Source organism: Setaria viridis, chromosome 4 (genome assembly GCF_005286985.2).
Source record: "Setaria viridis chromosome 4, Setaria_viridis_v4.0, whole genome shotgun sequence".
NCBI lineage: Eukaryota > Viridiplantae > Streptophyta > Magnoliopsida > Poales > Poaceae > Setaria > Setaria viridis.
This window is the reverse complement of record NC_048266.2, coordinates 1829559-1951454: the sequence shown is the minus strand read 5'-3', so window position 1 is coordinate 1951454 and position 121896 is coordinate 1829559. Positions and strand designations below refer to the sequence as shown.

The following is a 121896-nucleotide window of genomic DNA, read 5'->3' as shown; positions in this document are numbered from 1 at the left end:
GTGATCACAAAATTCAGAATTAAGTTTGATGTGCTATGTAATGCGAAAGCGGAAGGCATTTTCAGTGGAATGGCGCAATGGTGGTGGCCGGGTGCAGTGCAGCCATGGCGGCTGTGCGAGTGCCAGGAAGAGCAGTTCGCCGCTGCTTCAGCAGAACAGGGTGGGCAGGGCGGCGGCCGTCGCGGATCGAACGGGACCGCTCGGCGGCGAGGGCGTACCCAGACACCACGGCGAGGAACATCGTGGCCGCGTCGGCGAGGGGTTCCTCCAGAAGCCGTGAGTCCGTCCGCGACGGCGCGGCGGCGTCGGCGGTGGCGGCCAGGCGGTGGCCAAAGAGCTGCCCGTTAATGGAGGACTTATCTGCGAAAATCACGATCGAGATAGGGGGTAATTTGCATAAATTTGGATCGCGATTATTAATCGCGATCCAGTATTTTGCATAAAGGATCCTAATTTGGATCGTGATTATTAATCGCGCTCCAAAATAGGGTCCTTTTTGCAAAATATTGGATCGCGATTAATAGTCACGATCCAGTCTAGGGGCTAATCTGAAAAATTACTACGGTTTACTTTTGTATATGGGCCCCTCCTCTAGTCCTCTTCGCTCTCGTCCCCTCCCCTCGACACGGCGGCGGAGCTCCGGTGAGCCCTTCCCCCATCCGAGGCGGCCACGGGATTAGACTAGGAAATGCGCTCCGCCTAGGATCCCCTTCGTCTCCATGTTCCGGCAGGAGGGCACCAGCTTCAACAAGGGGACCCTAAGGCCGCAGTACTCCTGGATCAAAGTGATCGGCAGCGGAGCAATCCCATTTTTTTTTCGCGGAGGACGACGCGCGGAGACGCTGATGGGGACGTCGAGCGGCGAACCTGGACGTGGATGCGCCGCGCCGTTGCCTTCCATTGTTTCAGGTCTTCCCGCTAACTTCAGGTAAGCTCCCACAGATAAAATGTTCCAATTTCTGTTGCAGTGCTGTGCGTTATCCTACCGATTTGATGGGATTATAGAGCAAATGTTAACCTGTTTATAGATTTCAGACGGTTCGATAAGAACACCAATTTATGCAGGTGGGTTTCTGTTCATTCCATCCATCCATCCTACTGCATGGTATTTTACTAAATTCGTTGTGAATGATACACTCCAATAAGGAATGGTACACGGTCAGATCAGACTAACCTGGACAACGTTTCAGTATTTAATCAAGGAATCATCAACACACTGCTGATATCAGTTAATTGTTGCTGACTTCAAACCATGTAGCCTTGCTGTGTTTTTCCAATAATCGTAAAGTAAACGTCACACGGCTGGCTGTTGTGTATATGTTTGTAGATCGATAAACACATTCTATCAACTGGAAGTATCAAGTCTCTTCAGTTACATTTCATCTGTACCAAACTACTCCCTCCGTTCCAAATTGCAGGTCATTTTGTCTTTACTAGGTTCCAATAGGAATGACCTGCAATTTGGAACGGAGGGAGTACCTACTTTAAAAGTCTTATATGGAGGGAAACTTGGGCTCTGGTGAGATGGAATTGGGTTTCTCATGTAGTGCTTATGCTGTTCAGGTCTTGTGGTAGGATGTTTTGACATTTTTGCCATATTACGGTTTTGGGCTTGACAACACAGGAACTGTTGGCCCTTTGCCTGATTGGATTTGGACTGCATTGACGTCTCCTGCTAGGAGGCAACGACCTGCAATTCGTTTTCTTGTCAAACAATCGTCTGGAACTGGAAGCATGCCTATGTACTTCTGCGACATGGAATGGTTGTGCCGTTGTGGACGATAGACCTGTTAAACAACAGCTTATCAGGTGAACTTCCTAATCAGTGGAAGCAGAGCAAAAGACTATTTGAGCTGGACTTCTCGAGTAACAACCTTGAGGGAGAAATACCATCGAGCATGGGCTCTCTTACTTCACTTTTTTCTTTGCATTTAAGCAGGAACACGCTATCCGGAGTCTTGCCTGCCTCTCTAAGCTCATGCAATCGTTTGAATTTACTTGATCTTGGAGAGAACGACTTTGATGGAGTGATGGTTCCATACTTTCAGGATTGGAGATACTCTGCAATTCCTCATGCTTCTTAGGCTGCGGTCAAATTAGTTCTCCGGAAGTAGTCCTGCTGGATTGTCACAACTGGTAGGCCTTCAAGTGTTGGATCTTGCTACCAACAAGCTTTCAGGGCCTGTACCACAAGTATTGGAAACTTCACCTTTATGGCTTCACAAGAATCAAGACCTATGTCGCCGATGATGGCTTTTAATTGTGGTTACCAGCGGCACTTTGTAAACTGATATTATCATTTAAACTGAAACTCTGGAAGCCATCAGTATTCAGTGCTCGCATTGCGAGCCTTTTCTGATTAACCATGTAAAGTGCTTGCTATGCTGTTACATATTCATTTTTTTTCATTAAGCTTTTATTTTGCCTGAAGTATTGGAGCGAGGTGCAGGGACTGTAGGCATGGCTCCCCTTGGAAGCTTGTGAGCTGTGATCGACTGATCGATCACACTGGCTGGCTCTTTGCACGATCTTTCTATTATGTAGTCTGCAAATTCAGATTTGGTGCTGGCATGATCCTTATTCGCACTGACAAAAGTTTAGCTTCAGATTTTACTGAACGCTCCTGTTGCTTGTGTGGAAGAAGCTCCTGCGTTGGCTGGTCGGTAGCGTTGGCACGGCGGCGCCACGAAGATCGCGGAGAAGACGACGAAGATGCCCCCTGCGAAGCTCCAATGCTTCTCTGCTCCTCTACTGGCTCCGGCGGCAGGGCTCCGAAAGGGCAGCTGCGCGGGCGACCGCCGGTCACACGACGCTCTGACGGGGGCTCGGTCGGCGTCGGCGAGCAACATTCTCCCCACGCCCGATGGACCAACGGAAGGATCCGCCTTCAGCCGTTGAGAGTCCGTCCGCCACGACGAGGATGAGGCAGCCGGCGGCGGTGGCGCCTGGGCGGGGCCCACGTCGACGAGCCGCCCGTGTCGGCCGGGACTCGAGACCCAATTAGGACTGAAATGAAAATATTTGGATCGTGATTAATAGTTGCGATCCAAACCAAGGTCTTATTTGTAAAATATAAGGGTTACTTTTGTAAAATTTCGGATCGCGATCAAATCCGGGGCTAATTTGAAAACAATGGTTTGTATCAGTCCCTGCTCTTCAGTCTTCACCTTCCTCCCGTGTCGTCACGGCGGCGGCCGGCGGAGCTCCGGTGAGCCCCGCCCGTGGCGGCCATGAGAATGGAGATGGAAATGCGCGTCAGCGCAGTATCCATTTCATCACCCGGTTCCGGAAGGCGGCCGCCAGAGCTAGCTTCAACAAGGAAACTCTTCGGCGGCGGCGGATCAACCAAATTCTCCACTCCGCGAACGGCGGTCGTCGGGGCCCTGGCCGCGCAGGCAGGCGCGGAAGTTGGCGGAAGAGCCCGTGCGGACCCGCGGATAGAGACGCCGCGCCGGGGCCTCCATTGTTTCAGGTCCACAAATCAAAATCCTTGCATATTCTCGTTTCTGTGGCAGTGTGGTGCGTCGGCGTCATTTTCTTGATGATTTTTCCGGGATTGGGGTGGCGGCAGATAAACTCATAGATCAAAAGCTTATCTCCTTGTGTGTAGAATCATATATTGCATACGGTTCTATCAGAACAAGGAGTGTAGAAAAGATGGCTTGTGTTCATTCCATTATTATCTGACAAAATCTTGATGTCGCCAACATCGTCTAGTGACCATTCTATGCATTAACCTTTTTGCATGATAATTAACTCAGTTGATTAGAATGAAACACACCCATAAAGAATGATGCATGGTGAGATTAGACTAAGCAGAGGATTGCGGACTTGGATAGTATTTCAGTATTCAATCGCAAGGAATCATTCCAGTGCTTGTATCAGTTTATCATTGTTGACTTTGTACCCTGTGATAGTGTGATCTGGCAGCGTTGCATTTTCCCTCTCCAAGAAAAAGATTATAGATTATGCTCGGCCATAATGTTCAAAGGTAAGGAACTGTGAGGTACTTCAACCATGAAATACTTTATAGGACAGACTTTTCTCAGGTCTCTTATCTCCTCCAAAAATGAATCTTATCTTGCTTACACTAGGCCTGAATTTAAAATACATCCACAAACTATGGTTAACTACTAATTTGAAATATGACAGAGCTGGCTATTGCTGACCATCTTTTCTTGCTAATGTTGGGGTCTTCTCCAAACCTTGTGTCTCATATAAACCACCACCAAGTTGCAAAACTACGAACATGAAGAGCATCATGCGCCTTTCACTGCGCCCTTTGTTGCTCCTTTTGTTAGTGTCCACCAAAACTACAGCAGCAAGCAGGTGTATAAGAAAAGAAAGGAATGTGCTATTCGACTTGAAGGCCACCCTTAAAGACCCTCAGGGCTTACTGTCATCATGGAGGGGTCTAAATTGTTGCAGCTGGTACGGTGTGACATGTAACAATAAGACTGGGCACATTATCAAGCTCGACCTCCACAATCCTAATTTCAGTCGGGAATATTCTCTGACAGGTGATATCAGTCCGTCACTGGTTCATTTAACTCATCTGATGTACCTTGATCTTAGTCGGAATGATTTTGGTGGTGGAAGTATTCCTGAGTTCATAGGATCTTTAAAGAACCTGAGGCATCTTGACTTGCATGGTGCTAACTTCGGCAGAAAAATCCCCCCTCAACTGGGAAACTTGTCAAAGCTAAATTACCTTGATATTAGCTCTTCCTAATGGCAGCTTTACTTCCAGGAGCTCTGTTGATAACCTTTTTTGGCTCTCTCGCCTTTCTTCACTGGCTTACCTTGGCATGTATTGGTGGAACCTTTCCGCTGCTACAGACTGGCTGGAATCATTAAACATGCTTGCGTCCCTTCAGGAGCTTCATTTGGCTGATACCAGTCTTCCGCCCACAAACCTTAATTCTCTATCCCAGTCCAACTTCACGGTTCTAGATAAAATTGATTTGTCAAGCAACAACTTCAGTTCTACCTTTCCATATTGGTTAACTAGCATACAAACTGTATCAGAGATCAAGTTGGCCTATTGTGGGCTTCATGGTCCGATTCCTAAAGCTGTGGGAAATTTAACTGCCCTCACGGACCTCCTTTTGTACAAGAACAGTTTGGAAGGGGCAATTCCAGAATCAATAGGTCGATTGTGCAACTTGCAGATCATATCTTTGTCCGATAACAATCTTGTTGGTGATATCGACAACTTGGGGAAGGCCATGGCGGGCTGCATGAAGAAACTAATTACGATCGACTTTGGGCGTAATGATCTATCTGGAAGTCTGTCTGGATGGCTGGGGTCCTTCAGCAGACTCTTGTCAATTGACCTCAGCTATAATTCATTAACAGGTCCTGTACCTTCCAATATTAGTCAGCTTGTACGCTTAAATGAGGTTGACATTTCTTACAATTTGCTCCAAGGCATCTTATCTGAAGAACACCTAGCCAATCTATCCAAGCTATCTAGCCTTGTTTTGTCCTCTAATTCCTTGAGAATTTCTGTGGGTGCAAACTGGGTGCCACCCTTTCAGCTGTATGAACTCAAACTACATTCTTGCCCACTAGAATCTCAGTTCCCACAGTGGCTGTGGATGCAGACCAGAATGGAGACTATAGATTTGCACAACACGAGAACTATAGGCCCATTGCCTGATTGGCTTGGGACTTCATTGGTGTCTCTCTCTAGCTTGGATCTCTCCAACAACCTGCTCACAGGCAAGCTACCAGCCTCTGTGGTGCATATGAAGTCACTTCGTTTCTTGAGGCTGGATTCAAACCAACTAGAAGGTCAGATTCCTGATATGCCAAGAAGTACTGACGTGCTGGATCTCTCCAACAATTCTTTCTCAGGACCATTGCCCCATATTTTAGGGAACGACTTGCGCTTCGCATTCTTGTCAAATAATCATCTAAATGGAAGCATACCTTCGTATTTGTGCGACATGGCATGGTTGTCAGTAATATACCTGTCACACAACAGTTTATCAGGTAAACTCCCTAATTGCTGGAAGCAAAGCTCAAGATTAGTTAGGCTGGACTTCTCGAACAACAACCTTGAGGGAGAAATACCACCGAGCTTCGGCTCTCTTACTTCACTTCTTTCCTTGCATTTAAACAAGAATAGGTTATCTGGCCTGTTGCCTACCTCTCTAAGATCTTGCAACCAGTTGCGTTTACTTGATCTTGGAGAGAATCTTTTCAAGGGTTCTATACCTGAATGGATAGGAACTAGTCTAAAACTCCTTGAAATGCTTAGGCTGCGATCGAATCAGTTCTCGGGAAATATTCCTGTTGGATTGTCACAACTCCAAGAACTTCAAGTGTTGGATCTTGCCAATAACAAGCTCTCAGGGCCCCTCCTGCGAAGTATTGGAAACTTCATCGGAATGGCTTCAAAGAAACCAGAACCCATTATACCATTGATGGTTTTTACTTTTGGTTCTTACGGTGTTGTCTATTATAATGAGAGTCTATACATTGCAACTAAAGGAGAAGAAAGAATATATTCTAGGATCCTTTATCTGATGAAGAGCATTGACCTTTCTGACAATGAACTAATGGGAGAAATTCCTCTTGAAATTGGAGCTCTTTTGCAACTCAAGAACCTGAATCTATCAAGAAATCGCCTCAGTGGACATATCCCAGAGACAGTTAGTCGTATGGGTTCATTGGAGTCCCTTGATCTCTCATGGAACCAGCTTTCTGGTGTGATTCCTCAGAGCATGGCATCATTGCACTTGCTAAGCCACCTCAATGTGTCTTACAACAATCTTTCTGGGAAGGTACCTCCAAGCTCTCAGCTTCAAACACTTGGTGATCAAGATCCATACATATATGCAGGCAACAACTATCTCTGCAGCCCTCTTGTTCCCGATAGCTGTTCTGAACAGAAGGGAAATCCAGTTGATCATGAAGAACACACAGATGGCCACGATGTCGTGTTGTATGCATTTTCAGGAGTCGGCTTTGGAATTGGATTGGCAGCTGTATGGTGGCTACTTATATTCAGCAAGGCAGTGAGCATGCGCTACTTCCAGTTCGTTGACTCCGTAGGTGAGAAAATCTGTGACTGGATGATACTACAGAAGATAAAGGCAAACGTGAAATTGATGGGAAGAAACCAGAATCTAGAACCCAGGTAATCGAACTTGCTTGAACTACTGGCCAGAAGTGGGCTGATGCAGTGATGCTTGCTTCTCATTCTGCATAGCCAGTGCATCTGCGATGGTTAAGCAAGAATTTGCATTGCATGATCAAGATGGATGTTGAGAGTGCCTATGTACGATGTGTAATTTTCTTTAATCTCGAATTATTTTTGCACGTTGTGTTGAATCTTTATATTGCCTATGTGTCCAAAGAACAAAGTAGCGCAAAGTCTGAACTAGAATGTCTGATCAAGATGGAGTGTTGATGCATGGATAACAATAGTGGTACTTTATTCTGCAGATTCCTGTTAATATGTTATCCACAGCTGCGTTCTGGTTAGCAGAAGCATTTGTTGTAAAGATTTCAACTAGAAATTCTGGAAGCCTTGAGCACTTCAATTCCTGGAAGGAACGGGAACTACTACGGTCTGTACATAATATGTGTGAGACCGTGAGTACATGGTTGGATTAAGCAGTGTGATGCTTTCGACATTCTGGTTAACAGTGTTTGCAATAATTAAACAGTGGTTCTCACTTGATTTAACCTTTGATGGCATTCGCCTGTGGTTTTTTTCTTTGCTTGCTGGAGCCTGAACGCTAGGCAAGTAGGCATTCATTGCTGAAGCGATGAAGCATACTACCTGTGTACCTCTGCGAAATTGCATTGATGTCAGCAACAGACCTGACTCAGTAGTACAATTACCAAGACTGAGAACTTGGTAAGAGCAGTCACAACCCTTAGGATGGTGTCCGTAGAATTAAATGAGCTGCCACCTAGGATAAAAGATGATGTGGTAAGGAAGTAAATGAAGAAAGAGAAGGAAATTAGGTCTTGCATGAAAACCTAGTTTCTACACACCATCCAAGATATAATGAGAGATGATTAGTATTAATTCAAGTATGGAATAGTAATGTTTGCATTGGAAGAGTAGTGTCTAGTCCCAGTTTCTTGATGATGTGGAGCTTATGGAAACTATGACTAGTGCCTTGGGTTGGGACTGCCCTAACTGTGCCTGTTGGATTTCATGGTGATAAATCTACTCACATATAATGAAACTCCCTCTCCTTTCTCCTCATAATGACCTTACCATGTCAGTATTTTGCTGATGTGGTATGTTATTTAATAGTCATGAAACTCTTGAAGAAACCTCCATTGGGATTGGCCTCAGGTGCACTCCCAAATTGCAGGAAACCGATTGCAAGAGCATCTGTGCTGGACTTCTCAAAGAACAACCTTAAATACCACCGAGCATTGGATCCCAACAGTTCCTTTCACTGAAACAAGAACAGGTTATCTGGGTGTTGCCCATCTATAAGCTTATGCAACCTTTTGCTTCTACTTGCTTCAACTTGATATAAGTTGCCTCTTATTACTGTTCCAGCTACAAGGTCCATTCTGTTTTGGTCTGTCGATCATTTTGTTTCCTGATGCCGCCGCGGCCACGCGATTTTCAAGCACCCAATTGGGCCAATTCCGATTCTCATGAACCTAAATCCCACTTCCTGGGCCGGCCCAACTAGCCAACCCCGCGCCGCGAGCAGGTTGCGGCCCAACTCGTAAGACACCGACGAGCCCAACATGTTCTCTCTTCCTCTCCTGTGTCCTCTTTTCTTTCTTGCGAGGGAGGCCAGGCAGGACGATACAACTCTCGCCGTCGCTGCTGAATCGAAGCACACCACCTCCTCTCGCTCCGCTCCGCTCCGCCTCCTCACCTGACCCGACTAGGGTGCTCGCCGCTGATCTCGCCGCGCCCGCCATGGCCGCCGCGCACCCGGGCTCCTCCTCCGCCGCCGGAGAGGCCCCGACCACCGGGGAGCACCGGATGGGGACCACTATCATCGGGGTCTGCTACGAGGGCGGCGTCATCCTCGGCGCCGACTCCAGGACCAGCACCGGTACGGCATCCGACGCCTCTCCATCTGTGTGTGCCGCGGGAGATCCTACCACGGGCGAGGGTTGATTTGGCGCGGGGGATGGGGTTGGTCTAGGTTTTCGCTTGGATCGTTGGGAATTGAGAGGTAGCTGGTGATGTTGGCCGCTGTGATGGCCTTTTGGTTTTGTTTTTGATTGCTTGCGAGATTAGAGGACTTTATTTGGGTACTAGCAGTAGGATAGATAGAATGATGTTGCGGGGAAGTTGGCCCTTCTCTGCTTCCTGTTTGGATTGTCAGATCATTGATGGAATATAGAATAGTCCAACTCTTGTTTAGCATACAATCAATTGTCTTTGCCATGAGCCCATGATAGTGGTTGTGATGACAATGAACGATGAGATTATGTGCTCACTTTGCTTTCAAGGATGTCTTTGGTGTTTTTTGAACCATGTATCCTTTTGATTAACTTATGTCTTCTTACTGGAAAACATGCCTCCTTAAAGTTCATGTAGTGTCGGTCAAAGTAGTCCAGAAAATGCTTTTTCTCCTGCTTCCGCCAAATAAATTTGATATTAGGCTGTTGTATTCTTGTTTTTATGCTAAATTTTAATATTTCTTTGCTGCTCTAATTTGTAGGAATGTATGTGGCCAACCGTGCTTCAGACAAAATTACTCAGCTGACAGACAATGTGTATGTCTGCCGCTCTGGATCTGTAAGTACCCATCTATTTTGAAGATGAAAGCCTTTTCCTTGTGGTTTTCTAATGTTATTGACTTATTGTCGTATTAAGATGTTTAAGTAGAAACATCCTGCTAAGTTTGTCCCTTGACAAGTTAATAATGCACATCTTTGACGGCACCTAGTTTAGAGAGTGGCTTAGATTTCACTGTTGATCTGAATCTGAACCAGTTAAACAATATACATGCTAGTAAATACTCATGTTGCTGTTTTTATGCTGCCCTGTCTTTACTTTCTTAGTAGCAAGAAATTCCTCCTTTGCAGTCTAAGTGCCAGAGATGGACATTCCTTTTTGCACGTTATTCACTTCACATGTAAACTTCTTGCTGTTTTTATTTTCTCACAGGCTGCTGATACACAAGTCATTTCGGACTATGTACGTTATTTCCTCCACCAACACACGTAAGTTGGTTCTTCATACATGACCTAAGAATGTTTAATCTTCTCATTGGAGAAATCAATAAACTAAATGAGACTCAGATATCTTTGATAAATACTGGTATATGGTTACCTAAATATTTGACATGCAAGGTAGCTGATGCTAAAGTTAGACTTCTTGTGCAGAATCCAGGCTGGGCAGCCAGCTACTGTTAAAGTTGCGGCCAACTTGATTAGGTTGCTAGCCTACCAGAACAAGGTATGTTAAAATGCTCTTTACTTGCCTCATTAATTACCTGTCATCTGGAATTGTTTGTCAGATTTGATATTAAACTCTTGTTAAATTACAAAATTGAATATTTCTTTTTTAATTCCAGAACATGTTGCAAGCTGGCATGATTATTGGAGGATGGGACAAATATGAGGGAGGCCAGATTTTTTCGGTCCCTCTTGGTGGAACGATTCTGAGGCAACCGTTTGCAATTGGAGGTATATTTTCTCACATAGGGTCACATTGGTCCCTTTTTTCCAAGTTGGCGTCTCAACGCAACTTCCAGTATTCTCTTTCCTGTGACATACCTTGTGTGAGCTAATGACTTAGTACTCAACTCACTTAGTGTTTGAGCATTACATGATGACATTTTCATACTCCAAATTTGGTTATGAAAAAACTTGCCTGCTGAAGCATATGGTCCATACTATTTTCCTAATTCTCTTCGGTGTACATCAGGTACTATTTCTGACACTTGTAATCTTTATTTCTGACTTTCAGGTTCAGGTTCCAGTTACCTTTATGCGCTTATGGATCATGAGTGGAGAGAGGGAATGAGCGAGGAAGAGGCACAGGTATATCACCAAAGTTCCTTCTTAATTCTTAGTCTGAGCACCATTGAGATACTCTCCAGTATAAGATGTAATAATAGGAAAATGTTATTAAATGTTAAAAGTGGACTATAATACAAAACTAAATCAATTTTCCTAATCTGTTTCTTTTATGTCCATATTTACAGAAATTTGTAGTCAAGGTAGTTTCCCTTGCTATGGCCCGTGATGGTGCTAGTGGAGGAGTTGTTCGTACAGTTACCGTAAGTTCTATTTTTTTCTTTGCATATTGTAGTTCCCTTTATTGAGGAATACTGAAACATTGGAAACACCTAAACTTGATGTCATGTATTTTCCTCTGTCATGTTATTTTTGGCACTTGTATCTTGCACAATGGGCCTTGTGATATCTTTCAGAAGTGAAACTTAATGAACTGTGATTGAAAATTGTAACTGTTTGACCATTCAACGTCTTGCATGGTGCAATATTCTCTATCTTTCATCATGCAAAATTGAGTATGCATGTAGCTTTTCCTGAAATGAATTGAGATGGTGTTACAAGAACAATTGGAATGCCTCATCTAAGTGATGTGTCAACTTTTGTTACTTGATTCACTTAAAATGAATTCTATCTGTAAGCTCTGTTTTCATATTGTTTTGAGGTTTTGCCTTGGAAAAAAAAACTCGATTTGTAAGAACGAAGGGACTTCAAAGTAGTGAATGCTTGTTTTTTTTTTCCTTTGCTCTCTCAGCTTTCCTTTTTTTGGTCCACTTTATTTGCTAGTGTTCTGCGTCTGGTGGGCACATATATTTTAGACTGATTTTTTTTCCTGAGCTCAAAACTAACTGATTTGGTCATGTCACAGATAAACGCGGATGGTGTCAAGAGAAACTTTTACCCTGGTGACAAGCTTCCACTGTGGCATGACGAGCTGGAGCCCCATAACTCATTGCTCGATATTCTTGCTGCTGGGAACCCTGATCCCATGGTGCAGTGAACTTGCCCTCCAGCCGCTCACCTTCCTTTGTGAAATTTCCTACTGTATGACTTGTTCAAGATTTCAACTAAAGAATTTGAAACAATTCCTGCTGCCGCACGAAAGTGTTTACTTTTTTCTTATTGTTGTGATGTTGTTGCACCTTACTAAATTTCTGTTCGGCAGATTGATCGCCATTCTGAGGTGTGGTTAGTGTCATCAGAGCACTGTGATTTTAGTTAAATGGTTGGATGTTACTGTGATGAGGATATGATCTTTTGATACGCCTAGTGGTCGTGTAAGGCGATGCAGATACAAGCTGTCTATGAGCCCATCGCCTATCGGTATCATTAATGCCTTCCCCATTAGAAGCCATTTGGCGAGGGCACCGTCCGAACAAATATGACCCTCAAACCCTCAAAATCTGAAAATTGCTTTCTGGTGCTGGGCAGTTTTGCTTAGAGACTATTCGTGCAGCATGTCAGCTAGACCTGATTCAAGTGTTTATATGATGTATGGGCATTGATGCTATGGTGCTAGTTACCATTGCTGTCTTACCATTTAAAGTTATAGGGCACAACCCTACTCGTCGAAACACTATAGTGAAAATGCGACAGCTGTGCGAATTTATAAAAAGGGATGATGGAAAAAGGGATGACCTGAACATTACGAAACATAACCAAATTGCAAGCACCGAAAATTCATTCAGTGCAGCATGTATGCTGATTGCTGAAGATATTCCCTCCGTTCCAAATTGTAGGTCGTTTTAACTTTTTTAGGTTCATAGCTATTATTATGCATTCAGATACAGTGTATGTCTAGGTGCATAATAATATTTATAAATCTAGAAAAGTCAAAACGACTTGCAATTTGGAACGGATGGAGTATCAAGGAACTGACAACAACATTGCTGAAGCTAAGGAGAGTTGCATCGGGAACATTAAACTCCATTTCTAGCAGCTGCGTAATTTCGCAGAAACTGTAGTTTTCTGTATAAGGCATATCCCTGAACCCTCAATTACTCATAGATTAACTCTTCGCATTTCAACCATTACATTCAGATTTACAGGTAATGTACACTACATGGCGTTAGTGAAGCTTTTGTACAGTTTAAATTCCATTGCCAGATTATTCTCAGTTTCCATCAGTCAGCATTATGTTCAATTGGGCCTGGGTGCACAATGCATCAAATAAACACTGCATCACCCGCCCTATTTTCTGTTTCTGTCATGGGATATAGTACATTGGATTGGGGAGCTTGAAGGAGCGAGCGCTCATGGACCAGCCCAGCAAATCGCTCCATTGATCGCCAGAGTTGCCTAGGATCCTATACCCCTCTTCTTCCATTGCCTTCCTCTTTTCTGATTTGTAGACTGTTGCAGTTTTCTTGCAGTCACATGCTTCCCTGGAGATCGGAAAAGACACATTTCAGATTTCATAGTTAACAATGAACGATGAAGAACAGTGGGTCATACAAAGTGCGCAGGCGACAAATTTGACTGAGCTTAGAAGATTTCAATTTCAGCATTCAACCAAAAGGTAGCAGTCGACTGAAAGTAATCTGTGATTTATACCTGAGTATGAGCTTGTCCCAATCATGGAACCCCTGCTTCTTGAGGTTCTCCGCGGTGATGTCTAGGTGCCCCTCGCTTCTGCCCGTTAGCAGGAAGGTCTTGAACCCCAGCTCGCGAACCTCATTGTACAGCTTCAAGCTGGAGGGGATGGCCAGCGCCTCACCCCTCTCCACCCACCTGTCGAACTTCTGGTGGTCGAACAATTCAAGCCTGCGGTTCGAAATCAAGAGCACCATGTGAGAACGAGACAATATTGAACGGAGTAGCAAGTTCATGCCTTAATCTTTCCCTGTCCTGCACTCCTGCCTAGAATTTTATCATTTTGGGTGAGATGTGGTGCCAAACAAGGCTTGGATACCGCAATGGATTTCGTTGCCTAAACAATTCGGGATTCCGTGCCGCCTAAATTTCTTCTCTTTTTCCTCGATGGCAATGGCAGATGCGTGGGGCGAGAGGTCTGACTCACCCGTACCCGTGCTCGGCGTAGTAGGGGAGGTTGGAGAGCAGCGTCTCGTCGATGTCGAACACCCATGCGTCGCGGCCGTCGCCCCGGAGCGGCGCGGCGCGCGCGTAGGTGGTGGACTCCCGCGCGACGAGGTCGAGGTCGGAGCGGTAGGCGGCGCCCGCGATGTAGTCCCGGACGTGCGCCGCGCACCCCGCCGGCACCGCCTTCCACGGCGCGAGGTTGTTGGCCTCCGCCGCGAGCCGCCAGCTCGCGCAGCGCACGTCCGCCGGCACGTCGTCCACCGCCGGCTCGAAGACGAGCGGGCGTGGCAGGTGCTGGTACTGCTCCGCCGCCGCGTTCTCGAACGCGTCCTGCGCCGGCGCAGCCGGCACCAGGTCGACCTGGACCTCCAGCTCCAGCGTCGCCGCGACGGCGTCTGCCGGCGCCTCGTCCTGCCCCTCGCCCGCGGCAGCCTCCCGCGCCGCCGCCGCAGCCTCGGACGGGAGCTCGATGATGAGGGGGCGCGGCAGGAGGTGCTGCGGCGGCGGCTGATTGTGCTGCTCCGCCTCCGTCTCCGAAGCCAGTGCCGGCGCCTCCTCGGACGCGCTCTGCGCCGGCGCGGCTGGCGCATGCTCCACTCCGATCTCCGCGGGCGCCACCGTGGCTTCCTCGGCGACAGCGGCGAGGAGCATGGCCAGCGTCACGAGCAGGCGGACGAGGCCGCCGCTACCGCGGCGCGCCATGACGCGCGTGCCGTTACCGCTCGGCCGCGCGCGGGAGCCCGGGTCGATCGCCGATGCGCCGCCGCGTGGGGGCCGGGCGCAGACGGGGCGGGGCGGGGCTGGCGCGGGGCGAAGCGAAGGCGTGCGGTCGGGGGCAGTAAATAGGTAGCCGAGGCGGTGGACGGTGGTTGGTGGCGTGGGGCGCGTCTCGGCTGGCAGGCGAAGCTGGGAAGGAGGACGAGGGAGGAGGGGAGCGGGGAATGCGTGGCTCCGGCGGCTTCGGCGGGAGGTGAGGGGGGAAGGTTAAGTAGGGAGGCCTGCGGCGTGCATCTCGTTTCGCAGGCCTGGGGCCTGGGGGCGGAGGGGAAAGGGGAAGACCGAGCGGAAGAGGGTGGGATTCGAATGTGAGGGAGGAGGATTCTTAGCGGTGGGGCAAGCCCATGGGGTCGGTGGTTACGTGGCGGCTACGGGTTGGCTTGGTTGTGTGCGCGGGTCGGGCCTCGGGCGGGGGGCAAGGTCTTGGCGCGTTCCGTGCGAGGCGTGCGCTGCCTTGGCCGGCCGCGGCGCGCCGGCGCGGTGGACCCAGCCACGCCGCTGACGTGGCATGTGGTCTTCTTCTTCTTCTTGTTTTTCTTAAGGAATAGGCATGTGCTCTTCCACGCCGCGTCTATTGGATGACCTCCGGGCCCGCGTGTTGGAGCTTTTGACCCACCGCAAGGCTGCACGCGAAATTCTTTTTTTTGGATGTAAATGCACGCGAAATTCCGACGCGACCGGGCGCTAAGCTGCCGCTGCCGCCGCGTGTGCGTATAGCGTACCGGCGATGTGAGAACTCAGATTTGAGAGAGAGAGAGAAAGAAGTCACGTGGATTTGAATAGAAATATTGTACACCTTAAATATATATCATCACCAATAGTATAAGAATAAAGATAAACATAGCACATACCGTAAAGTCGCTTGCCACACAAGTCGTAGTCGAGTTATACAAACATACGCATTGTTCTCCATCCCACACCATTTTATTTAGACAATAATATAAGTTGCACCATATTTTACATAATATAAGACAACTATTTTATGGTAATAACTTGCACGCGTATGGAACACATATATTTATAAGAGTATGGCCATACAATAATTAATGTTGAGCTTGATATTTGCAGTGAAGTTAAGATCTCATGTGGATCAAATGCAGAAAGCAGTAGATGCAGAGCGTTTGATCTGCTCCTGCATAGGTCTGTGGGCTTCTACAGCCGACAATTGCACCAAGCCATTGAGTCACAAATACCTTGAATGCCATCGGTGATGTTGCCTTTCCGCTGACAAGCAGTGATAGCAAGCGTTCATGAGTCGGTGCTCCGCCGCACAAACGAGCTAGTAAAAAGGATCAGGAGAGCATATGCCCCCACACCCGCCCTAGCAACGCTTATATCCTCACTAAGTGAGGCAAGCCAAGCAAAGGCTCAACTCCATTATGTATGCACAAGGGTCATTATCGATTTTATTACCTGCCTATATACATGGCCAAACGGGCAGCCCGACCCAGCCTGGCACGGGCCCATCCTGGCCCAGCCTGTATCGGCCTGGCTATAGTGTCATGTTGGGCTGGGCCTCTCGTCGTGCCGTCTTACATGCCCAGGCCCGACCTCTTTATACCTTATGTGGGCTGGGCTGACACGATAGCCCGACAGGTCAAGTAGGCCGGGCCGCCCATCGGTCCGCCAAACAAAAAACCCTCCAACAGATGCCCAAGATAACAAGGAATGCTAAGATCACAGGAAAATAGGGAATGCACAGTACATATACATGCATATTATTAAAATCATAACTTATAGAGACATAGAGATCAAAGATCAAATTTTATTTGAGCTGTTTAGTATGGCTGCCTCATTAAAAACCTTTCTAGGTAAAACTCACACCTCGTGAGAAACCCTAGAAAAGAAAAAAAGAGTACAACCCAGCACCATAGAGTTTGTAATGTCTTAAGATTACATGTCCAAATGTTCATTACACAAATAGTGCGACGCAAATAGTGCGATCAGTATCCATCTCCAACGACCTCCCTCATCCTTGCCTCCTCAGAGGCTCAGGCTCCTCAACGGCGCGCGCCGCACCCACGCGAGCACGATGGCACCGTGCTCGGCCAACGACCTACAAGAACAAGATGTGAGATCTCGAGAACATGATAGTAGAAGAGCATAAGAGGTCAGAGGAGGAGATCTTACCTGCGCTGCCGGAGCACCCGAGTACGCCGAGATCTAGATCGAGAAGGGGAAGGAGGCAGACAGACGGAGGCGGCGACGCGGTGCCGGTAACCGGTGGCGAACTAGCGAGATCTAGATCGAGAAGGGGAAGGAGGCGGATAGGGACAGGTAGAGGCGGGACGGCGCCGATGACCGGTGGCGGACTGGCGGTGACTGGTGGTGAGGGAGGGAGCCAGGGAGAGGAAGGAGGCAGACAGACGGAGGCGAGTGGCGATTGCGGCGGAGAGGGAGGGAGCCAGGGAGGGGATTAGGGTTGGTGCACGGGGGCCGGAGGGTGGGGAGGGGGGGTTATACGCTGCGGAGTTAACGGGTCTCAGTTGTGCCGACCGTTACACGGGCCGTGCCACGAGCCGCCCGACGTGCCGCCTCTTCGGCCTAGGTCCGACCTGCTACCTCAGGCCGTGCCAGCACGGGCCCGTGTAACAACAGGCCAGGCCGTGCTGGTGCCGGGCCAATACAGGCTGGGCCTCGTGCAGCCCGTTTAGCCCGACCCATTTGGCTATGTATACCTGCCCATCAGTAGTAGCACCAGACTTGACTGCATTATTAAGATCATCATTATGTCCTTTTCAACGACAATGTGGGATGGTAATTGTACCTGCTGTTCTAAATATAAGTCTATCTGGACTCACGTCCATGAACTAAGGTGGGTGGCACAATAAATGAGTCCATTGCATTGTCTATTACTAATTGGTCATGGTTAATATAATTGGCATGATTTTTCCATAGAGTACCATATTTTAGATAGAGGCAAATAAGGTATGCCTCAAAGTTGCTATGGACTTATATTTGCACAAGTACTACATGAATGCTACTTCCTCCGTTTCAAAATAGAGGTCATTTTACCTTTTCTATGTGCATAACAAAATCTATATATTAAAAAATCAAAACGATCTACATTTTGGAATGGAGGAAGTACTAAGTAGAATTATACGTAGATGGGCATGCGCACAAGTACCAGCATCATCCATCTTAGGCTAGCTAGTGCTAGTGCTTGGAGAATAATGCAGATCAGACAATACAGCGTGTTCGGCTGGCTGCTGCTCAGCAGCAGCAGGCAGAGCCTCCTACGATATCTGAAGTAGCTGCGAAGCAGCCAGCCGAACACGCTGACACGTCAGCCCATATCCCAGGACTCTCTCGTGAGACATCGGCGCCACTCCTTCCAAGGTCCCCTTCCCCGATCCCCGTGTCAACAGCCACCACCGATCCTTTGAAACCTCTCCGCGTCGACTTGGACATCAGCTACTGAACATTGTCACGATCACACAGAGCAGGGACACACATCGATGGCACGTCCTCTTCCTCCGGCTCTACCTCTACTCCACTGTTCGTCTCCAGACACAGCAATGGCAGCAGACCTGCGCTGTCGCTCTTCGTTCGTCACGTCGTCGGAATTCACCACGCCGTCGGTGCTCCAGTCCATGGAGCCGACCGTCCAGCTGCGCATGACGGCTCTCCGATCCATCCGGCGGGGACGAAGCCAGCAGCGCCATGGGGTCTGGGGATACTCCATCTCGATCCACGGGCTTGATCGAGTCGCCTCTCCCGACGAGGTCCCCGAAGAAGCACGGGTCGAAGATAGTGTCGAGGCGCTTCCTGTTCCCGTCGTTCAGCGGCTCGGGCAGCGGGATGTACTGGGCGACGGGGTCGTCGGCGAGCAGCACGGCCCGCCGGAGGTCGGCCCAGGCGACGACGGTGGTGGAGCTGCCGAGCGCGACCGCCTTGGTGGAGGTGAAAGGCGAGGACCTCGTCCCCCGGCGGCAGGAGCTTCCGCGACACGATCTTCCGGCGCCACCGCCCGGTCTTCTCGCAGTGCACGAGGAGGATGTAGCGCTTGCAGCTCGGGTTGGGGTTGAAATTGTTGCTTCCGAGTGTCTCGTTCAACAGCAACACAAGTACTACAGAACTACTCATAAATCAGAATGATGCGATCAAACACTCTCATATACCTTTTTTCGAACAAGCTCTCATATACCTCCGATTTAAGAGGGGAAGGGGGATGGCAAAATTGATCCATATTTGCATGAAACTAAACTGCCCTCTGATCACTAATATGTTATTAGATGCAACCGTGAACCGTTGCACGGACAGAGCACCATCAGAGACAATGGAGTATGTGCATGCTAGCAGTAACAGGTTTCCAACATGAACAACACAGATGGTACGACACTGATTCTCAGCATCCTGTTCCTGTCTGCATCCTAGTTGGCTTCCAATCCATTCCCTGGACCAATGGTCATCTAGCTTGTTAACATGATCAACATAGGTGGCAGTTCCCTCTGTCAGCAATGTAACAACGTCGGGCTGGGCCAGTTGATGTTCATTACACCTCAAAAGTCAAAATCTCAGACTCGAAACACTCTCTCCAACCCTCCAGCGGCCAGCCGACAGAAAGGAATTACAATGTGCCTAATTCCATGCGGCATCATTGACAAGGCTCTAATGTCATCCGCGTCAAGGTATCCATCCATCCACACGTCATCCAGCCGGGCCAGACTCCCCAAACTGAAAACAAGCAAAACAAACAACAGAAAAGAAAAACGTGGAGCACAGCACAGCACACAGCTCCCAGACGTCATCTGCCAACTCCAAAACGTCCAGCCGGGCCAACAGCTGATGACCCCCTCTCTTCTTTAGTGCCGATCAGACCTTCACTGCATTGACTCTCTGTGCAGTCCAGCCATACATGATACATCTTCAAGTCTGAGAAAAAATTACATGCATAAGTTAAATTAGCTTTACAATCATACAATTCATGACAGGGATCAACTGTTATGCCATTTCATTCATGCTAATGGGTGTTTATTTCCTTATTAGCAGCTACTCAAGGTCATTCTAAGACATAAAATTAGCTTCTTGAGGTAGTGATAACAACTACATCTGCCAACTCCAAATCATGAAAATGCCAAATCAAGTTGCTTCTATTAGTTCTGACTCACCTTCCTAAATTATCAACAACAAAATCTGCCTACCCCAGGTGATGTGATGGCATTAGATCGTACTGTTTCAAGTGTTGAAAGTCCAAACGGATCTTGGGATTCCCCGTTGCTTCCATCCCCAAGAGTTGGGGCATTGTATCACGGGCATCTTCTTGAAACCTAATAAATAAAAAGCAAATGTGTCAGTAATACAATAAAAAAAAACAGGTACAAGGACACACATTACTCACAGGACACTTTTATGTATATAGCTATTTTAGACACATACATACATATAATTTTCAGGTAGGTAAATGTACGTTTAAATCGTGCGGTGCCATAACAAATGCATGTAGCACACATTTCCAATCAAGATGAACCCACACTAAGGAATAGCAGACAACCAAAGTCAAGAAATGTGAAAAGGTTGATTCACTAGGCTGTTTTAGGACTGTAACCCTGCTACACAGGTGAAATTCACACGCCAATGGCTGGTTTGGGGTCCAGTCTGCAAGCGCATCTCAACGCACTCCCTTTGCACGCCGAATTGGATCAGATAGCGCCGGTACTGTATGGGAAAACCATATATATGCTGCAATTCGAGGATTTGATAGCAGGACTACAATTCATCTTAGCAGGAGTAACCATAGCAGTTGCTATATCAATTTGCAATACAGTTGACACATTGCTGTGGAAGAATCCCAATACTTCTTTGCATACGGAAAAGACATTGCCAAACCTAGTCTGTGCTAAAATAAGGCACAATGCAACATCACCTGATTCTAGAATATGCTCCAAGCCAAAGAGCCGAATTTATTGTAAATTTAGAACTTCAATATTAAATGTTTGTGTAAGCATTCTTTTATGCAGTTCCAGTGCTTGAATGTTTAAAGCAAATGTTTGTGGAAAGAAACCACCTTCAGACTAACAGAGAGGATAACAGGTGATTCAGCATGATGGCTAAGCGAGTTATGTGATAACAAGAGGCATTCCTTGCTCACAAAATGTAAGCATTGTTGCTTCACAATGCAGCATGCAACCTATCTAGATAGTTTGATAAAGGACTAGTAAAGTTTTATTGCTACAAAATGAAGACTAATGAATCAGGACGTGCTGGTATTACCAGTGCGTCAATGATCACACAAGGCCCACACAGGAAACCAAACATTGACCACATGAGGAACAAAAACAGACTGGAAAGAATTACATGAAAATTGAAATAGACATAATTATTAGAATACTATTACAAGGAATAAACAGAATTTAATGACATTCCAACTGTCTTCAAATAACATCAAATGTTTCCCCTGAATCTAGGACAACATAACATACCTTATCAACTGCATTTAACAAATTCTCCCCTCCAATATACAGATCGAGAAATGCATTGCTGGTTTGATCTTCCATCTTGGGCCACCCATCTATAACATGACTCAGCAAACGGTATTAAGACTAATATATCTCAAATGCGACAAATACCAACATGATCTAATTGAGAATGAGAATGATAAGACATAGAAGTTGCCAATACTAACAAATAAATAAGTTTCAGCATGGATACCTCCAACATCATTGAAGCACTTGGAGAATGTACAGTGGACAAAGGTCAGTGCATATCTTATGCCTCTCTCGTCAGACATAGGGATCACAGCTTTCAGTGTTTTCTTTGATGCATCAACCACCACCACTGATCCTTTGGGGACTCTGCGGTTTGGCTTGGATATCAAGTACAGAATGTTGTCATGGTCACACAGAGTAGGGTAGCACAGAGGTGCAATGTTCTCCAACTCTACCCCCCTGCTCCTGTTCATACGTAGCGACGACAACATCCCTCCACTGCATTTTAACACATCTTCAATATCATCCATGCTGTCCGTGCACCAATTCTTTGAACCAATTGCCCAGCTGTATGTGACGGCTTTCCATCCAGCAAGAGCGGAGTCAGCACCAAAGCGATATTCCATCTCTACAAACTTTATCGAATTCTGTCTCCCTATAGCATCGCGGTAAAAGCACGGATCACTGGGTGATTCCAGGTACGCCTTGTTTCTATCATTCAATGGCTTAGGTAATGGGATGTAATAGGCAACAGGGTCCTTGTCGAGCACGTCGCAGAGCAGGACAGCGCTCCGGAGGTCGACCCAGGCAATGTTGGAGCCTTGGAGCGCGATTACCTTGGTGGACGTGAAATCAAGAGCCTCGTCCTCCTCCAGCCCCTTGCCACCAGCTGATTCTGTCGGAAACATCTTCCGCGACACGATCTTCCTGCGCCACCGCCTAGTCTTCTCATGGTCAGGGTTGAGAGTCACCGCTGCAGGAGCCGGAGGCGACGAGGCCAACATTGGCGCGAGTGATGGGATGACCTGGTTCCGGGAGCAGGTCGAGCGACGAGCCGCCGGTGCCGTCGGCGCTGTAGACGAAGTAGTCGTAGCAGATCTCTTCTCCGAAGGGGTCGGAGGAGGAGGAGCGGATGGCGGTATGAGATGCAACTGTTGCACGGACAAAGTCACAGAGCACCATCAACGACAAAACATATATGCACATGCTAACAGTAACAGGTGTCCAACATGAACAGCACAGATGGTGCGACAAAGATTCTCAGATACGAAAACAGCAACCTGTCGTGAGCTGATCTTCTTCAAAATACTTCTCTGCATCATAGTTTGCTTCCCTGGATCAATGGTCATCCAGCGTCTCGTCATTATCGATCTGAGAGTAGCCCATGTGCTCAGTGTCTTCACCGGACATTACAGTTTTGCATCGCTCAAGTTGATGTTCATTGCACCTACAAAGGCTCAGATTTGAAACACTCTCCAACTCTCCAGCCAACAGAAACGAATTACAAGGGTCTGATGCCATGCGCATCACAGATGGGAGGATTTAATGTCATGCACATCAACATATTTGGAAAACAAAACATGCAGCAGCAAGCAGGTTCGCCAAACTCCAGACATCGTTGAGCCGGGTCAAAGCCCTCTTGGTACTGATCATCGGATGTTCACTGCATTGACTCGCCCGTACGACAGCCATACATCTTCAAGCCTGAGGAAAAAAGTATGCAATGCGTAAATTAAATACATCCATCCGATACATTCAGCATACCTGTAGGATGAAGGGTAGGGAAACGTAGGGTGCAGGGTAAAGGAAACCTACAAGCCTGACATGTTTTCCATGAGCATCAGATTTTTCGTGACATGAGCTAGAAATCCGTTGAAATGGAAGCCAAGGAAGTAATCTGGCTCTTTCAGAGTTGTAACCTTCACACTTCCATTGGGATACTATTTAACAAAAAAAATTAGATTATTTAAGTGATAATATCCCTCTAGGCCGCACCACTATATCATTGAGTTAAAGGAGAAGCAGCAAGAGTCATTACCATTCAATTTATAGCTTACCATTCAAATTCCACATTGCAAATGGTTAAGATAATTTCTTTTCCACTCAGGTTAGAGCAATCCAATTGTGTATCATTCGTAAACATAATGAAACCTTCAATAATCAAATGTCTTGACCTGATATGAACAGAAAAATTCATAAGTAAATGATCAGCAAGCTGAAAGCCATTACAATCATATAATTCACGACATAGATACACTGATAGTAAAGTTTTTCGTGTCATAGAGTATTAATCTCAACGTAGTTATAATTTAGGGGCTTTAGCTAATCGTTGTGGCAATAGTAACTGTAGATTTCTGCCAGTTTGCTGATGCAAGAGTTTAGCCTACTCTAATACATGAGTGTGATGGCAGACAAGCATCAGAAAGCTCGTACTTTAGACATGCTGGATTTACCAGGGTTTCAATGATTACACAAGGTAGACACAGCAAACCAAACATCGATCACACTATGAACAAAAACAAACTGGAAAGGGGTTACATGAAATACAGACTTGTTAGAAGCATCAATGTCTCCCTTGATCTAGGACAAAATAACATCCTTATCAACTGCTTTTGACAAATTCTCCCTTCCAATATAGATTGAGAAATGCATTGCTGGTTTGGTCTTCCATCTTGGGCCACGCATCTATAACATGATTCATCAAACGGTCTTAAGACTGCTATATCTCAAATGCGACATATGCCAATACCAACATAATCTAAATTGAGAATGAGACCACATACAAGTTGCCAGCACTAACAAGCAAATAAAGTTTGACATAAATACCTGCAATGCCATTGAAACAGCTGGAGAATGTACAGTGGACATAGGTCAGTGTATATCCTATGACTCTCTCGTCAGACATCGGGGTCACTGCTTTCAGTGTTTTCTTTGATGTGTCAACAACTACCACAGATCCTTTGGGTCCTCTGTGGTTTGGCTTGGACATCAGGTACAAAACATTGTCACTGTCGCACAGAACAGGGACACACAGTGGTGGGATGTTCTTCGACTCTTCCCCCCTCCTCCTGTCCGGACTTAGCAATGACAGCATACCTCCACTGTTTTCTAATACATCTTCAAAATCAACCACGCTATCCGTGCACCAATTCTTTGAACCAAATGTCCAGCTGTATGTGACAGCTCTCCATCCACCAGAAGAAGTGAAGCGCTCATGGCGATATTCAATCTCTACAAACTTTATCAAATTTTGTCCTCCTATAATATCCCGGAAAAAACAGGGATCGGCAGGTGATTCCAGGTACCCCTTGTTTCTATCATTCAATGGCTCAGGCAATGGGAGATCATTCAACAGGCGACAGGGTCATTGTCAAGCACGTCGCAGACCACAACAGCCCTCCGGAGATCGATCCAGGCAATGTTTGCCATGTAATATCTTCCGTGACCGTGACACGATCTTCCTGCGCCACAGCCCAGTCTTCTCGTGGTGCAACCGGAGGATGTACCGCTTGCCGCTCGGATCAGGGTTGAGAGTGACCACGGCATAGCGACCGCCGCGGGAGCCAGAGGCGACGAGGCCAACATTAGCGCGAGTGATGGGATGACCTGGCTCCGGAAGCCAATCTACCCTCTAATTATATTTCTTTTTTTTTTCTTCACATGCACATTCAGTTTTAATTTCAGATTTTGCTAGTTGACTCATGATGCTCTACGTTATAAAAATACATTAGCAATTTTATTACTTTTTATACAGTTTTGTATATCTAAGATCAATTTCATATTAAATATTCCTAACCTATAAAAATAATCATGAAAAATTCTTAATATAATTTTTTAACATAAAGCATTATATTTTGTATCCGCTCACAAAATTTGAACTCAAGATTCAACTCATACACGGAGAAAAAAAAATCTAATTAGAGGTAGATTAGACCCAAATTAGAGGGTAGATTAGACCAAATGAAATAGTTTAAGGGAGTAAAGTGAGCCTAAATTTTATTCAGGGGGTTAAGCGGACAAAGTGGATAGGTAAGGGGAGTAAAATGGACTTTTTCCAACAAACAACTAACATAAGCTATCTCTATAAGAAGTGAAAATGACAAAATTGCTCCATGTCCGCATGAAACTAAACTGGCTCTGATCAGAAATAGGTTATGAGATTTAACTATTGCACGGACAGAACAGAGCACCATCAAAGACAATACATGTATGTACAAACTAAGAGAGTGTAAGATGTCCCAACACGAACAGCACAGATGTTGCTGCATTGCTTCTCTGAAAGCAACAGCATCCTGTCGTTTGCTAATCTTCTTCGAAATACTTCTCCTCTGCATCGTAGTTGGCTTCCCTGGACCAATGGTCATCCAGCATCTCATCATTATCGATCTGAGAATAGTCCATATGCTCAGTGTCTTCACCAGTCAGGAACTTTTGTTGCATCACATATGTGAATTGTTCCAGCTGATCCTGCATTTCTTCACAAGACAACGTTTGGTTGAAAGTCCCTGCAGCCGAACCTCTACCATTGCTGGAGTCCATGGGGGCAGACTCATTGGCAACAACCTGCAAATATGTCAAGGAAGAAATTCATATCATGCTAGGGCAATGCATAAAAAAGGAAGAACCACACCGAGATAACTAAATTCAGAGGCAATCCTGACTTCTAAGTAGGTCAAATAAGAAATGGAGGATGCCAGACGTCATAGAGGTCACAAAATATGCTTTAATTATGAACTGCATTAATCAAGTTTCTACATGAGCAAACAGTTTCTTTACACATGTATCATCATGTTATCTTAGCATGCATACTAGGCTAAAAAAAAACCATGAAACTGAACCTGAACCCTCAGGCTATGTTTTTCCATAGGCAAGAAAGATTATATCATTATGCATGTTTCCTTCAAGCCATAGAGGCCAACACCATTGCACAAAACTAAGAAGTAAAGTCAACACAGAGTTCAGCGCAAAAGGAATTCCGAGGCAGAAGTTGGATCACAAGTAAAACCAGAGGTTAATGCAAGAATCTGTGTATAATATTCCACCAAAAAAAACTAGTAATTTAAGCTTCTTACAAAGCACTTTTATCGTGTACAACAAGAGTTGAACAACTAGCAGTTTGACATTGTCATACACAGCTTTGTGTGTGTCTGGATTTCCTCCTTATCGCATGAAACATAGAGTACGATTACAGCCAGCACTCAGATACATGGTGGATTCTATTTAGGGGGAATTCAGAGAACTTATCTGCCATACACAGCTTCAAAAAGAAAAAAGGTGTCTTCCATTTTTTTTTTAATTTCTTCCTCTATCAGATGAAACAAAGAGCATGATAGGCATCTATTTAGAGAAACCTCAGAGTCAGAGCATCTTGTCTGTCAAAAGAATACCATTCACCATTGAAACAATGATCACCATTACCACACATAACTTATGGCTAAAAGCTAAAGCCTTCAATCTAAAACTGATATGGAAAAAAATAATCAGCCGCAACTTATCATCAATCTGGGTGCATACCAGCTTCTTTAAATTAGATAATTTTCCAGATCATGGTACTCCACGTGGCCCAAAGTTGCAAATGAAAACTAGTGTCTGAATTCACATAGCATAAGTTGCAAAGCAAGACTAGGTTTCCATTCCTTCATAACAAGGATGGGCTGATAGGCTTTTTGTTTTCAAAATTTGTAGTTAACTCCCTAGATGAAGCATATCAGTAACAGTGTTACATCCTTTCATAAAAAAAATCGACTTCGAATTAGTGTACACAAGCATGCAATCCCCCGACCACTGAATCAACTACAAACAATTTACAGCCCCAATAGAACAAGTACAATCAAGTAGAAAATTTAGACAATATCATAATCGGCAGGATGCAAACCTCAGTCGCAATGGGCTTCACGACCTCTGTCTCCTTTTCCTTCATGCTCTGCTCTTCTTCGTCCTCCTCTTCCTCTTCTTCTTCCTCTTCCTCCTCTTCCTCCTGCTCCTGCATCGCCTCCTCAGGGCCACCACCGACCCATTCGCTGGGATCAACCCCTCTCCTAATCTGCTCCCCGCGGATCTTCTCCACGATGACCGCCTCCTCCGCCCTGCGCATCAGCGTCTCGGACCACCTCTCCCCGGGCCGCGCCATGGCCCTGCCGAGCGGGTCCTGGAACCTCCCGACGTACTCGTGGTGCAGGTAGGGCTCCCGCTCCCGCATGGCCTCCTCGGAGAAGTACTCCCCCTCGCGGACGAGGCGGTCGAGGTACGCGCGGCGCCGGTTCCGCACCTGCGCCGCGGGCGGGGGCGCCCCCGCCGCGGCGGCGCGGAGGCGGCGCAGGTGCCAGTCGACCTCGTAGTCCGGGCTGAGCGCGTCGAAGGCGGAGAGCTCGTCGGCCGACAGCGCGGCGCCGTACCGCTCCAGGAAGAGCGGCGCGTCGCGGGCCAGGAGCGCGCGGAGCTCCGCCTGGCGACGCGGCGGGGAGGGAGGGGCGGCGGCGGAGGAGGGGGAGGAGGAGGAGAGGAAGGAGGAGGGGAAGTAGAGGCCCTCGACGGCGGAGAGGCGGGTGGCGATGCGGTCCATCGCCGCGGGCTCCATGGCTGCTGCGGGCTGCCGTGGGGGGATGCGTGGCGCGGCGTCCCCGCCGGGGGGGCTCGAGAAATCGAGAGGATTTGGGCACCGCCGGTGGGTTAGGCGTTGGGCGGCGACTGGGTTGGGCCTGAGTATGGTGCGGTTCGAGTGGGCTTCGGCTCCCGGTTGGGTCGGGGGGTTCTGTGAGGGAAAAGCGTGCGCGCGCGATCGGCCCAGCGAAGCCCAGCCAAGACGTTGTCCGACCGGTCGGTGTCAGGGTGGTCACGGGTCAGTTGGTCACGTGAACGCTCGGCCGGCGGCTGGGTGAAACGCGCACCGGCGGCGGTCAGTTTGCCGCATGCCAGCGACGGTAAATCCTGGGTCGGCGAGAGCGTGACTTCTCCTGCTCTCATCAGCAAAGAGGAAAGGCTAGCATTTGTCCTTGGGCATGGAGGTAAACATTGTACAAAACTGATTTACATCGTCACATGCGTCTCTTGGTTCCAAAAGATCGTGTAGGATATTGATTCATCGTCTCTCTTTTCACAATTTAGCTGCTAGCATATACAAGGCTCATCCTGTCAGCAACTCATTTGCAGTCATCCAATATGCAAATATGGAGGAGATGATGCTCTCTTGCTACCATGCAGTAAAAGGCTCGTGAAACCATGTCCCTCATGACCATATATTTGACTATCACGAAGCCGTAAACAACCATTCCTTTGCAACTTCGCTCTTCGTACTTACCTTGATTTTATTAAGATCAAGAATCATTTAACTCTTGTCTTCATCAAAATACTAGCTAATGAAACCCTCGTGGACTGCTCCCTCCGTTCCAAATTGTAGGTTGTTTTAGCTTTTCTAGGTGCGTAGTTTTTGTTAGGCATACTAAATATATTGTATGTTTAGATACATGCAAACATCAGAAAAGCCAAAACAACCTACAATTTAGAATGAAGGGAGTACCTTCTTTCATACTACCACAATTACAATAGAGATGACAATTCCTAATTGTAATGGTAAACAATCGTATCTTAATACTTATACTTTTTAAAACTTGGATGAAGTAGAAGGGACATTACTATACAAACCTTTGGAAAGGGTCAACCGCGCCTATGTTGTCCTCCTGCCGAAGGTACCTGGAGCAATAGTGGTGGGCGCGTTCAGACCCATATGTCTGCAGAACTGTGATGTCAAGATTGCGTCGAAGATGCTCACCACACGCCTTCAGAGACAGCTCCCTGCATTGATCGTCAACCAGACGGGGTTCCTACAAGGGCGCTGCTGATGGTGGTCAAGCACCGAGAGCAGGGATCCGATGGGACCCCCTTTTAGAGATACGGCCTGGGGTTAGTTCGTGCGTAGGGGTTCGAGAGGCGTTTATGGGAATTAGTATATTATTTTGCTAAGAAAGTTTTTAGACAGGTTCAGACCGCTCGAAAGCTTAACACCTTACGTCCTGTGTATTGTGTTGCTAGAGTTGTTTGTCTTGTTTGTACAAGAGCCAGTCTTTTATAGGCTAGGCCCATGGGGGACTGGTTGGGATGAGCCTTGCATCCCAATCCATCCCTTTACATTGTGTGTGTGAACGCGGCGGCCCAATGGCCACCCTCCTTGCTACAGTTCCTCTGACGCGCCATCCATTTGCCCTGACGCTACTTTGCCTTTTGCCTTGATCCACACAGCGTCGGAGCATCCCGTCCAAGTTCTCTATATGTCAATCTTACATTTTACCATCTTACTTTGGTAATCCTTGCTTCTCTCAGCTCGGACCCACCGTCCCGGGAAGCTTCCAGGGACCTTCCCGGGAGCCCTTCGCCGTTTCCCGGGTCCCTAGTGCAGGGTCTACCCTTCTGACAGAGTCCCCAGGAGGCCAGTTGCCACCTCCTAGGTCCTCAATGTGGGCCCACCTCCTTGGCAGAGGGTGGCCGGGAGCGTGGTAGGGCGCTCTTGGGCGGTGCCAGCCGCCTACGGGACGGGACGGGTGAGACCATTGGTCCCAGAGGCTCTCAGGAGCGTCCCATCAACCGTGATTATGATGTTTTTACGGGGACAGGGCGCCTACTAACGGCTTGCCTCGACTGCCGTTCCCTTCCCCCGTCAGGATACGCTACCGCTTGCTTCGCCTCAAAGGGAGCCTTCCCAGGGGCCTCCGGGGGCCTTTCCGGGAGGCCTCACCAGGTGCGTCCTATTCTTGCTATGTGGATCATTTGTGGGTCTCGCCAAGCAAGCGCGATATTTTCATGATCCTTCCTTAGCCTCGGGTTCCCAAACCTACCTTCTTATTTGGGCTTCTCAAAGAGGGAAGCCCCTTTTAAGCAGGCGGACCCTGCTTGTAAGTACCTTCTAAGTGCCTTATCGGGGAACTCGTTCCCTTGGCGCTGACGGCTGCATATCAAAAGCATTCATTCACACCCTGGAGATCATACAGTGCAGCCACAAACGCCGGGCACCAACTTTCGTCTTCAAACTCGCCAAGGCATTCGACACAGTGAACTGGAGCAGCTACAGGATGTCCTGCGAGCCAGAGGATTCCCGGAACAATGGTGTTCATGGATCCACAACTTGCTGCACACCTCAAGGTCCGCCATACTAGTGAATGGATGCCCCGGTCCATGGTTCCCCTGCCGGCGAGGGCTACGGCAGGGGATCCCCTTTCACCCTACCTCTTCCTGCTCGTGGCTGATGTGCTGCAACGACTGATACAAGCAGACGGTGGAGTTGCACACCCACTGTCACCTGGTGAACCCTGCCCAGTGCTGCAGTACGCCGATGATACGCTGATCGTGGTGAGAGCAGACACAGAATCAGTGGATCGCCTGCGCGCTCTTTTGGACTCCTTCGCCACGGCGACAGGACCCAAGATCAACCAGCAAGAGCACGGTTGTGCCAATGCACGTCGACCCCACGGTACTCACTGCCTCTCCACTCTCCAGTGCAAAGAAGACAGTTTTCCTCAATCCTATCTCGGGCTGCCACTGTCACATGATAAGGTGCGGCTAACCGCGCTCCTACCAACGATCAGCCGCGCGGACAAGTATTTAGCCGGATGGAAAGCAGCCCTGCTGAACACCATGGGGCGAGCGGTGCTTGCGGATGCCGTCCTGGGCAACCTTCTGATATATGCTATGTGCACTATGGAGCTCCCAAAAGGGGCCCTGGAGGCACTCGACGCGAAACGCAGAACATTTCTGTGGACTGGGGATGAGAAGGCAAGCGGAGCGCAGTGCCTGGTAGCTTGGGAAAATGTCTGTGTGCCGCGCGAGCAAGGTGGCCTTGGCCTAAAGGATTTGGGCGTCCAGAACCAGTGCGTCCTTCTCAAGCTGCTGCATCGGCTGTTCAATCCGGCGAGCTCGGCGTGGGCACAATGGGTGCGCCGGCACATCAACATGATCACACTGGAGGGCGACGTCGTGGGCAGTCACTGGGCGTCCTTGCGTGCATTGCTCCCGGCCTACCGCACCATGACCACCGTTCAAGTCCGAGACGGTGCCAGCACGTCCTTCTGGGAAGATTCTTGGCTCGCCACGGGACCCCTAACAGAAAGCCTGCCTGCACTCCACAGCCACGCCACCCATCCAAGTGTCTCTGTGAGAGATGCGCTACAAGGAAACATCGACGCCTTCCTCCAGCCAAGGCTCACCCGTACAGGGGCTGCTGACCGTGAAAAAATTGATCAGCTCCTGGAACACGCCCGGCTGGGCGACGGCGACAACATCCGGCACTGCCCGCTACAGAACGCGAAAGGACAGCTGAAGACATCGCTGCGATTCCGCACCCTAAAGGCCGCTGCAGCGACGGAGCCGTGCCCGTTCGCCAAGTTCATCTGGAGGAACCGCGCCCCACCGCGCGTCCAATTCTTCGTCTGGCTGCTCGTCCAGGAACGGATACAATGCCGCCACAACCTGAGGAAGAAGAACATCGTCCAGGATGCGTCTTGCGAACTGTGCGGCCACCACGATGAGACGGCCGACCATATCATCTTTACCTGCCCTACTGCCTCGGCCTTCTGGAGGCGCATCGGCGCCACAAGCCTGGACGGAGCTCAGGTCAAGGAGCTCTGGAACACGCCACTACCGTCCACTCTCCCCCAGCTGCACCGAACGGTGTTCCTCTTCCTCTGCTGCTGCTGGCACATATGGAAGCACCGGAACAGCGTCGTGTTCGATGGACAGGACCCCACGGCTCTGGGCCTCGCGGCTCTCACATCCAGATGCACACGTAGTTGAGACCTGGTGTATGATTCTCAATCCCATGTAATCACAGCTAGAGCACACAACACAATACCTCCCAACCCCAAAACATGCTGTAACCCTATTATCCGCCATTTGCTGGCGAAGATGCAATGAAAAATCAAGTGGGGGAGCCTTTTCCCCTGTTGACCGTCAAAAAAAAACTATACAAACCTTCTCAGCAACGGTTTGAATTTTTCTAAATCTCCACAAGGATTTGACATGTAGACACGCGTACATCTGTGTTGCTTAATGGCACTTATCAAATTAAACCTACAAAGTCCGGCTGCATGTCTTACGGAATTTGAATAACATTATGGTTATGGTTTTCCGAAAGAACATCTATAAAGTAGAATGGGAGATGGTTTTTTTTTCCTATATAAAAAGTAGTGGAATCATATAAGAACAATGTATAAATGTATAAAATTGACGGTTATACAGAAACTACCGAAAGAAAATCCAAGCCCTACGAATATAGAATCTGACTCAGGAATCCTAAGTTTAAGTTTAGGCTAGTCCTAACTCTCCACCATTTCGCATGTATTTGTGTGGAACGCATTGTAAAATTCGATTGTGTTCAAGACACTGTGAGAGCGCGGTTTGATCTGCAACAAATTCAACTGAGTAAAATAATTATTTTTAGTTGAGCGGAGGTGTAAAAAGATCATTTTGCCCTCGGACCCACCTGTTATCTTCTTCCTTAGGCCCGTCCTGCGCTCTAGGAGCCTCAGTGCCTCACGATCGCAACCTCGAGGAGCTTATGGCCTGCGCGGACCTGGGCTTCCGCTTCAGCTGCAACGAGATCCCCATGAGCCAGCACCTCCTCGATGACAGGCACCAGGCCGACTCGCGTCGGACGCTGCTGCCGGCATCGTCACTGCGTCCACCGATGCCCATCAACAGTCGGAAACTCGGAAATATCTCCAGCCCTGGTAAGCAATCGCAATGACATTGAATAATTCATGAAATATTTGAATTCCTTGTCACCGAGAAAGCCAACATGTCCACATCAAAGATGAAATTTTTTTTTGTCACGGAACCATGTAGGTACTCGTCAACGTACGATTTGCTTGTTGGTAGAAGTTCTCATCCTCTCTTTCTTTTTTCTTAATCTCAGTGCCGCAGGAGACAGCCCCGACGGAGCTGATAGCCCGACTACGTGCCAACAAGAGAAAAGCAGAGCATCACGCACGGACGGAGAGCGTGCGCACAGAGAGAGGAGAGAGAGGCCAGCAGAGGGGAAGAATGGATAAAGATTGAGGAGAGGAAGAAGAATATGCCATGTGGGCCTGAAGGGTAAAATAGACTTTGTACACCTTCTCTAAACCGAAAATGATTATTTTATTGGGTGTGTATGTTATAGACCAAGCTGCGTTTTTAAGATGGGTCCAAGACAATATTGATTTGTGCGGTGTGTTCCACACAAAACCACTTTTACAATGTCCCACGCGGAGAGAGAAGAGAAAATTTATTATGGTCCCACATCAACAAATCATGGGTTGGGTGTGTAGTTTTTAGAGCTGATGTCTTGATGATTTAGCAAGATTAACACTACTTAGGCTAGTCTTAGTGGGAGTGTTATGGAGAGTTTCATAGTATTAATTTCCATGCCACATCATCAATTTTGCTGACTTAGCAAGGTATTTATAAGGAGAGAGAAGGAGTTCATCATATGTGATAGGAGTTTTATCCTCATGATACTCAACTGATAGAGTTACCTAGTTTTCAGTCTCGATAACTATGCAGACTGTGCAATGAAACTGCCGAGGCTAGCCTTATGGATACCGTGGATGAGACCGTATGAAATAGCTGATTAAACTACGGGCACGTTTGGCGGACAGAATCGGTTCCGTTTCTCATGCGAATCACCAGAACCGGCGCCAAACGCAGTCTTATTTCCTTCGTTGGCACGCGAAACGGCAATAACTCAGTTTCGCAGCGATTCCAGTTCCTGCTTACGTACCTCCCCTATGGGTCTGCCATGCCACTGGTCTTATCTCACATGTTCACGCGGCCAAGCATGTATTATGAGTTTATTATGACACCAGTAATATTTTAGATGGCCATCAAAGGATCCATGGATTTATTAATACCGCTAATATTTTTCTATATTTTTATTTCCCCTTGTTATTACTCAGAAGAAAAGAAATCAGATGTCTAAGGGTATATTGGTCTATTCCACCGTATTCTCAACATTTCAGCATTGAATCTAGGCAGACAGCCAAACAACTCCAACATGTGATTCTGTTTCTCCTAGAAAACGTTTCACGCGAGAATCCGGAACTGAATCATTTCTACGAGAATTTGGATCGTACCCAACGAGCCCTAAATCGTTCTGCTGAACCGGATGTTGGGCACGGGATTATGGGCCGCAGCCTCGCCATCCGAGAACCGACAAGCCTAGCTTTCACACCACCTTCACTGTCGCAATCCCCAGCTCGCACGCTTGACACTCCCTGCTCAAGCTCTCCACTCCCCGAGCAAAAAACCAACGCGGGCCGGCGGCGCGCAGGCGGCGAGCCCGAACCCCCTCGGCCCCCGACCCCGAGGCCGAGATCCCAGCCCGCCCGCCGCGCCGGCGCAGTCCGGGGCCCTCCCTCTGCCCCCGCGTGTCCGAATCCGGCGGCGTTTTGCCTCCCCGCCCCACCCCGGCCCGCGCGGCCGGCGCAGCGTTGGACGCCGCGCCATGGGGTCGGTGTCCCTGAACGTGGCGTCCTCCCGGCGCGGCGGGCGGCGCGGCTTGGCTTGCCTCTGCTCCCCCGCGCTGCTCAACCTCCTCGTCCTCCTCTCCCTCCTCTCCACCAACCTCCTCGCGCTCCTCGCCTTCCTCTCCCCGCGCGCCCACCCCCTTCCCGCCGCCGCCACCGCCAACCTCTCCGCCTCCGCCATCTCCATGCAGGTGGCCGCCATCGCGCGGGAGATCGACGCCACCCACCTCGTCCCGCACCGCGCGGCGGCGGACGGCGCCGCCCTGCCCCCGGAGCTGCTCCTCTTCCTCTCCCCGCACGTGCTCCCGCTCGGCCGCGACGCGCGCACGGGGCTCACCCACATGCCGGCCTCCGTCGCGCACGCCTGCTTCCGCTCCCCGTCCACGCTCGCGCTCCTGTCGGCCTTCGCCTCCTACGAGCCGCGCGGTGTCTGCCCGCGCAACGCCACCCTGCCGCACCGCCTCCTCTCCAAGGGCTGCGAGCCGCTGCCCCGCCGCCGGTGCCTCTCCCGGGGTCCCCGCGCGCCGCTCCCTTCCTCCAACATGGGCGTCGACAGCCGCCGCTGGGTGAAACCGCGCCACGACCACGAGTTCCTCATCGACGACGTCCTGCGGCTCGGCGGCGCCGCCTCCACTAAGATCCGGATCGGCTTCGACGTCGCCGGCGGCGCCGCCAACTTCGCCGCCCGGATGAGGGAGCGCGGGGTGACCGTCGTCACCACCGTGCTCGACAACGCCGGGAAGCCCATGAACGAGTTCGTGGCGGCGAGGGGCCTGTTCCCGCTGCTGCTCTCGCCGGCGCACCGGTTCCCCTTCTACGACGGGGTGTTCGACCTCGTGCACGTCGGGACCACCGCGTTGGACGAAGGCGGGGCGCCGGCGCTGGGGCAGGCGGGGACGGAGGAGGCACTGGAATTCTTCATGTTCGATGTCGACAGGGTGCTGCGCGTCGGTGGGCTGCTCTGGGTTGACAGCTACATGTGCCACAGCGAGGAACGGATGAAGGTGGTTGTGAGGCTCATTGGCAGGTTTGGTTACAAGAAGCTGAAGTGGGTTACAGGAGAGAAGGCTGGCACAGGGAGCACAAAGACGGCAATGTATCTCTCTGCGGTTTTGCAAAAGCCGGCACGGGGTTGAAATCGAATGGATGGATGGATTATTTGTTTTCTTCTTGATCTGAGGTATGAATGTACCTTCTGATTGTTCAGGGGATTTGACTTGAGAAATGAGCATGCCGAATAGATGCCGTGGATTAGGTTGATTCTATTGTTTGTTCAGATAGCAACTTAAAATAAAGTGAAAGGAGTACAATTGTTCAACTTTTGTTATCATGTAATGTAATATAGGCTGCTGTTAGGTGGGAAACATATGAGGTAGGATTTGTTGCTCAACTGAGGGACTGCAAAGTAGTCCAATGATGTGTAATTCCTATTCCGAACAGAAAAGGAAAGTAAAGGGGTCTCTTTCAGTTATTTATTTGTGTTATCTTCTGTTTGCCTATCCGAAGCTATTATTTTTGTGTCAGTTTAGCCTATAGTGTGTTTTGGAGCTTATTTCGAATAGCAAATGGACTTGGTCTTTTGCATAATTGAGGATCTACATAGGTTTCTTTTGTTTTTTATCTAGTGCTAGGCTGCTAGCCAACTAGAACCTTTGATCTGTTAAAACTGGGAAACAATAAAAGAACCTTTTTTTAAGGGGGAAAACACTCCTAGAACTGTCCATCTCCAGATGCTCATGCTTGATTATTACAGTTTTTGTTAAGAAAATACTGTACAGTTTGCAAAAGTTCAAACATAATTAGATTCCGTTGTTTTCTCCTGACAATCCTGTCCATCATATGACTTGTTTTCAGTGGGTTCTAGATGGAACATGAAGTTTTGAAGATGGGGTTAAAGATCTGCCATGTGCAAACTCAGTTGGGTAGCTTACTCTTATCCAATTGTTTAATTCCAGAAGAAGCATGCATGGAACAACCCAAGTTTTGATTATAGTATATAGCTACTGCTTCTACTTTTAGTGGTATACTTGTTGAATTGGTAGATATATATGTGGATAACTGAATGCGTGTTATAGGATTATGTGGTGTTGTGAAATTGTTTGCACACTGCACCTGGTAATCTACAATGGCAGTGTGCTTAAACACATTAAGCTCGTGAAATAGACTCTGTAATCACTGTTTCTTTTAGGATCAATATGGAAGTCTTCTGTAGCACTGAGAGAAAAATTGTACTCTGTTTCTTATGGCAAATTTCACAGAACATAGAGCTCAATATGTTGAAAGAGAAATCTATCAGGTTTCGTTATACATTGCTTCTCTGCTGTAATTTTTTTTCTCCTCGTGCAAATAGACACTCGAGGATCAGGTGCATGTTATGCTGGCCGGTTTGTAATGCAGACTGATGTTTCTGTAATGCTCTAGGCAATACTGTCTGACAGTACTTGTAAAAATTGTTCAGGTCATCGACCTGTGCCTATTACTGAATCATCAGTTGCTCTAGTTATTGAGAGTCGATAAAAAAGCATACAATCAACATGCAGAGCAAAGAAAGAAAAGCAACCCCTTTTAAGTCTTTAATCAAAGGCTAACTTCCTAATGACAGTAATTTGTACAACTTAGCAGCTGAACACTGCACGCCTGCAGTACAAACTACACTAATAAGATTACGGCAACAAGGTACAAGCTATGCCAAGTCTACGATGGTGCCGGCGTGCGAGAGCACGCTGCTGTTCCTGAAGAAGCGATCGAGCATCGCCAGGAGCACGTCGGCGGTGAGCAAGCTGTCGGAGCCGGCGCAGTGCGCGCGGCCGGCGGCGCGCTCGACTCCGAGCGCCGCCGCCACCTGCTTCAGCCCGCCTCGGACGCCGCAGCACTTGGCGAGGTGCTTGGCGTCGAGCACCTTGGGCCCGAAGAGCTGCTGCACCAGGGCGTGGAACCCGCCGAGCGTCTCCGGCAGCGGGCGGCCTCCGATGAGCGCCTTGGCGAGGTAGGCGAAGTCGTAGGCGCCCGCGAACGCGGCCCAGGTGAGGTGCCCGGAGCCGACGAGGCCGCAGCGGTAGAAGCCGTCGGCGAAGTCGGCGGGGCGGATGCCGAACTCGCGCAGCGCGGCGAGGTCCATGCCCTGGGCGCGGAGCATGGCGACGGAGGCCGGGGCGTGCGGGTCCACCGCGGGGTTGAAGCCCCGGATGTTGAACTGCCACGCGACGGGGAAGCGGCCGGCGGCGCCCGACAGCGCGATGCCGACCTGGAGCAGCTTGAGGTCGTCGACGTTGCGCTTCACCAGCGCGTAGCTCTCGCGCGGGCCACGGAGGTAGCGCGGCGTGGCCGGGTCGTCGTGCACGGCGCCGGGGAACTCCGTGTCCACGGTCACGCAGGGGTAGTAGGGCAGCACCGTCGCGATGGCGCTGAGCTCCTCCTCGAGGTTCCCGGCCCACACGTCGCGCACCTCGGCCTTGGCGGCGGCGCTCGGGAACAGCAGGTGCGCGGGATTCTGCGCGTAGGGCAACATGGCGGTGGGGGTGGGGGTGGGGTGGTGGTACTCGGGCACGACGTGCACGAAGCTGCGCGGCGGCGGGTGATGGGGGCGCATGACGGCAGGGCCGCCGTCGCGGGAGGGCATCGTCTCGTGGCTCGGCGGTTACGGCTCGTCAAGTTCGCTTCGTGGGGTTGGATGGATCGTGGCCGCGTCCTGGTTTTATGGTGGCGGCGGCGCACGATACGGGGCGTGCCGACCTCGGATTGCCGAAGCGGACCAGAACTCGGACTCCGAACTCGGCTCCAACCCTGCTTTCTTCTCCCCCTCTGAATCTCCGGTGAAACCACAAACCACCGCGGCCCGATGAACAACCGGACTCGTCTAGGGTTTCCAACCTGCGACCATCACCAACGGCACAGGCAAAAAACACGCAAGATTCATGTCTCGAGTTCAGCTAGGATTCGATCAAATTATTGAGCAGTCATCAATCACAATGCACCAGTCAAAATTACAACATCCCGAAAAGATTCTCTATCTACAGAAGAGGAGCCTGATTATCGTGCAACAAACCCTCGTCCCTAGTCCATTCAATACACGTCTACCACGAGAGGCTCTACGCTATCTCTTTGGTGCTTTCATAGCACCCAATGAAATATACAGATTAGATACCCTTTCAGATGTCCAGGGCTTCTTTCCACAAAAAGATTCCGTTCGCGGGCATGAAAGAGCATGGCTCAATCATCCAGGCTTACTCTGGTCCTCCTTGGCTTGTTATACAAGGTCCGGACGCTCGCACGAGGCTGGTCCCCTGATTCACGGCTTGAGATTGAGAGCGAATCTATGTCATCGTTTATTGTTCTGTTTATCAACGAGATCTGCCGATGCTCCACCCGTGGTCTCCTTTCCCCAGATTCCGCACCATCTTCACTCGAACTCACGCCATTGCCATGCCGCCTATCTTGTGCCAACCGGCGTGGCCACTCTCTGATATTATCCACCCGAGGCTGCATGCCAAGAGCATTAGTTTGATATCTAGGTTCCCTTGATCTACCACCAGAGTAACTTTCTCTCTCAGAACTTGAGGCAGAGACAGGACGCTGGCCATGAAGACTTTGCAGTGACAGAACTTCTACTGCAGGGGCTTGCTCATGCCCAGGAGGTTGCTCTCCAAGAATGCCGCTTCCAATTTTCCCAGCAGATGTTCTTCCTTTAGACCTCTTGCCTCTGGATACTTTGCTCAGGTTTGTTATTTGGACGTCAGGTAGCTTGCCCTTGCCTTCATCTGATGATCTGCCAGCTTCTTGCACAACTGTCCCTAGAGGTGTAAGGTTAAGCAGTTCTGGATCATCTTTAAACTTGAATGGACGCTTTGCTGGGTCCATTTTTCTGAAGGTAATGGATATCCTGTGTTTTAGAAAGTAAATGCATCAGATTTTGAATATGACAGTTCAATAAGTTCTGAAAAACAATACAACAGATAAGCGCTACCTTTTGGTCGGGACTGCAGGAACACAATGCTTTGCTACATCAGCGCCATTGCCATTCAGGACAAGCACAGACCTGTGAATGTTCATATTTAGTAAGAAGAACCCCACAGTTAAACTGATGGCCTTATGATTAATAAATACTACATTTACGAACTGTACCACTATAAAACAAAGATACAACTTCGCAAATAATGTAAAATTAAAGATATAACTATGGAAACAAGGTAAGCAAAAATGAACTGTTAAAAATAGATCTTTGCAGCAATCTGCAGCAAAAACAAGATATGCAATAACTAATCATTAGAAAACAAACCTTAGCAGGAAAAACTGTACCATGCAGCAAGAAGTCATTTACAGAAGTCAAATGAGCTACTAAACAGTTCAAAATCATATATATTCACAACTTTGAAATGACAAGGAATAAAATCAATTTTCAAGCTATCCAAATAGTATATAACAATAACAAAGTGCAATTGCCATAATAAGAAATCAATTAGCAGAAGGAAAGAACATGGCAAGATATGTACCCGACAGGGAGAGGGATCGCAACTGAACCAGTGAATTCTCCAGGGGCAGAAACTCTCAGGTTGGATCCAAAAAGAATGTTGCATTCGCTGAGGAAAGAAACGGTACAAAATGGCCGAACAAAATCATGGCTATCAATATGTGGTGGGATGCAATCGGCAGGTTCATATATATTTACAATGCAGCTGTCCGGTACACAAGTTGTTGGCAGAACTTGCCATCGCACCAGTCTCTTAATCATAGTCTTAAAGAGATCAGGCATTGGATCAGAAACAATGGTTCGTATAATGCCTGGTGGATTTCCATTCTTGTCCTGCCATGAATATTTCGTTTAGATTACAGATGTCCAACAATGTTACATGTAATTTACAAGATGATGGAATTCTCAGAGGAAAGTACCGTAGCATAATTGTAACAGCATCCAAATTGGATTGTTACCCGGCCTTTACCACGCATCCATTTTTGGGGTTCAGTGTATGTGCGATCTGGCATGAGGAAACGTAGGGATTCAGACACACAAAATAGAAAGCTAAATATGGCAAACAAACAACTGCAACTTAACAGTTTGATACAATCTACAACAATACTATATGGCAAACAAAGCGTAATACACTAATACTATTATACAGTTTGAGATATAGGAAGTATAACAGTCCTAAAATTGCATAATTTATTTACTTTCCATTTATGCTTTCACCTAAAATGTTAATCAAGTTGAAATAGCAATCATTTGATAAAATTTTATTGATTCAATTAAGACACCATCCAGCCCCACAAAGGAGAAACTGAAATCAATATAATCTGATTAAGTTAAGGAGGAATTTATAACATCCACTAGCTTGACATGTCACTGAGAAGTTTGCACAATCAACTTCTCAAAGCTTGCAATGCAAAGTCAAGCAGTGATTACATGCCTGTTCATGGTGAATGCATGGAGTCACGAAAGTCATCTCGACCTTATGGTATTATACGCAGTCTAGCACTGTAGTAATATAAAGGCTTAAGTTTGCGCAATATTTTATATGTTAAAAGGCCTCGGCGATCCACAGAATCAGTTACAATAAAATATGGCATGTGCAATCAGCCCACAATAAGAGAAGCAGGAATCCTGCTGCAGGATAGGACGACTGTGGATATTCCATTCTACATAATTAATTTCTGTAAGATTTCAACAAAAGATCTCTTTTTTCTGAAATACTATGAAGAACAAAGTGCATTCAAGGATTTGTCTGAACCAAAGTCGAGGACAGCCCACTTCACTACTAATATACTGCAGTCCTGTAAGACTTGGATCCAGGGCTGGAAGAAATACAGTAAGGTGTGCATGTTTGTTTGCTTGGATGCTGATGTGAATAAATACAATTGATCTACAGGCACATAAATAAGGAAACCAGAAAAATGTGTGGACAATACTAAATCATGCAGAATTAGTAATGCTAAAATGGTAAGGCTTACAGTTTATAGAAACAGGTAAACACTGGTGTAGTAGACTCATGTCCAGGTGTATTCCCAATGCCACAGGATGACAGGACATGGAAAAGGTACTAATTACACCTTGTCGCCAAGCGGTCCAATGGCAACGGATGCCACAGCACCTCAAAAACCATGCTAATGTGTGCAATAAAACTAATATATAGGTGGCATTTGCTGAGAGAAATGATGTTCTACATTATTATCAGCTAGGCTTTTCGATAATAGTCATACTTGAGGGGATAGTTCTGGCACTATAGAGTTGACCTCATATGGTAACGTATAATTGTGCACTTTGAATTGAATTGTCACCAGCCCTGAGCTAATTTATCCAAACATTTCTCCAATGCCTAGTCATTATGAAAATTCAGTGACTTTGATCCTCAATTTCTGCAGCAAAACACATCGCGGCCTAATATAGGAATCAATGAGTGAGACTCACCTCCGAGCTCCCCACGCCTGCCTCTCTCCTGGAGGTCATACACGCACTCGACAATGCGCCGCTGCTCAGCTGAGCTGAACACCCCAGAATGAAGCTCAAGGCCCGCAAGGATGTTGACGAGGCGGCCATTAACTCTCTCGAGGCAGATGAAATCCTTCTTCCGCACCACGTTCTTGAACCTCCTCTGTTCCCGCTGCTCCCTTGTCAGCTGCACCTTGGGCCTCCCAACCTCGCCCCCCTCCTCCCCGTCGTCGGCCGCTGTGGCCGCCGCGTCCTCCTCCGCCGCAGCGGCGAGCTCGTCCTCCTGCGCCATGTCCGCCCACGACATCCTCGGCTTTTCCGCCGGCGCCGGCGCCGGCTGCTGCTGCGCCGGCGGCGGCGGGGGCGGATCCGAGTCCCATCCGGTGGGCTCGACAGGCGGATGCTGCTGAGGCGCGGGATCCGAGTCCCACCCCGACGGCTCAATCTGATCGATCCGGAGCGTCGGCGTCGGCGGCGATTCCTCGTCTGCGCGGGGTTGGCTGGGCGTCAGGCACAAGAACTAACCAAGAAACCCTAGTAGCACAAGTGTACGGCCACACAGAAGCCGGGCCGCACCGGCCGGCGGTTACCTCGCGGGAGCAGGGAGTCGACGCGGCCGCGGAGCGACGAGACGCAGGAGGGGCAGAGGCTCGCGGAGAGGAAAGGGAGCCAGGTGGTGAGGAACTCCCCCGCGATGGCGAGCTCCTCGGGCGTGTACCCCTGCACGAGCGCCATCGGGTCGGCGCCGTCGCCGTCGCCGCCGCCGCCACCGGAGGAGGAGGACGCCATGGCCATCGCCCCGCCCGCCGGAGAACTCCCCCTCTCTTTCTCTGACGCGTGGGCCCCCGCCGCCAATCCCCACTTCGCCGCCGCCTCGCTGGCTTCGATTTCGATTCGATTCGACGACGCCTTGGCCTTTCGGGAAGGTTTCGGGTGCGCTTCCGTTTAGATAGCCTAGCGTTTTTGCTGTACAGAGCAACGGCCTCGGTGGCCGCGTCGGGCTCTGGTTGGTGGGACAAGCAATCCTAGCCGTCGGCCGCTGGATAGACGGTCAGATCTAAAGCTTTGACGGAAAGAAGGTAACGGATGTGACGGGCTGACGGCTTGGAAACTGGCAGTGTCGCTTCGTCGGCCACAGCCCACGGGAAGAAGGTATGGTAGCTTCGGCGGCGCTGCGGCGGCTCCGCTCCTCGCCGCGGCTCCGGCTCGCCACCTGCGCCTCTTACGGCGGCGCGAGCGCCTCCGCGGCTGCCGTGGGGCTCGAGCGCGTGGAGGACCCGAGCCGCTGCATCGCGGAGCTGGCCGCGGAGGGGCGCGTGTGGGACGCGCGCAGGCTGTTCGAGGGAACGCCCGACCGGGACGTGGTGGCCTGGACGGCGATGGTGTCGGCGTACGCGCGGCGGGGGATGCTGCGGGACGCGCGGGCGCTGTTCGACCACCCGGACGCGCGCCGGAACGTGGTTACCTGGACGGCGCTCCTCTCCGGGTACGCGCGCGCCCGCCGCGTCGAGGAGGCCGAGGCGCTGTTCGAGCGGATGCCGGAGCGGAACGTCGTCTCCTGGAACACGATGCTGGAGGCGTACGTCGCGGCGGGACGTGTGGACGATGCCTGCACGCTGTTCGATCGCATGCCGGTGAGGGATGCCGGCTCATGGAACATTCTGCTGGCCGCGTTGGTGCGGGCAGGGAGAGTGGATGAAGCGCGCAAGCTGTTTCAGAGAATGCCAGGTAGGGATGTGATGGCTTATACAACTATGGTTACCGGCATTGCACGGTACGGTAATGTTGATGAGGCTCGAGTGTTGTTTGATGCCATGCCCAACAGGAATGTAGTTTCTTGGAATGCCATGATCTCTGGGTACATAGGTAACCACAGGATTGATGAAGCGCTGGATTTGTTCATGAAGATGAACAGGAGGGATACTGCTTCTTGGAACATTATGATTAACGGTTTCATCCAGAACAAAGATCTGAAGAGGGCACGTGAGCTCTTTGATAAGACGCCTGAAAGGAATGTTGTCACTTGGACCACCATGATGAAAGGTTATTTGCAAGGCATGCAGAGTGAACTGGCACTGGGGTTATTTAATGGCATGCTTACCGAAGGTGTCACACCAAATAAAGTGACATTTTTAGGTGCTCTTGATGCATGCAGCAATCTTGCGGCGCTTTGTGAAGGGCAGCAGGTGCATCAAATGATATGCAAAACAGCATTTCAGTTTGATACTTTTGTCGAGTCTGCCCTGATGAATGTATATTCCAAGTGTGGTGAAATTGGATTGGCAAGAAAGTTGTTTGATGTTTCTAGGGAGAAGGACTTGATCTCTTGGAATGGAATTATTGCGGCATATGCGCATCATGGTGTTGCCTTAGAAGCTATACGCTTGTATGATAAGATGCAAGGAAATGGATATAAGCCTAATGATGTTACCTATGTGGTGTTGCTCTCAGCATGTAGCCACTCTGGTTTGGTTGATGATGGGCTTAAGATCTTTGAATCCATGGTTAAAGATAGGTCAGTTGCAGTGCGTGATGAACATTATACTAGTTTGATTGATCTTTGTAGTCGAGCAGGACGGCTTGATGATGCTAAAAGGTTAATTCACTGTCTTAAGATTAAGCCTGCATCAGGTTCTGTCTGGAGTGCCCTTCTAGGTGGGTGTAATGCACATGGAAATGTGAGCATTGGCAATTTGGCCGCTAGAAGTCTTTTAGAAGCAGAACCTGATAATGCTGGCACCTATACTCTCCTGTCTAACATCTATGCTTCTGCTGGTAAGTGGAAAGAAGCAGCACAAATTAGGTCAGAGATGAACAACCGAGGACTTAAGAAACAACCAGGATGCAGTTGGATTGAGGTGGCAAATAAGGTTCATATATTTGTATCACGTGATAAGTCCCATAGTGAATCTGAGTTGATCAACGGTTTGGTGCAAGATATCCATCACATGATGAGGATTGTTGGAACTGTTCCCACTGACAATATGCTTTTTGATGAGGAGGTAGTGGCTATTTAGTTACAATCTGAAGTATTTTCATTTGAACCGCAAGGAGTCAGTCAAACAAAGTAACCTCCATCATTCAATCCAACCTTCTAGAGTATGTTTGCTGTCCATGCCATGGTGTTACACATATGGCTAAAGTGGCTGTCCTGTCACTAAGTAGTAGTGCCAATTTGCAGGAATCTTGACTCCTCGGTTCTGGATCACATTTGCTTTGTTAACTTTGCCAATCAGGTTATGGTTCTTCCTAACTTAAGTTTCACTGCTAACAAATTAAATTTTTACTTTTGCCTGTTCTATTATTTTGATTTTTTAATTTGTAGTTTTTGCACTTCTCGCACTAGTTTGGCGAATGAACTTTTACTATTTTGATTTAGATTAACAGTACAATTATCTTACAAGAATAGAAGTATTTAGCGGTGGCAGTCAAGTTAATTCTTGATTTATTGTTTAACACTGGTGCTCTCCTGCAGGTTGTCTGATTGTCCTCCAAGAAACTTTTCTTCAGCCTTATCCATGGATTTCGATCTCAGACTCATCTTTGCTGTAAAGTCCTTGGAAACAGGTTGCTTAGGAGTATTAAGCTGCTAAGGTGCTTTTCTTAGTAGTTAGAGCACCATCATACCATGTCTACCAAGCCTTCATTCTCAGGTTTCAGTTGTCAAAACAAGTTTGGAGACACCCGAAGGTCCGAAAGCTTTCCTGCAGATCTCTGTGGTAGCAGTGAGCTCAGTACTGGCAATAACTAAAAGCTTTCCTGCAGATCTCTGTGGTAGCAGTGAACTCAGTACTGGCAATAACTTCCGAAAATGGCAACCTTTATCAGGTGAGAACTTGCAAGTCTCAAACATGGACCAGAGAGTTCCGGAGCACTAGCCTTGGTGTTCAGGAGGAAAAGGTGATTTGATGTGCCAGAATAATAGAAATGGGTATGGGTATGTTTGCTCTGTTGCTGGTTCTTCAACGCATGTGCTGGGGACAGAATGCTACTACAACACACTATGCATGAACAAATACTTTGTGCAAGGTGCGTGTTTCATTGGTGATAGTGTATATCAACTTATCAAGTGCCTGTCTTAGATGGTGTGTACCTGCTTGTAATTGTAAATTCTGCATGGGGTTGAAGAACTGGAGGGTGTTGTTGTCCCACCCGGCACCTGGAATCCCTCGAAGCAAGCATCGCCCATCAAAGAGCCTGGGTGCACGCCCAGAACTTCTGCCGATGCCAGATGGACTGAGCTGATCAGGAACCTGGCGATTCTTAAGGTTCGGGAATGTCCCGCTGGGGGCAGAGCTTTCCTTGGACCCGGAACTTCAGGTCCGGAGGCCGGAGATGATACAGTGGAAGGAGGCTGGTGCTTGCTGGCCACCTGCTGCAAGAGGATGGATCTGCTTGCGCTCAAGGAGGCGGGCAAAACTGGATGTGCTCCAATTTAGAGATGACGAAGCTTTTTTGCTGCTGCACGCAGGCCAAAAATGGAGGTCCTTTCGGTTCTGAACTGTGTGAGTTGGTCTGTGCTGCGGGTTGTATGATTATTTCTGGGGTTTTAAGTAGCAAAATCTAACCTGGAAGGCTCTGAACTGAGTTGTAATAGGTATTTGTTGGCCACTCTCATTTCAAGTTTTTTTAAGAGAACTCTCGTTTGGAGTTGTTTTAATTGTTTAACCGAAAAGGCCTTTCTTTACCTTCATTTAGGCCCAAACATGGCCTTCAAGCCCATTAGTGGACCACTTGTTCAGCCCACCAGCCCACCATCACCAACCGTCCAATCCCCTTCGAATAGTCAGTTCCACACCGACGAGCAACCACCCCCAAGCCCACTCGCCGGTTGGTCACGCTCCTCCCCGATCCCGATCTCCGGCCGACGCCATGGCCGCCCCCTCCGCCGCCGCTGGCGTCGCGGCCGTAATAGGGGCGCTCATCCTCCTAGTCGCGGGGGTCTCCGGCGCGCGCCTCCCGGCCCGCGGCGGCGCCGTCCGGGGAGCGCCGCTGCCGCGCGGGGGAGCGCCGGCCACGGCGGTGTTCGCGCTGGGGAGCTTCTGGAGGTCGGAGGCGGCGTTTGGCTGCCTTCCCGGCGTGATCCGCACCTCCGTTGGTTACGCCGGCGGCTCCAAGGCCAATCCCGAGTACCGCAACCTCGCCGACCACGCCGAGTGCGTCAAGGTGCAAACCCCCACCCATTCTAGTAGCCTATAGATCTCTCTATCACTTCTCATATGCATTGAAATGGTTCACTCAGTTCATGTGCAGTGCAGCCGTGTACTTGAAGAAATTGAGGCTTGTTTTATCTTGCGTGCTGACATGCTTGATCCTGCTTCGGTCATTTAATTGATTTAGTTGTTTGCGTTTTAAGTTTGGAACTACTAGGCACTGAATTGTTTTCTGAGCAACTGATGATTGGCAATGACAGGTTTCCGCTCTTGAATCATGTAGGTTGAGTATGATCCCCGGCTGATTCACTACAGGCAGCTTTTGGATGTGTTCTGGGCAAGTCATGATCCACGGGAGGTGTTTGGGCAAGGGCCAGATGTTGGCAACCAGTACAGGTAATTGAGCTATCATCTTTCTAGCAAAATTGGCACTTTTTTGCATAACTTGTCATGAACGTTTCGTCTAGTAAGTTTGTGATCATCTTTGCGTGGTGTCCTGTGGCCATTCCATGTTAGGTAAATTTTTATTGTGTTGCCCCGGTGATGCTATTGTCAGACTAAAGCCATTATCTTTCCTTTAATTATGTTATTGTGAAACTGATAATAAACGTCCTGTGCCCTGTTCATGTTAGGTGAATTTTAGTTGCAGTGCTTGTATGATGCTTCTATCAGATTAAATCCACCATTTTTTTCCTTTAAATCATGGTATCGGAATTGATAACTGATTGGGTTGACAAGTATCTATTTGTGTTGTGGTGTATCATGGCACTAGTATCTTAAGCAAATGATTTTCATGAATCATGAATGAACTTTATGGTTGTTTTGTGATTGGATAGGTCCAAGAGACATTATAACTAATTGTGGAGTCACTGATATGGTTGCAGATCTGTCATCTTTACTAATGGAACCATTGAGGCCAGATTGGCTGCTCTTAGCAAAGAGAAAGAACAAGCTAAGGATCGCAGCAGCGTTATTACCACACAGATCCAACCATTGGGGGTGTTTCATCCTGCTGAACCAGAACATCAGGTAGCAATTCCACTTTACTTCCCTTTGAGCATCCAGATACAATGCATTATGATTCTTCAATTTTCTGTTTGTATTTATATGAGCTGAATTTCTATGCTAGAAATTTGAACTGAAGCGCAAGCCATTCCTCCTTCAATTGATTGGGAATTTGCCAGAGGAGGAGCTCCTGACATCAACACTAGCTGCTAAGCTTAATGCATATGCTGCTGAGCTCTGCCCTGCAAATACCCAAAAGAGAATTAGCTCCAAGATTAATGAGATTTCAAAGAAAGGATGGCCCATCTTAAGGGAAATTTAGCTCATACTAGACCCAGGACTCAAATCGACTGTTGCAATGTAGACACAACGCAAGACAGGTGCATGATTTCGCAGAGAAGAATTTCAGTGCACCATGATGACCTCAGTCATCCATTCTTCAGTTTGCTCACATATTATATAGTTGCTCATAGCATGTTCATTGAGTTCGTGACTGCAGAAGTTGTGTGTGTTACCCCATTTGTAACCCGAATTTATGGCCCAAGCTTACTGAACAGACGAGTCGTTATTGTAAATTTGGCTGTTCATTTGTGAAAATATAGATTTTCGTTCTTGTTCAGCAGAGCTTGTGCTGATCTTGGACTAGTACTATGTGGGATAAAAGTTAGCAATTCTTTAATTTATGCTTGGAGTCCAATTTACCTTCCCCATTTTTTACGTGAAAATCGGAATCCGAGCAGCTGAGGATCGAAATGGCAGGTCACCGTGAAAATCGGCCTGAATCGGCTAGAAAGGAAACAAAAGTAGCGTTTTTTTTTACGTGGACAAAAGTAGCGTGGTGATAATATAAATCTTGTTTTGTCTCCGCGGTGACGGCCAATACAGATCATTGCGTATTAATGTATTTTCCAATCCTAAACCCTCCCTCGCTCCATGCGTAGCTGCCGAGCTGCCTGCCTAGCTTCTTTGTTGGAGACGCGTTTTGCCAACCCACATCTCCAATGACAAATTAAAAAAGAAAAAAATAGATATTGCAGTAGTTTCTTATTTACATCAAAAAATAAAGAAAAAAATAGATATTGCAGTAGTTTCTCATTTACATCAAAAGATAGTGCTAGTTCCATAATTTACATCCAGTTCTCCCATGTGTCAACTAACTAATAACTAATGCACAGAATCATTCTAAACTTGCTCAACTTGTCTTGTACAGTCTAAAACATGAGAAGAACATTCATTACTTAACAAATCAAACAGAAAACAACCAAGCATAATTATATCAATCAGAAAAATGGAAGACCAAGGATGAGATATTCATTCAATTGTAGATATACATATGAAACCATAAACATGATACCAAAAATATTCATTACTTCACCAAGCAAACATGAAAAGGTCAAACACTGCAGCTCTACGGTGTTAAGCAAACTGAATCCACCAATGTTTGGAGAAGTACATATTGATGTTTGATTTCATAAGAAGAGGGGAAGTACATATTGAGTTCCTGACCTTGATCATTGTAGTTCCATTCTCACAGACAAGAGTGTGTATATCCTCAGAGCCAGCCATTTTCTAAAAATTTTACACTCTGCAAATAGAACAACATGAGTTCAGTTGAAATAACCTGTAGCATAGAATAACATGCAAGATTGGTGTAGCTAGGTGGAAGAACTTGACAGATGCTTTGGAACACATGCTGCTACAGTAGGTTCTACGTGATAACACGAAAAACTCAGTAATCACTGGTCAAAAAACTCAAATTAATTTTATATCAAATACTCCCTCCATCCCAATTTATAAGTCGTTCCGGCTTGTTTACTTTTTTCAGAAAAAATGTAAGTCGTCGTACCATCCCGTAGTCATTTGGCATCTATCTATTCCGAAATTACCCTCGCCTCCGCTCGCTCAGTTCGCTCCTCACTCCTTCGCCGAGTCGACTGCTTAGCTCCCTCCACCCCAGATCCAGATCGAACCTTCCCCAAAGACTGCCCGCCGCGATGCCCTACTGCTAGGACGATCTCGACACCCTCGGTGAGGTCCCCACTCGAAGGCGCTGGCGCGGCCATGCGCATGGTGCCAACTCCGCTTCATCTCCCACGCGCTGTCCAGCCCCACCTCGTGCACTCGCGAGTTGGATCTAGGGCGGCGTAAGAAGAAGGGCAGAAGGCGGCGGTGGTGGCACCCGTCTAGATTTAGTGTATGTACCTCCTCCTCCCCAAAATCTTCATTAGGAATCTTGTATTGTTCGATAAAAATTACATCTTTTTCCTGATTTGGTTGGTTAATATGCGCTGCGTCAAACTTGCTCGGCGTCATCAAGTTGCTGCTCAAGGAGTTGCCCCTTGTTGGGGGGAGGCTCTCCACGGCGTCGGTCCAGTCGACGCGTGGTTCGCTGAGGTGGTGCCTGGCGCCATCAGCTTCCACCTCGTCATCAACAGCGTCGTGGCGTTCAACAAGTCCCAGCAAGCGTCGCGCAGCGCGTTGGCGGCAGCTGTGCCGGTGCTCATCGTCTGCTCCTGCTCGTTTTCCTCCTCGCCCTCCACCACTCTACCAGTGCGTGCTTCATTCCATGCCTCGAATCTATCATCTCCCCTTCCTTTTGATGCTGATCCTCTATTCGTGCGTGTTGCGTGCTCTTGCAGCAGACTATGGATCGGACGAGCGCACCGAGGTGGTCATCTGCACCGTAAGCTTCCATGTACAGGCAGTGTGGCGTCCATTCTACAATGCCCAAGATATCGTAAGCTTCTTGTCACTTTCCTTAGGCTTACGCTGCGGCGCACAAGACGCTAAGACAGTGGTGGTGGTGTTCTTTTGGACTTGCTTGTGTTTTGACTAGGCTAAAGAGTAGGTTGAATTGAGTGCACCATTTTAGAGAGATCAAGTTGCTTTCTTGCAACTTATGGTGGTGGTGGTGGAATGTTGCTTTCTTGCATGTGCAAGCTAATATGAGATCAGTGAGAATGAGACCACCTTGGAGTAGCATTGCAGATAAGTATTGTCACTCATACTATCAGTATATAGGTTCTGAATGATTTTGCTCCTCTCTTTAAATAAAAAATAATCTTTGAAAATGTGCTAGCATAATCTTTACAAAATCACCTATAGCAACACACTAAGATACTCAACCGAATTGTGCTAGATGGGCTAGCACGATAGCATAGAGACCATTCTCGCATGACAACCAATGAGGTAGTCTCCCTTCTCTTTCTAGACGTTGCTTATTCATATGTGGGAGTTTGTACCCATTCCCTCCTCCAATTTTCATGATCTCTTTCATGCACGACTGGAGACTTAGGAATATCGATTTAGGATTGCCTCATCATAATCTTCAAACTCTTCCTCCACAATATGAATTAGATCTTCAATAGTTTTTGGACTGCCACAGTCGGTTAAGGACTGTATAGAGTTGAAGAAACCAAGGTCCAAAACATTCATGTCTGGGGAATTTGCTGGTTGTTGCATTAGTCTAATGTCTAGCCCAGTAGCCACCACAACTTCAAGAAAGGCTAGGTCATATGGATGAACATGGGTTCTAGCATTATCTTGTTGAATGAAAATAATCTTGTCTCTATCTTCTTGTGGCCACTTGTCTTGGATGGCTAGGATAACCTTTTCAATCAAATATTGTCTCATGACCTCCCTGTTGACTATGATAGATTTAGTTTCTAAGATCCCTCTTTCTCTATTCCAGCTCCTCCTTGCCGCAGGTATCTCTTTCACAAATGGCCACACTCCGAGTTTTTCAGAAAATGTCAAATTTCCTTGCTCAATATTTTGGCCTACCTACAGCAGTAAGGAACATGACTTTACCAATGTTGTTCTTATTCTGAATAGTGCGTTCATAGTCATCTTCTTCAGGCATCAGGTAGTATTTCTTTCCCTTTTTGTCATAAAATACCATTTCTCATCAATATGCACTATATTCTGCATATCAATGAATTTGAGTTCTGCTTCCCCTAGAGTTTCCTGATCCAACATTGAAATGCAGAATTGCAGTCTATCTCTTTTGTTGCTCTCTCTCAAGTGTGGCTTCAATGTACTGGAGTGGCATCTTATCTCACCCATCTTGAACTTCCTGTGCAATGTCGAAACATTGACGTCTAAGGATTTAGCTAGTGACTTTAAGGTGGATCTTCTATTCAATGGAATTGTGGCCATTTGAGAGAGATCAAGTTGAACTTTGTTGCGACCCACTTGACCAATTCTTCTGTTAGAAACATCAACCTCTTGTCCTAGTGCAATCTGCTCACACGCACATTTCCAGATCCTTTGGATAACTTGAATATGAGCATGAAAGAAAGTAGCAACCTCCTTTGATGCATTCTTTGGTAGTTTCCCATTTCTGCTCTTGGCATGCAAAGATGTGTACACAACGTATCTTTGAGCATCAGTTAACCATCTCCTTAACCTCATTTGTGGTACCACATCTGCAAGTGTAATAATAAGAGAAGAAAATTAGGTTGATTCAGATTAATGTTTTTTTAATTCATGGCATTGAACAACTAAAAGATTGAATCAACAACATGCCAACATGCTATTCAGAACTGACTTATGGATAAGCCAACATGCTATTTTTATAAGAGCACAAGAAAATGGACAACATGATGATGTTATTTAGCCATGAGCATATTGGATTTGCATTTGTTGGTTAGATCAAATTTCTAACTCATCGGTCACATTCCAGCTATATTTTTAACTCATCAAGCCACCTAACAGAGGAGCGAGGAAGAGGCAGATGCTGAACTTATACCTGTAGCAATAGAGTCACCACCTTCATCTTCAGCTAGAGTGTTGGCATCTTGGTGGGCTGCAGAATTGCCTTCTCCAGGTATGATTCTGCTGTCTAAAAATTTAGTTGATTCAAATTAATTGTTTTTTTAAAAAAAATTATGACATTGAACAACTAAAAGATTTACAGTAATCAACAACATGTCAACATGCTATTCAGAACTCACTCATGGATAAGCCAACTTGCTATTTTTATAAGAGCACAAGAAAATGGACAACATGATGATGTTATTTAGCCACGAGCATATTGGATTTGTATTTGTTGGCTAGATCAAAATTTCTAACTCATCAGCCACATTCCAGCATATTTTTAACACATCAAGCCTGCCAACAGAGGAGCGAGGAAGAGGCAGATGCAGAACTTATACTTGCAGCAACATAGTCACCACCATCTTGAGCTAGAGTGTTGGCATCCTCGTGGGTTGCAGAATCGCCTTCTCTAGGTATGATTCCACTGTTTGAGTCCTCTGGAGGTGTACAATTAAGGTCTAGCAAAACACTTGCGGCCATCTGAGATGAATTGCAGATTGAACCACTTAATTTCACACCTATTGATGCAGATGATGCAACATTTGATGAGTTGGCTTCGATGCAGAGAACTGGAGGAAGGTCAGCTGGCCGAGGGTCATCTCGCTCGAGGAGCTCACCTGGTGATCAAGTTCATGTAGCTGTAGTTCTGCTATCCAGTGTGGTTGGGTGGCCAGCGCTGGGGATCTAGGCTCATGGGCGAGTAGCCTGACTTAAAGAAGTGGATCACGCGCTGGCCTGATGGCTTCCTGGCACCGGTGGCGAGATGCTCTGCATCCGCCAGAGAGAGAAATTTGAAACCGTAGGTTGTGTCTCCGAGCGAGCTGAGACAGAGAGATTTGAAATTGTTGGTGTGCGTATGTAATTGCTTCGTTGATGTGCTAGCTGTCACCCATAAGTTGCCTGCATTAACTTAAGAGGCAGAGGGGCAGAAGTGACATTCTCCTCCTTACCTTAGTTTCTGCTAAAAATCCCAGAATGACTTATAAATTGGGATGAAAGGAGTACAAAGTTTCAACCTATATGTACATCAAGAGAAAAGATCAGGAGATAGTACAAACTACTGTAAGTCGTCTACTCATGTCAAAATTATCCATACTATTTAAAAATTGTGAAACTAAGAATTAAATGGCTATAGTACGGTATTTCAGTTGTTGAGGGTTACCAAATCCGCGTCTCCTATGATAGAGTCATTGGAGACCCTCATAGGAGACGCGGATTTGCCAAAACGTATATCCTATAAGAGTCACATTGGAAACGTGGATTTTTCACGTCTCCAATAACTTATCACGAAAATTTGGAGACACGGAAACCTATACGTCTTAACCCGTGTCTCCTTTGAAGACGCCTTACAGAGCCATGCGAACCTCGACGACGAGGCCACCGTGGACGGCGGCTACTTCTGCTGCCTGGGCCTCCTGGACCCCGTCGCCAACATCCGCGTTAACGGCTTCATCTCCGACGTCGCCGCCGCCGCGCCGCCCGGCAAAGGATCGTCGTCGGACAGCGTCGCCAGGCGGTCGCTCGACGGCCTGGTCGCCTTCCTCACCTGCCTCTTCCCCTACCTCCCCGACGCGGAGGCCGTCAGGTACCTCGACGCCGCCGAGCTGGACCCCCTCGTCGCCGCCCTTCTCATCATTCACCGCCGCGGGATCCATAAATTCGGCTTCTGCTCCGGCACCACCGTCGCCGCGGTGGAGGCCGCCCTCGGATGCGCGGCGGCCGCCGCCCAGCACCCCAACCCGCAGCGGCTCGTGCTAGGGTGGAAGAGCCTCTCGCCTGGCCTCAAGGAGCTCGCCGCCGAACTGTCACGCCGCCGGCCTCACCCCCAGCGCCGCCGGAACTCGCGAGGCGCGCCGCCTGATCGCGACGGCGACGGCACCCGATTTCGAGCTCGAGGGGCCCTGGGAACTCGCCAGATGCAGGCTCGCGCAGGCGCAGCGCAAACCGATCGGCCGAGAGCTCCCTCCTGCCCGGGCGGCCATGAAGCGCATGCTCCTCGCCGCGATCCACCGATCCTACCTGAAGGCGCTGGGCAGCCTGCCCCAGCGCGAGCTCACCGATCGGCTCCACCGCAGCGTGCTCCATGGCGACTCCTGCTACGGCCCGCTGGACCCTGTCTCCAACATCATCGTCAACACCGTCTGGTACGATCAGAACTTCCTGGCCAGCAAACAGGTTAAGCTAGACATGATCAGCACCCAGTGCCTGTGGCGCGCGGCGGCCAGGTCACTCTATGGCCTCGTATCCTTCCTGTGCACCCGCTACCAAAACCTCACACCTGAGCAAGCCCTGCAGCGCCTGATGGTGACAGGGGCTAACTTGAGAGATGCCGATCCCAAACTTTTCATGCCATAACGAGACTCTAGGAAGCTGTACTGGTGTGAAGGCTTGCAAATTGGATTGGTTCATAAGAAGGGAGCCCCGTCAGTTACTGTCCCAGAAGCATATGCGGCGGCGGCCACCGCAGCGCACCGCCCCAACCTGCTTGCACAGAAAGAGTTTCTTGGATCATCGGATACTGTGGCTAATCTTAAGGTTGCCTCGAAGGTGCTGCATCTGCAGGACGGTCGCCTGCTATCCTCTAAGGATCTTGAGTTCCTCTGCATGCTTATATCATCCAAGTGTCCCTTCACTACTGGCATGTCACACAAGCAACCGGAACCAGAGCCTACAAAGGTGAACATTGTTCTCTACACCCACGTATCTGAATGCTGTCGCATGTTCCGGGGCCAGCAGGAGCGAGCAAGAAGAATGATGGCAGCTGCATTGAGCAAGTTCAACGAGACCGCGGTTGGTTTCTTCTATTCCTCACTTATATATTTGCCCCTCAGTTCGCTGCAAATAAATTTCTTATACCAATAATTCGTTTGCTTTTAATGAAATCTAGTATATGTGGAGAAAACAAGCATATGGCAGATAATAATATATATTTGAATATGAAAGTAGATACTGAATATATATTTGAACACTTTGACATTGATCCTTCCTTGCTTTGGTTCTTCATTAGTTTGCAAGCTTTCGCTTTCATCATAATAATGAGTCAAGCAACTACAGTTAACCTGGAATAATATTCAAGGGTGAGGCTCAGACTGAGAGCTCGCTATGGGATAGTTCAATTGTGAAATCCTTCTTCTGGGAAAGTTGAAGCACATGACCCATTAATAACACGGCGCTGTTAATTCTTCTTGCAGTGGCTTCCTTGTATCTGAACCTTAAAGAAATGTTTGCTAGATCCACTCCTCTGTTATGCTTTAACATTCTTCTTCTCCTTGGATGAAGGAACCCCACTATAGGCTTCATGTTATCTGTGGGGTGAATGAGCTCGTATCTGGCCCGGAGTTCAGCTTGGACGTTCCTGGAGGCTACAATCCATGGACACCTCACATATATCTGCACTCTCACATGAACTTTCTGACGACTCGTGAAGGCGAGCATCCAACGCTCTTCTTTGCTGAATGTAAGAACCATGACACAGGTACTTGGTGTGTCCCTGTGAGTTAGCCCCAGCGATACGATGATCCAGATGCTGCTACGGATCCATATGCTGGTATGCTCTAGTCTTGAGTGTCGACCTTATGATTTCTGTGTTAGTATTACTCGTCAAGTAGATTGATCTTGTTCATTCTTAACTACTTTATATCAATTTCACAATCTGGCGTGCCACCTTTTTGGAGCCTGTTATAAAATACATGAGCCCAGAATATTGTCAACTCTATCCGGGTGCAAGCATTTAGACTACTCACATCATTGCAATTCATATTCATGATAGTTCAGATAATAGCTTTAGCGAATCTGAGAGAGAGAGGAAAAGAGTGTAATCACAGTATTTTCATTTTACTGCAGTAATATCGAAAGAATCCATGTTTTGCTTCTTTTTTTGTTGTTAAATTTATATGATATAAGATACCTATATATATGGACAAAGCAAAAAGTAAGCCATCTAACATATCTTTTGTGTGGTCATCCTTATTGTGTACATCTTCATGGATTTCTTTCCATCATCAGCTGCTCGATTACTGCTTGGTAATTAAATGAGAAAATGGCAAAATAACCAGTATAATTTCCAGTTACGCTAGTTAATTTTTCATGACTAGCTTCTACTCGATACCTCTAAAAAATCCCAAAATGTAAGTGGGCGCAAGTGATGCGGGGTAGATTTGGAATGAGGAAATGTGTCATAGCTTCTGGATAAGGTTTGACTACACTAAAGCAATACAGCAGCATTGACGATGCCTCCTCAGTCAGCTACGTAGTAATGTTCCATGCTTGGTAATAACTAGAACTTCTGGATCCTATTTTGAAAACTTACAACTATTTTGACATGTACCAAAATGCTACAGCTTTGTGACTTCATGACAGCCTCATGGCATTCAGCATGGTTCCATGAGGCCAGCATGTGGAGCCGTATTGTCATGTGGGTTTTTGAGACTATCAAAATAGTTATAGTTTTCTTGAAATGGGCCACATAAGTTGTTTTTTATACACATGTCAAAATAGATGTAGGTTTCTGATATTTACTCTAAATATATATGCTTCATTACTGCTCCCACTACTTAGCATTAAAATATATGATGGAGTAGAAGCCATTCCTCCAGAATTAACACAACTTGGTCATATCTCCCATGATGGAGTAGGAAAATATATGATCTTCGTTCTTATCTACTCCCTCCATCCCAAATTATAAGTCATTCCAAGAATCTTGGAGAGTCAAAGTATCTCAAGTTTGACCAAATTTATATGATAATGTAATAACATTTATGGTGTCAACTAAGTATCATTAGATTCTTCATCAATTATATTTTCATAGTATACCTATTTGATGTCATAAATCTTTATAATGTTCTCTATAATTTTGGTCAAACTTGAGATGCTTTGACTCTCCAAGATTCTTGGAACGACTTATAATTTGGAATGGAGGGAGTAGGATGCTTGTTGAGTACATGATGCTGCATCAGCATTCAGCAGCGAAATTAAGAAAGAAACAGGCACCGCTTTTATGTGAAATGTGGAGGTAGATATGGAGGATGACATGCAAATACTGCTAGCAACTGGCTCCGACTATGTCTCATGGATCCTATCCTGATGCTACTGAATTTATGCAGGTCTGTTGAGTGTTGACTAGTTGGTCAGAGACACGGATGCAATGGCTTCTTGTTCAGTTGTTCTCGTGCCAAGAAAATGCTTGGCATGTTGCAACCGGACTCCGGACACTGGATGTAAACCAACCGAACATTACATGCATGTTTTCCAACAGAAAACTGAAATTTGAGCATGTAACGTGCTGCTAATCCGTTTGTGATTAAGTGGCAACAAATTGAGTAGGAAAAAAAGGAATACCCCAATTGTCCAACAACTGTAACAAAGTACAATAAACTATCCAAAATCTCTGAGGTGAAGATGGAAAATAAGGCTCGAATCCAGTTCTCTGAACATACATGAGTGTATTTGTGCAAACCACATGCAAATGAAATGCGCACATGCATCTCAACGACAGCAGGCATGAAACAACCATTGCACTGTTTAGCTAACACAACGTAATACGAAGTAACCACATACACAAATATCCATCAAGCTCACAGAAACATTATCTGAAGATCGCACCCTTACAATGGTTGCATACAACTCTCTTTATTTGATGCCTGACCTCATTGGCATGGTCAGGTCGTCAGGGAGCATCCATAGGTTCCCTCTTCTCCCCTTACTCTTCATCGAAGGGGAAGGCCTCACCCTTGCGACAAATGAATCGCAGCCCAAACCATTCTTGCACATTCCAGTCCTCCTCGTTCCCGTTCCCGCACACGAACTCGCTGTCATCCACGGGGTGTAAAATGTCCAAGTAACTGTGACAGAATGCACAGCTCCTCTTGTACTGCGCAAGTGGCTCTTCTGGGTTCATATGCATGTTAACATTAGTTGATCAATGAAAAAGTATTGAACAGTGATTAAGAAAGGAAGGGAGTTGCATGTGCATACGTACCAATGATGGGGCATGTTTCAACAGTGGCAATACACGGGGGTAGAAACGATGGGTCTGAGCATTCGGGAGCCTTGTAGTGCACCTCAGCGAAGAAACGCTTGATCTTCTTGCTGCTGCGGCTGCGAGCCCAGAGAAGTTGACGTGTGACCAGGCCTCATCCCTGTAATGCACGCCGTCTTCCATCAGAGGCTTCGCCACATCAAACTCGCCACCCTGCAGAGATTGTAAGTTACTGCTCGAGTGAAATGAACGTACTGGGTGTCTGGCATTGTAATGGTGTAGAGCGTGGAGGACAGTGGGCATGATAGTGTTGTCGTACGATCTGCATCCAATACAATCGGATTAATGTGATTGATAAGGTGGTTGTTCGGTGTATGTACATACAAACATGAATAGAATCATTCTACTCTATTGCTGAGTGCAAACAGGTCCTAAGCCAAATCATCAAGTGCTGGCAGGTAACCTCACAAACTTTTTTTCCCCATAATCCACTTCTCCATCATAATATAGTATCTTGATTTTTTTTTTGGAACTGCATGATTGGGGATGTTGTGACGATGTGCAATAATAGTAAGAGGAATTGATGCATGGCAAAAGAAAAGGCACAAGTGTCTGAGACTGCTACCATTTTTACTCCACACGCAGTTTTCAAGAACTCAATAAGCTGTCGTTGAGAATGAGACACATCAGAGTTAGGATAAACGAGTCTAAGCTGAAGAGACAGCAGCACTTCAGTTCAAAAAATTTTGCTGCTTTGTTTAGGCCAAGACTTTCAAAGACAAAGTAACTGAACCTACTCTAGATAATACAGCATAAAGAAGGCATTTCAACATATTTTAGACTTGTGTTGCAGCGCATACAATAATGTACGACCAATAAGTTACTTGATGTTCAACTAATTGTGCACAGATCGAAGGACGGTTTTCCAGTTACAAAACATGAGGTTTCGGCATATGATCATGTGCAAAGACAGATTAATAATTATATGATGTTGCTTGGATGGCAATGTCGAAAACTCTACAACATGGATTTACTCTTTCGGTTCCAAAATAACTTACAATTTGGAACGGAACGGAGGGAGCCAGTAGCATATGTGGACCAATTCAATTAGCGAAAAGCAATCACCCTGGGCCTCCATTCAGTCAGTAAAACTAGCTAAAACTAGTGACGTACCGTACAGTACGGGGGCACCTGATGCTGTGGTACTGGTGGAAACCTCGGGATGTCCTCGTCGCGCTCGGGCAAGCAGCCCCGCAACCGCAACAGTCGCTTCTCGTCGTCGGACAGGTCCGGCAGCAGGTCGAGCACCATCGGCGGCGGCGCGTGTGTCCCCGTCGAGCAATCCGCCGTCTGACCTAATTCCTCTCTTGAGATCTCTCCCTCCCTCAGCGAAAATCTGTGTCCGTGTTCCCGGACTAGATGGAATCCTGATCTGACGAGACGCAGGGCCTTGTTGGTTTTTCCTTCGGAGAAGAAATTGATGAGAGGTTGCTGATTTTTTTAATAGGAGGGGAAAGCGGGGAAGGGGAGGCGGCCTAGAAATCGAGCAACCGAATCGGAACATTGTAAAACAGGTGTGATTGGGAATTTGCCAGAGGAGGAGCTCCTGACATCAACACTACTAGTAGGCTAGTAGCTGCGAAGCTGAATGCATAATACCCAAAAGAGAATGCATATGCTCAAGCCTCAAGGGGAATTTAGCCCATACTAAATCCAGGACTCAAACCGATTGTTGCACAAGAGTGCTCGATTAAATTGATCAAAAAGAGCTTACGGAGCGTCAGAGCTTACCAGTGTTCTTGCTTTCTTGCATTGGCACTTGTTTCCCCCATAAATGATATATGTGTCTACAGAAAAAGAGCCTCTATGTTTGCTGTAAAAGCAGCCTCAAATGCATTTATCTGCCTACTAGTTCAGTAAAGAATTACAACAGCTAAACATACACTTGCTGACCCAAACATAAATATTGATGGAACTAAAATCTATAGAAAATCTGCCTTTTGTAGAGCCGACGTCAAACTTCCAAACCAAACCTAGATGATCTGCGAACTCCTAACTCCCACACCATTGGAGGACTGGGCCTGCAAGCAAACCCCGACTAGGTGGCAATCCAAAAGGGCGCATTAGCAGCACACAATTTCAGTTCCATCTAAAATCTCAACTTGAACTCATGGTGTAAGTTTGTTTTGAGACCAGATGAAATAGTAACGCAAGTTCCTTGGGGTGGAGTTGCATCTCATGTCTTGATGAAATTAACAAGTACTGCAGAACACACTAGGTTATATAACAAGCCAAATATCAAAATTTCAGTTAGTTAACAGCGCAATGCAAATCATTAGATAACTCATGAACAATAGGGTCAATTAGCATGCATATGCCATACAATTTCAGTTGGAGCAACTACGTCAGGTGTGATGTTGGATGGTGGGACTCATGAGCAATGCCATACAATTGGTTGATTTCGTACAACTGTCATTGCACCGTCATTTGAAAACAACTTTGTTTCTTAAATCTTTTTCTAAGGTTGGGAGTTGGGACTTACAAATTACAAAGTTAGTCCCAAGTCCCAAGCTTAGAAAAAGCTTTTAGAAACAAAGTTGTTTTCAAGAATCAAGATCATCTTGAACCAGAACTCGGACCTTTTTATGTGGAAAAATAAATCATGCATCATTGCAGATTGCAAGTCAGAAACAAGCCAAACAGAGGCGGCCAGCAGTGCAGCACGCACGTCGAAGCCTGATGGATCGCTCCCTGCCCTCGACGTCGATCGCAAACTCAGAGACAGGATCACAGATGGCCGGTCCATTTCGAAAGAGAGTAGGGACGGTTCATGTCTAGTTCTTTCGCCCCATGGCAAGTGGCAACTCATGGCGTCGGATCGACCATGGACGGGGAAACGAGAAGTGTCTCAACGTGGTATTGCCAATTGTGTGCACACGCAGAACTCGGGAGGAGCCCGCCGGAGGGGAGGGCGGCGAGGCTGGCCGGGGGAAGAGAAGCGGCGCGGCGGCCGGCGGGAGCGCTCGGCTCTTGCGGAAGGGGCATCCAATCCAAGTGCTTTGAATGGGTCTTTAGTGCTTAATCTCAACCGCAGGATGTTGATTGGACGGCTGTCAAGTACCCAGGGGGTGGACGGTAAATGAAATACCGTCCACCCCCTGGGCGTGGCGTCCGGCGGCCAACGCCACCGTCGGAGCGCCGCGCCGCCGAAGGCAGCGAGGATAGGGAAGCGACGGATGAAGAGAGGAGTGCAGCCTTCAAATGACGCTGCAGCACTGCACCACACGTCGCAGCTTCTTTCCCACGAGGCGCGACGGCGGCGCGGCGCCGCTCCCGGCGGGCAGCAACCACGGCGTGGCGCGCCGGCGTTGTCGCTGAAACGGGCCAGGACCACGTCCGCCTCGGGCGTGTCATAATGGGCCGAGAAGTTCATGGTTGTGGATGCTCAAGGAGCCAGAGAACGTTGAGGGCCCTGCCCGGCCTTGCGGACGGCGAGAGCTCTAGGCCCTAGGTAGCATCGCCCAAACTATTTTTATAAGTGAAAACAACATTATTCAACATTTTTATAAGTGAAAACAACAAAGATGGTGACCACAAAATGAAAACAACATGATTGAATGAATAAAATGGTACTATTTTTTTATAAGTGATTCGAAATATGTGTCCTATTCACTTCTAGCATTATTCAGAGCAAGGGCCAATAATACGGGGGCACGTCATGCCCCAACTGCAGAGTAGCCACACAAAATTTTCTTGTATAGACTCTATTTCCCACTTTTCTTAACAAAACTTTCTTTTTTCAACGAACCAGCCAGGAGAGCTACTGATTGTATTAAAAAAGAAGAATACATCCAGACTTGGCACAACTCTAAGAAGACCGGTTGGTGGTACCCTGAAGCCCATGCCGAAGCGAGTCAGCCCAGACGCAAATAGGCGAGGCGAGGGTGACGGTGGCATTTATATCGATAGATGGATAGAGTAAGGGGGAGGTTCGCCGGAGACGAGCGAGGCGAGCGGAGTACTCTGGCGAGGAGCCGTACAAGCATGACGTCGCGCGGAGGCAACGAGCGGCGGTGGGAGAGGAATGCCGGCGGCACGTGGATCCGACGGAGGGCTAGCGCAGCACGCATGGTAGCGAGGCTAGCGGACGTCGCCCGTGGCCTCGCCGCGGTTGTCTTTGTTGCCGCCTCGCCGGCGGGGCAAATTAGCCCCAAAAGGTTTACAAATACACCCCTCAATTGGACCACGATTAATAATAACGATCCGAATATTTTTAGATAGATCCTAGATTTTACATTTAGCCTCTGTTTTGGATCGTGATTATTAATCGCGATCCAAATTATTTACACATACACCCCTGATCTTGGCGGTCTCTGCTCTCGCCGCCCCGCCCGTCCGCCGGCGGCGGCGGCCGCCGCCCTTCCGGTCGTAATCACTAAGAACAATCCCCTACTATTTCTAATGCAGCACTCAGGCGACCGGTCCGAGCGGCTGCAGGCACCCCGGGACGACGCGAAGCGCCGCCGTCGGAGCTCCGACGGACCGCGTCCACGTCTGACTGCACAGATGGACGGAGATGTCGACGGTGGTGGACGTTCAAGGAGCCGGCGGACGGCTGCACAGAATGATTGCATCCACTGCAGGAAACTGATTCCTGGAACAGGATTGGTGGTGCTTTGAGCTCTGTCAATGTGAACTGCAGGGCTGCATCGCACACTGCCTTAATCTTTGGTCCAAACTAAATTTTTTTTTATGAAATTCAAATTATATTAGCACAGGGGGTAAACTAACGGCGAACAAAGATTGAGTTTAGACACTTGATTTGGAAAGGTTGTACACTAACACTAGTAACAAAAGGCTGCTGAGTTAGGCTTTAGACATGGGTAGTTCAGGTATGCTGGAGAGTATATTTTACATGGAAACATGTCTTAGACAATGTCCCATAGGTGCAACTGAAGAATGGAAGAACCAAGTGGTAGTCTGCAGTCATCATTACAAATTAGTCTTTTAGTTTATTTTCTCTTAAAATTCTGTTCATTTTTCCTCAGCGGTTCAGCAAGTTATTTTTGCCTATAACCTAATGACCCAATGCTGTCAGCCGGTTATCTAAGGAGAATTGGTATAAAGTAATCTATGCTAGAGACTTTCTGAAGTCATGCCACAGTTTGGAGGTGCTTGCTATGGAAATGTTCCCCAAGAATAGGTGGCGGTCTAGTCATATTCATGATATGTGGATGATCCATATTGCCTCTTGCGCTTTTCGCCTCTATGTTTGCGCAATTATTATTCATAAGAAGACTTTGCAATACGGTACTCTTGGCCAAACGATAGGGGGATGCAAAAAGCCACAACTATTATCCATTATCAAAAGATTTTTGCTAGACATGTTCTAAAAAGGGTTACATCATTGTACATGCGAACCAGAATGAACATAAACAAGTTGTAATGATGTTGAGCAAAAGCTGCCTTGTGAGCCAACCACGGATCAGCTCCCCGCTTGGTACATTAAATAATCCTATTATGATGGGATGAAAACAAAGCCAAGCGATGCAACAGTCAAGCAATTAGCGCAGGTGGCTTACATTTTCAGTGTCCTCTAATATCTCAACTCATGCTCATTGTGCAAGTTTGTTTTGAGACCGAATGGAGTGGTAGCTCAATATGGTAGACTAGAAGCAAGAAAGACAAGCTCATACATATGCTTGCAAGATATGGGATTATATAAGGAGACGGAGACCAAAACTTCAGTTAAATAAGCAGAATAGTAGGAATATACTGTCAGCGATATAATTCATGAGCAGGCAGAACAGCAGGGTTAATTGGCATGACCATCACGTAAGAAGCGCATGACATTTTTGCAAAAAGTTAAGAAGATCATGACCAGGGTACTGTTTTGTTCTGGTTATGGGATACTATAAAGCAAATCAAATTCCTGGAGGTGCACCATCAGCTTCACTGATCATCACATGATTTCACTTCCTGTCAGTTACAGATAACCTGCTTCCCTTTTTTCACGAAATTTCAAATGTTACTCTGTCAGATACAGTGGGTCCCAACTTCTTCCAAGCTCGGCAAACGCTTTCAGAAACAAAGTTGCTTTCAAGAGTTTCTTGAACCAGAATTCGGAACATTTTAAGGAAAAGAGATCATGTTTGCATCACTGTTCGCTGCAAATCGGATTTCAGAAAAATGTATAGGCTTTTCGGCCGCGTCATGGCGATGCCTGCGCATGAGGACTGGAGATCACCGGAGGGCGGCGGCGTCATGGCGATGCCTGCGCACGAGGACTGAAGAGATCACCGGAGGGCGGCGGCGAGGCCGTCGGAGGCGGAGCAGCGCCAGCGCGGCAGGACGACAAGATGGAGCGTTGCGTTCCGGAGGCATCCATGCGCTTCTATGGCGTCTCCCCTGATTGATCCCGACCACTGGAAACGGATCGAACGGCTCTCAGCCACACAGGGGGTGGACGGTAAATGAAATACCGTCCACCCCGTCCTCCCCCTCGTCATGGCCAACGCCACCCGCCGGAGGGCCGCGACGCCGCTCCCTTGGCTCGACGCGCCGGCTCCGGCGCCAGAGACATGAGACTTCTCAGCTTGCCGGCAGCACCACCCCGCGGCGCCGCTCCCGGAACGCCACGGTGTGTGTGCTTTGGCTCCGAGCAGCGCGCGACGCACCCCGGGACGATGCAAAGCGCTGGCGTCGGAGTCGGAGCTCCGACGAACTGCGTCGCCGCTTCGGACCGCACAGGGATGGACGGAGAGAAGTCGGTCCTGGTGGTCGTGCGGACGGTGGTTGCCGGGTGTTTTTGCATCGGAGGAGGTGGGCGGCTGCACGGTGATGTCAATGACCGCATGCATCCGCTGCATGAAAGTGCTTTCTGGAACAGGCTTGTCGGTGCTCTGTTTCATGTTTCGCTGCACGGCTAAACTGCATACTGCCTCAATCTTTGGTTCCAAACTAAAAACTTTTTATGAAATTCACACTAGCAGGCGATAAACTAACGGCGAACAAAGGCTGAGTTTAGTGTTGAGGCAGCCACACAAAAAGTAGAAAAAGAAATCGAGTTATCTCAGAGCCGTGCCATCAGCTCCACCACCTGCCATCTTCCCTCAGTTTCAGGCGTTTTTAGGGAACTCGTTTTTTTTTTAATGAATGGCACCCGATGTGTGCATTTCTATTGATATAGTAGAAAAAATACAAGATTATACTCTGAAAGGCCATAACCAATTAAAGAAAAGAAACTAAAAAAACAATTAAGAAAAACTCCGGCAGGTTGGATTGGGACATCAACATACACCGACCTCAATACACCTCAGGCACTCAGGTAGCGACACCACCTGACACACCACAACCCTGTTACTCGTATACCAATAGCACCGTCACCTGGATACAAGGCCTTTAGAGGGTACATCGTCACCAGCGTTGTCGATGCGACAATGTCCCGCACCGAGCCGGCCACTGCCATACAGGGTTAGCCGCCGTGATTCGCTGCAAGCCGTGTAGCCGTCATGCTATCAGGTCCGTTTGCGCCTCCTCACAAAGTTGACCTGCACCGAACTAACACCCGCAAAGTAGGGCTAGCCGTCGTAAGTCGCTACAAACCATCGAACCGACATAAGAACAACTGCCTCCAGATATCAACATCTAACCGCGTGCACCGAGCTCAGGATGTATACTGCAGTACCAAGCAACTTAGTTGCGTCAACGAAGAAAGCAGGACGCCACATGGGGCCACCGGCAACCATCGGAGGATCACCTCTCACCGAAGCCTCTCACTGAAGCAGCCACCACTCTGCGGGACCACCCAATGTCTCAACATGCAGGTCTTTTAAGCAAAGCAAATATGACGGCCATCACCAACCACGCCGACGTCATGCCAACTTTGTGGTCACCACTGGCACATGGCCCCTCCAAACCGTCGCCCTCAACTTCCAAGCAAAAGTCTTGCCCTCTAGACGCTGCACCAGCATCCACTTCTTGACTGCCAACAACTGCCACGGCCATTTGCCAGCATCCACTTCTTGGCCGCCAACAACTGCCACGGCCATCCGCCCCCGAGTCTTCAACTAGATCTCCACCGCAAGGCCCAAAACCACCATGGCAAGAGCAAAGTACCGAAACGATCGCCGCAATGCATGATCGCTCGCCACCAAGCAAAACAGAGAGAGCAACGGCGCGCCGCCCACCGTCGTCAACACCAAGCAACAAGCAGGTCATCGGGAGGACGGGGAGGCAGAACGGGAGCTCCAAAGGCGACGCCTTCAAGAAGGAAAACAACGCTAGATGCACCGTTGCCACCCGCCCAAGAGATCTTAGGCAAGGTTTTCACCTAGAGTTCCCTTAACCGAAGCGAGGAGAGCGCCATGACAACGTCCCCAACAGGAATTGCAGCACCCAAGACATCGCCGTTGTCAACTGGACACACCGAGCAGAGCTTTCGCCTAGCGCCCCTCAGCCTGCAGCCATCACTAGCCTCTCTGCCCGCCATGGCAACCATCAACAAGACTCGCCACCCTGCCAGCACCCCCGCCATCAACCAACCACCACCTTGGTCCTCGCGCGCGCCATCACGCCGCTGCACTATCACCTCACGTGGACCTCCGCACACGGGCCTCGTGCGCAGCCTCCTTGCCGCACAAGCCTCCTCCAACGCCTAGCCGCCTCCCTCTTCCGTCTCCACCTCCTCAAGGTGGCCCGACGACACCCGCACCACCACCTCGTTGTTGCCAGTGCATCCCTGCGCAGGCATCCCCATCGCACCCCCATGGCATCATCGGCACGCCTCGCACATGCCACCTCGGCCGCGACACCACGCCGCCGCCGTAGAAAACAGTTGCCGAGTCGTCACCCACCATGAGGAAGCGCCGGCCTAGATCTGGCCGGCCGCCACCATCCAGCCGCCGCAGCAGGCACGACACCGCCGACCCGCGACCAGAGCACCGCGCCCCAGGGCAGCCTGGTCGGCGCCCTCGCCGGCAGGTGTCATGCCGCGTCCTCCATCCCACGCCGGTGCGTCGCTGGGCTGAGCCACCGCCGCTCACCCATGGTGTCCGCTGGCTTGCTGCCCTGTCTCCGCGTAGATCCGACCTCAAGGTGCCGGATTCGCTTCCCCTAGCCGCTGCCGTCACCACAACCGGTGGATCCGCCATGGCCGCCCAACCCCGTTTCCCCGTCAAGGATAGACACCTATGGCCAAAATTGGGCAAGACCCCGCCGCCGCCATCCTAGGGGCCGATGCGGGCTTCCGACCTACCCCTCTGGCGGTGGCGAGGGGAGGGAAGGAGAGGAAGGGGTGACGGTGGCGAGGGTGCGCGGTCGCCGCACGAGTCGCCTGAGCAGGGGTGACGCGGGGCCAAGTGGTGTTTTTTAAGTTGTATGGGAACTCGTATTTTGGATGTTACTGCTTTCTCTGATGAAATTTCAGATAATCAGATGTCCTGTTTTCTCTGATGAACTTTCAGATTATCTGATGTCCTGTCACTTGCAGTTAGCCTAAGGGGGCGTTTGGTTCCTTTGCTTATTTTTAAGCAAGTGTCACATCAATGTTTAGATACTAATTAGGAGTATTAAACGTAGGCTATTTACAAAATCCATTATATAAGTGGAGGCTAAACAGCGAGACGAACCTATTAAGCCTAATTAATCCATCATTAGCAAATGTTTACTGTAGCAACACATTGTCAAATCATGGACTAATTAGGCTTAATAGATTCGTCTCGCCGTTTAGCCTCCACTTATGTAATGGATTTTGTAAATAGCCTACGTTTAATACTCCTAATTAGTATCTAAACATTGATGTGACACTTGCTTAAAAATAAGCAAATGGAACCAAACCAGGCCTAACTTCCCAGCTTGGCAAATTCTCACATAGGCAGGCAGAGCCACTAGTGCCCTCTACAAGTTTAGAGGGCCAAGTCAAATAAACGAACTTCAGCAGGCCCTCTACTTGGCCCCTCATTTTGAGCTCCAAATTCTCCCTACACCCTCCCTGCACCCTCTGTTCCTAGAAAGTCTCTATAAACCCTCTATTCACGAGAGCTATTGTTAGAGTTGAAAACATTTTTGTGACCTGTAAAAAAAATAGAGATAACCCTCTTTAACATTTGGGAGCTTTGGTTCGAGTGTTATTACTGGAGTTGCTCTTATTCTAGCCAGCATAGTCAATGTTAGTTGTAGGTTTCAGACACTCGAAGAGGAAGCAATCAGCAGGCCTTTTGCAATTTAAAACACTCACAATTTACTGAACAAAGCATGCTATGTACACGACGACTACACACACAAAAAAACAGAAATTGTATATCAAGGCTAGCGGCTATTCCTACTTCAAAAACATTCTGAACAATCAGAGGCAGCACACGAGTCAAAGAAGATCTGGATCCCTACGGCTGCTTCTTGATTCGTTTTGAAGCAGTCTTGGCCAGCGCATTGCATATCTCCCTCTTTCTCTTGGCGTTCTCATCCATCTTCCCAGAGGCAACGTTGGCCTGTCGTTCCAGCGCTTCCCGCACAAAGAATTTCAGCCTCCATAGGGTTGTCTCGCTCTGCAGCAGGGAGCATAGTTAAAACGGACCAGAAGAAACAACCAAAATGGTATGAGGGAACTCTCAAGTTGAAACGCAGAGGGCGGTATTCTTTCCTTAACTTTAATCCATGATAAAAGTAACCAGTTATGGCCCATGGTCATTGAATGGAAAAAGGGGATGAATGTTAGGTAAACACATAGAACATTACCTGAGCATCCATATCAAGATCCACTTCTTCTGCTTTAGTTTGAAAGCTAGGGTTGTCTTGCGCAACAATTTCTAGCGCCTTGTTAAGATCATCTGGAGACAAGTGGCAGAGACCAGCACCCAGTTTCCTCTTCTCATCTGTGGTCATTTTCCTACGATATCAATATTTTAGCAACCATGTAATTAAGATTTAGATTCAGATATGCAGGTATGATGGCATCATAACATAAAAAATCAAAGCAATCAAAAAGGAAATTGGGCAATATAAGATGAACCTGCATCTGTTGACCACCATTTTCCGGAGTTCCTCCAGCTGCTTATTGATTTGATTTAGCTGCGGACAAAAGAAGAGGAAGTCCTGAATATCCATTGGGAAATAGAACAAGATCCTTGAAATAATGAAATCTAATACTGAATGGGGCAATGAAGATGAATCAACATTTGTACGTATTGCTTCTAAAACTGCATAACTGAACTGATGTTAACCACGAACAATGGGTCGGAGCATCATACCTCATCATCAGTATCTTTTGCTAATTTTGCAATTGCTGCTTCTCGAGAAGTACTTGTGGATACAGCACCCTTTGATTCCTCATCCTTTTGTCTTTTTTCCTACAAGCGTGTGTAGAGAAATATAATACAACGGACAAAAGGTTTCGACATGCTTTTATCAAAGGCTAGGCAACTCATGTTCATATACCAAAACAAAAAAAGAAAGAAACATGTACACATAGAAAATTTTACCTCGCTCTCAACTTTAGGAAGAAACTGGAGCCATTTCTCTTCAAATTTCTCGAGCAACGATTTAGCCATCAAATGGACAACATTTTCTTCATCATTGTACTTCATTGCATTGGCAAAAATCAATCTAACATCAGCATATATTTCTCGAACATTTTTGTATGTTGTAACATCCTTCCCTTCCATTTTATTTTGAATAGTAGAGAAGTCCATAGGTTTAGTAATAATCTGTGAAGAAGAGAAAGTAAATACATGAAAATTACTACTAATAACTTTCAGGAAACATAATTAAATAAATATTAAGTGTCCCTAACAAGATTGATTGGCAAGGATACAATGGTAGTCAAACCAAAGAAGCAGCTCTAACTCAGGGCAGCGTACCAGCAGTCAAGGAGAAAGTAAATATAGAGACATTTATGCTAAATCTCAAGGATTCCACAAATTCAACTAAGCAATACAGGGAAAAATAATAAGTGATCCAACCATTTAACAGATAATATAGGTTGAAGACATGATTTCATGTCTCATAAAACTGAACGTACACTGCTATATTAATTCCATTGATGGAATTCTGAAAACGAAAAAAAAAACATACCATTGCTGAAGAAAAAAACACATACTACAATTGTTCGCTTCTAAGGTGCTATATTTATGTAGCACAGGTACGGATACGTGGATTTGCCATTTTTCCAAAAAAAGTTTTTTTAAAAGAAATAATAAGCCACATGTAAACATGTGTAGCACAGAATATGTATAATAGAGAATAAGAGAAAAATACAAGCATTAATGGGCCACAATATGTGCTACCAGCAAGCCCACTAATTAAGAAAAGCACAATAAACCCCACAGCCTATAAAGCAACCCCCTCCCCTCTCCCCCTTCAAACCCTAATCTGGATGCTGCCTCCTACGCTCCTTCCCAACTTCACCCTCGATGGAGCAGCGACAAGCCGCCCCCAAGATCAAGCACCGCCGCACTGGTGCCACCCTCCTTCCAGATCGAGCTCTACTCGTATGCAGATCGAGTGCCGGCGCCACCCCCCTTCCAGATCTAGAGTGTGGCTGCCACCCCCCCCCCCCCCCCTTCCAGATCGAGCTCTACAGTTGACCGGTGAAGAAAGCTGTGATGGCCACCGGTGAAGAAAGCTGTGATGGCCACAGGCGCCTAAGCCAGCGACAATGGCAGCGAGGACAGGTGCGGGCAGGCAGCCTTGCCTGGTTCTCATGCTTTTCCTCTCTTTTCTCCTTCCCTCCCTCCAGGGTACGAATGGGCTCAGGTGAGCTGGGCCGCATCAGCTCACATATCGAATTATCTCATATTTATTTCTTTCCCGATAGTCCATGGATACGTATCGGCCCCATATCCAGTGCGTTCCATATCGGATGCGTACCCGATACAGGAATACAGGATACGAGGTCCCCCCCCAACCCACCCACCCCATGTATTCTGTGCAGCATAGATTTATATACATGTGCTTGCAATAGAACACAAACGATAGCCAAAGTGGATCAAGGTCAGAGTCCGTATACCTCTTTACGATTTTTTATCGCTGGTGAATATCCGGAATTACACTTAAGACGTAAAACATCAATAGTGACTTACATTTTACTAACCTACAACAATATCCCCTTGTAATCAGAATTACTATCACATTAGGAATTAACTACACAACAATAAGGGATAAAATGCATTATCAGACTTAGTTGTTACCTTGTAATAATCATGAAGGTTCATGCCTACGACATCCACTGGCTCACGAAATGGCCATGCCTTTTTATCTGAGGTGATCTGGAAAGATGAAAATCAAGAAGATTGAGTGCGAACTACAAAGGGAGAAATGGGAACTCTTGTGCAGCAAAATAATCACATGTTAAAACTCTTTCCTATAATACCTAAATAAAAATTTGAAAGGACCATGGAATAGAAAGCCATAAACGTTGTCAAAGTATATATAAGCTAGAGATATCAGGTATTAACTTAATGCACACAATTGACCTTGAATACAATCAGTCAATAACAATTAACAAAGATGCGTTTATGCCTCAATAAAAGATGTCTTTTAGTTGCCCATATGATCTTACCCATACCACTTCCAAAAGCTGCAATTGCATACCCCCTTCACTACTTGAGAACTTGAAGATGGAATTAGAAGAACCCCATTAGTATGTATGTCCCAGGAGTGTTATTTGCAAGTTCAGCCAAAGACAGTAGAAGCAAACTTCTAACCTAAATCTTAAATTACAAGACACCTGTTATTAACAGAGATTTTGCTGAGTATGTTCAGGCATCACAATGATAATAATCTAGGTGCTCACATGTTTCATTTGGATGGTCTGATCTATCAGACATTCAGGTCATTTACAGTTCTAAATTGACTAGATTTCTAGAGCTTGCTTCATGATGCAAGAATGCAGAGCTAAACTAACAAGCACTTAAGATAAAAAAAGGGGGCAGAGAACCAATTCGAGAACTATCACCTCTCGTAAAACCACGCCGAACTGGCGCATAAGGTCGGGCATCCCCCTCGGGTGTGGCCCATGCCTGCCGCCCTTACGCCCGCCGCTGCCGTGCTTCTTGCCATCGTAGAAGTCCACCACCTCGTTCACCCGCCTCTCCAGCTGCAGCACACATCGCAGCAACCCCCAATCTGAGAACTGCTGCGCCCAATTCTTCTCCCGCGTAAAAGAAACTCACGGATTCTCCCGAATTCACCCTAAAGCACATTAAGAACGACGCTTCCCCCGCGGCGGAATCGCCGCTTGGACTCTAGGTGAGACGGGATTAGGGGCGAGGCAAGGGGGATTACCACGTCGGTCTTGGAGACGAGGTCGTCGACCTGGCGCTGGAACGCGTCGGCCTCGGACTCCACCTCGGGGGCCAGCCCTGCCTCCGCCACCGCTTCTGGCGCCGCTGCACCGTTCGCCGGCGTCATCTAGGGTTCACGGCCGGGCGCGTGGCCGGCGGCCGCCTGCGACTACAGCCGACTGCGCCGCTCCGACGAGATTTTCTTTTCTTTTATTTTCTTTCTGGTGACGGCGCATGAATTATGATGTCGATGTCTGTGATGATGAGCATATGGGCCTGCCGCAGCGGTGGAATGGGCTGTGTATGGGCTATACGAGTGGGCTGGACATGACAAGATGGGCTGCACAATGTGTTACAGACCTGATTCCGAAACGTGGTGGGGTAGAGCAGTCAGAAATTTGGAATTGAATGCTAAAAAAATAATGATTTTCCCTAAAGAAAATAATAATTGATTCTTGAGGAGAAACTACATCAACAGACAACAGTTAGTGACGGCAGTGGCGGGTAGGGGATGAGATATTAGAATCAATGTCACTGTGGGTATGCTATAATTTTGGATGGCATAGAAGGGATAGGTACAGCTTTCAGTGGCATAGAAGGAATTTATTCTTGTTTTAGTTATTCTATCTTGAAAAACATTACTTGCCTTTGGTTTGACCAAGATAAGTTAATGCGCATGCGGTAGTCACGAATCATAGAAGCAATTTCCTCCAGTCAAGTAAACATGCCTGTCATCAAACTGAGACAAATTAATGTGCATGCACTAGCTAGAAAATTTTCATTCTTTGTGGGATAGTTTTTTTTAAGATTTTTTTTTATTTTTTTTACATATTCAATCAGCGCATAGGAGTAATTAAAATCAAAGTGGGTGACTACGCGTTCAAGCAATCCAAAGCCACATTTTTCTGATATAATACTGAAGGGAATACATCATGGATCCCAAATATAGTTGTATAAATAATAAATGGTTATCCATGAAATATATCACAAACATTAATGTGTCATAGTGTTGAATTTCATTTGGCTTTTAGGCCGTGTTTGCTTTGACGCCAAGAACAGCCGCGCCAATAGTTGGCAAGCCAAGCCCTCATTCGCGCTCATTGGGTTCGACGCCGATGATTTAGCACGCCCGCACACCCACGCCTAAGCGACGCCCGCACTAGTTCATTTTTGCGCCCGCGCGTGGGCGAGTCGGGGGCGGCAAAATCATTGGCGGGTCGTTCGTTGCCAAGTGAGAACGGGCAAAAACCAAACAAGCTCCTGATTCCTTGAGTACCGCCTACCGATTCGGCTTCTCTGACTTCTTGGAGGGAAGTTACTAATGACTTGACTTCCCTTCAAGAAGTCATGCAATCCACGGCAGATTGCTACATGACACCCCGGGTTTCCAAGCAACATGAATCAGGAATGAGGTGCATCTGGTACTTGAAGTTGCTGTTATCTAACTTTCGTTCAAGAAGTCAGAGAATCCACGGCGGATTGCTACATGACATCCTGACCTGAATTAGGAATGAGATACATCCAGTACTTACAGTAGCTGTTCTCGTTTAAGAAGTCAGTCCAGTACTTACAGTAGTTGTTCTCGTTCAAGAAGTAAGAGAATCCACAACGGAGGACTACATGACACCCCGAGTTTCCAAAAAATCTGAATTAAGAATGAGATACATCCAATATTGTACAGTAGCTGGTAGTGTCAATCGAATGCTACTGCTCGAAGAAAGTACACTTGTATAAATCTTTGCATGGACATGCTATTTATCTCATCTAAACAATGCGCTTAGCAAGATAACTATTTAACAGTAGGATGCACGAGCGAACTTAGTGTAGCTCAGCTGGTAAGGTTCCTTATGGTAGAACTTGCCCACCAGGATTCGAGTCCTCGACTCGATCCTGGTGCTAGCATTTTCCTAAATTTATTCCAGGATTTAACCGGCGCTATTCTTTCGGTGGTAGGCGATGTGCCCGTCAACAGCGAAGCACTAGTGGTGACTTCGTCAATCTTGAGAATTTGTCGGCTCAGTCTTTCGAAGGTGCTGGTGACTTTGTCAATCTTGAGAATTTGCCAGCTCAATCTTTCGAAGGTGCTCATAGAGATATGGTTGCGTGCGTGTGTTCGTAGAGACGAGTGTGTGTCATGTATGTGAGCATCTACGTCTGTACTGTGTGATTTCGCAAACATGATGCACGTAACTGTTTTATTGTTTAAAATATAAGACAAATAATATTGGGATCGAGTCGTGCATCCGCCAACTCTACAACCCAACAAATGTGTAATGTGTTGGTTCTAAAGAATTTTACAAACGCCCTGTAAAGAAGTCAATGAAGTCAATGGTAGTACCAACTAGAAACTAGGTCCAGATACTGTATACATCATTGTCCGTGGGAGGAAAAATGCTGGCCCGTGAAAATTATTGGGCGTACGGCAGCAAGTTGACAGTCCATTTTGGACAAGAAGCTGAATTAAGGATGAGGTACATCAGTACCTGTACCATCGTACTACCGTATTGTCGAATAGTACAAGAAGAAAAGAACATTGCCGATAGACACATTCAATGGATCTGACACTGGACCTGCGTGCAGATATTGCACCATCCCACTATCCCAGTATAGCCTCGGTGGGTTTAATAAAACTCCAGTTACATGATTCATGTTATAAAACTAAAGTTCAAGAATCATCTCGAAGAAAAAGTTGCAAGTTGCATTGCAAAAGAATATTTCAGATAAACTCACAGAACGATGCAGTTGCCAAATGACTGAAACTATGGTGCTAAAAATGACACACAATTGTCAGCCCTGAAACGCTATGCAGACAAAAAATTTTGATAGGCAAACTCACAAAAAATATCCAAGCAACACTAGTGTTGCAAAATTACACCCAGGATATGGTAAGAGCCTATGGCACCATGTCCCTTCATAAATAACTGAAAACCCAGGACACAGAATACATCGTGGGATGATCAAAACATTGCCTTTTATTTAAGAAAAGAATTTGCAGTTCAGTATATTTAGCATCATACTTTCAGGGAAAACAAATTATGCTTCTTCACCGATATTTGTAGATATCTCAGCAGCTCAATATGATCGAAAGGTAATACAAAACTCAGTGCTTGTCATGACGCCCATTGTGCTAGGACCATATCCGAACTCTCTTGGCTTTATCAAAAAACTTATATACATTATTGATTTCTTATTGGTTTCGGATCAGGAAACATACTCCGGTTCCCATAATGCAGACAAGCAAGAAGACTGGGTGCTAAACTGGATAAGGGCTACCATTGATTAAGTCATGAGATAGGAGCTTGATTTGACAGTTCCATTGAACCTCAGGCCAGAGGAAATGAGCAATGGTGATTCACCTTCCCGCAGGCTAGAGCTCATCCTTGATGAATAGTTTAGACCAAAACACCCATATTTCAATTGAACACAACATGTGCTGAAGTAGCTGAAGTAGAACAATACAAATTGAAGCACCTGCTGTCAGAATGAAATTTTGCTCTCAAAACCAGCAGCAGAAATCAAGCATGCTTATGATCCTCTTCGAAAATTGTGTGGATTCATTCATTCATTTGATTAATCGCGTAGCATAGTCAAAAGAAAATGTAAATGAAGTACTGTAGGATCAAACTGCAAGCATCCTTATTTCTGATCCAAGAAACATAGCAATAGTAACTTCAGTCAACCTCTACTTTGAGAGCCACAATGTATGAGCTACAGGGCAACAATCCCCAAATTCAAGCTCCAACAGAGCAAGAAGCCATTTGTGCTGTTTCTATGGCTGCTGCTTGGGATCACGGTACCCAGCGTCCACCAGGACCTTCTCCTTGTTGGCGAGCTCAATGTCATGATCAACCATCATCTCAACGAGCTGCTGGAACCCGACCTTGGGCTTCCATTTGAGCTCCCTCCTCGCCTTGGTCGAGTCCCCCTTGAGGCTGTCAACTTCCGCCGGGCGGAAGTACTTCTTGTCAATGACCACATGGTCCTTCCAGTTGAGCCCGGCATACCCAAAGGCAGCCTGCAAGAACTCCTCCACGGTGTGGGACTCCTCGGTGGCGACGACGTAATCACCGGGCTGATCCTGCTGCAGCATGAGCCACATTGCCTCGACGTAGTCCCCGGCGAATCCCCAGTCCCTGGCGGCGGTGAGGTTGCCGAGGAAGACCTTGGTCTGCAGGCCGACCTTGATGCGGCCGACGGCGCGCGTGATCTTGCGCGTGACGAAGTTCTCCCCGCGGCGTGGGGACTCGTGGTTGAAGAGCACGCCGTTGCAGGCGAAGAGCCCGTAGGCCTCGCGGTAGTTGACGGTGTACCAGTGCGCGGCGACCTTGGCGGCGGCGTAGGGGGAGCGGGGGTGAAACGGCGTGTCCTCGCTCTGCGGCGGCGGCGTGGAGCCGAACATCTCCGAGGAGCCGGCCTGGTAGTAGCGGATGGGCTTGCGGGCGAGGCGGACGGCCTCGAGGAGGCGGAGCGCGCCCGTGGCGGTGACGTCGGCGGTGTAGTCGGGGATCTCGAAGGAGACGGCGACGTGGGACTGGGCGGCGAGGTTGTAGACCTCGTCGGGGGAGATGGCGTCGAGCGCGCGGCGGAGGGAGGAGGAGTCGGAGAGGTCGGCGTAGTGGAGGCGCATCGCGGGGCGCGGGGACGAGGGCACGGCGTGCGGGTCGTGGTAGATGTGGTCCAGCCGCTGGGTGTTGAAGTTGGAGGACCGGCGGATGAGGCCGTGCACCTCGTACCCCTTGGAGAGGAGCAGCTCCGTGAGGTAGCTCCCGTCCTGCCCCGTGATGCCCGTTATCAGCGCCACCTTACGCGGCGGTGCGAGGGGGCGCGGCACCGGGGCGACCTCGCCGTCGCCGGTGGCGGTGGCGGCGGCGGCCTCGCCGTTGGAATGCGCCATTTGGGAGGGGGGGGAGGGGGGGTTTGCCTGCTGCGGGCTGGGGGGGTCAGATCTGAGCGGAGATGGGAAGCAAATTTGGGGGGAAGAAGCAGGGGAGGCAGGGAGTATTTGTAGGGCCCGCCTGCAGAGCCGAACGACGAGGGGTCACTGTGCCAAATGGGAAAAAAAGGACTATTGATTAATCTTTTCTTTTTTCGACTTGTATCGGTGACTGTATTCCACCACGAGCTCAATGGATTCAGGCTTAACGATCGAACTAAAAAAAAATGCAAAGTTGATTATCATGCTAAGATAATCACCACGATTAAGAGGATCTCCCAGGAAGTTTGTTTGGGAGGGTTTATATGAAAGGTCCTATGATAATGCACGCGCACGCATGAACAGCAACAACTTACCACATACCTACACATAACATAGGTGCCATCACGTCTTCAACATCGCTAAGGCATGTTGCATCTATAAAAGTAATTCCATCAGATCCTCTAAACAGTCCTTATTCTAGCATTTAGCTAGGTGGATCCAAATGGGATTTAATACGTAATAGCCGCCGTTCTTGAATCGTAACAATTTGCTGCATTTATTTCTTGAGGAAGAGGGGTTCACAATTTATTTCTCTAGGCAGGGTGATTCACAATCCCACACGTGTAGCACACCTTTTAAGCTCACCGTCACTTCACTAATTTGCAATTAGCAGTGCGGAAAATTCAAAGGTTCATTAATTTGCTGGTAAAAAAAATTAAAGGTTAGATATCTGCTCATTGGTTGATAAGCATAATTAACGCATGTGTTTAATTACTGTTTTGGGGATGATGGCTTTTCTATCACTCATGTTCGTTGTCAATCATCTAACCAGTTACCGGGTCTCTACACAGATCAGGGGCGCATGATCTGTCATTTTAAATGTGCGCGCTGAAATTTCAAACCCACGGCAAAGTCTCTTTTTTGCTTGATTTGCACCGTTTTGTTTTCAGGAGTGGTAGATGACAACACGTTCATTTTCTCGGTTTCCTATACCTCAAATGTATTAGTAGTTTTGTATCACTATCAGTCAAAGTCTTTATTTCAATGGGTTCCCGGCTTGCATGTGAAGTTTCTTTTCCTTTTTCCTTTTACTGCACCCCGCTCCTAGTAACTAAGTAAGATTTGAAACAGCAAGTAAGATTTAGCAGGCTACAAATAAAAAAAGGAACGTCAAATATCTCCTCTCGTAGAATAGTGGTAGTCAAATTTGGTGCTTGCTTGTGCGTGTTTGATCCTTGGCTAAAGTTTAGCTCTTGTCACATCGAATATTCGGATGCTAATTAGTAGAACTTAATATGAGCTAATTATAAAACTAACTGCAGAACCCCTGTACTAATTCGCGAGACGAATCTATTAAGTCTAATTAATCCATCATTAGTAAATGGTTACTGTAGCACCACATTATCAAATCATAGATTAATTAGCCTTAATAGATACGTCTCGTAAATTGGTCTCCATATGTACAATTAGTTTTATAATTAATCTATATTTAAATTCAAATAAAATTTTTAGCCCGTAAGAAGCAAACACCTGAGTTTGGTGCGTGAAACGGTGAAAGGTCGTCACTCAGAAAGGTCGTTGGCTATCTGCAACGATCTGAATCATCTGATCTACTGCCAGCAAAACAAAACGGCAGTCGGCAGATGAGAGCAGCTGAAGTTTCTGACATGCAAAAGGCACTTGCAAGTGGGACCGTTCGTGCGTGGAGGTGGAGGCCTTTGATTTGACCGGCCGCCTGGAGCGACGCTCTAGGACTTGGCTTCCGTTCCGTTTTTGACCGTTCGTTCGGTTGAGTAGTCTAGTCTGGTAGGAGTCGTCGCTTGTACCTTTTCTTTTTCTACTGCCATTGATTTCCGTTTCCCAAACCGGGCCACGCAGATCCTACGAAAGGAAACTGGAACCTGCAAACTGCAGAAGGGTCGATCAGATCAGATCAGATCCGCCGACAGTTAAACAATGGTGGCAGGGCACAGGATCCTATACAAGTCCAGAACGCCGGTTGCGGAAACCAAACACAAGTTTCGACTTTTGATGGCAGCATTGCCAAGAAGGGCACATGCCATTAGCCATTAGGGATGCAAAGCGGGGTGGCTTCAATTGTTTGGCATAGTTTGTTTACTGCATATGAGTTCAATACAGATTGCCACATTAGCTATCTGCATGCAATGGGATCTGATTTTTCAGGGAATTTCGGTGCCGCAGAATGCATTCTCCTCTTGAGAACATTGCTTTGCTGCCTTGCATTCTCACTTTGCCCTTGTTTACTTGGGAAGTTGGGAGGTGCCAAATTGGCATTTTGCCATAAATGTGACACTGTAGCGTTTCGTTTGTATTTGTGAATTATTGTCCAAATATTGACTAATTAGGCTCAAAAGATTCGTCTCGTAAAGTACAACAAAACTGTGCAATTAGTTTTTGATTTCATCTACATTTAGTACTCCATGCATGTACCGTAAGTTTGATATGATGGGGAATCTTCCTTTTGCATAGTATCAAAGTTGGGAGTTTTGTGGGAAGTAAACAAGAGCTTTGTTCAGCAGGACCCTTAACCTGCATGACGATGGCTTTTATGGCGTGAACAAACCCAATGACTACTCAGTGGCCACCTTTTGTAGAATTCAGCTCACCTTTTGGTATGATGGTATCTGTATGACTTGCGCTTAAGTCTTGCACATAATCACGAGTCAGGACCCTGCTCTGCAGTCTGAACCGAACCGTTTTACACGGGAGATGAAGTGAATTATCGCTGCTAACCTCTGAGCCATGAGTTCAGATTATTTGGAAGCCGAGAAGCCAGTAAATCATCAGATTTTTACATGTCGATGGAAGATTGTTCGTGACACAATGTAAATTTAGGTTCTGCACCATTTTTGTATTCATCATTGTAGAAAATATTTTTCAATGTTAGTATAATCCCTTGTGTATTCTTTTGATTGTTTTTACATATCTTAGAGAAAAAGTTCTCGATGGTTTCTAATTTGAACAAGCTAACACTTTAAAACGCACGCAAGCATACAAGCCTGAAAGCCCGACGTCCATAGCGAGTCAGCGACGGAGTACAACAGCGAGACCTAGTGCAGTGCAAGCGGAAGTCTGCGGCTCATCGCCCCGCGAGGAAGTCAGCGACGGAGCCTGCCGCATCGCCCCGCGAGGGGAAGTCTGCGGCTCATGCGGACGCGGGGCGGGACCGCCCCGCTTGCATCCCAACATGCCATGTCGAAGGTTCAAAGCAACGCCGGTTGCTGAAGATAACAAAAGTGAAAAAGGGCAGTGCAGACTTGCAGTTGCAGTACCCTCTGGACTGGAGTCTGGACAGGGCGTTGGATTGGACAATGCCGTTCTCTGGCACGTGCCATGTTAGAATGCTCGAAGCAAGCAAAGCAATGGCCATGGCATCCATCAATCTATTCTAACGTCGGTGGTGAGATGCAAATGCAAGCAGTCACCTGCTGTTCAACGAAGTTCAGGCGACCATCCTGGTTCAGAGTTCAGGAGCCCATCAAGACCTCCTCCAATAGTTGCATATCATGTAGCTTATAAAATATTTTCTCATATTTTAATAGGAGAGAGAAGAGTTATATCTTGATCAAGAGATAGTCTCATATACGCACTTCAAGATTACGCGGAGATGATGTGTGAGGTTATTCATATTATGAGTTATGATGAGGACACCACGAGTACATCTACACCAGCAGCACCTCAGGAGCCTCCGGTTGCTCCTCGACCTCAGGCGCCTACAGTTGATCATCCAGTTGGGCCAATCACTCGGGCCCGTGCGAGAGAATTAAATTTCATCATGCTGTTAAGGAACGAAGGCCTAGCGAAATAAGAAGACGGCCCAACAGGGCAGCCCAGTTGGGGCGCCTAGGGTTGGGAACCGCGGCCCTCCCCCTGGTCGCGCGCGCCCCCCTCCTGCCGTCGCGCCTCCTCCGGACTCTAGGGGCTGCGCCCCCTTTATTTAGTCAGAGTCCCTTTTGTTTACGACTTGAGTTTTGTTTTACATCTAGCTTTAGCTACTCTCGAACACGCGCAAATACGCGTTGTCCTTGTGTGATTCAGAACTCCACCTTCGAGTGATATTTAGATTGCTCGCCTCTTTTTCTTGTTCGTTCTTCGATTGCGGACAGGAATCGATCTTCGTGATCAGGCTGATCTTGCGCTGGCAAGGTTGGTAACCACAGGAAGTTGGTTCAGCGATTGCATTGACGCTTCGGGTTCGCTCGTCGTAGTCGGATCGTGAGGGTCTACTTCCACCAAGTCGAATTTATCTCCACTCACCGAAAGATCGGGCACTCCGACTCTATCAAGTTATGTGCTAAGAGTAAAATTATTGGAAGAGTTGTCTCTGAGAGTGTTTAGAGCTAGGTCGTACCATCGGAGGAGGCGCGTTTCTGACTGCACGGAAGAGTTTCATTCTCGGACAGCTCAAACTGTCGGTGACAGAAGGGAAAAGAAAAAACCATACGTGCAAGCACAGGGTGCTCCTTTCCTTGAATCTCAAGCGACAAGCCCTTTTCATGCATGCCTGTAACCATTCTTTTGTGGAGGAATAGAACTGCCTGCATGTCTTGTAGATTCCGGGTCCTCCGTGTGCAGTAGCTGGGTTCAGGAATGACACCAGACTCAGCCGCTAGCGATTAGTGAGCCAGTCTGTGTCATTCAGATCTCTGGGTCAGCTTTCTGTAGTAATTCTTTAGACCCTGATTGTATTTTGTGGTCCTTTGATTCTTATCAGATATAAGACGACTGCTTCAGATCATGCTGACTTGTATCAGCTTACCCACTTTTTCTTGCACCGTTTAAGATCTGATGACAGTGATGCTTTTGGGGCTACTTGCTTGGTGCTCGACATTTTCTTAGCTATTTTAAATTTATTGTTTCTGGCTCATGTGTCATGCACTGCAAACTAGAGATCTTTTTTAAATCCAGAAAAATGCTTCAGTAGAGAAAGGGCTTGGTATCTGTGAAATTCAGTAATGAGAAAAAGATAAATCAATTGTCATGGAAGCAGTTTTATCGTCGGTGGTTAGTTGAGGCAGCATTCTGTTCTGCACTAGTAGCAGGCCCATCAAAATATAAATCTCCTTTTCTGGAGAAGTTTTAGTACCTTCATTGATTCCTTCAGGCTTACATGCTTGCTTTGCATCAACCAGGTGAACTTTTTAAGATGGAAAATTGAAAAAAACGACCGGACCAATCTTGTTCTGGCAAAATAAGGGCTGAAAGTAGAACATCCAGTGGCTGTTGGGGTCGAATCATCAGTGAAATTTTGGGATCAGTTGCCTATTTTTTTCTTCTTCAATAATGTGCAGTGCTAGGTGCAATTTAATTTAAGGATCACTCATATTGTTTGCCAAATCTGTAAGTTATAATGTCAGGTAAGCACATCTGAACTATGATAAGCTATAATGGTTAAAACAGACACATATTATAACTATGAAGTATGAACCTGATACAAAAACGTGTTTTTTTATTTATTTCAGCGAATCAACACAGTAACATATCTAGCACGCCAACAGGAAGAGAACAGAAGAGAGGCAGCGCGGGTGGAGGCTCTTGATAACTGTAACCCCCAAGATAACAAACATTTTAAAAAAACGCTCTCTTCTGATGAACAACGAAATTGCATTCGAGAAGCTGATGCAAAAGCACACATGTTAAGCAAATCACAATACTGAGAAAATTACCAGTTCGGATGAGTTACTTGGGCTGATAACAAGCATGCCACCCTCTTCAGAAGTGTGTTCATCTGGTTGCTTCACCAGCTATTGCAATTTCTCGATGGCAAATATGGTGTTCAATGCTCTGAATGCCTGTCCAAATCCAAAATAAGCAGGCACAGTTAGCAGACTGGATCACCACAATGCTCTAAGCTTTCACAATCCTCTTCCTAGCTAATGAAAATGTTTACTGAGAGAAGTCTGAACTGAAAAGAATCATCCTTCTCTGCATGCCGTGCCTTCCTTCCCCGGCCGGCGGCCGCACCCGCCGCCTGCGCCTCCGGCGGCTCCGCCACGCGCTCACCGGGAGGCCGAAGCCAGCCAGCCTGCACCGCCAGCGCTGCCTGGGCCGCACGGCTCCTGCCAGCAGTCAGCAGAATCTGACATGAATCTGCGACGAGGAGCTGAGCGTCTTCGTCTCCTACCGGACCGTGGCCGCATCTCCGGAGGATCCGTACGCGAGGGCGGAGGCGTCCGGCGCGTGGATTTGACGGAGGTGGAGTGCGGGATGCTCGGCGGCGGGGATAGCAGAGGTCGCCGGCGGCAGCGCGACCTCGGCGGCCGCCATGTCGGAGGCCGGAACATTTTTATAAAGGCCCCTGGTTTGGACAAATACCCCCTAATTTTGGATAAGAATTTACAAACTGACCCTGGTTTGGCCCGCGCTCTCTCCTGCCGCCATTCCTTGCCCCGGTCCTCGCAGCTTCTCTAGCGGAGCCCCGTTGGTGCTCACGCGCACCTTCCGTTGCCGTTGTCACCACCCACCGTCCTTTGCCACTCGCCGGAGATGGCGCTGCAGGCCCAGCAGCTGCCTTCCTTCTCCGTCACCTCCCCGACTCTCCGGACCCTCCGCCTTATCTGCCCCATCAAATCCCCGCCTCCTTCCTCCAGATGGTTCGTTCATTCTAGTTCCCAATTCGACACCCCGCGGCGGCGAAGGTACCAAGCCGCCTACCCTCCGGATCTTTTCTTGGAAGAACAAGGAAACGAAGGCCACGACGACAGGGAGGAGTCAGTGGGAAGCTGGGGCGGACCCACCAGCCCCTTCCGAGCTCACCTCCGCTATGGCTCCCAGAATGATACGGATGGGGAGGGCGGCCGGTATGCCTCGGAGGACGAACAAGAGCTCCAAGATTCCGACGAGGATGAGACGGAAGGGAGAGAGGAGGTGGGTGAGTGGGACCCGCCTGTCAGCCCCTTCCGAGCGCAGCAGCGCGAGGAGCAGCACTACCAAGAAGAAGAGGAGGATGAGGTCGACAATGGAGGAGGATGCGAGTGGTTGGACCCGACCTCCTTCTTGCCAAGCCAAGAAGGGGTGAGCGGCGTTTGCACCACCACCACGGCAGCCATGGAGGAAATCCTCTCCTTCGCAAGGAGCCTGGCGGCGGCGGGTCACTCAGCTTTCACCGAGTTCTTGGCCGGTTACAACCATGGGGACCTCAACGAGGAGGTTTGCGTGGAATTATTGAGGAGGATGTCTGAAGAGGGACTGAAATTGGACTGTGCACACCTGTTCCAGTGGTTGCGGGAGAAGCAGCCGGTGCCGGTGTCACCGCAGGTATGGTTGGCAGGTATTGTTGCGCTTGGGCGGTGCCGGATGGCTGATGAGGTCTTGGAGATTGTGGCAAGATTACCTTCTGAGAGGGAGTTCCGCGAGGCAGTTGTTTACAATGCCGCGATATCTGCTGTTGCCTACTGTGAGAGGTGAGCATTGTCTTAATTTGTGTCGAGGATTCATAGTGCTATTCTTTATGCATTGTCCATATTTCATACCATTTAAAAATGACTAGTTCAAGGTTTATTAGCACATGTTCTGTGCATTTAGATAATCACTTAGATGAAGATTTTGTGGGGCTAAATATGACAGCTAACTAGTCAGTACTGTTGAATGTTGGGAAAGAAAATTTTGATAGGTAATAACTAGGACTATCTATACACTTAGCTGCAGACATTTTCTTTCCTTTTCAATTGGTTTATATATTCAGATCAAGTGGATGGGATTCTAAGTAGACAGTTGTGTTCAAGTTTTCAAAAAGTTTTGGAAGTTGAGGATGAATTTAGGTGTATTATTTAATCAAGCCATTCTTTTATGAAAATCTTGATTATTCCCAAAGCATTTTGTATTAATAATTGCTGGTGGTGTACCTGTTGGATGGCTTGGAGAAACATTATAATGAAGTCCAGATTGGTGTTACTAACTAATCAATAGGGTATTCAAGTCCATTTGATTTATCTCACTATTTCTATTTTTTTAGAATCTGAACAATATATATGGAGAAATATATAGCTGGTGATAACAAACTGCATGCAAGAACATTGTTTAATGACGGGTTTGAATAGGAGTGGTAGAAAATGTGCTGCATTTCTTCTTTGTACTCGTTATTTAATATTGAATATATGATGAGCATGTTTATACTTTCCTTCAGATATGATGGTGCCTGGGAAATTTTTGAGCTTATGGAAAAGAACAATGTCCAACCTGATCACAGGACATCTTCAATGATGCTTAATATTATGAAGAAGACCAGGGCATCTGCCAAGGATGCATGGGAATTTTTGCAACGGATGAACAGAAAAGGAGTAAACTGGAGCTTGGATGTTGGTGTTGCTTTGATAAATATCTTTTGTTGTGAGGGACTCAAAAAGGAAGCTTTAATCATCCAGTCAGAAATGGAGAAGAGAGGAATTGTATCAAATACAAGGATATATGACACGTTAATGAAAGCATACTGCAAATCTAACCAAATTGAAGAAGCTGAGGGGCTCTTTGTTGAGATGAAAGAAAAAGGTTTGCAACCAACAAAAGCAACTTATAATATCCTTATGGATGCTTACAGTAGAAGATTGCAGCCAGAAGTTGTTGAATCGTTACTTCTGGAGATGCAAGATTTAAGTATAAGACCAAGTCCTGAATCATACAATTGTCTCATAAGCGCTTACGGGCGCCAGAAGAAAAGGAGTAAAGAGGCTGAAGATGCTTTCTTGAGGATGAAGACAGATGGCATTAAGCCATTATCTTCTTCATACACTGCACTACTTTGTGCATATGCAGTTAATGGACTGCATGCAAAAGCTCATAGCATATATGTAGATATGAAAAGAGAAGGACTTAAACCTACCTTAGAAACATATACAGCTTTACTTGACACTCTTAGGGGAGCTGGTGACACAGAGAAGCTAATGGAGACATGGAAAACTATGATCGATGAGAAGATTGGAGCAACAAGAGTCATATTCCACATGGTACTTGATTGTTTAGCAAAACATGGGTTGTACCTTCAGGCAAGAGATGCTATATATGAATTTGGAAAGATTGGTTTAAAGCCTACTGTCATGACATATAACATTTTGATGAATGCTTATGGAAGGGGCGGACAGCATTACAAATTGCCCCAACTCCTGAAAGAGATGGCTGCTCTGGAACTAAAACCAGACTCCATTACATATTGTACAATGATATACGCATATGCCCGTGTTCGTGACTTTTCAAGGGCATTCTATTACCACAAGCAGATGGTTCGAAGTGGGCAAGTACCTGATCCTAGATCATACAGAAAGCTGTTGAATACTTTGGATGTGAAGGCTGCAAGAAAGAATATAAAGGATAAGAGTGCCATACAGGGAATCATAAAAGGCAAGTCTGGCTTAAAACCCAGAAAGGAAAAGAAAGACGAGTTTTGGAAGAACAGAAGAAAGCGGTCTATGCTGAACCCAACTTATGGGCACCAAAGAAAAAGATTTTTGTGAATTTATCTTCTGTGTACATTTGATTGTGTTCAAGATTTACTTGAAATCTTAAGCTGGAGACTGGGTTATAGAATCATTTTCCTTTTCTGTTTTCAGTAACCTGAGTCAACTCAAAGGGTTTGCTTTTGAACATGATTGGCCTTGAAAACCATTCAGGTAAATGAACATCATCTGTTTGTTATTTTTATCATGAAAAAGCTACATTTCTAGACTTGATGATTGGTCATTTGGTACCAAAAATATTGTGAAATGACACTTAAAAAAGCGATATCATTGTAATTTTATCAAATGGTGAATGGCATTGACCTGAACAGTTGAGTCTTGTAGTCTCCTTTTGTCGCTGTTATCAATCTTATACAATGCTATTTTTTGACTAATTACTCCCCTGGTTCCATGTTATTTGATGTTTTAGGGGTTCAAAATTGTTGCTTTTTATTCGATTTTAAGGATTTCAAGAAGAGCTATTGCTCATAAGTTTGCCACTCCATATTTCACAAAATTTCAAATAGTTAAAAAGGTTCAAGCATCAAAGGTATCAGTGTCACTCAGATGGCAAGATCTCAAACAGTTAAGACACAGCAGGAAAGCTGATACAAGTTGGCATGATATGAAGCAATTGAAAGGACCATCAAATGCCATCAGGGCTTTAAGAATTACAGAAAGCTGTTCCGGAGATCTGAACTACACAGACGAGTTAAGTACTCAGTATTAGCTGAGTGGGAAGTCATTCCTAAACCCAGCTAATGGAAGAAAGAACCCAATTCTACGAGACTCCATGCATGCATAACAGGAAGGCAAAGGAAGGTATACTCCACTTTTGAGGGTCAAGGAAAGATGCCATGTTGCACATTGATCTGTGGATGTTCTGCGCACAATTATACTTTGGGGATGGTAGTAATGCACCACGCTCACACCTGCTCGTGGTTCTTCTGGTAAGAAATTTTGAGAATTTTCCATCTTTCAGTTCATGCATCGCTGCCGCTTCTGTGATGCAATTGTACAAGTTGTCATTCCGTGCATCCAGAGTTCCAGACCCCACCAACACCTTCCTCACTATGGATTTTGCTGGAAGAGAGGAATGAGCAACTCTAATCTCTATTCCAGGGACAGCTGTGAACATATACAAAGAAGCACTACATCTAACACACTTCATGGGAATGTACTCTATAAATCCTTACATTTCACTCGCACGATTGTATACATGCTTCCTACAATAAAGGCATGCTGTACTTGCGTCTTGAACCTGTCTTTCAAGGTGTTGTTTCTTTTTCAAACTTGATTGTTTTTCTTTTCCTTTATTTTGTAGATATCACCGACAGTTGAGCTGTCAAGGAAACTCCTTTGACTCCAGCTGTCAAGCAAACTCTGCAGTGCCATCAGAAACGCTGTACACTAGAGTATTTCTGTTGCTCTATGAAGTCTGAAACCAATGTACTGGTGCTCTTAGCTCCAGGAGCAATTCCAGTTTTACAAGTGACATTCCTAGGTAGCGGACTTGCATTTTTTTTTCGTTTCAACAAGAGGAAGTAGCAGAATTTGCATTCAGACTGTAGATTTTGCTTGTCTTTGATTTGTAAACATCCTCTCCATAACATTACATCAGCACCTATCAAGCTAGAATCACATTGCAGTTCCAATGTATGATAAAGCCACTGAAAATTGTGAGATGGTAGCTACAATGCTTGCAGGAATATGGGCTGTTTGAAACCTTTTTAGTTGTGTCGGGTTGACAACTTGACATAGGTTTACATGTTTTCTAGCACAGCTTTGAGTTGTGCGACTGATTGACAAAATAGAGTAGAATATCTGCATTTCGATATTCCCAAAAGGACCAAAGAGAGGCAGCACAAACACAATTCAATACTGCATTTCCTTTATTGTTGATTCACCAGCAGCTGACAAATCAGCCCCTACCTGGGCCTGTAAAGCATCTGAGATGATATTCCAAAGGTTTCTGGCCACCAAGCTTTCAAAAAAGAGGTGGCAAAAAGACTCATTTTCATTGCAAAACAGGCAAGGGAGATCATCTACTTTCCTTGTTCAAATTATTTCTAGTTACAAAAGCCGCAGAAAGATGTGAATCCTAGTGGGACACAGAGCAGCCAGACAGGAGTAAAAACAGCGACAACCCCCCTAAATCTGATAACTGAATGGACAGAATAAACACCATTGGAGGTGTAGAATCCTACCATTTCAACATCAACTCAAGAGAAATGGTCCTTCTAAAGGTCAGCATGAGGTTTTCGATCTTCATTAGTTTCTTCAGGCTTGCATTATGCATAAATGAGGTCAACGGATCTCGTTCTGAAAGAAAGGGACCAACCATAGGACATGCAGTGGTTCTTCCATTGGTTACCATCTTTCTCAGAACCTTTTTGGTTCTCCTTTTTTTAACACAGTGCAGTCTGCCGCGTTTGGTGCACATTTCTTAGTGGAAAGCCATTCAGTATCTTCTGCAGTCTGCACTTTGTTCATCCAAAGACAACAGCTGATACTCTACTGATAGCTTCTGTAGACACTCTTTCCTCCTGAAACAAAATGCATAGATGAGTAGGCCTAATTCATATTCTTTATCATGTGCATAAGTTATAGCATCTGGTAAACACATTTGATACGCTGTAAAACTTGAAAGACACAGAATTTAAACCTAGGTTGATTAGGAAAGAGTTTGTGTTTGTATTTCAGTGAATCAACAGAGCAATAGACATCTAGCAAAACAGCAGGAAAAAAGAACAGGGGTACTGAAGGATGTGATGGAGTGCAGGAAGCTCCTGATGACCCCAGTCCCTAGATATTCTATTTAAAAAATGCACTTAAGAAATATCTCTTGATGTACAAGGAAAAACATTCAAGAAGATGATATGAAGTTCACAAAAAAAGGCAGTATTGAAAGAATTACCAGATCAGTTGAGTTACTTGTGCTTGTAACAAGACTTCATCCTCTTTAGATGTGTGTTCAGCAGATTGCTTGAACCAGATGAGCCGTTAGCATCAGCAATTTCACGATGGCAAAATGTGTTGTTCAGTATTTGTAATGCCTGCCCAAAATAAGTAGGCACATGCAGGAGATTGGATCACCAGTTCACCACAGTACTCTTCAGCTTTCACAATCCTCTTCTAGCTAATGAAAATTTTCGCTGGTGAAAAGTTGAAACTAAATAGAATTGCTGCAGCGCATAAAATTAAGAGCTGAAAAGGCAAGTCATGCTTCTCATGATGGTCACCTGAATAACCATAGCTGTACTAGAACAGCAGATCAATTCAATTAAAGCACAAACCACCTTAGGAACTGAAGGACTACTAATTTCCAGAAGCAGCTCAGCTGGAGGGTACATTTGTAACTTTGTCCAGATCATTTTTTGTACTAGCTCAGATGACAAAGTGCTCTTTTATCATTAAACTGATGTTACTCTATTACATAATGATGAGAAAGAGGTAAAGACTGTACCCAAACCATAGAAGAAAATGGAAACTGAAACACAGCAAGATAACTAGGCAAACATTCTTGAAAAAAGAACTAGGAAAGATACACATTGAACAAGTACTAGTTAACATAAGACAGGAATGAACATCAGTCAAAACTGTCTTGCACCGATGGTCAGATATCATTATCTAGTGGCAGAAAGATGATTATATATCTTCCAAATTCCTCTTTAGAATATCCTCTGTATCGACGAGCCATGAAGAAAGGATATGACCAGCTTCTAATCGGCAGCAGGGGTGTGATATGACCTGCTTCAATCGGCAAAAAGAGGTGTCTCTGCAAACCTCTTCAAGTGCCGAGATTCCTTGAAGCCCTTCGGCAAGCAGATGAGCAGTGAGTTATGAACTTCACTGGATTAGACTCCGAAGAGAACTGCACAGTTTAGTTATACCATTTACATTTAGAACATTACTGGTACTATGCATCAGAAAATAATTTTAAGAAGACAAAATGATAGCCTGAGGACGCATAACTCTATATATCATGCTTACAAAGAACAACACCAGTACTACTGGCAAACTCCAACACGGTCAGAAAAGAAATACGTGGTGGACCTGAACAATTTTTCATACATATCTTCAAAGTTAAAATATGAAGTTGAAAAGAAAAGATGCATCTCTTCTACACTTTCTTATCTTGTACCAGCATTAGACATCTGTTTGCTGAACAACTAAAACAGCTTAAACCAAATGCGCTTAGCACAACTTGGAATAACAAACAAAAGCTCAATTCTATTATCATTATCATTATCATGTCTTGTCCTCTGACTCTTGAGCCATTTGTTGGTCCTGGTCTAAATGTTTTCTTCAAAATAAAATTGGTTTCCTTTAAAATCATATCAGTTTCCGTTGGCCATTTGTCCTCTGATGACCCAATTTAGTTTGTTTACTTTTAAAAAAAATTACAACAGTTGTTCCAACCTAATTTTTCCACATGGCACACACAATAGTTTAATATGCATTGGAAGTGCTTGAACTTGACATCAGACAACCTACAAACACAGAAAAACAAAAACTTGACCATGGTGGGACACATTCCCTTGGCTTTGTCTTAAGGGAGGTGAGTACTGAACCCTTTTAGGGAGGTAATCACACAACCTGCAAGCACCTGGGTTCAAACCCATGCACTTGAAAGCAGAAAGCATCATAAAAATTTCTAAGCTAATTGTGGCGCTTGGTAAAAGGCATCATAATCACGAAACTTCCAAGTTCTAGAAGCACACCTGCAGTGTTTTGAGGTAGGATCAATGATGACCAAGTTCCTAGGAAGCGATGGGCTATTTCACGTAAATGATGTCCTCCTCATCTGGCTCGTCTGCATCCCAGTCACCTTCTTCTTCTTCTGATACATATGAACCTTCTGCATCTTCCTCCCCGTCTTTTCCTTCTTGCTGTTCCCTTTCCTCCTTTAGTTTGTCGAGTATAGCAAGGATCTATAAATACAAAAATAATTAGTCAATATTGTTCCATTACATACAAATATATTAAAAAAACATTTGTGACAATACACCTCCTGCAGCCTATCAAATTGTTTGTGTCGATGTACGATTGCCTCTGACAGGCCTTATGGTTCTTATCCCCATAAAGCATAAACATGATTCTAATTTTCATATAAATTAGAATGCATATACTCTTTGTTCTTTGAAGTTCAAAAAAAAGAAGCAAACTACTACCCCGTGTCACAATTTGTAGGGGAATAAATGCAGTGATGAATGGATAATATATGCATATATTCCGTGGCACATGTTGTGGTGGCCACATGTTGGGAAACAAATTCCTCAATACTGAACAATCATATACCACAAAAGCATATCTGAGTTCAAAGTAAAGAACTACTGATGATTTTGGTCTGCGATCGCAATTGAACAAGGAACAAATATCAAGTACAGAAAATAAGGTATGTTCAAAGTCATTATAGGGTAATGAAAAGGAATGGAATAACGGAATTCACAGCATGCAGAAACAGGTATATTCTCTCTCTGTTTTTTTGCAAAAGAAACAGGTATATTCGAATCCATAGAAATAGATAAATATGTATCCTACCCTGCTTCCGCGCTCCATGGACTCATCCTCGATGAACCGTATCTCTGGCGTGAGGCGCAGCTTCATCCGCTTGCCTATCTGGCTCCTAACATACTTGGTCTTGGCCTTGAGCCCCTCAATGGCAACCTTCTTCCCCCTCTCGTCTCCAAACACGGACACGTACACCTTGCACACCTGCGCACACCGGAATTCAGCATCACCTGCGCAAGCCGATCGTCATTTGTGCGCGCGTGAGCGGCGGGTGACCTGACCTGGAGGTCGTTGGAGAGCTCGACGTCGGCGATGGTTGTGAGCGACGAAAGGTACCGGTCGGCGCCGAGCGCGGCCTCGGGGAGGACCGCGCGCTGCAGGACGGGGTCGCGGGTGAGCATGTCGGCTAGCTCCCGCTGGATCTGCTTCGCCACCATCCGCACCCGCCGCTCCTTCGCCATGCACCGCACCACGCGCAGCGACGAGGGCGGCGGCCGCAGCGACGACGGCGGGAGCCGCACGAAGGTAAGAGCACGCGGCAGGGGCGGCGGCGCCAGCGGGCGGCACGGCAACATCGCGGCCGGAAGCTTCGATCGGTGGAGAGCGCGCGTGGGAGAGGGAGCGGCGAAGGGGATAGTGTTGTCGGGTCGGGTTGGACAATATCTTTATCGTTTACTCCATTTTTAAATAGTATATTTCAAATAAACTCTTGATTTTTCTAATGATAGGTAATAAACTCTCGAATTGAACAATTTCCTTTCAAGTACATAAAGTTTTTTTTTAATTTTAGTAGTGCACAAAGTTTCTTCAAGATTTCACCTATTCCTTCTTTCTGGCCTCCAAAGTTTTATGTGAGAGCATCTCTACATAACTAAGCCGTTGTGATTTTTTTATTCTTATGGAGATTCAAAAAATTTCATGAGAAAGTCTCTTAATGCAAACCCCATTCTAAAAACATTTTGAAAGTTTCGTTTTTTTTTTCAAAAATGCTGTAGGAGTAATTTACCAATTGTGAAATGGGCAATGAGAACAGATCCCGAATCTAAGCCCACTACGTATTCCAGCCCGTTGTCACGGATTAAGCCCAAAATTCCCAGCCCATTCTCACAGAATAAGCAAGCCCAAAAGCACAATCCTCTTCTTGAAGGGCCCGGGTGACCTGGCCACGAGCAGCCAGCCACCGGCGCTCTCTCCCGCCTCCCTATCCCCTAACCCTAGCCGCCGCCACCGACGCCTAAACCCTCGCCGCACTAACCGCAGCGACCTCTCGGCGGCGATGGCGAAGGAGAAGAAGCGGAAGGAGCCTCCCTCCGACGCGGCGCCTCCTCAGGGCGGCGAGGGCGAGGGGAAGAGGGAGCGCAAGGGTAAGAAGGCGAAGAAGCATAAGGCGGAGGCGATACTGCCGTCGCAGATCAAGAACAAGGAGAAGCGGAGCGAGCTGCACGCCAAGCTCAAGCGCGAGAAGAAGGCCGAGAAGCGCAAGCTCGCCCGCGAGCGCAGCCAGGCCATCCGCCGCGCCGAAGAGCTCGGGGAACAGGCAAGCAGGCTCTCCTCGGACTGCCCACGACCCCTGTAGAGTTTGGAGTTTTGGTTTGGTTCTGATTGTCTCGGGTGTTTCGCAGCCGCCGGAGAGGCAGGTGCCGCGGACGATCGAGAACACCAGGGAGCCCGATGAGACTGTGTGCCGGCCTGACGACCAGGAGGTTCGTATTGAACTGTTGCGAGCCAACCGAATATCATATCTGATTACCTTATTCATTTGATTCTTGTGAGCCAATCAAATATTGAACTGTCGGTTTTACCGAATTTGAAGGAAATTTATTAAGCATCCGTAGTTGTTTTCAGAGTTTTAACTTAGCTATATGGTTAAGATATTGTGCATTGCTGAAAGTTAAAGATTTCATTCGTTTGTGAGGCTGCTCCCCTGAAGAACCTTTTAGATCAGTTAGAAAGTAAGCATGTAGTAGGATTCGGCCAAGCACAAGTGATGCCAAGCTTATATAACATAAGGCTACTTTGATACCAATTAAGATGTATTAGGAATCTCTGTTAGTCTACTGTATTGCCATGTCATTTACTCAATCTAAAGTTTTATATTCAATCTTGGGAGTCATGCTGATCGCTGGACCATATCAACTTTACAGTTTCTAGATTTGTGAATTATGGGATTTTTTTTTGTCTGCAGTTGTTTGCAGGAAATGATGCAGATGAATTCAATGCAGTTCTAAAACAGCACATAATCCCAAAAGTATTGATTACCACATGCCGCTTCAATTCAGGGGTATTTTGTTTTCTGTGCTTCTTATCCCTGCTTCTTGAGCTTTCTTTTCCATATGTTATTCTGCTGGTACTCATTTTGTCATTATTTCATGTTTTTCTTGTAATGTTGCACGATTTAACAATATATTTTCTGCTTGCATATGTCCAGAGGGGACCTGCCTTTATTGAGGAGTTAATGCAAGTGATACCGAATTCTCATTATGTTAAAAGGGGAACATATGAACTCAAGAAAGTATGCCATTTACTGAGTTAATTTTCGATTTAATTGGTTCATTGAGGCACCTTTCCACATGCATTCAAACACATTTCTTTTCAGATTGTGGAATATGCACAGAATAGGGACTTCACCTCACTTATTGTTGTCCACACAAATCGAAGAGAACCTGGTACGAATTCATCATTTTGGGGCTAAAAATTGTTGAATTTAAGCTTTCTTTTGACATCTGGTTGGTTTTTATGTCAGATGCCCTACTTATCATGGGGTTACCTGATGGCCCCACTGCACATTTCAAACTATCCAAACTTATTCTACGGAAGGACATAAAGGTATCTGTTGTTCAGTGCTCTATTTCCTTTTATTTGTTATTGTCATATCTGTAATTTGTTTTAAGTAGTTTTGGTCATGGCAACTTACTGAACACCTACATTTTATCAACTTTTGTTGAATTGAAACCTTTTGTGAAAAGCATTAGTCAAATAGTGAGCTTAATGATGTTAAGTCTTGCTTGTTACTGAACTACTTGATTCTATTACAAGTGCCCATGTGTTCAATTTTTAAAGAACTTGTTGAATAGCTTGAGCAGTTAAGCCACTTTCTACCATAAGAAAACTGTCACCAGAGCCTGTGATGAACCCTTGAAAAGCTCAAAAATGTTATTATAACATTTAGTTTTTAATAAATTATATTAGAACTGTGTATTATAACCCAAATAAAAATATTAATTTTGTGCATAAATACAAATACATATTTTTGGGCTGGTCAGGCGAGTAGGTCTGAACCCAGCATAAACCAGAGCAGATCAGGCTGCCCATGAAAGTTTTCTTTGGTACAGAAATGTAGAAATGGTGATTGAATTTTGCTGCCCTTATCACAGACAAGGGCAAAGTAATGCTCCTTGGTCATTCAGAGGATCTATACATGAATTGTTATGTACTATCTCAAATCCCAAAAACTGTTTGCTTGCTATTTTAATTGGAACAGCCTCTGAGTGTTCGTGTTGTGAACTGTGACCCAATAAGCATGTTTTTCCTTGGCTTTTCATTAAACATTGTGGTAACACCTGTCAAAGGCCACAACCTAGTGTGTTCTTTTTCAAATGCCTTTACAAGTTATTACTTATTACGGTCTACATTCTACCGAAGATTGTAGATGTCCTCCCTTGTTTCATCGTCAAGACCTTAGATAACAGTCTTTTAAATTTTCAGTTTTGTTGGGAGAAAGGGCACAGTACAGTTACACACCGTAAGAAGAGGATTGTTTCTAGACAAGTCCTATATAAACCCCTTTATTTTGAACTCTATTTCATTATTTTGTAATAAAGGTGATGTGGAACTCAATATGCTACATGCTTATTAGCGAACAAGGATCATGCATGGCACACAGATGAATCATATCGAATTATTTATTCATGTGGTTCAGATAGCAGTATGCTTTGCCATCATCACACCGTTAACTTTCAAGACAAAAAGGTGCAAGGGAAATGAACACCAATCAAGCTGCAATCAATTACCCCATCTTACTTGTCTCTAGGTTGTCCCTAGCTTGCCTTAGGCATATGAGTTTTGTGCCCAAAAATCAAACATGCATATGGCTATGTTCGGTGCCATATGGCATGTCTGCTATAGGCTGGTCCATGTCTCTTTCTGACATGCCATGTCCTTGTTTTAATTTTCCATGCTTTACAGCATTTTATGAAATTATTGCGCGGATGAAGTGGTTGATAACCAATGCCTTCTAGATCGATGTCAAGCTGGAATTTTTTATCAGAAGGAACATATTTATGAATGTTGCCTCTGGATTTCGCTAGCCTACTTATCTCAGTAGCACATTGTATATCTAGATCTGTTTGTTATGTATACGTGATCAGCGTGTTTATTATGGGGGAATCTGCATTCATGCCACCTTGTTACTATGCTCTTCTTAAATGGCATTTGGTCCATCAAAATTACCTTTTTTCTGTATAAATTTAGTGTAATAGGACCCTTGTTAGATGTCATTTTTGGTTATGTTGGTTTACCTTTTTTATCTTCTCCTTACATTACAGAACCATGGCAACCCTACCAGTCATAAGCCAGAGCTAGTCTTGAACAATTTCACCACACGCCTTGGTCATCGTGTTGGAAGGTGATTTCAGAACTTAAGCCCATTTTTAAATGAAAAGGTGGCCTGTTGCCCCTTTCCATTATTCTACTATCTGGGTTTTTCTCTATTTTCTTTACACGTGTTCCTTTCCTGATTTATTTTTTCAGGATGATACAATCCCTTTTTCCCCAAGACCCCAATTTCCGTGGGCGCCGTGTTGTGACCTTCCATAATCAGCGAGACTACATATTTTTCCGTCATCACAGGTGCACTTATCAAAATGCAATTACAAATAAGCCTGACTGGGAGTTTTGTTTGTTGAAAATTTTTCAGTATGTCTACACTACTGTTGTATGCCAGGGTTCCTGGGTGTATGTCTAGTCATCTAGCAAACTACATTTATGAATAAATATTATGAAAATGTTAATGTTTAGTAAACACTAATTTGACATTGCCTTAGCTCGTAGGCAAGCTGATTTGTGGATTGTCTTTTCTTTTTTTAATAAATGAACTAATCAACGTCATATATAAAAGGAAGGAGGGAGTACCTCGTAATGTGTTACAGCTAGCATCTTAATTTTTTTTGTGGAACATGCACTAGGTACATCTTTGAGACAAAAGAAAGCAAGGTTGCTTCGAAGGACAAGAAAGCTAAGACATCTGAAAGCAAAAGCCAACCTGAGAAGCAAGTGATTTGTCGCCTTCAGGTAACAGCTTATAGCTCTCCACCAAAGAGTATGTGACAGTTTTACTGTAAGCATTTTCATTTATGAATCAGAAATCAAACAATCGCGAAGTCCCAACTGCTTCAGTTCTTCGTTGCATGATCACTTTGTGCTTCATTTTTTAAAATAAAAGAAAACGGAATATGTTAAAGTAACAATATCCACAGACCACAATGCATCCTCATCTGTCCCCTTAACTTCTCTGAAAACACCTCATAAAAAAAATCTTCTGAAAACATCAGCATGGGGTTGAGCATGCTAGCCAGTCCTTTTTCAAGACTTATTAATAGCCACTGTATGTTATGATTTCCTGCCTATCGTACTATCCTGCCAGTTAGATGTTAGCAAATGCGAGCTCTAATCCTCTGCATTATTGCTGCCCCACTGGTCTCACTGCTAAGACCAAACTGTTTTTGATGGCACAGGAATGTGGTCCTCGCTTTACTCTAAAGCTGCTCACCTTGCAACATGGGACCTTTGACACGAAAAGCGGGGAGTACGAGTGGGTTCACAAGGTACTGCTGCTGCTGCTTATTTACCATCTCACTTCCACACGATACGACTCTGATATTTTGCTGATATAAACAAAATGCTTGCTCGAATTACAGCCGGACATGGATACAAGCAGGAGAAGGTTCTTCTTGTGATGGAGCGTGGATGCCCAAACGGGTGGAATTGTTCTTTTGAGTCTTTGAAATTTGTGTAGAGAGGATGCTTTGCACGTAGAATCCATAAATCGGTGTGACGGACTTTGGCCATGTTTGGAACAGTTTAAAGCTTAAATCTTGCTTATGGTCAATATAATCTGAAACTAGTAGGCAAACGGCTCATTTTTTTCAGCTTTTTCTGGCTGTGTTTCTCCCCACCGCTTCCATTTGTACTAAAATGCAGAAGCTGGATCAAACCTGCTTTTTAGGGAAGCGTTTTTTCATTTTTGTGCAGCTTATTTGAGGGGTGGTTTTCCCCACCGCCGGGCCTTTGATGCCTGTCGAAGCAATTTTGTGGATCCAACCCAGATGATCTAATAGAATTTTGTTTCCATCCAACAATTGGGGTGAAATGTTGCAAAAAAGGGGCACCTTGTTTTTGTCCGACCACAAGTTAGTGCACGCAATGGTCGTTATCGTCGTCCATCCAAATCCAAGAGCGGGATGACACCTCATTGTTTCACCATCTATCAGCAACTTATCATTGCCCGCCCGCAACCATGTTGTTGCCAAGAACCCTAAAGGAGGTTGCTGTCAGCTCGACTGGCTCCACGGCGCGGTTGCTGCCCGAGATCAAATTCCCTCCCGGCCTGGGGCCCTGTCTACGAAGTCTGCATCACCATGAATGAATGATCCAAGCTAAGGAACTCGCATCGTCTTAAGTTAACAATGCCATCGCCAAGTCAGTTAACAATGACTTGTACCTGTAGATGATGAGATGAGATGCTGCCCACACAAGATGGGGCCATGGAGGGGTCCAAGACACTTCCGAGGCCGGCGATGGGCGCACGTACATCCGTGCAGGCCGGGGCGTACGACAGCGCGTGCGGTCTGCCACCCTTGCAAACTGACTGGCCTGGTGGCCATGATGGCCTCGAGCGAGCGAGCGACCTGAGATGCGCCGGCCGCGTCAGTTATTGCCACCCGCCTCCCCTGTTCCTCCTCCCTTTGGGGTGGTCAGTGGTGGTCCGGCCGGGCGTCCGTGGCCACGAGCGCCCGCACATGGGCTGCCCCGTGCCCCACGGCTGGGCATGGCATGGCACGTTACCTGGCCGGAATGGGGATGGGATTCAATGGCTGGCGCTGGCGGACGCCTCGTCCTCGTCAGGTCGTCCTCTGCTCCTCTCCTCTCTCTGCTCACCAGCCTCTGCTCGCCTAGGTTACCTTCGTCGATTAGCCTACCTGAGCTTAGGCAGCAGAGCTCCTGCGGCGCAATCGAAGGACGTGAGCTACTCCATGGACACTTGGACAGTGTCATCATGCCAACGAGACCTGGACTTGAGACGACGGACGGCAATAGCCTGCTGCCGTGGTTTGATTTGATCATCGAACGCCTTCAGTGTTGAGACCGAATTGACGTCGTACCAGCAGTCATGCAGATGATGATGCTTTTGTGAGGGCAGGGCGGACCCAGCGCTTAATGCGGTTCATCAGAGGCCGACCCCAGCACGGGCAGCCACAGTGCCGGGCCTGGACTATCGAGCTCAATGGAACGGCATTGGTACGTCCCAGTAGTACGACGTAAACCGTTCACGGGTACGGATCGGATCACGAGAGCGACAGCAGCAGAATACGGAAACCGTTGGTCCGTTGCGTTTTCGTAGCTAGATCTCGTTGCAGGCCTGCAGATTCAACACTCCAGATTGGCAACCATACGACCACGGCAGCATCGGTGGAAAAATGGCCATGGCATGCGAGAGTCCCAGTCCCAGACCCTGCTGGTCCATCAGCTAGCTAGCGTACAACTCCGATCCGGTGCACCACTCGCCCCACGCTCGACATGCGAAACCGTGGGCGATTCTTTACCACCTTCTAGCGCAGTGCAGTGCGCGGTTCGCCGCAGGTGACGTTCTTGAGAGCGACAGCGCGTGATGGTCGCGCACAGGTGGTGGTGCCAAGTTGCCGCCTCGGCCGGCCCGGGGTTTCGGCGTCCGGCTCGGCGAGAGAGCGAGCGAGAAACCAGCCGCGCGCCCCGTGACCCGTGCACCCGGATGTGGCCTGGTGCCCGCCCCGCCCTTGCAGCACCCGTGCGGTGCCCAACCAGGGCCGATCGCCTCGGGCGCCCTCGCCACGCTCGCTCGCGGCACCCGCACGTCCGGGTGCCGGGCCGGTCGGTGCGTGCAGTGGATCGGCTGGCTGCTGGTGGCCGGCCGCGTTGGCCCGGCTGTGCCGTACGCCCGCTCGATCGGCTGGAGGTTGGCGACACCAGTGGCCGCGCGTGCGCGGGGTCGCCGCTCGAAACCTGGGGAAAGTAACTTCAGTACCGGGTTCAAAACCCCCCTTTAGTACTGGCTGTGCAACCGATATTGCTAAGTCGATGATACTAAAGGATCCTTTAGTACGGTTGGGAAGACTAACCGGTACTAAATTGGCTGCCACGTCGCGCGTGACCGAGGCTAATTTAGTACTGGTCTTCCCAACCGGCACTAAATTCTTTTTTCTTTTCTGTTTCTTTATTCTATACTAGTATTTTGTATTTGTTTCTTTTACATATACTAGTTCTAATACGCAATATATATAAAGTTGTATTTGATCTATAATATTACATTTGAGATAATATTATACATAGACATATTGGGCTTAAACATATATGAATGATATTACATTGCATCAACACTCCAAGTTCAACATTTTGGATCAACTATTCGGAACCCAAGTCCTGACGGTAATGCAGATTTGATCCATCATTATGGAACTCTTCCGCTGGATTTACTACCTCGTTCAGAAGAAATCTACTGAGTAAATCTACTGAGTTGTTCTTGAATTGCCCTGATTTTTTCATCTCAAGGAGTTCATCCTTCATGTGCATAATCTATGTCATTAGCAAAGGTTATTATATTAGATTAATGAATCTGCACAATTATACCTAATTTATTGTTAAGAAATTACCCTGAATTCGTGGTTGGTTATACAGTTGGGACCTACAAAGCTATGGATGAACTCAAATAGTGTCCGTAGAAATTAGTCCCCGGATTCTGTCTCAAACACTATATATATGGCAAAAAAAATTATAAAATATTTGTTGTGTTCAAGGAAGTGACACGAGATGTAAAAATTTAATACATACCTAGAATTCAGAGTGGATATGGCATTGCTCCTTGAACTCACCAAAGTGATGTTGATGGAAGCGAGCCCATGCTCTATTCTAAGTAGTAGCAATTTACAATTTCTAAGTAGCAATAAAAGAATTATTCTAAGTAGCAATAAAAGAATTCTTCTAAGTAGTAGGTAGTTTAAATTTCTAGTATTCCACTAATAAAATAATAGCAATGTACATTAATTTCCTAGCACTATTTATAAATTTTCTAATTTTCATAACACAATTTTATATTCACCGACACTACTTATAATTTTTTCTATTTTTCCTAACACTATTTCTATACTTTTCCTAGAATATATTTTAAACTAAATAACATTTATCCTAAATCCTATAAATAAATAAATTAAAAAAAGATGACGTCAGTGTGGTCACGGGCTTACGTCAGAAGAGACGACGCCCGCGACCGTGCGCGAGGAGCGGCGGGCGGTATGGTGGAGGAGGGGGCCACGGCCGGTAGAGGAAGGCGCGCGACGTCAGTGGAGGGCCAACGCCGGGGGGCAAAGAAGGTGACGGAAGCTAGTTGGAGGGGGCGCGCCGTGCCGGTGGAAGAGGGCCGCGTGGCGTCAAGGTCGTTGGTGCCGGCGCTGGGAGCGCGGGGCGTTGGAGATGGAGGCGGAGGCGCGACGAGGTGGGGACGTGTCGATGGCGTTGGCGGCGGGCTGACCGGGCCGGGGGTCGTGGGGCGCGTCGTGGCGTCAGGGCGTGCAGGGTAGGGGTGCGCAGTACAGGGGCGCGTGACAATGGGGACGACGGCGGTGGCGGAGGATCCGACCGTGGGAGGGGATGGCGACAAAGCTATGTCGTTGTCGGGGTGGGGCGCCGTGCGGACGACGACGCGGCGGCGTGGCGCGGGAACGACGCGTGGCGGCCGTGGACGACAGCGGGGACAATGAGGGCGACGAGGAGCGGCTAAGTATTCTGGGGGATGAGAGGGAGGAAGACGATGGGGTTTTATGTCCCCCCCAGCCTTCACTCGATACTAAAGGGCCTTTAGTATCGGGCCTAGCTCCCACCCGGTACTATTTGCGCCCCCTTTAGTGCCAGGTGAAATACTAAAGACGGTTGTAGCCTCCTGTTTTCGTTCCCACCAAGATAATATTTTATTTCTTTCTTTTAAAATTACTATTATATTTATTTATTGTGTAGTAAATCAAATAAAGTTTATAAAATTACAAAATAAAATTTGTTAGCTTGATGTTGATTAGATATACATATTAGAAGCACTTAAATATCAAATATAGTAACATTAGTAATTTGAATTTAGTAATAGGTCATAAATACTGATAATACTTATGTTAACTTAAAAATTGGAAAAAATAAATATTTCGATCATGCAAAAATTTAGAAAAATAGTGCCCATGTTTATCATGACTATAACATGTACTTGTTTAATTGTATCTAAATTTATTATTTAATATTTAATGGTGCTAATAAAATGAAATCTTTAATATTTTAACTATGCAAATATAGTTCTTGTTTAATAGGGTGAGATTTTAACAAATAGTATTATGAATAAACTCATAGAATACATTACATATCATTACAATATCTTATTACATTACTTTATCACATCATTATTTAATGGAACGTTAATAACCTTCCTCTTAACGAACGTCCCTTAGTTGTGATCGCGGCGTAAGTATGGAGCGTCCTTTTTAGCTAATAGGATGGTTGGGTCAACCTCGACTGAAAATGGAGGAAGATCATCAAATTGATCATAATCTTCTGAAATATTAGTTTTCTCCTCAACTCCAACAATTTTTTTTCCCCTGAAAGAACCATGTGGCGCTTTGGCTGGTCATCTAAATTATTATCACCCTTCTGTTTTGGTTTACTTGACATGTCTTTCACATAGAAAACTTGAATCATATCATTGGCTAGGACGAATGATTCGTCTCAGTATCCAATCTTGTTGAGGTCTACTATTTTCATCCCATAGTTGTCTATCATTACGCCTCCTTCAGTAAGTTTCACCCATTGGCACCAAAATAGAGGAATTTTCAAAGGCCCATAGTCGAGTTCCCATATTTCCTCAATGACACCATAGTATCTATCATTTTTTCCATTGCATCTATACGGATACCACTATTTTGGTTTGTTCTCTTTTGGACTTGGGTTGTTGTGTAAAATGTGTACCCATTTATCTCGTATTCTTAGAATGTCGATACTGAGATAAATGGACCCCTAACCAACCATGATAGTTACTCTTCAATCATGTCATCACCCATCAATCGTCGCCGCAACTAAGAGACGAAAGTGTTAATGTGATGATGTGTAATCCAGTCCTTAGTCTTCCCCTGGTTTGAGGACTGTAAAATGGTCTTGTGCTCCTCTAAGTATGAAGCTACCAGGGATGTTTGTTGCAGAATCATGAAGTGTGCTTTATGAAATGTACTCTCATCGATGTACATCCGAGCTTTCCTCCCTAGTGTACCCTTTCCTTTGTCTTTCCCCTCAGGCGTGATACAGGGACTTCAGGTCATCAATAAAGTCAACACAAAACTCAATGACCTTTCCATATCACTTTGCGATGCTTCCTTCTGGATGGGCACGATTACGAACATACTTCTTCAGCAACTGTCATAAACCACTCGAAAGGGAACATATTGTGTAGAAATACAGGACCGAGAATAAAAATCTCTTCAACAAGGTAGACTAGAAGGTGGGTCATGATATTAAAGAAGGAAGATGGAAAGACCATCTCAAAGCTGACAAGGCATTGCACCATGTCATTCTACAGCTTTAGTAGATTTTTTGGATGGATTGTCTTTAGAAAAATCATGTTGAGGAATGCACATAGCTTCACGATTGCCATTCTCACATTCTCTGGTAGAATACCCCTCAGTGCAACAGGTAGCAATTGTGTCATTAGGATGTAGCAGTCATGAACCTTTAGATTTATGAATTTTCTTCTCTTTAATATTTATTATTCCCTGTATATTCGAGGAGTAGCCCGATGGACCTTAATACTATTCAAGCACTCAAACATACTATCCTTCTCTTCCTTGTTGAGGGTGTAACTGGCAGGATGCAAGTAATGTCCATCATCTCTCTTTTCCGGATGTAGGCCATCTCGTTGTTTCATGTGTTTCAGGTCCCGACGTGCTTCAATTGTATCCTTTACCTTTCCATATGTACCTAGGAAGCTAAGCACGTTCACGCAAATATTTTTCATTAGGTGCATCACATCGATAGCATTACGGAGCTCAAGAACTTCCCAATAAGGTAGCTCCTAAAATATAGACTTCTTCCACATGGGTGCATGTCCATCCTCGTTGTTTGGAATAGGTTGGCTACCAGAGCCCTTGCCAAAGATTACCCTCACATCATTTATCATAGAAAATACACGTTTATCATTACGGTGAATAGACTTAGTACGTTTTTCTCCCCCCCCCCCCAAAATGCTTCCCTTTATTTCTTAACGGGTGCTTACCAGGAAGAATGCAAGTATCATCTAAACAGTGCATGTAGGGTCGATATCCGTTGTTCGTCTATCCGGACAAATTACCAAGGGCCGGCAATCATTGATGGTTACGAACAGCAATGCTCGTAGATTAAAAGTCTCATTTTTATCCTCATCCCACATATGTACACCTTCTTCCTTCCATAACAGTAAAAGTTCATCAACCAACGGTGTTAGGTAAACATCAATATTATTGCCAGATTATTTTGGACCTTGGATAATTATCAGCATCATAATGAACTTCTGCTTCATACACATCCAGTGCGGAAGGTTGAACCTACATAAGGTCTTTCTGGATGAGTAATCCTTCTACATTTTGCAAATTCGGCATGGACAACAAATGAAACCAGACAGCGGCCTATTGGACTCTGCCGAATCGCGACAACTACGCAAGCCACTAATGTACTCCATAGAGCGTTTATCCGTGTTGTACATCCATTGCCGATCCATCTACAAAGTATTACCGAACCAAAAATATTTTGATCATCCATAGAATTATACATGAAACATAACAAACATGATACAAATTTCATTAAACTCAAATGTTGCTGAAAGTTTAGATACAAATACACAAATTTAAATTTCAGATCCAAACAACATGATACACTACCACAAACACAAATGCTGCTGAATGTTTAGATATAAATACACAAATTTAAAGTTCAGACCCAAACAACATGATATACTATGACAAACTCAAATGTTGCTGAAAGTTTCGATAGAAATACACAAATATCAATTTTAGACCCAAACAACATGATACACTACAACAAACCATCCATTGAGTACTATCAAGGAGGACTTTAAGCATCCTTGGGTGGTGCAGACGAAGGTTTCGCTGACTCAGCCTCATCCTGTGTTTTATTTGTGCCTCCTGTGATGGTAGTACTCGGTGGATCTGAAACCCTCGGGACTGGCGGTGGAGCATAATGACCAAATAATGAAGCATCGCTCTCTGCCACATGCTCATTTTCTTCGGTTTATCATGAGGGTCAACTATGGTTTTCCCCTTGCTGTGATAGGAACGACGATCGTCCCCACCATCACCACTACCTCCAGCAGCAATAGCCATCTCTATGTACCATAATTTATTTGGCTCATATTTGAAAATTACTAAACTATGAACAAATTATATTTTTCCCACAATTTATTTAGCTCAAACATAACATATAAATGAAAATTTTCTCCATTGTAGCTTATTCTAAAAATGACTAATTACATACCTCTATTTCATCTTATTATTTCTATGTACCCGCTCATATTTGTAAATGACTAAAATATGAGCAAATTATATTTTCCCCATAATTTATTTAGCTCATATTTGTAAAGGACTAAACTATGAAATTATTCCTTTAACCTCATATCAATTTCTTTGACTAATACAAAACATAGCATCCAAAAATTTGTAGATTATTCTAAAAATCACAAATATGAGCTCTAAATAACACAATCATATAAATGAAAATATTCTCCATTGTACCTTATTTTAAAAATCACAAATTGCTCTAGTTCTAAAGTATAAACTTAGTATACTAATCATGTAGGAAGGATGGAGTTTCTAACCTTTAGAACACTTAAATAAGTGAAATCCCCACGAAATGGTCAAAAATCCAGCATCACCTCCCCTATTTCACCATGAATGGATGAAGTCCGAGCTGGAGGAAATGGCTTGGGCAAGAGCAAGAAGACGCCTGATTTATAGAAGGGAAGTTAGTATTAGTTGGGGCTCCAACCAGTACTAAAGGTCACTCATTAGTACCGGGTGAAGTCTCCACCTGATATTAAAAGCCCTCAATCGCAACCGGTACAAAAGAGACGAATGCTGAATTTTTCTAGTGTCGGTTCCTTTCGATCGCGCGCCGCTGGAGCTAGGGGACGGTATTTGTGCGGTGCAGGCGCGTCTCGGGAAAGTTGTGTGCTGTGCTTGCTGGTGAGATGAAAAGCGACTCCACATGGAAATGTGTGTGATCGACAACGTAGGCAACCAGCTGCATGCATTACATGCTTATTAGATCGTGGCCAGTATGAACACAGGACGTACGATCGCCGGTCGAAAACAGCCCGGAGAGCGACACTGCCGATATCGTCGAGTTAACACCGCCCACGTTCTCCGATATCTCTGACCCGCCCCGGGCGCTCAATCAAGCCCGCCTGCTGAAAGCTGCATGCCACTGATTTTCACTGTCACACACATGCAGGCACGTAGTAGGACCGTAAGAGCAACGTACCAAACACAGGAGCATCACATCATCATCATCACCAATCATTCAGTCTTTTAGCAAAAGAATTGAATCAGGATTCAGGAGAGGAACAGGAACACGTACACATGCAGTTTCTGGGCATAAGAATTGAATGATTCAGGAGGGGAGCAGGAACACACATGCATGAATACATCTGGTTGATCGATCTCGTTGCAGTGCAAGCTCTGATCTGGTAGCTAGCTAGCCGGCCAGCATCTTTGCATGTACAGGGAAAAAAAACCAAATAATGATGGTTCCTTCACTTGGCCTAACCGTATCTAGCAGCAGGCCGGCCAGGAAGTAGAACACATCACAAACAACGTACACGCAGCAGCAGCGGCCAGCAAATACTTAGCCAATCAAAGCTACAAGCAGGTCTCGTCGATCGTCTCATCTCCGTCCTCGAGCTCGACGATTCTCTCCAATGGCGGGGGAGGGCGGGCGCGCGCTAATGTAATCCTCCGCGCGCATGCACCACTCCTCGTGATCTCCTCCTCCTCCTCTAATCCTCCATATTTACACGCACCTCTAATCCATTAACCTTCTTCACCGTACACGTGTGATTACTGATTACTTCGCCGGCGAGGGCCAGCCAAATCAATGAATCTTTGAATCGAACGAATAGCCACCCACGTGCGCGCGTGCACCGCCGGCGGTGGGTTGGCGTACGTAGACGTGCGGCGCTCGCTCTCACCGGGCGCCGCCGCAGGCGAGTGCGGAGGTGAGGGAGCGGAAGGCGACCTCCTCGCAGGGGAGCACGAGGATGCCGCCGGCGCCGGCGCCGGCGAACCCGAACTCCTCCTCGGCGCGGCGCAGCAGGGAGCGGAACTCGGGCCGGTCCAGCAGCGCGATGGGCACCACGAACCGGCGCCGCCGCTCGCCCACGTACACCGCGAAGTGGCCACGGGGCACGTCCGACGGCAGCCCCGCCGCCTCCTCCTCGCCGTACTCCTCCTCCTCCTCCTCGTACCCGCTGTGCTGCTGCTGCTGCTGCTGCTGACGGCGACCCAGGCTCGAGCACCGCCGCAGGATCTGCTTCAGCCCCGCCGCCGCCGCGCCGCCCTTCTTGATCGCCATTGTATATATCCTCTAATCGATCGGTCCGCTCGCGAGCTCTAGCTGGACGACGGACGGACGGAGAGCGAGCTGATGAGCACTCGGTGGTGGTGGCTGGTGGGCGACGGCGAGTGTGGGAGGGCAGGGTGGTATATATAGTGGGAGGAGACGGATCGACGGGCGAGAGAATTACAACGCATCGGCCATGGTTGGTGGTGGTGGTGGGGGTGGAGGCGTACGGCGACGAGGGAGCGGGGGGACGGCAGGGTGGGCCCGGGAGCCCGTGGGCTTGCCGGGCCCTGGGGCCCGCACCACCTGTCCCATGTTTTTCACCGTACGCTGCGTGTACTGCGTGCAGGTAGGAAGGAGGGGGAGAGCCGGAGAGGAGGTCAAGTTGGTATTCATGGTGGGGGTGGTGAAATGAGCAGTCGTCCGATCCAATGGTGTACCGGCCGGATCTGATGGTGGGTACCTGATCGTACGTACTGCCTACCTAGGGGACCTCCGAACCATTTCTCTCCCTCTCTCATTACACTTAGAGATTTTTTTGCGAATGAAGTTAACCTCTAAGTTAAGGTTTAAACTTGGCAAAATAGCCACTTTGGTCCTTTAACTTTACAGCGGCGAGGATCAAGTTCGTCCCTCAACTTTCAGATTGGTCAATTTAGTCCTCCAACTTTTATTTTTGGATCAAACCCGTCCTTTGTGCTGATGTGGTGCTCTATGTTAGCATAAGATTAATGTAAAAAGTTCCTTTTGCTCTTTGCTCATATAGGTCAAACATGTATGTACTCGTACTCCTTAATACATACTCACAACAATATGTTTTTAAACTAACACAAAATATGGTTTCTGAAAAGTATATCTGCTTCTACTCTTTAAAGTCATTTGTGTGCTCATACGAATTTGATAGGCAAAAATATATGTACAAGTATTTACTCATAATCTTTTGGTATATATACAAATCAATGTGTCTACGCATGCTCTAAAATCGATATGTGCTCACATACTCATGATACGCTATACATGCTCCATGTATGTATTCATACCCCTCGACAAAACATATGTATCCTTATATTTATTTTGGATTATACATTATTGCATTCTAAAGGCGAAAATTGAAGAGAGAAAAGAGATAAGGGTAAAAAGAACTTTTCATATTAGTTTCATGCTAATATGGAGCCACATATCATCATAAGGATGAGTTTGACTTGAGGGACTAAATTGGTCAATCTGAAAGTTGAGGGACGAAGTTGACCCTTGTGCAAAGTTCATGACCAAAATACCTATTTTGCCTTTAAACTTCATCCACCACACATCGATAACAGAATACTACATTAGTTTCGTTCCCATTCCTTTATAATTTTATATCTTTTTCAATTATGATCCCACTTTATCTGAGTTTCATCTTTCTCTACAGTGGTTTCTAAGCTAAGATTACACTTCCTTTTCTAACATACTGGTATCAAAATAATACCTTTTGATTTAGGACCCGTTTGGAACGCAAGAATGTTTCCGGTTTCTTATCGAGATTGGGATATGTTTCGTTTCAGCGGTAATCTTATTATCAGGACTGAGGATGTTTGATTTCAACAGTAATCTAACTTTACACCATGCAATAATGCATATAAAAAGGCCATCACGGAAAGTGGGGAAAGAAAAATCATACACCCCTTTTTCGTATGGTGGCTTTGCACTGCATAGTTCATACGAAAGAGACTGCCGCAGGGTCAACCATTTTCCGAGCTAGCTAGGTGTAACGCAACGCTAGTGGCCCTAGCTAGGCCCCTAGTGGAGAAGACTCAAAAAAGAAAAAAAAATCAAGCAAGCGCGTTGACATTTGAGCAAATGGGGGTTGAGAACTCAAGTCCCAGTTCATCCATCGTCGAAAGTGCTCATCAGAAAAAGGATGGAGGAGGGCAACATGGTCGCCTACTCGCCGGAGACACGGTTTTCAATGCAGCCACGCAGTGGGCAGACACGGCCGATCACGACCCACGATCCCCGTATCCCGCTTGCCCTGTACGTATCCATCGCCACTGTTGCGGCCGTGCCGTCGTCTCCACCTCCTCCGCCACACGCCTCTCGTTTCTGGTTTCTGGTCAGGCAAGATCAATGCAGATCGATGCCATGTGTTGGCAGGACTAGCTGCTGATTTGAGATAGAAGAAGCCCATACGGGAGATCCATCGGTTTGTCGGAAATCTAAGGCCCTCTCAAACGTGGGAGTTCCTCGTCCTGAATCTCTAGAGGAGCTGAGAGTTTTTTATCATTATTTGTTTTTATGGAGTTGTCGTGTTCCAAATAGGAGTTGGTTTGAGTTGTCGGTTTTTTGGTCCATTTGGACTTTTGGAGTGATGGTTTTTTCCCTTCCATTTTTGGTTTCCCCTTAAATGAGATACTGACAGCAATACAACAAGTTTGTTTAATTTACTTGCTGCAGTAGTATGTTTTTCTGAATGGTAGCCTCATTTTGTTTTCTGCATATAGAGGGCTGTGTGGTTCAGTTTATTTCCTAGAGATAAGGAACCAAACTGTTAACATGTTTCAGGTACAAGGTTTACTCTGGTTGTGTCATCTTTTTTTGTGGATTCAAATGTCCACCATACTATTGAGGAATCTGCTATGCATGCTTTTTCAGTAAGTAGTCAAAACTTCTTTAAAAAAATCTTCTAAGGATAACATCAGATGAAAAGGAAATCACATGCAGAAGCACACAATGAAATCTTAATCGGTTAGTGGATACGAGTGTACCCAATTTTCTGAATGTTATTCAGCCAAGAACATACCACAGAATCTGCTTTTTTTCAGAGCCTTGATTTTGGCAGATCAAGCGCAAGCACATCGCAACAAATGTACAATCTTTTGCCACAGAAAAAAAAATAATGAAATTAAAGAACCGCACTTGCAGTGGCAGCCTATGGCAGTCATCACTAGTTGCTCCAGTTGTTGCTGCATCTCATGATAGGCGACAGATGGAGGATATGATGCTACGCTGCAATTCATACGGGTGGCCATCTTTTGAGCTTGGCGTTGGGCCATCAAAGATGGATGTCCCACTTGCTGCTTGCTCTCACTACGCGAGGAAGACAGAGAGAGAGAGAGAGAAAAAAAGGTCGCATGACTTGCAGGAGACGAGTCTCCGCAGCTACAGCTATAGCTTAGCTTTTGCTACCATCCGTTGAAGTTTGCAAGGCATCAGAGTATGATTGAGCCAAAATACACAGCATTTGGGCTCATGCCAACCGCTGCTTTTGGTATTTTAGTACCTCAATTATGCACCACACTAGCTAGCCCTTGTTTGTGCGCGTCTTTTTTTTTAATTATTTAGCTGATCAAGAAGACTCCTACGTTATCACATGACCAGGCTAATCAATCACCTATATACAGATATCTTTTTTTTCGGGGACCTATAAGGAAAAGGAGGACTAGCTAGGATCGAAATAAAATCCTTAGCAGTTCCTCGAGAAGTTATTCCCATGTTCCAAACAGGCCGGATGGGAACAGCTGGGGACAATCCGGTAATATCATAATTCGCAACCTACAAGTCATAATATCAAAGTCGCCATAGAAACCGCAGCGGAAAAAATTCCATGTAAAAGACCATCATGAATAGCAGGAGAACTGCTCTCAGCCAGAAAATTAACCAAGGCATGGATGGTCCAACAATGATCATCACCCAACAATTTTTCTTTTAGAACACACCCAACAAATTAATATCATGGCAGCACACTCTTTCAATACCAGGTGTATATTTGGATATTTCTCAGATATATATAAATCTTTGTGTGTGTGTGTGTGACTTTTGGTCTGTGGTTAGTGATGGTACAGCAAGTCAGCACTCACGAGCGCCGTCCTGTCTTTCAGTTGCTCAACAAGCTTGTATGGGCACACCCAACACAATGTTGGCATGCACTTCCGACTTCTCACAAAATGGCCGGCATGTACAAGAATAATAAAAATTTTACTTAAAAATTCGATTCATTGGTGCCCACTCATCACTCACCATTCTTCACATACAACACATTAACAAATCTCTCCATTCTACAATTTTTAAATCCCCTAATCACCATGAAAGTGAGCTTGAAATCAGCTCCTTCGCACAACCCTTTCCAATGATGCTGATGCTGCTACCACTGGTAAAATGAAGCCAAACCATCTGGGATCCAAAGCTTGGATGCATTTGCCTGGCCTTTCCTCCCTTGGCTGGCTTCTTCACCAAACTCGCAAGTGGCCTGCGTTAGCAAACAATGGCGAGCGTGCCGAGAGAGACAGCAGGTACATGGCACAGTTCGCAGCGGCCACAGGACCAACAGTGCCGGCGAGATCTTCAGAAAGATCGCACGCCTGCAAGCAAAGCTGCGAGACCACTGTCCTTCAGTACTGCGCAGTACACTAGCATGCAGGCGATAGTAACAATAAGCAAGCAGACAGACAGATCGACAGGCACGCCAATAACTGACGAAGCTGGCCAAACAGGAGCCGCGTCCTTGCGATCGTTGCATTTGCATTGCATGCCAGGGATGTGTGTTCTTCAGAGCTGCAGTTCTTCAGTGTGCTCCTACAGATCACTGACGGGCATAGAAAGCTACAGGTGAATGTAATCGCAGGCGGTTAGAACATTCAGTTCGTGTCCTCGTTTTTCAGGTTGTCAGATACGAGACGGGGAGGAGTTGAGTACTTGAAGCTGGTTGGGACGTAGAAATCAGGCCGGATCCGTCGAATTCTGGTGTCTGGGGTCGACAGCGAGTGCGGTGGAGTCGTCGCCGTCGTCACCGCCGGGAAAGACGGGCACGCGGCAGCCACTGGCCACTGGGACTACGACACCGCGTGCAGATGCTTGAAGCTTCGATGGATGCTTTTGAACAATGGACACCAAACCGGCCCACGGGTAAGAGTGCCAAGAAGCGAAGGTAGCTGCAGATTGCAAGAACACCAAATCTTCGTTTGGAGCAGAGGAAAGTTTCCTGTAAATCCCTGCAAATTTGCTTGCTTTGAGCAGTTGTTCAGAGAGACTGCAGCAGCTGGTGAACAACTGAGTACTGAACTCTGAAGAGGCGTGCACGCAATCTGAAGATTCTGAACCGGCCGATCGCCTGGCCGGTGCAGCAGAGCCTGGAGCCCTGAACTTACTGACCACTTGCTGCTCGCGACCAGGTCCTTGGGCACCGCCTGACCGATCGGCGAGACGGCGACGACGCGCATGCCCACGTCGACGGCGACGTCTGAGCTTCCACATGGCGAACTCGGCCGGTGGCTCGCCGCCGACGTTGACGTGGGAATCATTGCAGGTGAGACAGCGCCCGGACAGCGAGTCGCAGGCCCCCTCGTGCGCGCGCGCGGCGACGGTCCGGTCGCGAGCTCGCAAGTACACGCATGGCGTGCTCCGATTCCTCCACCCGCCGCAGCCCCATCGTCATCATCATCCACGAACTAGTTTAATGAAGCCATCCCAACTAATCGCCCCGACTAATCATGGCCGTTTCGTCCTCAGCTAGATAGCTTCCAGCAGCCATGGAGTAAAGCAAAGCACCAAGCATCATCGAGACGTGACTCGCGGAAAGGCTCTCTGGTCAGGTCAGTCACTTGTCACATGATTGTTGAAGGCTCTCAGCTCTGGGACAAGGGGAAATCTTGTGAAGGTTCCTCTTGTCCTCCTTGCAGGCAAACCAGGCTGGAAGACCAGGACCATGCAAATTGCCATGCATGGATTGAGCCATGGCGAGCGAGCGAACTCGACAAGGGTCCCATCCTAGGCTCCTAGGCTAGGCCGGTGGTTGGCATCTGTGATGCGACTCCACTGATCTTCTCGGTTCCCGCGTAGATTTGCAAATGTCCCAATGTAGAACGGTAAATGTGGTGTCCATTGATCTTCTCTGTTTGCATTGGGGAGAATTTTATGAGAAGTTGGAAGGTGTCGTGTCAAATTCAAGTAGAAACTAGCGCGCAATTCCTGCGTGTTCATGTTTCAGTGAGTTTTTTTAATACACTTCAGCATCCGGAATTGTGTCTATTCAGTTTTCAGTCAAATGACTTGCAAGGAAATGTAAATGTTGGAGGCCTGGACATGGGTTTAGAAAGTAAACCTTGCCTGGTAAATGTAAAAGTTTCTGTCGGCAGCACAAAGTTTGCAGTCACCATTGTAGCATCCATATGCAGTTGCTATCCCCAGACAAGGCAAATAATCTTGCACAGTGCACTACAATTCTCGTGAAACCACCTATAGAGGCCAGTCCAAGACTAGAGAACAGTGAAGTCCACCCATATCTTCAGATTCCTCTACTGACTTGTGTATAAGTTCAGAAAATATGGAAGATGCCGATACACCAAGCTTCAGTTCACAGACTTGTCCCGGCAGAACTTTTATTTTGCGGCATTTACTTCGCTCAGACAAAACAACGCAAATTTGAGCAATGTATCTTGCATTGACTGGAAGATGTCATCATGCACGATTACATAATAAAAAGAAAAAAGGAAAGGAAACTTACGCAAGATAAAAGGATCACAGCAGGTTGAGGGTGAATGGGCCTCCCTGTTGTCGGCTTTGTTGACTAGGAATCGTGCTATGCTTGTTGACTGACCCTGTGACATTGAGCATCCATCAACAGTTAATAACTGTGTCGAAAGAGAGTTGGTAGAGCCAACAAAGGTCGTAGGTCTTTGCTCTCTTTCACCATGTAGCAAAAAGATGGAACAATAGGAAAAAGTGGTTGAAGCCTTGGAGGGAGTTGCATGGGCTGGGCTGGGCTGGGCCCAATCTCAAGACGTTTGAAGTGTGTGAGCTGGCCCAATCTTCCAGCTGACAGTTTTTCTTGTGTGCAAGGCGTTCGAATTCTTTGCTTGCGCGGTCGTCTTTGCTGGCTGTGTCCTTGATGCTCGATCCATCACGCTGATCATTGTGGTTGCTGTCAGCCAACTATTTCTCATATGTTGCTTAACGCCCACCAGTTAGTTGTGCAGTCACCTCGTTTTGATGATTATATCAGGGTAAAAGGCAATGCATACGTTCTTATTGTTTTCTCTGGCCGAATATCGATCGAGAGTTGTATTATGAACCCAACATTTCATAAAGGAACTAAGAAAGAATGGAAAACCATACCAAAATCCTTCAGATTTGCAGATAATGCATGACAATCATCGTGTAGCAAAAAGATGCTAGAACCATCAGGCCAGTGATAATAGACATGCCTTCTCCGTACGACTAGGAGGTCAGGATACAGAAAAAAGAAAAAAGAGCAGGAGACTGTAGACACGAGCAATGTTCTCTTAAGAAGCATCATCCACTAGAATTCTAGAAGAGTACTCATTCTAGAATATATACAGCAAACAGATTAGTCCAGTCGCTAGCCTAAGTCCGGGTCTCCGATGAGATACAGAGATACGCATCCCGTATGCTAAGCAGTTGTTGTGAGGTTCAGTTCCCAACAGGCAACATCTTCCTTACAACCAGGTACGTTAACATTGAAGCATAGTATGCTACATCAGATGTGCCCAAACTGTTGTCCAGGACCTGAACATAGAAGATTTATTGAAGTTCATCATCAGTTAACCCATAGGCATCATCCAAAAAAGAAAAGATCAACTGTACATACCAGAAAGAACTTTTGATTGCTGGGGCATTCCTTCCATCATGGTTAACTGTCTTCTCAGCTTGGCAATGTGAGCCTGAACCTGGAGAGGGTGAATTACAATGTCAAATCGCTGGATGTTTGTTTTCCCCCCAGTTAATTGTTTATGTGCACGCAAACCCAACACAGTCAATATAGGGGTTTTTTTTTTGGCGAAATTGCACAGCTAAAAAAGTAACTGAAATGAAAACTACTTGTGCAATGATCTCCAATGTGAAATTTTAAAATCTTGCTTGCTCATAAAAATCTGATGTTAGAAGAAATAAGCAGTAGCAGATAACTAGATAACGAGAGGAAGTTTAGTTAGATCCCTCAACTCTGTACTTACATATTTGCCAACTGGAACTTATAGGACAGGAGAAAACAGTCCAAACAGACAGGATAGTTTCATAAACCTTTTAAAGCTTGCGTGTATAGCTGGCGGGTGTGCATAGAAAGTAAAGAAGGCATTCAAGCAGTACACCTACCATTTTTATGCACATCAGAAAATAAAGACAGTCGCAGCTAGCTACAAGTCTCACCTGCTGCCGAGCCGCAGCTAGTTTTAAAAGCTCATCTGCCTCAGAGAAATTCGAGAACCACTGGCTCAAAGCATGATCCTTAGTGTCACCACGCTTCTTTTCATATGGAACAATTTCCATGGAGCCTAGATAACTGGTAGTTAATAGTGCTACTTTGGCATTTCCTACTGTGAAATAAAAGGAATACAAGTTATAAAGAAACATACCTGACGGAGGCAAGGTTATGCCAGGAGGGAGCCTGGGCACATTAGCTGCTGGATGATTTTGCACACGCTGAAAAAAGGCCTCTGTAGGCTCAGGGAAGACAATTTCATCATATGTTTCCACAATAACTGGTTTTTTGGTTGATTGAGGTCCGGCTTCTTCTTCCGGATACAGCTTAAGCTGATGAAACCTACATCACTTGTACAGTTAACTATCAACTTGCAGAAAAGCAAACAACTTTGGAAACAGCAAGCGCAACTTACAGATCCAAGCGCTTCTCACAGACATCGCTGTGGAAATAAAGGGTTATAGCTATTTCAAATTCTCCCCATCCAGATTCAGACAACTCAAAAGGTGGCTGCTCTACAACTCTTGTTGGGTTTTGAAAACTTGGGTGAAGTTGAAACACCACACGCTTAACTATGACACTCAGGTCCTCATTGTTTGCCGAACGGACATAAACAGTCCACTTGTGAGAGTTGTACCTAAGATTCGAAAATGAAACCACACACGACCGTTAGATCTCATTCTACAGGTAAACATATAAGATCAGAAACTATACCTACATTTCAAATTAACAACAGCGTTGAAGCATCATGTGAAAATGACTAAACTTATTCCCAGAAGCTAGTACTTACTCGCTCGCCTTTTTACCAAGCCAGAAAGAAATGGTTCCATAGACAATGGGGAAACTGATCTCCACATCCTTGAGCTTTTTATTCTGCTCAAATAAATTTTGCCGGTTCATATCAGAGCTTACTAAGCAGTAAGGTCAAACAACTACAAAGAACATAGAGTGGCACACACAACAACTAAAAATGGAATGTTTTCTATGCTCAAATCCTGCAGGGTTGCTAATCTCAGTCGCGTATTTCAATTAATCGATGATGAACTTTTGTGAATTCTCAGTTATGCTATTGGAACATAGACACCGAGTGGCCATTTATGTATGAAGAGAAATAGCATGATGGACATTCTCGGGAGGGAGCGGGGGGGGGGGAAGGTTAGTATGGTGGGGGTCGGCAACCGGTTTGACGTTTGACTAATAAATTTGAGATCATCCAACCAAGACACTAGAGAAGGAGAGGCAATGCAAAGCAGAAGACGCACCTTGGAAGCATCCATGGCGCCGCCGGTGACCACGCAGGCCGCGGCGAGGGTGATACGGGCGGCGGCGCGGGGCAAGGAGTCGAGCGGCCGCGCGGATGCGACGGCCGCGGCGCGGGCGGGCGGAGGGCCGGCCGGCGGTGAGGATGGGGACGGCGGTGGGCTAGGGTTCGGCAGCGAGGAGGAGGGCGGCGACGCGAGTTCGTCGAGTTGGTCACGGGCGTTACGGTGGGCTCGACGCGTCGGCCTGGAGCAGCTCGCGGCGGTGGTTGGGCTGTTAAGTCATGGGGACAGCACTGGAGTGGGGCCAAAGATGGCCCAGCCCATTAAATATGAAGTGGGCTCTTGTTGGTCCTAGCAGGCCCATTTCTCTCTCTCTCTCAAAGAAGAAGAAGAAAATTACAGTGGCTACCACCTCTAAAAAATGAAGAAATGTGAGGAAACAATGCATCACCGCATTGTAAAAGCAAAGACCCTACTACCGCAGTTCACAATGCCTTTGCTTTGATTCATCCTGCAATCTCTCAACTGACGAGATGCTTAAAAAATGACCATCGTAACGGTAACCAACTCCTTGTATACATTGATAATGCCATAATGGAACAGTGAAGTATTTTACCGGATACTAATGCCCGTGTCGCTCACCCCCGGAAGTGACGCAGGCGGCGCCCACGCCACCGCCGCCAACACCCCCCCTCCCCGCCACCCTTGTGCCCACTTCGCCGCCACCGGAGGAGGCCGTCAAAAGCCCGTCCGACTCCCGAGGACGACGGCGGTAGGGTAGATCGGTCGGTCTGGGACTCATGCGCCGGGGCGGGGCGGTGCAAGAACCTCGGCCGGTGGCGTGCCGGAGCGGTGGCGGCTCGGATCCAGCCCCGTCGTGGGCAGATCCAACCTCCTCGCCCCCGAATCCGCCACCCTCGAACCACCCCGGCAAGCGGTCGCGCGAAGGCGGCGACAGCTCAGGTGAAGACGCCGGGGGGCTCCTATCAGCGCGGGGTCACCACCACTCTTCCCGCTCCGTGGACGCGCCTCTGGCGTGGTCGGGCCACATTTAGGGCCGCACGCTCTGCGTCACGGACCCGAGCTCTTGTTGCTTCTCCTGCGCCACGGGTATGGCACAGTGGAGTGCGCGCGTGCGGTGGTGCCGCACCGCCCACCACGCTCGCCGGTGACGCAGCAGGCTCGGTGAGGCTGCGAGTGCTGCGGGGGCGGTCAGGGGGCTCGCCTCGCCATCCAACTACGTGCGCGAGGAGATGGTGGTGTGCGACTGCGTTGAGCAGCAGGCCTACTCCATCGACGAGCTCGACTGGGCGCTTGACGCCATGGCTGAGGACACGCGACGGTGGAGGCGGCCCGGGTGAAGGTTGGTGGGTGTGGCGGCGGCCCCGGCCCGGGTGGAGGACGGAGCCCATCAGAGGTGGCCCGACGGAGAAGGAGTTGTGGAGGGGTAAGCTGTGTGGTAAGCTGGATAGGTGCTGCCGAGGTCACATGGAGACTATCGCAGTTACAGTGGCGGCCAGGGGTTGTTGCATGATGTCGGTCTTGGCCGCTTGCAGCGGACCATGGTGGCTTACATTGTTTTGCAACGGTCAGTGCAGCGTGGGACTGCGTCAGAGGTCGGCGCTTGCGGCATCGGCATCGTGGGACAACTAGGCTTGCAGCAGATCGCGGCGAGTTGCTTAGCTTGACTGGGCTACCCGGTGCGGTACATTGGCGGAAGACGGGGCAAGCGACTTCTCTGGCTTGCTGACATGACGGCAGAGGCTTTTGCGCGGGTGATGCAACAAGGCGAGGTCAACCCTGTGGCGCCAGTTTGGCTGATCGACAGAGAGCTTGTGGAGCGGGGCAACTTTGCTCACCACTCGAACAACGACAAAAGAAACAGACCTGTGACATGGAGTACTATGGTGGGTGTGGGGAGGCCCCCACGCGTGGTGTTTCTTCGAGACGATGAGAGTGAGGTGGAGTCCAACGACGGATGTGGCAAGACCCCCGAGCGTTGTGTTATCGCGGTGGTGACTGCGAGACAGTCTGTGAGAGGTCCGAATTCGGTGGTTTCACCCTGTCAGGTGGAGTGTGGTGTTGCAGTGATACTACGCAGAATGTCCCGCATGGCAGTGGCCTTTTCGGTGCGGTACGGTCCGTTTCTATCTGTACCTATCGATGCCGAGCCACGCCTGGAGGTTTCGTCGTATTATGAGCATGGAGGTTGGTGGGTGCCGTTATGGCGAGTGGAGTGAAATCGGTTGGATCTGGGAGTGTTGAGTTGAGTGACTATCTACGTTGATATCAGAATCCAATCGAGCGAGTTGTTTTGTTTTTCTTTTTTATCTTTACAGTCCGGAACTCCTTCTTTTTAATATAATCGGCAGCTCTCCTAGTTGGTGTGGAAAAAATAATGGAACAGTGAAGTTGCAGCTCTAATAATGCACGCCCTTGCTGCTGGCCGCCAAGCCTGCAGCCGCATGGCCCATCCGCCGGCCAGAAAGGGACGGGACCGATCCGTCGCCGTCGCCGTCGTGCCTGCCCGCGCCGCCCCGACACGCCACGCGCCGCGCAACGTGCTGCCCAACCCCGAGGGGGGCGTCGTCGTCGTCGTTGCCTCAGCAGCCGAGTTCAGGTCGCGGTGCAAGATCCTGCAAAGGGATCAGAAAACGACGTGCGCTTGGCACTTGCTTAACCAATCAAGAAATGGCTTCTTGCTCTCTTCTGCAGCCGTCGCAGCAGCCACGTACACGAGCAGGAACAGTTGAGGCACAGCTAGCCTGCAAATTCTGCACCATTCAGGACTAGAACTAGCTTGAGATTCAGAGTCTCTTTTAAACTGCAGGAGCTAATGTCTACTCGTATTGCAAACCTGAACTGAACTGAATCTGAAGGACCTTCAATTCGGACATCCAATTCCCCCTTTTTTCCCAAAGACGACCCTCTGCGACAGCGTTGTGAGTACGTGGACCAGACCGGGGTTCCCATGGACCAGAGCATACTGTAGATCTGATCTGACCTGCCGATAGCCAATATTGCAGTTGCAGTGGAGAGAACTGGAGATGGTTATGGGTCTCAGGTCTCACTACCACTACTCTCTACAGGTTGGATATAATATCAGGAATCAAGGCAACCAGACAGGGAATGTCATGCTCATGGCGGACGTAGCGATCCGTCCGGGACTGCAGAGAGGTCCACATGACATGACACGATCTCTCGCTGTTCTCTATGTGCAGCTTCATGTGCCGAAGGTCATGTACCTGGACCCTGGTGGTATCTTCTCAGTTCACATGACCACATCTCCTCTATCTCTCCTGATCTAATCCACTTTGGAACGCAATTATGCA

The 121896-nt window shown here is 46.9% G+C and overlaps 17 protein-coding genes and 2 long non-coding RNA genes across 30 annotated transcripts; 8 read left to right on the top strand and 11 right to left on the bottom strand.

Moving 5' to 3' along the window:
- The first annotated feature begins 569 nt into the window (after positions 1-569).
- LOC117852737 (uncharacterized) lies at positions 570-7693 on the top strand. The gene is made up of 2 exons (XR_011897971.1): positions 570-3472; positions 7456-7693. It is a non-coding gene; the product is annotated as an uncharacterized lncRNA (long non-coding RNA).
- LOC117852734 (uncharacterized) lies at positions 4748-7449 on the top strand. Its single transcript, XM_034734960.2, has one exon. It carries the CDS (start codon positions 4809-4811, stop codon positions 7149-7151), a length of 2343 nt encoding a protein of 780 aa, XP_034590851.1. The 5' UTR covers positions 4748-4808; the 3' UTR covers positions 7152-7449.
- Positions 7694-8772: 1079 nt separating the features above from the next.
- On the top strand, positions 8773-12163 carry LOC117852736 (proteasome subunit beta type-6). The gene is made up of 8 exons (XM_034734963.2): positions 8773-9050; positions 9666-9742; positions 10115-10170; positions 10333-10405; positions 10524-10635; positions 10919-10992; positions 11157-11231; positions 11834-12163. The coding sequence occupies exons 1-8, from the start codon at positions 8912-8914 to the stop codon at positions 11963-11965; spliced, it is 738 nt and encodes a 245-aa protein (XP_034590854.1). The 5' UTR covers positions 8773-8911; the 3' UTR covers positions 11966-12163.
- Positions 12164-12951: 788 nt separating this feature from the next.
- Positions 12952-15056, bottom strand: LOC117852735 (acid phosphatase 1). Of its 2 annotated transcripts, none has more exons than XM_034734962.2 (3): positions 13991-15056; positions 13519-13728; positions 12952-13349 (listed from the first exon to the last, which is right to left on the bottom strand). In XM_034734962.2, exons 1-3 carry the CDS (start codon positions 14704-14706, stop codon positions 13172-13174), a joined length of 1104 nt encoding a protein of 367 aa, XP_034590853.1. In that variant the 5' UTR covers positions 14707-15056; the 3' UTR covers positions 12952-13171. The 2 variants fall into 2 exon arrangements, with proteins under 2 accessions (XP_034590853.1, XP_034590852.1); XM_034734961.2 differs by having other exon boundaries at positions 13985-15054.
- A 4842-nt stretch (positions 15057-19898) lies between these two features.
- LOC117853332 (uncharacterized) lies at positions 19899-22356 on the bottom strand. Its single transcript, XM_072293503.1, has 2 exons — positions 21204-22356; positions 19899-20051 (listed from the first exon to the last, which is right to left on the bottom strand). The coding sequence occupies exon 1, from the start codon at positions 22211-22213 to the stop codon at positions 21305-21307; it is 909 nt and encodes a 302-aa protein (XP_072149604.1). The 5' UTR covers positions 22214-22356; the 3' UTR covers positions 19899-20051; positions 21204-21304.
- Positions 22357-25330: 2974 nt separating this feature from the next.
- On the bottom strand, positions 25331-27847 carry LOC117851269 (uncharacterized). The gene is made up of 2 exons (XM_034733056.2): positions 27085-27847; positions 25331-25772 (listed from the first exon to the last, which is right to left on the bottom strand). The coding sequence occupies exons 1-2, from the start codon at positions 27784-27786 to the stop codon at positions 25512-25514; spliced, it is 963 nt and encodes a 320-aa protein (XP_034588947.1). The 5' UTR covers positions 27787-27847; the 3' UTR covers positions 25331-25511.
- A 6809-nt stretch (positions 27848-34656) lies between these two features.
- Positions 34657-37006, top strand: LOC117851613 (probable methyltransferase At1g29790). Its single transcript, XM_034733460.2, has 2 exons — positions 34657-35879; positions 36554-37006. The coding sequence occupies exon 1, from the start codon at positions 34678-34680 to the stop codon at positions 35833-35835; it is 1158 nt and encodes a 385-aa protein (XP_034589351.1). The 5' UTR covers positions 34657-34677; the 3' UTR covers positions 35836-35879; positions 36554-37006.
- A 265-nt stretch (positions 37007-37271) lies between these two features.
- On the bottom strand, positions 37272-38568 carry LOC117851614 (probable CCR4-associated factor 1 homolog 11). Its single transcript, XM_034733461.2, has one exon. It carries the CDS (start codon positions 38316-38318, stop codon positions 37383-37385), a length of 936 nt encoding a protein of 311 aa, XP_034589352.1. The 5' UTR covers positions 38319-38568; the 3' UTR covers positions 37272-37382.
- A 42-nt stretch (positions 38569-38610) lies between these two features.
- On the bottom strand, positions 38611-43047 carry LOC117851612 (RNA demethylase ALKBH9B). Its single transcript, XM_034733459.2, has 6 exons — positions 42710-43047; positions 42099-42605; positions 40586-40671; positions 40189-40499; positions 39663-39734; positions 38611-39578 (listed from the first exon to the last, which is right to left on the bottom strand). Exons 1-6 carry the CDS (start codon positions 42912-42914, stop codon positions 38909-38911), a joined length of 1851 nt encoding a protein of 616 aa, XP_034589350.1. The 5' UTR covers positions 42915-43047; the 3' UTR covers positions 38611-38908.
- A 161-nt stretch (positions 43048-43208) lies between these two features.
- Positions 43209-46787, top strand: LOC117851611 (pentatricopeptide repeat-containing protein At4g13650). 4 transcript variants are annotated; one of them, XM_072293015.1, is made up of 3 exons: positions 43209-45218; positions 45301-45355; positions 45595-46787. In XM_072293015.1, the coding sequence occupies exon 1, from the start codon at positions 43274-43276 to the stop codon at positions 45134-45136; it is 1863 nt and encodes a 620-aa protein (XP_072149116.1). In that variant the 5' UTR covers positions 43209-43273; the 3' UTR covers positions 45137-45218; positions 45301-45355; positions 45595-46787. The 4 variants fall into 4 exon arrangements, with proteins under 4 accessions (XP_072149116.1, XP_072149115.1, XP_072149114.1 ...); XM_072293014.1 differs by having other exon boundaries at positions 43212-45355; positions 45595-45809; positions 45885-46787; XM_072293013.1 differs by having other exon boundaries at positions 43212-45355; positions 45595-46148; positions 46248-46787.
- A 140-nt stretch (positions 46788-46927) lies between these two features.
- On the top strand, positions 46928-48896 carry LOC117851616 (peptide methionine sulfoxide reductase A5). The gene is made up of 4 exons (XM_034733462.2): positions 46928-47285; positions 47556-47668; positions 48157-48301; positions 48402-48896. Exons 1-4 carry the CDS (start codon positions 46992-46994, stop codon positions 48597-48599), a joined length of 750 nt encoding a protein of 249 aa, XP_034589353.1. The 5' UTR covers positions 46928-46991; the 3' UTR covers positions 48600-48896.
- A 20373-nt stretch (positions 48897-69269) lies between these two features.
- Positions 69270-73577, bottom strand: LOC117851291 (transcription factor GTE1). Of its 2 annotated transcripts, none has more exons than XM_034733085.2 (8): positions 73353-73577; positions 73024-73200; positions 72257-72334; positions 70550-70774; positions 70319-70417; positions 70081-70139; positions 69807-69957; positions 69270-69616 (listed from the first exon to the last, which is right to left on the bottom strand). In XM_034733085.2, exons 1-8 carry the CDS (start codon positions 73476-73478, stop codon positions 69455-69457), a joined length of 1077 nt encoding a protein of 358 aa, XP_034588976.1. In that variant the 5' UTR covers positions 73479-73577; the 3' UTR covers positions 69270-69454. The 2 variants fall into 2 exon arrangements, with proteins under 2 accessions (XP_034588976.1, XP_034588977.1); XM_034733086.2 differs by having other exon boundaries at positions 73024-73164; positions 73353-73576.
- A 3310-nt stretch (positions 73578-76887) lies between these two features.
- On the bottom strand, positions 76888-78266 carry LOC117851359 (GDP-mannose 4,6 dehydratase 1). Its single transcript, XM_034733162.2, has one exon. The coding sequence runs from the start codon at positions 78243-78245 to the stop codon at positions 77121-77123; it is 1125 nt and encodes a 374-aa protein (XP_034589053.1). The 5' UTR covers positions 78246-78266; the 3' UTR covers positions 76888-77120.
- Positions 78267-83675: 5409 nt separating this feature from the next.
- On the bottom strand, positions 83676-84333 carry LOC117852913 (uncharacterized). The gene is made up of 2 exons (XR_004639974.2): positions 84194-84333; positions 83676-84079 (listed from the first exon to the last, which is right to left on the bottom strand). It is a non-coding gene; the product is annotated as an uncharacterized lncRNA (long non-coding RNA).
- Positions 84334-84773: 440 nt separating this feature from the next.
- On the top strand, positions 84774-89442 carry LOC117852909 (pentatricopeptide repeat-containing protein At5g50280, chloroplastic). 7 transcript variants are annotated; one of them, XR_011897970.1, is made up of 5 exons: positions 84774-85690; positions 86413-87889; positions 88146-88665; positions 88838-88952; positions 89040-89442. XR_011897970.1 is itself a non-coding variant. In XM_034735216.2 (2 exons), exons 1-2 carry the CDS (start codon positions 84774-84776, stop codon positions 87731-87733), a joined length of 2238 nt encoding a protein of 745 aa, XP_034591107.1. In that variant the 3' UTR covers positions 87734-89442. The 7 variants fall into 7 exon arrangements, 1 of the variants encoding a protein (XP_034591107.1); XR_004639973.2 differs by lacking the exon at positions 88838-88952; XR_004639972.2 differs by having other exon boundaries at positions 88838-89442.
- Positions 89443-91107: 1665 nt separating this feature from the next.
- On the bottom strand, positions 91108-93864 carry LOC117852912 (probable ribosome-binding factor A, chloroplastic). The gene is made up of 4 exons (XM_034735218.2): positions 93511-93864; positions 93260-93433; positions 92440-92649; positions 91108-91589 (listed from the first exon to the last, which is right to left on the bottom strand). Exons 1-3 carry the CDS (start codon positions 93802-93804, stop codon positions 92494-92496), a joined length of 624 nt encoding a protein of 207 aa, XP_034591109.1. The 5' UTR covers positions 93805-93864; the 3' UTR covers positions 91108-91589; positions 92440-92493.
- Positions 93865-93997: 133 nt separating this feature from the next.
- On the top strand, positions 93998-99375 carry LOC117852911 (uncharacterized). Its single transcript, XM_034735217.2, has 11 exons — positions 93998-94766; positions 94852-94932; positions 95415-95510; positions 95658-95741; positions 95826-95895; positions 95973-96055; positions 97774-97853; positions 97979-98077; positions 98413-98518; positions 98962-99051; positions 99145-99375. The coding sequence occupies exons 1-11, from the start codon at positions 94506-94508 to the stop codon at positions 99181-99183; spliced, it is 1089 nt and encodes a 362-aa protein (XP_034591108.1). The 5' UTR covers positions 93998-94505; the 3' UTR covers positions 99184-99375.
- A 9226-nt stretch (positions 99376-108601) lies between these two features.
- LOC117851642 (protein SMALL AUXIN UP-REGULATED RNA 51) lies at positions 108602-109228 on the bottom strand. The gene has a single exon (XM_034733499.2). It carries the CDS (start codon positions 109121-109123, stop codon positions 108737-108739), a length of 387 nt encoding a protein of 128 aa, XP_034589390.2. The 5' UTR covers positions 109124-109228; the 3' UTR covers positions 108602-108736.
- Positions 109229-116214: 6986 nt separating this feature from the next.
- LOC117851433 (transcription initiation factor TFIID subunit 14b) lies at positions 116215-118797 on the bottom strand. The gene is made up of 7 exons (XM_034733252.2): positions 118565-118797; positions 118093-118175; positions 117718-117939; positions 117457-117644; positions 117251-117375; positions 116694-116772; positions 116215-116611 (listed from the first exon to the last, which is right to left on the bottom strand). The coding sequence occupies exons 1-7, from the start codon at positions 118577-118579 to the stop codon at positions 116583-116585; spliced, it is 741 nt and encodes a 246-aa protein (XP_034589143.1). The 5' UTR covers positions 118580-118797; the 3' UTR covers positions 116215-116582.
- Between the last annotated feature and the right edge of the window lie 3099 nt (positions 118798-121896).

Bases quoted from the DNA above. Each gene is read 5' to 3' on its own strand.
- LOC117851433 (XM_034733252.2), bottom strand. The intron at 116,773-117,250 runs GTGAGACTTGTA...CACCCTCTCCAG, and splicing joins TAGCTGCGGCTCGGCAGCAG to GTTCAGGCTCACATTGCCAA. The intron at 116,612-116,693 runs GTATGTACAGTT...TTCTATGTTCAG, and splicing joins GCAATCAAAAGTTCTTTCTG to GTCCTGGACAACAGTTTGGG.
- LOC117852912 (XM_034735218.2), bottom strand. From the start codon at position 93,804: ATGTTGCCGTGCCGCCCGCTGGCGCCGCCGCCCCTGCCGCGTGCTCTT. The intron at 93,434-93,510 runs GTCAGGTCACCC...CGGTGTGCGCAG, and splicing joins AGCTCTCCAACGACCTCCAG to GTGTGCAAGGTGTACGTGTC. The intron at 92,650-93,259 runs GTAGGATACATA...TTGTATTTATAG, and splicing joins CCATGGAGCGCGGAAGCAGG to ATCCTTGCTATACTCGACAA.
- LOC117852911 (XM_034735217.2), top strand. From the start codon at position 94,506: ATGGCGAAGGAGAAGAAGCGGAAGGAGCCTCCCTCCGACGCGGCGCCT. The intron at 96,056-97,773 runs GTATCTGTTGTT...CTTACATTACAG, and splicing joins TTCTACGGAAGGACATAAAG to AACCATGGCAACCCTACCAG. The intron at 98,078-98,412 runs GTGCACTTATCA...AACATGCACTAG, and splicing joins ATATTTTTCCGTCATCACAG to GTACATCTTTGAGACAAAAG.
- LOC117851611 (XM_072293015.1), top strand. From the start codon at position 43,274: ATGGTAGCTTCGGCGGCGCTGCGGCGGCTCCGCTCCTCGCCGCGGCTC.
- LOC117853332 (XM_072293503.1), bottom strand. From the start codon at position 22,213: ATGTTGGCCTCGTCGCCTCCGGCTCCTGCAGCGGTGACTCTCAACCCT.
- LOC117851612 (XM_034733459.2), bottom strand. From the start codon at position 42,914: ATGGCCATGGCGTCCTCCTCCTCCGGTGGCGGCGGCGGCGACGGCGAC. The intron at 40,672-42,098 runs GTGAGTCTCACT...TCCTCATGCCAG, and splicing joins CAGGCGTGGGGAGCTCGGAG to ATCGCACATACACTGAACCC. The intron at 40,500-40,585 runs GTACTTTCCTCT...TATTCATGGCAG, and splicing joins GCTGTTACAATTATGCTACG to GACAAGAATGGAAATCCACC.
- LOC117852909 (XM_034735216.2), top strand. From the start codon at position 84,774: ATGGCGCTGCAGGCCCAGCAGCTGCCTTCCTTCTCCGTCACCTCCCCG. The intron at 85,691-86,412 runs GTGAGCATTGTC...ACTTTCCTTCAG, and splicing joins GCTGTTGCCTACTGTGAGAG to ATATGATGGTGCCTGGGAAA.
- LOC117851359 (XM_034733162.2), bottom strand. From the start codon at position 78,245: ATGGCGCATTCCAACGGCGAGGCCGCCGCCGCCACCGCCACCGGCGAC.
- LOC117851614 (XM_034733461.2), bottom strand. From the start codon at position 38,318: ATGCCCTCCCGCGACGGCGGCCCTGCCGTCATGCGCCCCCATCACCCG.
- LOC117852734 (XM_034734960.2), top strand. From the start codon at position 4,809: ATGTATTGGTGGAACCTTTCCGCTGCTACAGACTGGCTGGAATCATTA.
- LOC117852736 (XM_034734963.2), top strand. From the start codon at position 8,912: ATGGCCGCCGCGCACCCGGGCTCCTCCTCCGCCGCCGGAGAGGCCCCG. The intron at 9,051-9,665 runs GTACGGCATCCG...TCTAATTTGTAG, and splicing joins CGACTCCAGGACCAGCACCG to GAATGTATGTGGCCAACCGT. The intron at 10,171-10,332 runs GTAAGTTGGTTC...CTTCTTGTGCAG, and splicing joins TATTTCCTCCACCAACACAC to AATCCAGGCTGGGCAGCCAG.
- LOC117851642 (XM_034733499.2), bottom strand. From the start codon at position 109,123: ATGGCGATCAAGAAGGGCGGCGCGGCGGCGGCGGGGCTGAAGCAGATC.
- LOC117851616 (XM_034733462.2), top strand. From the start codon at position 46,992: ATGGCCGCCCCCTCCGCCGCCGCTGGCGTCGCGGCCGTAATAGGGGCG. The intron at 47,669-48,156 runs GTAATTGAGCTA...ATATGGTTGCAG, and splicing joins GATGTTGGCAACCAGTACAG to ATCTGTCATCTTTACTAATG. The intron at 48,302-48,401 runs GTAGCAATTCCA...TTTCTATGCTAG, and splicing joins CTGCTGAACCAGAACATCAG to AAATTTGAACTGAAGCGCAA.
- LOC117851269 (XM_034733056.2), bottom strand. From the start codon at position 27,786: ATGGAGCCCGCGGCGATGGACCGCATCGCCACCCGCCTCTCCGCCGTC. The intron at 25,773-27,084 runs GTTTGCATCCTG...ACATATTTGCAG, and splicing joins TGAAGCCCATTGCGACTGAG to GTTGTTGCCAATGAGTCTGC.
- LOC117851613 (XM_034733460.2), top strand. From the start codon at position 34,678: ATGGGGTCGGTGTCCCTGAACGTGGCGTCCTCCCGGCGCGGCGGGCGG.
- LOC117851291 (XM_034733085.2), bottom strand. From the start codon at position 73,478: ATGACGCCGGCGAACGGTGCAGCGGCGCCAGAAGCGGTGGCGGAGGCA. The intron at 69,958-70,080 runs GTTCATCTTATA...TTGATATCGTAG, and splicing joins ATGGTGGTCAACAGATGCAG to GAAAATGACCACAGATGAGA. The intron at 69,617-69,806 runs GTAATGTTCTAT...TCCCTGCTGCAG, and splicing joins ATCTTGATATGGATGCTCAG to AGCGAGACAACCCTATGGAG.
- LOC117852735 (XM_034734961.2), bottom strand. From the start codon at position 14,706: ATGGCGCGCCGCGGTAGCGGCGGCCTCGTCCGCCTGCTCGTGACGCTG. The intron at 13,729-13,984 runs GTGAGTCAGACC...TTCGAACCGCAG, and splicing joins TACGCCGAGCACGGGTACGG to GCTTGAATTGTTCGACCACC. The intron at 13,350-13,518 runs GTATAAATCACA...TCCGATCTCCAG, and splicing joins TGGGACAAGCTCATACTCAG to GGAAGCATGTGACTGCAAGA.